This window comes from Hoplias malabaricus, chromosome 4 (genome assembly GCF_029633855.1).
Source record: "Hoplias malabaricus isolate fHopMal1 chromosome 4, fHopMal1.hap1, whole genome shotgun sequence".
Taxonomy (NCBI): Eukaryota; Metazoa; Chordata; class Actinopteri; order Characiformes; family Erythrinidae; genus Hoplias; species Hoplias malabaricus.
This window is the reverse complement of record NC_089803.1, coordinates 20363657-20507835: the sequence shown is the minus strand read 5'-3', so window position 1 is coordinate 20507835 and position 144179 is coordinate 20363657. Positions and strand designations below refer to the sequence as shown.

Here is a 144179-nt window from a genome sequence, read left to right as displayed (position 1 = left end):
ATCACAAACACCCGCTCCGTGCGTGTACTCACCGGCCACTTTATTACAAACACCCGCTCCGTGCGTGTACTCACCGGCCACTTTATTACAAACACCCGCTCCGTGCGTGTACTCACCGGCCACTTTATTACAAACACCCGCTCCGTGCGTGTACTCACCGGCCACTTTATTACAAACACCCGCTCCGTGCGTGTACTCACCGGCCACTTTATTACAAACACCCGCTCAGTGCGTGTCCTCACCGGCCACTTTATTACAAACACCCGCTCCGTGCGTGTACTCACCGACCACTTTATTACAAACACCCGCTCCGTGCGTGTACTCACCAGCCACTTTATTACAAACACCCGCTTTGTGCGTGTACTCACCGGCCACTTAATCACAAACACCCGCTCCGTGCGTGTACTCACCGGCCACTTTATTACAAACACCCGCTCCGTGCGTGTACTCACCGGCCACTTTATCACAAACACCCGCTCCGTGCGTGTACTCACCGGCCACTTTATCACAAACACCCGCTCTGTGCGTGTACTCACCGGCCACTTTATTACAAACACCCGCTCCGTGCGTGTACTCACCGGCCACTTTATTACAAACACCCGCTTTGTGCGTGTACTCACCGGCCACTTTATTACATACACCCGCTCCGTGCGTGTACTCACCGGCCACTTTATCACAAACACCCGCTCCGTGCGTGTACTCACCGGCCACTTTATTACAAACACCCGCTCAGTGCGTGTCCTCACCGGCCACTTTATTACAAACACCCGCTCCGTGCGTGTACTCACCGACCACTTTATTACAAACACCCGCTCCGTGCGTGTACTCACCAGCCACTTTATTACAAACACCCGCTTTGTGCGTGTACTCACCGGCCACTTAATCACAAACACCCGCTCCGTGCGTGTACTCACCGGCCACTTTATTACAAACACCCGCTTTGTGCGTGTACTCACCGACCACTTTATCACAAACACCCGCTCCGTGCGTGTACTCACCGTCCACTTTATTACAAACACCCGCTCCGTGCGTGTACTCACCGGCCACTTTATCACAAACACCCGCTCCGTGCGTGTACTCACCGGCCACTTTATCACAAACACCCGCTCTGTGCGTGTACTCACCGGCCACTTTATTACAAACACCCGCTCCGTGCGTTTACTCACCGGCCACTTTATTACAAACACCCGCTCCGTGCGTTTACTCACTGGCCACTTTATTACAAACACCCGCTCCGTGCGTGTACTCACCAGCCACTTTATTACAAACACCCGCTTTGTGCGTGTACTCACCGGCCACTTAATCACAAACACCCGCTCCGTGCGTGTACTCACCGGCCACTTTATTACAAACACCCGCTTTGTGCGTGTACTCACCGGCCACTTTATCACAAACACCCGCTCCGTGCGTGTACTCACCGTCCACTTTATTACAAACACCCGCTCCGTGCGTGTACTCACCGGCCACTTTATCACAAACACCCGCTCCGTGCGTGTACTCACCGGCCACTTTATCACAAACACCCGCTCTGTGCGTGTACTCACCGGCCACTTTATTACAAACACCCGCTCCGTGCGTTTACTCACCGGCCACTTTATTACAAACACCCGCTCCGTGCGTTTACTCACTGGCCACTTTATTACAAACACCTGCTCCGTGCGTGTACTCACCGGCTACTTTATTACAAACACCTGCTTCGTGCGTGTACTCACCGGCCACTTTATTACAAACACCCGCTCCGTGCATTTACTCACCGGCTACTTTATTACAAACACCCGCTCTGTGCGTGTACTCACCGGCCACTTTATTACAAACACCCGCTCTGTGCGTGTACTCACCGGCCACTTTATTACAAACACCTGTTCCGTGCGTGTACTCACCGGCCACTTTATCACAAACACCCGCTCCGTGCGTGTACTCACCGGCCACTTTATCACAAACACCCGCTCCGTGCGTGTACTCACCGGCCACTTTATCACAAACACCTGCTCCGTGCGTGTACTCCCCGGCCACTTTATCACAAACACCCGCTCCGTGCGTGTACTCACCGGCCACTTTATTACAAACACCCGCTCCGTGCGTGTACTCACCGTCCACTTTATTACAAACACCCGCTCCATGCGTGTACTCACCGGCCACTTTATCACAAACACCCGCTCCGTGCGTGTACTCACCGGCTACTTTATTACAAACACCCGCTCCGTGCGTGTACTCACCGGCCACTTTATTACAAACACCTGCTCCGTGCGTGTACTCACCGGCTACTTTATTACAAACACCTGCTTCGTGCGTTTAGTCACCAGGCACTTTATTACAAACACCCGCTCCATGCGTGTACTCACCGGCCACTTTATTACAAACACCCGCTCCGTGCATTTACTCACCGGCTACTTTATTACAAACACCCGCTCCGTGCGTGTACTCACCGGCCACTTTATTACAAACATCCGCTCCGTGTGTGTACTCACCGGCCACTTTATTATAAACACCCGCTCCGTGCGTTTACTTACCGGCCACTTTATTACAAACACCTGCTCCGTGCGTGTACTCACCGGCTACTTTATAACAAACACACGCTCCGTGGGTTTAGTCACCAGCCACTTTATTACAAACACCCGCTCCGTGCGTGTACTCACCGGCCACTTTATTACAAACACCCGCTCCATGCGTGTACTCACCGGCCACTTTATTACAAACACCCGCTCCGTGCGTGTACTCACCGGCCACTTTATTACAAACACCCGCTCCGTGCGTGTACTCACCGGCCACTTTATTAAAAACACCTACTCCGTGCGTGTACTCACCGGCCACTTTATTACAAACACCCGCTCCGTGCATGTACTCACCGGCCACTTTATTACAAACACCCCCTCTGTGCGTGTACTCACTGGCCACTTTATTACAAACAGTCGCTCCGTGCGTGTACTCACCGGCCACTTTATTACAAACAGTCGCTCCGTGCGTGTACTCACCGGCCACTTTATTACAAACACCCGCTCTGTGCGTGTACTCACCGGCCACTTTATTACAAACACCTGCTCCGTGCGTGTACTCACCGGCCACTTTATCACAAACACCCGCTCCGTGCGTGTACTCACCGGCCACTTTATCACAAACACCCGCTCCGTGCGTGTACTCACCGGCCACTTTATCACAAACACCCGCTCCGTGCGTGTACTCACCGGCCACTTTATTACAAACACCCGCTCCGTGCGTTTACTCACCGGCCACTTTATTACAAACACCCGCTCCGTGCGTGTACTCACCGGCCACTTTGTCACAAACACCCGCTCCGTGCGTGTACTCACCGGCCACTTTATCACAAACACCCGCTCCGTGCGTGTACTCACCGGCCACTTTATCACAAACACCCGCTCCGTGCGTGTACTCACCGGCCACTTTATCACAAACACCTGCTCCGTGCGTGTACTCACCGGCCACTTTATCACAAACACCCGCTCCGTGCGTGTACTCACCGGCCACTTTATTACAAACACCCGCTCCGTGCGTGTACTCACCGGCCACTTTATTACAAACACCCGCTCCGTGCGTGTACTCACCGGCCACTTTATTACAAACACCCGCTCCGTGCGTGTACTCACCGGCCACTTTATTACAAACACCCGCTCCGTGCGTGTACTCACCGGCCACTTAATCACAAACACCCGCTCCGTGCGTGTACTCACCGGCCACTTTATTACAAACACCCGCTTTGTGCGTGTACTCACCGACCACTTTATCACAAACACCCGCTCTGTGCGTGTACTCACCGGCCACTTTATTACAAACACCCGCTCCGTGCGTTTACTCACCGGCCACTTTATTACAAACACCCGCTCCGTGCGTTTACTCACTGGCCACTTTATTACAAACACCTGCTCCGTGCGTGTACTCACCGGCTACTTTATTACAAACACCTGCTTCGTGCGTGTACTCACCGGCCACTTTATTACAAACACCCGCTCCGTGCATTTACTCACCGGCTACTTTATTACAAACACCCGCTCTGTGCGTGTACTCACCGGCCACTTTATTACAAACACCCGCTCTGTGCGTGTACTCACCGGCCACTTTATTACAAACACCTGCTCCGTGCGTGTACTCACCGGCCACTTTATCACAAACACCCGCTCCGTGCGTGTACTCACCGGCCACTTTATCACAAACACCCGCTCCGTGCGTGTACTCACCGGCCACTTTATCACAAACACCTGCTCCGTGCGTGTACTCCCCGGCCACTTTATCACAAACACCCGCTCCGTGCGTGTACTCACCGGCCACTTTATTACAAACACCCGCTCCGTGCGTGTACTCACCGGCCACTTTATTACAAACACCCGCTCCGTGCGTGTACTCACCGGCCACTTTATTACAAACACCTGCTCCGTGCGTGTACTCACCGGCCACTTTATCACAAACACCCGCTCCGTGCGTGTACTCACCGGCCACTTTATCACAAACACCCGCTCCGTGCGTGTACTCACCGGCCACTTTATCACAAACACCCGCTCCGTGCGTGTACTCACCGGCCACTTTATCACAAACACCCGCTCCGTGCGTGTACTCACCGGCCACTTAATCACAAACACCCGCTCCGTGCGTGTACTCACCGGCCACTTTATTACAAACACCCGCTTTGTGCGTGTACTCACCGACCACTTTATCACAAACACCCGCTCTGTGCGTGTACTCACCGGCCACTTTATTACAAACACCCGCTCCGTGCGTTTACTCACCGGCCACTTTATTACAAACACCCGCTCCGTGCGTTTACTCACTGGCCACTTTATTACAAACACCTGCTCCGTGCGTGTACTCACCGGCTACTTTATTACAAACACCTGCTTCGTGCGTGTACTCACCGGCCACTTTATTACAAACACCCGCTCCGTGCATTTACTCACCGGCTACTTTATTACAAACACCCGCTCTGTGCGTGTACTCACCGGCCACTTTATTACAAACACCCGCTCCGTGCGTGTACTCACCGGCCACTTTATTACAAACACCTGCTCCGTGCGTGTACTCACCGGCCACTTTATCACAAACACCCGCTCCGTGCGTGTACTCACCGGCCACTTTATCACAAACACCCGCTCCGTGCGTGTACTCACCGGCCACTTAATCACAAACACCCGCTCCGTGCGTGTACTCACCGGCCACTTTATTACAAACACCCGCTCCGTGCGTGTACTCACCGGCCACTTTATTACAAACACCCGCTCCGTGCGTGTACTCACCAGCCACTTTATTACAAACACCCGCTTTGTGCGTGTACTCACCGGCCACTTTATCACAAACACCCGCTCCGTGCGTGTACTCACCGGCCACTTTATCACAAACACCCGCTCCGTGCGTGTACTCACCGGCCACTTTATCACAAACACCCGCTCCGTGCGTGTACTCACCGGCCACTTAATCACAAACACCCGCTCCGTGCGTGTACTCACCGGCCACTTTATTACAAACACCCGCTTTGTGCGTGTACTCACCGACCACTTTATCACAAACACCCGCTCTGTGCGTGTACTCACCGGCCACTTTATTACAAACACCCGCTCCGTGCGTTTACTCACCGGCCACTTTATTACAAACACCCGCTCCGTGCGTTTACTCACTGGCCACTTTATTACAAACACCTGCTCCGTGCGTGTACTCACCGGCTACTTTATTACAAACACCTGCTTCGTGCGTGTACTCACCGGCCACTTTATTACAAACACCCGCTCCGTGCATTTACTCACCGGCTACTTTATTACAAACACCCGCTCTGTGCGTGTACTCACCGGCCACTTTATTACAAACACCCGCTCTGTGCGTGTACTCACCGGCCACTTTATTACAAACACCTGCTCCGTGCGTGTACTCACCGGCCACTTTATCACAAACACCCGCTCCGTGCGTGTACTCACCGGCCACTTTATCACAAACACCCGCTCCGTGCGTGTACTCACCGGCCACTTTATCACAAACACCTGCTCCGTGCGTGTACTCCCCGGCCACTTTATCACAAACACCCGCTCCGTGCGTGTACTCACCGGCCACTTTATTACAAACACCCGCTCCGTGCGTGTACTCACCGGCCACTTTATTACAAACACCCGCTCCGTGCGTGTACTCACCGGCCACTTTATTACAAACACCTGCTCCGTGCGTGTACTCACCGGCCACTTTATCACAAACACCCGCTCCGTGCGTGTACTCACCGGCCACTTTATCACAAACACCCGCTCCGTGCGTGTACTCACCGGCCACTTTATCACAAACACCCGCTCCGTGCGTGTACTCACCGGCCACTTTATCACAAACACCCGCTCCGTGCGTGTACTCACCGGCCACTTAATCACAAACACCCGCTCCGTGCGTGTACTCACCGGCCACTTTATTACAAACACCCGCTTTGTGCGTGTACTCACCGACCACTTTATCACAAACACCCGCTCTGTGCGTGTACTCACCGGCCACTTTATTACAAACACCCGCTCCGTGCGTGTACTCACCGGCCACTTTATTACAAACACCCGCTCCGTGCGTGTACTCACCGGCCACTTTATTACAAACACCCGCTCCGTGCGTGTACTCACCGGCCACTTAATCACAAACACCCGCTCCATGCGTGTACTCACCGGCCACTTTATCACAAACACCCGGTCCGTGCGTGTACTCACCGGCTACTTTATTACAAACACCCGCTCCGTGCGTGTACTCACCGGCCACTTTATTACAAACACCTGCTCCGTGCGTGTACTCACCGGCTACTTTATTACAAACACCTGCTTCGTGCGTTTAGTCACCAGGCACTTTATTACAAACACCCGCTCCATGCGTGTACTCACCGGCCACTTTATTACAAACACCCGCTCCGTGCATTTACTCACCGGCTACTTTATTACAAACACCCGCTCCGTGCGTGTACTCACCGGCCACTTTATTACAAACATCCGCTCCGTGTGTGTACTCACCGGCCACTTTATTATAAACACCCGCTCCGTGCGTTTACTTACCGGCCACTTTATTACAAACACCTGCTCCGTGCGTGTACTCACCGGCTACTTTATAACAAACACACGCTCCGTGGGTTTAGTCACCAGCCACTTTATTACAAACACCCGCTCCGTGCGTGTTCTCACCGGCCACTTTATTACAAACACCCGCTCCATGCGTGTACTCACCGGCCACTTTATTACAAACACCCGCTCCGTGCGTGTACTCACCGGCCACTTTATTACAAACACCCGCTCCGTGCGTGTACTCACCGGCCACTTTATTAAAAACACCTACTCCGTGCGTGTACTCACCGGCCACTTTATTACAAACACCCGCTCCGTGCATGTACTCACCGGCCACTTTATTACAAACACCCCCTCTGTGCGTGTACTCACTGGCCACTTTATTACAAACAGTCGCTCCGTGCGTGTACTCACCGGCCACTTTATTACAAACAGTCGCTCCGTGCGTGTACTCACCGGCCACTTTATTACAAACACCCGCTCTGTGCGTGTACTCACCGGCCACTTTATTACAAACACCTGCTCCGTGCGTGTACTCACCGGCCACTTTATCACAAACACCCGCTCCGTGCGTGTACTCACCGGCCACTTTATCACAAACACCCGCTCCGTGCGTGTACTCACCGGCCACTTTATCACAAACACCCGCTCCGTGCGTGTACTCACCGGCCACTTTATCACAAACACCTGCTCCGTGCGTGTACTCACCGGCCACTTTATCACAAACACCCGCTCCGTGCGTGTACTCACCGGCCACTTTATTACAAACACCCGCTCCGTGCGTGTACTCACCGACCACTTTATTACAAACACCCGCTCCGTGCGTGTACTCACCGGCCACTTTATTACAAACACCCGCTTTGTGCGTGTACTCACCGGCCACTTTATCACAAACACCCGCTCCGTGCGTGTACTCACCGGCCACTTTATCACAAACACCCGCTCCGTGCGTGTACTCATCGGCCACTTTATTACAAACACCCGCTCAGTGCGTGTCCTCACCGGCCACTTTATTACAAACACCCGCTCCGTGCATGTACTCACCGACCACTTTATTACAAACACCCGCTCCGTGCGTGTACTCACCAGCCACTTTATTACAAACACCCGCTTTGTGCGTGTACTCACCGGCCACTTAATCACAAACACCCGCTCCGTGCGTGTACTCACCGGCCACTTTATTACAAACACCCGCTTTGTGCGTATACTCACCGGCCACTTTATCACAAACACCCGCTCCGTGCGTGTACTCACCGTCCACTTTATTACAAACACCCGCTCCGTGCGTGTACTCACCGGCCACTTTATCACAAACACCCGCTCCGTGCGTGTACTCACCGGCCACGTTATCACAAACACCCGCTCTGTGCGTGTACTCACCGGCCACTTTATTACAAACACCCGCTCCGTGCGTTTACTCACCGGCCACTTTATTACAAACACCCGCTCCGTGCGTTTACTCACTGGCCACTTTATTACAAACACCTGCTCCGTGCGTGTACTCACCGGCTACTTTATTACAAACACCTGCTTCGTGCGTGTACTCACCGGCCACTTTATTACAAACACCCGCTCCGTGCATTTACTCACCGGCTACTTTATTACAAACACCCGCTCTGTGCGTGTACTCACCGGCCACTTTATTACAAACACCCGCTCCGTGCGTGTACTCACCGGCCACTTTATTACAAACACCTGCTCCGTGCGTGTACTCACCGGCCACTTTATCACAAACACCCGCTCCGTGCGTGTACTCACCGGCCACTTTATTACAAACACCTGCTCCGTGCGTGTACTCACCGGCCACTTTATCACAAACACCCGCTCCGTGCGTGTACTCACCGGCCACTTTATCACAAACACCCGCTCCATGCGTGTACTCACCGGCCACTTTATCACAAACACCTGCTCCGTGCGTGTACTCACCGGCCACTTTATCACAAACACCCGCTCCGTGCGTGTACTCACCGGCCACTTTATTACAAACACCCGCTCCGTGCGTGTACTCACCGGCCACTTTATTACAAACATCCGCTCCGTGTGTGTACTCACCGGCCACTTTATTATAAACACCCGCTCCGTGCGTTTACTTACCGGCCACTTTATTACAAACACCTGCTCCGTGCGTGTACTCACCGGCTACTTTATAACAAACACACGCTCCGTGGGTTTAGTCACCAGCCACTTTATTACAAACACCCGCTCCGTGCGTGTACTCACCGGCCACTTTATTACAAACACCCGCTCCATGCGTGTACTCACCGGCCACTTTATCACAAACACCCGCTCCGTGCGTGTACTCACCGGCCACTTTATCACAAACACCCGCTCCGTGCGTGTACTCACCGGCCACTTTATTACAAACACCCGCTCCGTGCGTGTACTCACCGACCACTTTATTACAAACACCCGCTCCGTGCGTGTACTCACCAGCCACTTTATTACAAACACCCGCTTTGTGCGTGTACTCACCGGCCACTTAATCACAAACACCCGCTCCGTGCGTGTACTCACCGGCCACTTTATTACAAACACCCGCTTTGTGCGTATACTCACCGGCCACTTTATCACAAACACCCGCTCCGTGCGTGTACTCACCGTCCACTTTATTACAAACACCCGCTCCGTGCGTGTACTCACCGGCCACTTTATCACAAACACCCGCTCCGTGCGTGTACTCACCGGCCACTTTATTACAAACACCCGCTCCGTGCGTTTACTCACCGGCCACTTTATTACAAACACCCGCTCCGTGCGTTTACTCACTGGCCACTTTATTACAAACACCTGCTCCGTGCGTGTACTCACTGGCTACTTTATTACAAACACCTGCTTCGTGCGTGTACTCACCGGCCACTTTATTACAAACACCCGCTCCGTGCATTTACTCACCGGCTACTTTATTACAAACACCCGCTCTGTGCGTGTACTCACCGGCCACTTTATTACAAACACCCGCTCTGTGCGTGTACTCACCGGCCACTTTATTACAAACACCTGCTCCGTGCGTGTACTCACCGGCCACTTTATCACAAACACCCGCTCCGTGCGTGTACTCACCGGCCACTTTATCACAAACACCCGCTCCGTGCGTGTACTCACCGGCCACTTTATCACAAACACCTGCTCCGTGCGTGTACTCCCCGGCCACTTTATCACAAACACCCGCTCCGTGCGTGTACTCACCGGCCACTTTATTACAAACACCCGCTCCGTGCGTGTACTCACCGGCCACTTTATTACAAACACCCGCTCCGTGCGTGTACTCACCGGCCACTTTATTACAAACACCTGCTCCGTGCGTGTACTCACCGGCCACTTTATCACAAACACCCGCTCCGTGCGTGTACTCACCGGCCACTTTATCACAAACACCCGCTCCGTGCGTGTACTCACCGGCCACTTTATCACAAACACCTGCTCCGTGCGTGTACTCACCGGCCACTTTATCACAAACACCCGCTCCGTGCGTGTACTCACCGGCCACTTTATTACAAACACCCGCTCCGTGCGTGTACTCACCGGCCACTTTATTACAAACACCCGCTCCGTGCGTGTACTCACCGGCCACTTTATTACAAACACCCGCTCCGTGCGTGTACTCACCGGCCACTTTATCACAAACACCCGCTCCGTGCGTGTACTCACCGGCCACTTTATTACAAACACCCGCTCCGTGCGTGTACTCACCAGCCACTTTATTACAAACACCCGCTCCGTGCGTGTACTCACCGGCCACTTTATTACAAACACCCGCTCCGTGCGTGTACTCAAGGGCCACTTTATTACAAACACCCGCTCCGTGCGTGTCCTCACCGGCCACTTTATTACAAACACCCGCTCAGTGCGTGTCCTCACCGGCCACTTTATCACAAACACCCGCTCCGTGCGTGTACTCACCGTCCACTTTATTACAAACACCCGCTCCGTGCGTTTACTCACCGGCCACTTTATCACAAACACCCGCTCCGTGCGTGTACTCACCGGCCACTTTATCACAAACACCCGCTCTGTGCGTGTACTCACCGGCCACTTTATTACAAACACCCGCTCCGTGCGTGTACTCACCGGCCACTTTACTACAAACACCCGCTCCGTGCGTGTACTCACCGGCCACTTTATCACAAACACCCGCTCCGTGCGTGTACTCACCGGCCACTTTATCACAAACACCTGCTCCGTGCGTGTACTCACCGACCACTTTATTACAAACACCCGCTCCGTGCGTGTACTCACCCGCCACTTTATTACAAACACCCGCTTTGTGCGTGTACTCACCGGCCACTTAATCACAAACACCCGCTCCGTGCGTGTACTCACCGGCCACTTTATTACAAACACCCGCTTTGTGCGTGTACTCACCGGCCACTTTATCACAAACACCCGCTCCGTGCGTGTACTCACCGGCCACTTTATCACAAACACCCGCTCCGTGCGTGTACTCACCGGCCACTTTATTACAAACACCCGCTCAGTGCGTGTCCTCACCGGCCACTTTATTACAAACACCCGCTCCGTGCGTGTACTCACCGACCACTTTATTACAAACACCCGCTCCGTGCGTGTACTCACCAGCCACTTTATTACAAACACCCGCTTTGTGCGTGTACTCACCGGCCACTTAATCACAAACACCCGCTCCGTGCGTGTACTCACCGGCCACTTTATTACAAACACCCGCTTTGTGCATGTACTCACCGGCCACTTTATCACAAACACCCGCTCCGTGCGTGTACTCACCGTCCACTTTATTACAAACACCCGCTCCGTGCGTGTACTCACCGGCCACTTTATCACAAACACCCGCTCCGTGCGTGTACTCACCGGACACTTTATCACAAACACCCGCTCTGTGCGTGTACTCACCGGCCACTTTATTACAAACACCCGCTCCGTGCGTTTACTCACCGGCCACTTTATTACAAACACCCGCTCCGTGCGTTTACTCACTGGCCACTTTATTACAAACACCTGCTCCGTGCGTGTACTCACCGGCTACTTTATTACAAACACCTGCTTCGTGCGTGTACTCACCGGCCACTTTATTACATACACCCGCTCCGTGCATTTACTCACCGGCTACTTTATTACAAACACCCGCTCTGTGCGTGTCCTCACCGGCCACTTTATTACAAACACCCGCTCTGTGCGTGTACTCACCGGCCACTTTATTACAAACACCTGCTCCGTGCGTGTACTCACCGGCCACTTTATCACAAACACCCGCTCCGTGCGTGTACTCACCGGCCACTTTATCACAAACACCCGCTCCGTGCGTGTACTCACCGGCCACTTTATCACAAACACCTGCTCCGTGCGTGTACTCACCGGCCACTTTATCACAAACACCTGCTTCGTGCGTGTCCTCACCGGCCACTTTATCACAAACACCCGCTCTGTGCGTGTACTCACCGGCCACTTTATTACAAACACCCGCTCCGTGCATTTACTCACCGGCCACTTTATTACAAACACCCGCTCCGTGCGTTTACTCACCGGCTACTTTATTACAAACACCCGCTCCGTGCGTGTACTCACCGGCCACTTTATTACAAACACCTGCTCCGTGCGTGTACTCACCGGCTACTTTATTACAAACACCTGCTTCGTGCGTTTAGTCACCAGGCACATTATTACAAACACCCGCTCCATGCGTGTACTCACCGGCCACTTTATTACAAACACCCGCTCCGTGCATTTACTCACCGGCTACTTTATTACAAACACCCGCTCCGTGCGTGTACTCACCGGCCACTTTATTACAAACATCCGCTCCGTGCGTGTACTCACCGGCCACTTTATTACAAACACCCGCTCCGTGCGTTTACTCACCGGCCACTTTATTACAAACACCTGCTCCGTGCGTGTACTCACCGGCTACTTTATTACAAACACCTGCTTCGTGCGTGTACTCACCGGCCACTTTATTACAAACACCCGCTCCGTGCGTGTACTCACCGGCCACTTTATTACAAACACCCGCTCCGTGCGTTTACTCACCGGCCACTTTATTACAAACACCTGCTCCGTGCGTGTACTCACCGGCTACTTTATTACAAACACACGCTCCGTGGGTTTAGTCACCAGCCACTTTATTGCAAACACCCGCTCCGTGCGTGTACTCACCGGCCACTTTATTACAAACACCCGCTCCATGCGTGTACTCACCGGCCACTTTATTACAAACACCCGCTCCGTGCGTGTACTCACCGGCCACTTTATTACAAACACCCGCTCCGTGCGTGTACTCACCGGCCACTTTATTAAAAACACCTACTCCGTGCGTGTACTCACCGGCCACTTTATTACAAACACCCCCTCTGTGCGTGTACTCACTGGCCACTTTATTACAAACAGTCGCTCCGTGCGTGTACTCACCGGCCACTTTATTACAAACACCCGCTCCGTGCGTGTACTCACGGCCACTTTATCACAAACACCCGCTCCGTGCGTGTACTCACCGGCCACTTTATCACAAACACCCGCTCCGTGCGTGTACTCACCGGCCACTTTATCACAAACACCCGCTCCGTGCGTGTACTCACCGGCCACTTTATTACAAACACCCGCTCCGTGCGTGTACTCACCGGCCACTTTATTACAAACACCCGCTCCGTGCGTTTACTCACCGGCCACTTTATTACAAACACCCCCTCTGTGCGTGTACTCACTGGCCACTTTATTACAAACAGTCGCTCCGTGCGTGTACTCACCGGCCACTTTATTACAAACACCCGCTCCGTGCGTGTACTCACGGCCACTTTATCACAAACACCCGCTCCGTGCGTGTACTCACCGGCCACTTTATCACAAACACCCGCTCCGTGCGTGTACTCACCGGCCACTTTATCACAAACACCCGCTCCGTGCGTGTACTCACCGGCCACTTTATTACAAACACCCGCTCCGTGCGTGTACTCACCGGCCACTTTATTACAAACACCCGCTCCGTGCGTTTACTCACCGGCCACTTTATTACAAACACCTGCTCCGTGCGTGTACTCACCGGCTACTTTATTACAAACACACGCTCCGTGGGTTTAGTCACCAGCCACTTTATTACAAACACCCGCTCCGTGCGTGTACTCACCGGCCACTTTATTACAAACACCCGCTCCATGCGTGTACTCACCGGCCACTTTATTACAAACACCCGCTCCGTGCGTGTACTCACCGGCCACTTTATTACAAACACCCGCTCCGTGCGTGTACTCACCGGCCACTTTATTAAAAACACCTACTCCGTGCGTGTACTCACCGGCCACTTTATTACAAACACCCGCTCCGTGCATGTACTCACCGGCCACTTTATTACAAACACCCCCTCTGTGCGTGTACTCACTGGCCACTTTATTACAAACTGTCGCTCCGTGCGTGTACTCACCGGCCACTTTATTACAAACAGTCGCTCCGTGCGTGTACTCACCGGCCACTTTATCACAAACACCTGCTCCGTGCGTGTACTCACCGGCCACTTTATCACAAACACCCGCTCCGTGCGTGTACTCACCGGCCACTTTATCACAAACACCCGCTCCGTGCGTGTACTCACCGGCCACTTTATCACAAACACCCGCTCCGTGCGTGTACTCACCGGCCACTTTATCACAAACACCCGCTCCGTGCGTGTACTCACCGGCCACTTTATCACAAACACCCGCTCCGTGCGTTTACTCACCGGCCACTTTATTACAAACACCTGCTCCGTGCGTGTACTCACCGGCTACTTTATTACAAACACACGCTCCGTGGGTTTAGTCACCAGCCACTTTATTGCAAACACCCGCTCCGTGCGTGTACTCACCGGCCACTTTATTACAAACACCCGCTCCATGCGTGTACTCACCGGCCACTTTATTACAAACACCCGCTCCGTGCGTGTACTCACCGGCCACTTTATTACAAACACCCGCTCCGTGCGTGTACTCACCGGCCACTTTATTAAAAACACCTACTCCGTGCGTGTACTCACCGGCCACTTTATTACAAACACCCCCTCTGTGCGTGTACTCACTGGCCACTTTATTACAAACAGTCGCTCCGTGCGTGTACTCACCGGCCACTTTATTACAAACACCCGCTCCGTGCGTGTACTCACGGCCACTTTATCACAAACACCCGCTCCGTGCGTGTACTCACCGGCCACTTTATCACAAACACCCGCTCCGTGCGTGTACTCACCGGCCACTTTATCACAAACACCCGCTCCGTGCGTGTACTCACCGGCCACTTTATCACAAACACCCGCTCCGTGCGTGTACTCACCGGCCACTTTATTACAAACACCCGCTCCGTGCGTGTACTCACCGGCCACTTTATTACAAACACCCCCTCTGTGCGTGTACTCACTGGCCACTTTATTACAAACAGTCGCTCCGTGCGTGTACTCACCGGCCACTTTATTACAAACACCCGCTCCGTGCGTGTACTCACGGCCACTTTATCACAAACACCCGCTCCGTGCGTGTACTCACCGGCCACTTTATCACAAACACCCGCTCCGTGCGTGTACTCACCGGCCACTTTATCACAAACACCCGCTCCGTGCGTGTACTCACCGGCCACTTTATTACAAACACCCGCTCCGTGCGTGTACTCACCGGCCACTTTATTACAAACACCCGCTCCGTGCGTTTACTCACCGGCCACTTTATTACAAACACCTGCTCCGTGCGTGTACTCACCGGCTACTTTATTACAAACACACGCTCCGTGGGTTTAGTCACCAGCCACTTTATTACAAACACCCGCTCCGTGCGTGTACTCACCGGCCACTTTATTACAAACACCCGCTCCATGCGTGTACTCACCGGCCACTTTATTACAAACACCCGCTCCGTGCGTGTACTCACCGGCCACTTTATTACAAACACCCGCTCCGTGCGTGTACTCACCGGCCACTTTATTAAAAACACCTACTCCGTGCGTGTACTCACCGGCCACTTTATTACAAACACCCGCTCCGTGCATGTACTCACCGGCCACTTTATTACAAACACCCCCTCTGTGCGTGTACTCACTGGCCACTTTATTACAAACAGTCGCTCCGTGCGTGTACTCACCGGCCACTTTATTACAAACAGTCGCTCCGTGCGTGTACTCACCGGCCACTTTATCACAAACACCTGCTCCGTGCGTGTACTCACCGGCCACTTTATCACAAACACCCGCTCCGTGCGTGTACTCACCGGCCACTTTATCACAAACACCCGCTCCGTGCGTGTACTCACCGGCCACTTTATCACAAACACCCGCTCCGTGCGTGTACTCACCGGCCACTTTATCACAAACACCCGCTCCGTGCGTGTACTCACCGGCCACTTTATCACAAACACCCGCTCCGTGCGTGTACTCACCGGCCACTTTATTACAAACACCCGCTCCGTGCGTTTACTCACCGGCCACTTTATTACAAACACCCGCTCCGTGCGTGTACTCACCGGCCACTTTATCACAAACACCCGCTCCGTGCGTATACTCACCGGCCACTTTATCACAAACACCCGCTCCGTGCGTGTACTCACCGGCCACTTTATCACAAACACCCGCTCCATGCGTGTACTCACCGGCCACTTTATCACAAACACCTGCTCCGTGCGTGTACTCACCGGCCACTTTATCACAAACACCCGCTCCGTGCGTGTACTCACCGGACACTTTATCACAAACACCCGCTCTGTGCGTGTACTCACCGGCCACTTTATTACAAACACCCGCTCCGTGCGTTTACTCACCGGCCACTTTATTACAAACACCCGCTCCGTGCGTTTACTTACTGGCCACTTTATTACAAACACCTGCTCCGTGCGTGTACTCACCGGCTACTTTATTACAAACACCTGCTTCGTGCGTGTACTCACCGGCCACTTTATTACAAACACCCGCTCCGTGCATTTACTCACCGGCTACTTTATTACAAACACCCGCTCTGTGCGTGTACTCACCGGCCACTTTATTACAAACACCCGCTCTGTGCGTGTACTCACCGGCCACTTTATTACAAACACCTGCTCCGTGCGTGTACTCACCGGCCACTTTATCACAAACACCCGCTCCGTGCGTGTACTCACCGGCCACTTTATCACAAACACCCGCTCCGTGCGTGTACTCACCGGCCACTTTATCACAAACACCTGCTCCGTGCGTGTACTCACCGGCCACTTTATCACAAACACCTGCTCCGTGCGTGTCCTCACCGGCCACTTTATTACAAACACCCGCTCAGTGCGTGTCCTCACCGGCCACTTTATTACAAACACCTGCTCCGTGCGTGTACTCACCGACCACTTTATTACAAACACCCGCTCCGTGCGTGTACTCACCGGCCACTTTATTACAAACACCCGCTTTGTGCGTGTACTCACCGGCCACTTTATCACAAACACCCGCTCCGTGCGTGTACTCACTGGCCACTTTATTACAAACACCCGCTTTGTGCGTGTACTCACCGGCCACTTTATCACAAACACCCGCTCCGTGCGTGTACTCACCGTCCACTTTATTACAAACACCCGCTCCGTGCGTGTACTCACCGGCCACTTTATCACAAACACCCGCTCCGTGCGTGTACTCACCGGCCACTTTATCACAAACACCCGCTCTGTGCGTGTACTCACCGGCCACTTTATTACAAACACCCGCTCCGTGCATTTACTCACCGGCCACTTTATTACAAACACCCGCTCCGTGCGTTTACTCACCGGCTACTTTATTACAAACACCCGCTCCGTGCGTGTACTCACCGGCCACTATATTACAAACACCTGCTCCGTGCGTGTACTCACCGGCTACTTTATTACAAACACCTGCTTCGTGCGTTTAGTCACCAGGCACTTTATTACAAACACCCGCTCCATGCGTGTACTCACCGGCCACTTTATTACAAACACCCGCTCCGTGCGTGTACTCACCGGCCACTTTATTACAAACACCCGCTCCGTGCGTGTACTCACCGGCCACTTTATTACAAACATCCGCTCCGTGCGTGTACTCACCGGCCACTTTATTACAAACACCCGCTCCGTGCGTTTACTCACCGGCCACTTTATTACAAACACCTGCTCCGTGCGTGTACTCACCGGCTACTTTATTACAAACACCCGCTCCGTGCGTGTACTCACCGGCCACTTTATTACAAACACCCGCTCCGTGCGTGTACTCACCGGCCACTTTATTACAAACACCCGCTCCGTGCGTTTACTCACCGGCCACTTTATTACAAACACCTGCTCCGTGCGTGTACTCACCGGCTACTTTATTACAAACACACGCTCCGTGGGTTTAGTCACCAGCCACTTTATTGCAAACACCCGCTCCGTGCGTGTACTCACCGGCCACTTTATTACAAACACCCGCTCCATGCGTGTACTCACCGGCCACTTTATTACAAACACCCGCTCCGTGCGTGTACTCACCGGCCACTTTATTACAAACACCCGCTCCGTGCGTGTACTCACCGGCCACTTTATTAAAAACACCTACTCCGTGCGTGTACTCACCGGCCACTTTATTACAAACACCCCCTCTGTGCGTGTACTCACTGGCCACTTTATTACAAACAGTCGCTCCGTGCGTGTACTCACCGGCCACTTTATTACAAACACCCGCTCCGTGCGTGTACTCACGGCCACTTTATCACAAACACCCGCTCCGTGCGTGTACTCACCGGCCACTTTATCACAAACACCCGCTCCGTGCGTGTACTCACCGGCCACTTTATCACAAACACCCGCTCCGTGCGTGTACTCACCGGCCACTTTATTACAAACACCCGCTCCGTGCGTGTACTCACCGGCCACTTTATTACAAACACCCGCTCCGTGCGTTTACTCACCGGCCACTTTATTACAAACACCTGCTCCGTGCGTGTACTCACCGGCTACTTTATTACAAACACACGCTCCGTGGGTTTAGTCACCAGCCACTTTATTACAAACACCCGCTCCGTGCGTGTACTCACCGGCCACTTTATTACAAACACCCGCTCCATGCGTGTACTCACCGGCCACTTTATTACAAACACCCGCTCCGTGCGTGTACTCACCGGCCACTTTATTACAAACACCCGCTCCGTGCGTGTTTTCACCGGCCACTTTATTAAAAACACCTACTCCGTGCGTGTACTCACCGGCCACTTTATTACAAACACCCGCTCCGTGCATGTACTCACCGGCCACTTTATTACAAACACCCCCTCTGTGCGTGTACTCACTGGCCACTTTATTACAAACAGTCGCTCCATGCGTGTACTCACCGGCCACTTTATTACAAACAGTCGCTCCGTGCGTGTACTCACCGGCCACTTTATCACAAACACCTGCTCCGTGCGTGTACTCACCGGCCACTTTATCACAAACACCCGCTCCGTGCGTGTACTCACCGGCCACTTTATCACAAACACCCGCTCCGTGCGTGTACTCACCGGCCACTTTATCACAAACACCCGCTCCGTGCGTGTACTCACCGGCCACTTTATCACAAACACCCGCTCCGTGCGTGTACTCACCGGCCACTTTATTACAAACACCCGCTCCGTGCGTTTACTCACCGGCCACTTTATTACAAACACCCGCTCCGTGCGTGTACTCACCGGCCACTTTATCACAAACACCCGCTCCGTGCGTATACTCACCGGCCACTTTATCACAAACACCCGCTCCGTGCGTGTACTCACCGGCCACTTTATCACAAACACCCGCTCCATGCGTGTACTCACCGGCCACTTTATCACAAACACCTGCTCCGTGCGTGTACTCACCGGCCACTTTATCACAAACACCCGCTCCGTGCGTGTACTCACCGGCCACTTTATCACAAACACCCGCTCCGTGCGTGTACTCACCGGCCACTTTATTACAAACACCCGCTCCGTGCGTGTACTCACCGGCCACTTTATTACAAACACCCGCTCCGTGCGTGTACTCACCGGCCACTTTATCACAAACACCCGCTCTGTGCGTGTACTCACCGGCCACTTTATTACAAACACCCGCTCCGTGCATTTACTCACCGGCCACTTTATTACAAACACCCGCTCCGTGCGTTTACTCACCGGCTACTTTATTACAAACACCCGCTCCGTGCGTGTACTCACCGGCCACTTTATTACAAACACCTGCTCCGTGCGTGTACTCACCGGCCACTTTATTACAAACACCCGCTCCGTGCGTGTACTCACCGGCCACTTTATCACAAACACCCGCTCTGTGCGTGTACTCACCGGCCACTTTATTACAAACACCCGCTCCGTGCATTTACTCACCGGCCACTTTATTACAAACACCCGCTCCGTGCGTTTACTCACCGGCTACTTTATTACAAACACCCGCTCCGTGCGTGTACTCACCGGCCACTTTATTACAAACACCTGCTCCGTGCGTGTACTCACCGGCTACTTTATTACAAACACCTGCTTCGTGCGTTTAGTCACCAGGCACTTTATTACAAACACCCGCTCCATGCGTGTACTCACCGGCCACTTTATTACAAACACCCGCTCCGTGCATTTACTCACCGGCTACTTTATTACAAACACCCGCTCCGTGCGTGTACTCACCGGCCACTTTAATACAAACATCCACTCCGTGCGTGTACTCACCGGCCACTTTATTACAAACACCCGCTCCGTGCGTTTACTCACCGGCCACTTTATTACAAACACCTGCTCCGTGCGTGTACTCACCAGCTACTTTATTACAAACACCCGCTCCGTGCGTGTACTCACCGGCCACTTTATTACAAACACCCGCTCCGTGCGTGTACTCACCGGCTACTTTATTACAAACACACGCTCCGTGGGTTTAGTCACCAGCCACTTTATTACAAACACCCGCTCCGTGCGTGTACTCACTGGCCACTTTATTACAAACAGTCGCTCCGTGCGTGTACTCACCGGCCACTTTATTACAAACACCCCCTCTGTGCGTGTACTCACTGGCCACTTTATTACAAACACCCGCTCCGTGCGTGTACTCACGGCCACTTTACCACAAACAGTCGCTCCGTGCGTGTACTCACCGGCCACTTTATTACAAACACCCGCTCCGTGCGTGTACTCACCGGCCACTTTATTACAAACACCCGCTCCGTGCGTTTACTCACCGGCCACTTTATTACAAACACCTGCTCCGTGCGTGTACTCACCGGCTACTTTATTACAAACACACGCTCCGTGCGTGTACTCACCGGCCACTTTATTACAAACACCCGCTCCGTGCGTTTACTCACCGGCCACTTTATTACAAACACCCGCTCCGTGCGTGTACTCACCGGCCACTTTATCACAAACACCCGCTCCGTGCGTGTACTCACCGGCCACTTTATCACAAACACCCGCTCCGTGCGTGTACTCACCGGCCACTTTATCACAAACACCCGCTCCGTGCGTGTACTCACCGGCCACTTTATCACAAACACCTGCTCCGTGCGTGTACTCACCGGCCACTTTATCACAAACACCCGCTCCGTGCGTGTACTCACCGGCCACTTTATCACAAACACCCGCTCCGTGCGTGTACTCACCGGCCACTTTATTACAAACACCCGCTCCGTGCGTGTACTCACCGGCCACTTTATTACAAACACCCGCTCCGTGCGTGTACTCACCAGCCACTTTATTACAAACACCCGCTTTGTGCGTGTACTCACCGGCCACTTTCTCACAAACACCCGCTCCGTGCGTGTACTCACCGGCCACTTTATTACAAACACCCGCTTTGTGCGTGTACTCACCGGCCACTTTATCACAAACACCCGCTCCGTGCGTGTACTCACCGTCCACTTTATTACAAACACCCGCTCCGTGCGTGTACTCACCGGCCACTTTATCACAAACACCCGCTCCGTGCGTGTACTCACCGGCCACTTTATCACAAACACCCGCTCTGTGCGTGTACTCACCGGCCACTTTATTACAAACACCCGCTCCGTGCGTTTACTCACCGGCCACTTTATTACAAACACCCGCTCCGTGCGTTTACTCACTGGCCACTTTATTACAAACACCTGCTCCGTGCGTGTACTCACCGGCTACTTTATTACAAACACCTGCTTCGTGCGTGTACTCACCGGCCACTTTATTACAAACACCCGCTCCGTGCATTTACTCACCGGCTACTTTATTACAAACACCCGCTCTGTGCGTGTACTCACCGGCCACTTTATTACAAACACCCGCTCTGTGCGTGTACCCACCGGCCACTTTATTACAAACACCTGCTCCGTGCGTGTACTCACCGGCCACTTTATCACAAACACCCGCTCCGTGCGTGTACTCACCGGCCACTTTATCACAAACACCCGCTCCGTGCGTGTACTCACCGGCCACTTTATCACAAACACCTGCTCCGTGCGTGTACTCACCGGCCACTTTATCACAAACACCCGCTCCGTGCGTGTACTCACCGGCCACTTTATTACAAAAACCCGCTCCGTGCGTGTACTCACCGGCCACTTTATTACAAACACCCGCTCCGTGCGTGTACTCACCGGCCTCTTTATTACAAACACCCGCTCCGTGCGTGTACTCACCGGCCACTTTATTACAAACACCCGCTCCGTGCGTGTACTCACCGGCCACTTTATTACAAACACCTGCTCAGTGCGTGTCCTCACCGGCCACTTTATTACAAACACCCGCTCCGTGCGTGTACTCACCGACCACTTTATTACAAACACCCGCTCCGTGCGTGTACTCACCGGCCACTTTATTACAAACACCCGCTTTGTGCGTGTACTCACCGGCCACTTTATCACAAACACCCGCTCCGTGCGTGTACTCACCGGCCACTTTATCACAAACACCCGCTCTGTGCGTGTACTCACCGGCCACTTTATTACAAACACCCGCTCCGTGCGTTTACTCACCGGCCACTTTATTACAAACACCCGCTCCGTGCGTTTACTCACTGGCCACTTTATTACAAACACCTGCTCCGTGCGTGTACTCACCGGCTACTTTATTACAAACACCTGCTTCGTGCGTGTACTCACCGGCCACTTTATTACAAACACCCGCTCCGTGCATTTACTCACCGGCTACTTTATTACAAACACCCGCTCTGTGCGTGTACTCACCGGCCACTTTATTACAAACACCCGCTCCGTGCGTTTACTCACCGGCCACTTTATTACAAATACCTGCTCCGTGCGTGTACTCACCGGCTACTTTATTACAAACACCCGCTCCGTGCGTGTACTCACCGGCCACTTTATTACAAACACCCGCTCCGTGCGTGTACTCACCGGCCACTTTATTACAAACACCCGCTCTGTGCGTGTACTCACCGGCCACTTTATTACAAACACCCGCTCCGTGCGTTTACTCACCGACCACTTTATTACAAACACCTGCTCCGTGCGTGTACTCACCGGCTACTTTATTACAAACACCCGCTCCGTGCGTGTACTCACCGGCCACTTTATTACTAACACCCGCTCCGTGCGTGTACTCACCGGCCCCTTTATTACAAACACCCGCTCTGTGCGTTTACTCACCGGCCACTTTATTACAAACACCTGCTCCGTGCGTGTACTCACCGGCCACTTTATTACAAACACCCGCTCCGTGCGTTTACTCACCGGCCACTTTATTACAAACACCCGCTCCGTGCGTGTACTCACCGGCCACTTTATCACAAACACCCGCTCCGTGCGTGTACTCACCGGCCACTTTATCACAAACACCTGCTCCGTGCGTGTACTCACCGGCCACTTTATCACAAACACCCGCTCCGTGCGTGTACTCACCGGCCACTTAATCACAAACACCCGCTCCGTGCGTGTACTCACCGGCCACTTTATTACAAACACCCGCTCCGTGCGTGTACTCACCGGCCACTTTATTACAAACACCCGCTCCGTGCGTGTACTCACCAGCCACTTTATTACAAACACCCGCTTTGTGCGTGTACTCACCGGCCACTTTATCACAAACACCCGCTCCGTGCGTGTACTCACCGGCCACTTTATTACAAACACCCGCTTTGTGCGTGTACTCACCGGCCACTTTATCACAAACACCCGCTCCGTGCGTGTACTCACCGTCCACTTTATTACAAACACCCGCTCCGTGCGTGTACTCACCGGCCACTTTATCACAAACACCCGCTCCGTGCGTGTACTCACCGGCCACTTTATCACAAACACCCGCTCTGTGCGTGTACTCACCGGCCACTTTATTACAAACACCCGCTCCGTGCGTTTACTCACCGGCCACTTTATTACAAACACCCGCTCCGTGCGTTTACTCACTGGCCACTTTATTACAAACACCTGCTCCGTGCGTGTACTCACCGGCTACTTTATTACAAACACCTGCTTCGTGCGTGTACTCACCGGCCACTTTATTACAAACACCCGCTCCGTGCATTTACTCACCGGCTACTTTATTACAAACACCCGCTCTGTGCGTGTACTCACCGGCCACTTTATTACAAACACCCGCTCTGTGCGTGTACTCACCGGCCACTTTATTACAAACACCTGCTCCGTGCGTGTACTCACCGGCCACTTTATCACAAACACCCGCTCCGTGCGTGTACTCACCGGCCACTTTATCACAAACACCCGCTCCGTGCGTGTACTCACCGGCCACTTTATCACAAACACCTGCTCCGTGCGTGTACTCACCGGCCACTTTATCACAAACACCCGCTCCGTGCGTGTACTCACCGGCCACTTTATTACAAAAACCCGCTCCGTGCGTGTACTCACCGGCCACTTTATTACAAACACCCGCTCCGTGCGTGTACTCACCGGCCTCTTTATTACAAACACCCGCTCCGTGCGTGTACTCACCGGCCACTTTATTACAAACACCCGCTCCGTGCGTGTACTCACCGGCCACTTTATTACAAACACCCGCTCAGTGCGTGTCCTCACCGGCCACTTTATTACAAACACCCGCTCCGTGCGTGTACTCACCGACCACTTTATTACAAACACCCGCTCCGTGCGTGTACTCACCGGCCACTTTATTACAAACACCCGCTTTGTGCGTGTACTCACCGGCCACTTTATCACAAACACCCGCTCCGTGCGTGTACTCACCGGCCACTTTATCACAAACACCCGCTCTGTGCGTGTACTCACCGGCCACTTTATTACAAACACCCGCTCCGTGCGTTTACTCACCGGCCACTTTATTACAAACACCCGCTCCGTGCGTTTACTCACTGGCCACTTTATTACAAACACCTGCTCCGTGCGTGTACTCACCGGCTACTTTATTACAAACACCTGCTTCGTGCGTGTACTCACCGGCCACTTTATTACAAACACCCGCTCCGTGCATTTACTCACCGGCTACTTTATTACAAACACCCGCTCTGTGCGTGTACTCACCGGCCACTTTATTACAAACACCCGCTCCGTGCGTTTACTCACCGGCCACTTTATTACAAATACCTCCTCCGTGCGTGTACTCACCGGCTACTTTATTACAAACACCCGCTCTGTGCGTGTACTCACCGGCCACTTTATTACAAACACCCGCTCCGTGCGTTTACTCACCGACCACTTTATTACAAACACCTGCTCCGTGCGTGTACTCACCGGCTACTTTATTACAAACACCCGCTCCGTGCGTGTACTCACCGGCCACTTTATTACTAACACCCGCTCCGTGCGTGTACTCACCGGCCACTTTATTACAAACACCCGCTCTGTGCGTTTACTCACCGGCCACTTTATTACAAACACCTGCTCCGTGCGTGTACTCACCGGCTACTTTATTACAAACACACGCTCCGTGCGTTTAGTCACCAGCCACTTTATTACAAACACCTGCTCCGTGCGTGTACTCACCGGCCACGTTATTACAAACACCCGCTCCGTGCATGTACTCACCGGCCACTTTATTACAAACACCCCCTCTGTGCGTGTACTCACTGGCCACTTTATTACAAACACCCGCTCCGTGCGTGTACTCACCGGCCACTTTATTACAAACAGTCGCTCCGTGCGTGTACTCACCGGCCACTTTATTACAAACACCCGCTCTGTGCGTGTACTCACCGGCCACTTTATTACAAACACCTGCTCCGTGCGTGTACTCACCGGCTACTTTATCACAAACACCCGCTCCGTGCGTGTACTCACCGACCACTTTATTACAAACACCCCCTCTGTGCGTGTACTCACTGGCCACTTTATTACAAACACCCGCTCCGTGCGTGTACTCACCGGCCACTTTATTACAAACACCCGCTCCGTGCGTGTACTCACCGGCTACTTTATCACAAACACCTGCTCCGTGCGTGTACTCACCGGCTACTTTATCACAAACACCCGCTCCGTGCGTGTACTCACCGGCCACTTTATTACAAACACCCCCTCTGTGCGTGTACTCACTGGCCACTTTATTACAAACACCCGCTCCGTGCGTGTACTCACCGGCCACTTTATTACAAACAGTCGCTCCGTGCGTGTACTCACCGGCCACTTTATTACAAACACCCGCTCTGTGCGTGTACTCACCGGCCACTTTATTACAAACACCTGCTCCGTGCGTGTACTCACCGGCCACTTTATCACAAACACCCGCTCCGTGCGTGTACTCACCGACCACTTTATTACAAACACCCGCTCCGTGCGTGTACTCACCGGCCACTTTATTACAAACACCCGCTCCGTGCGTTTACTCACTGGCCACTTTATTACAAACACCTGCTCCGTGCGTGTACTCACCGACTACTTTATTACAAACACCTGCTTCGTGCGTGTACTCACCGGCCACTTTATTACAAACACCCGCTCCGTGCATTTACTCACCGGCTACTTTATTACAAACACCCGCTCTGTGCGTGTACTCACCGGCCACTTTATTACAAACACCCGCTCCGTGCGTTTACTCACTGGCCACTTTATTACAAACACCCGCTCCGTGCGTGTACTCACCGGCCACTTTATTACAAACACCCGCTCCGTGCGTGTACTCACCGGCCACTTTATTACAAACACCCGCTCCGTGCGTGTACTCACCGGCCACTTTATTACAAACACCCGCTCCGTGCGTGTACTCACCGGCCACTTTATCACAAACACCCGCTCCGTGCGTGTACTCACCGGCCACTTTATTACAAACACCCGCTCCGTGCATGTACTCACCGGCCACTTTATTACAAACACCCGCTCTGTGCGTGTACTCACCGGCCACTTTATTACAAACACCTGCTCCGTGCGTGTACTCACCGGCTACTTTATCACAAACACCCGCTCCGTGCGTGTACTCACCGGCCACTTTATCACAAACACCCGCTCTGTGCGTGTACTCACCGGCCACTTTATTACAAACACCCGCTCCGTGCGTTTACTCACCGGCCACTTTATTACAAACACCCGCTCCGTGCGTTTACTCACCGGCCACTTTATTACAAACACCCGCTCCGTGCGTTTACTCACCGGCTACTTTATTACAAACACCCGCTCCGTGCGTGTACTCACCGGCCACTTTATTACAAACACCTGCTCCGTGCGTGTACTCACCGGCTACTTTATTACAAACACCTGCTTCGTGCGTTTAGTCACCAGGCACTTTATTACAAACACCCGCTCCATGCGTGTACTCACCGGCCACTTTATTACAAACACCCGCTCCGTGCATTTACTCACCGGCTACTTTATTACAAACACCCGCTCCGTGCGTGTACTCACCGGCCACTTTATTACAAACATCCGCTCCGTGCGTGTACTCACCGTCCACTTTATTACAAACACCCGCTCCGTGCGTGTACTCACCGGCCACTTTATCACAAACACCCGCTCCGTGCGTGTACTCACCGGCCACTTTATCACAAACACCCGCTCTGTGCGTGTACTCACCGGCCACTTTATTACAAACACCCGCTCCGTGCGTTTACTCACCGGCCACTTTATTACAAACACCCGCTCCGTGCGTTTACTCACCGACCACTTTATTACAAACACCTGCTCCGTGCGTGTACTCACCGGCTACTTTATTACAAACACCCGCTCCGTGCGTGTACTCACCGGCCACTTTATTACTAACACCCGCTCCGTGCGTGTACTCACCGGCCACTTTATTACAAACACCCGCTCTGTGCGTTTACTCACCGGCCACTTTATTACAAACACCTGCTCCGTGCGTGTACTCACCGGCTACTTTATTACAAACACACGCTCCGTGCGTTTAGTCACCAGCCACTTTATTACAAACACCTGCTCCGTGCGTGTACTCACCGGCCACGTTATTACAAACACCCGCTCCGTGCATGTACTCACCGGCCACTTTATTACAAACACCCGCTCCGTGCGTGTACTCACCGGCCACTTTATTACAAACAGTCGCTCCGTGCGTGTACTCACCGGCCACTTTATTACAAACACCCGCTCTGTGCGTGTACTCACCGGCCACTTTATTACAAACAGTCGCTCCGTGCGTGTACTCACCGGCCACTTTATTACAAACACCCGCTCCGTGCGTCTACTCACCGACCACTTTATTACAAACACCCGCTCCGTGCGTGTACTCACCGGCCACTTTATTACAAACACCCGCTCCGTGCGTTTACTCACTGGCCACTTTATTACAAACACCTGCTCCGTGCGTGTACTCACCGACTACTTTATTACAAACACCTGCTTCGTGCGTGTACTCACCGGCCACTTTATTACAAACACCCGCTCCGTGCATTTACTCACCGGCTACTTTATTACAAACACCCGCTCTGTGCGTGTACTCACCGGCCACTTTATTACAAACACCCGCTCCGTGCGTTTACTCACTGGCCACTTTATTACAAACACCCGCTCCGTGCGTGTACTCACCGGCCACTTTATTACAAACACCCGCTCCGTGCGTGTACTCACCGGCCACTTTATTACAAACACCCGCTCCGTGCGTGTACTCACCGGCCACTTTATTACAAACACCCGCTCCGTGCGTGTACTCACCGGCCACTTTATCACAAACACCCGCTCCGTGCGTGTACTCACCGGCCACTTTATTACAAACACCCGCTCTGTGCGTGTACTCACCGGCCACTTTATTACAAACACCTGCTCCGTGCGTGTACTCACCGGCTACTTTATCACAAACACCCGCTCCGTGCGTGTACTCACCGGCCACTTTATCACAAACACCCGCTCTGTGCGTGTACTCACCGGCCACTTTATTACAAACACCCGCTCCGTGCGTTTACTCACCGGCCACTTTATTACAAACACCCGCTCCGTGCGTTTACTCACCGGCCACTTTATTACAAACACCCGCTCCGTGCGTTTACTCACCGGCTACTTTATTACAAACACCCGCTCCGTGCGTGTACTCACCGGCCACTTTATTACAAACACCTGCTCCGTGCGTGTACTCACCGGCTACTTTATTACAAACACCTGCTTCGTGCGTTTAGTCACCAGGCACTTTATTACAAACACCCGCTCCATGCGTGTACTCACCGGCCACTTTATTACAAACACCCGCTCCGTGCATTTACTCACCGGCTACTTTATTACAAACACCCGCTCCGTGCGTGTACTCACCGGCCACTTTATTACAAACATCCGCTCCGTGCGTGTACTCACCGGCCACTTTATTACAAACACCCGCTCCGTGCGTTTACTCACCGGCCACTTTATTACAAACACCTGCTCCGTGCGTGTACTCACCGGCTACTTTATTACAAACACCGGCTCCGTGCGTGTACTCACCGGCCACTTTATTACAAACACCCGCTCCGTGCGTGTACTCACCGGCCACTTTATTACAAACACCCGCTCCGTGCGTTTACTCACCGGCCACATTATTACAAACACCTGCTCCGTGCGTGTACTCACCGGCTACTTTATTACAAACACACGCTCCGTGGGTTTAGTCACCAGCCACTTTATTGCAAACACCCGCTCCGTGCGTGTACTCACCGGCCACTTTATTACAAACACCCGCTCCATGCGTGTACTCACCGGCCACTTTATTACAAACACCCGCTCCGTGCGTGTACTCACCGGCCACTTTATTACAAACACCCGCTCCGTGCGTGTACTCACCGGCCACTTTATTAAAAACACCTACTCCGTGCGTGTACTCACCGGCCACTTTATTACAAACACCCGCTCTGTGCGTGTACTCACCGGCCACTTTATTACAAACACCCGCTCCGTGCGTTTACTCACCGGCCACTTTATTACAAACACCCGCTCCGTGCGTTTACTCACCGGCCACTTTATTACAAACACCCGCTCCGTGCGTTTACTCACCGGCTACTTTATTACAAACACCCGCTCCGTGCGTGTACTCACCGGCCACTTTATTACAAACACCTGCTCCGTGCGTGTACTCACCGGCTACTTTATTACAAACACCTGCTTCGTGCGTTTAGTCACCAGGCACTTTATTACAAACACCCGCTCCATGCGTGTACTCACCGGCCACTTTATTACAAACACCCGCTCCGTGCATTTACTCACCGGCTACTTTATTACAAACACCTGCTCCGTGCGTGTACTCACCGGCTACTTTATCACAAACACCCGCTCCGTGCGTGTACTCACCGACCACTTTATTACAAACACCCGCTCCGTGCGTTTACTCACCGACCACTTTATTACAAACACCTGCTCCGTGCGTGTACTCACCGGCTACTTTATTACAAACACCCGCTCCGTGCGTGTACTCACCGCCCACTTTATTACTAACACCCGCTCCGTGCGTGTACTCACCGGCCACTTTATTACAAACACCCGCTCTGTGCGTTTACTCACCGGCCACTTTATTACAAACACCTGCTCCGTGCGTGTACTCACCGGCTACTTTATTACAAACACACGCTCCGTGCGTTTAGTCACCAGCCACTTTATTACAAACACCTGCTCCGTGCGTGTACTCACCGGCCACGTTATTACAAACACCCGCTCCGTGCATGTACTCACCGGCCACTTTATTACAAACACCCCCTCTGTGCGTGTACTCACTGGCCACTTTATTACAAACACCCGCTCCGTGCGTGTACTCACCGGCCACTTTATTACAAACAGTCGCTCCGTGCGTGTACTCACCGGCCACTTTATTACAAACACCCGCTCTGTGCGTGTACTCACCGGCCACTTTATTACAAACACCTGCTCCGTGCGTGTACTCACCGGCTACTTTATCACAAACACCCGCTCCGTGCGTGTTCTCACCGACCACTTTATTACAAACACCCGCTCCGTGCGTGTACTCACCGGCCACTTTATTACAAACACCCGCTCCGTGCGTTTACTCACTGGCCACTTTATTACAAACACCTGCTCCGTGCGTGTACTCACCGACTACTTTATTACAAACACCTGCTTCGTGCGTGTACTCACCGGCCACTTTATTACAAACACCCGCTCCGTGCATTTACTCACCGGCTACTTTATTACAAACACCCGCTCTGTGCGTGTACTCACCGGCCACTTTATTACAAACACCCGCTCCGTGCGTTTACTCACTGGCCACTTTATTACAAACACCCGCTCCGTGCGTGTACTCACCGGCCACTTTATTACAAACACCCGCTCCGTGCGTGTACTCACCGGCCACTTTATTACAAACACCCGCTCCGTGCGTGTACTCACCGGCCACTTTATTACAAACACCCGCTCCGTGCGTGTACTCACCGGCCACTTTATCACAAACACCCGCTCCGTGCGTGTACTCACCGGCCACTTTATTACAAACACCCGCTCCGTGCATGTACTCACCGGCCACTTTATTACAAACACCCGCTCTGTGCGTGTACTCACCGGCCACTTTATTACAAACACCTGCTCCGTGCGTGTACTCACCGGCTACTTTATCACAAACACCCGCTCCGTGCGTGTACTCACCGGCCACTTTATCACAAACACCCGCTCTGTGCGTGTACTCACCGGCCACTTTATTACAAACACCCGCTCCGTGCGTTTACTCACCGGCCACTTTATTACAAACACCCGCTCCGTGCGTTTACTCACCGGCCACTTTATTACAAACACCCGCTCCGTGCGTTTACTCACCGGCTACTTTATTACAAACACCCGCTCCGTGCGTGTACTCACCGGCCACTTTATTACAAACACCTGCTCCGTGCGTGTACTCACCGGCTACTTTATTACAAACACCTGCTTCGTGCGTTTAGTCACCAGGCACTTTATTACAAACACCCGCTCCATGCGTGTACTCACCGGCCACTTTATTACAAACACCCGCTCCGTGCATTTACTCACCGGCTACTTTATTACAAACACCCGCTCCGTGCGTGTACTCACCGGCCACTTTATTACAAACATCCGCTCCGTGCGTGTACTCACCGGCCACTTTATTACAAACACCCGCTCCGTGCGTTTACTCACCGGCCACTTTATTACAAACACCTGCTCCGTGCGTGTACTCACCGGCTACTTTATTACAAACACCGGCTCCGTGCGTGTACTCACCGGCCACTTTATTACAAACACCCGCTCCGTGCGTGTACTCACCGGCCACTTTATTACAAACACCCGCTCCGTGCGTTTACTCACCGGCCACTTTATTACAAACACCTGCTCCGTGCGTGTACTCACCGGCTACTTTATTACAAACACACGCTCCGTGGGTTTAGTCACCAGCCACTTTATTGCAAACACCCGCTCCGTGCGTGTACTCACCGGCCACTTTATTACAAACACCCGCTCCATGCGTGTACTCACCGGCCACTTTATTACAAACACCCGCTCCGTGCGTGTACTCACCGGCCACTTTATTACAAACACCCGCTCCGTGCGTGTACTCACCGGCCACTTTATTAAAAACACCTACTCCGTGCGTGTACTCACCGGCCACTTTATTACAAACACCCCCTCTGTGCGTGTACTCACTGGCCACTTTATTACAAACAGTCGCTCCGTGCGTGTACTCACCGGCCACTTTATTACAAACACCCGCTCCGTGCGTGTACTCACGGCCACTTTATCACAAACACCCGCTCCGTGCGTGTACTCACCGGCCACTTTATTACAAACACCCGCTCCGTGCGTGTACTCACCGGCCACTTTATTACAAACACCCGCTCCGTGCGTTTACTCACCGGCCACTTTATTACAAACACCTGCTCCGTGCGTGTACTCACCGGCTACTTTATTACAAACACACGCTCCGTGGGTTTAGTCACCAGCCACTTTATTACAAACACCCGCTCCGTGCGTGTACTCACCGGCCACTTTATTACAAACACCCGCTCCATGCGTGTACTCACCGGCCACTTTATCACAAACACCCGCTCCGTGCGTGTACTCACCGGCCACTTTATCACAAACACCCGCTCCGTGCGTGTACTCACCGGCCACTTTATCACAAACACCCGCTCCGTGCGTGTACTCACCGGCCACTTTATTACAAACACCCGCTCCGTGCGTGTACTCACCGGCCACTTTATTACAAACACCCGCTCCGTGCGTGTACTCACCGGCCACTTTATTACAATCACCCCCTCTGTGCGTGTACTCACTGGCCACTTTATTACAAACAGTCGCTCCGTGCGTGTACTCACCGGCCACTTTATTACAAACAGTCGCTCCGTGCGTGTACTCACCGGCCACTTTATTACAAACACCCGCTCTGTGCGTGTACTCACCGGCCACTTTATCACAAACACCTGCTCCGTGCGTGTACTCACCGGCCACTTTATCACAAACACCCGCTCCGTGCGTGTACTCACCGGCCACTTTATCACAAACACCCGCTCCGTGCGTGTACTCACCGGCCACTTTATCACAAACACCCGCTCCGTGCGTGTACTCACCGGCCACTTTATCACAAACACCCGCTCCGTGCGTGTACTCACCGGCCACTTTATCACAAACACCCGCTCCGTGCGTGTACTCACCGGCCACTTTATTACAAACACCCGCTCCGTGCGTTTACTCACCGGCCACTTTATTACAAAGACCCGCTCCGTGCGTGTACTCACCGGCCACTTTATCACAAACACCCGCTCCGTGCGTGTACTCACCGGCCACTTTATCACAAACACCCGCTCCGTGCGTGTACTCACCGGCCACTTTATCACAAATACCCGCTCCATGCGTGTACTCACCGGCCACTTTATCACAAACACCTGCTCCGTGCGTGTACTCACCGGCCACTTTATCACAAACACCCGCTCCGTGCGTGTACTCACCGGCCACTTTATTACAAACACCCGCTCCGTGCGTGTACTCACCGGCCACTTTATTACAAACACCCGCTCCGTGCGTGTACTCACCGGCCACTTTATCACAAACACCCGCTCTGTGCGTGTACTCACCGGCCACTTTATTACAAACACCCGCTCCGTGCATTTACTCACCGGCCACTTTATTACAAACACCCGCTCCGTGCGTTTACTCACCGGCTACTTTATTACAAACACCCGCTCCGTGCGTGTACTCACCGGCCACTTTATTACAAACACCTGCTCCGTGCGTGTACTCACCGGCTACTTTATTACAAACACCTGCTTCGTGCGTTTAGTCACCAGGCACTTTATTACAAACACCCGCTCCATGCGTGTACTCACCGGCCACTTTATTACAAACACCCGCTCCGTGCATTTACTCACCGGCTACTTTATTACAAACACCCGCTCCGTGCGTGTACTCACCGGCCACTTTATTACAAACATCCGCTCCGTGCGTGTACTCACCGGCCACTTTATTACAAACACCCGCTCCGTGCGTTTACTCACCCGCCACTTTATTACAAACACCTGCTCCGTGCGTGTACTCACCAGCTACTTTATTACAAACACCCGCTCCGTGCGTGTACTCACCGGCCACTTTATTACAAACACCCGCTCCGTGCGTGTACTCACCGGCCACTTTATTACAAACACCCGCTCCGTGCGTTTACTCACCGGCCACTTTATTACAAACACCTGCTCCGTGCGTGTACTCACCGGCTACTTTATTACAAACACACGCTCCGTGGGTTTAGTCACCAGCCACTTTATTACAAACACCCGCTCCGTGCGTGTACTCACCGGCCACTTTATTACAAACACCCGCTCCGTGCGTGTACTCACCGGCCACTTTATTACAAACACCCCTCCGTGCGTTTACTCACCGGCCACTTTATTACAAACACCTGCTCCGTGCGTGTACTCACCGGCTACTTTATTACAAACACACGCTCCGTGGGTTTAGTCACCAGCCACTTTATTACAAACACCCGCTCCGTGCGTGTACTCACCGGCCACTTTATTACAAACACCCGCTCCATGCGTGTACTCACCGGCCACTTTATTACAAACACCCGCTCCGTGCGTGTACTCACCGGCCACTTTATTACAAACACCCGCTCCGTGCATGTACTCACCGGCCACTTTATTACAAACACCCCCTCTGTGCGTGTACTCACTGGCCACTTTATTACAAACAGTCGCTCCGTGCGTGTACTCACCGGCCACTTTATTACAAACAGTCGCTCCGTGCGTGTACTCACCGGCCACTTTATTACAAACACCCGCTCTGTGCGTGTACTCACCGGCCACTTTATTACAAACACCTGCTCCGTGCGTGTACTCACCGGCCACTTTATCACAAACACCCGCTCCGTGCGTGTACTCACCGGCCACTTTATCACAAACACCCGCTCCGTGCGTGTACTCACCGGCCACTTTATCACAAACACCCGCTCCGTGCGTGTACTCACCGGCCACTTTATCACAAACACCCGCTCCGTGCGTGTACTCACCGGCCACTTTATCACAAACACCCGCTCCGTGCGTGTACTCACCGGCCACTTTATCACAAACACCTGCTCCGTGCGTGTACTCACCGGCCACTTTATTACAAACACCCGCTCCATGCGTGTACTCACCGGCCACTTTATTACAAACACCCGCTCCGTGCGTGTACTCACCGGCCACTTTATTACAAACACCCGCTCCGTGCGTGTACTCACCGGCCACTTTATTACAAACACCCGCTCCGTGCGTGTACTCACCGGCCACTTTATTACAAACACCCGCTCCGTGCGTGTACTCACCGGCCACTTTATTACAAACACCCGCTCCGTGCGTGTACTCACCGGCCACTTTATTAAAAACACCTACTCCGTGCGTGTACTCACCGGCCACTTTATTACAAACACCCGCTCCGTGCGTGTACTCACCGGCCACTTTATTACAAACACCCCCTCTGTGCGTGTACTCACTGGCCACTTTATTACAAACAGTCGCTCCGTGCGTGTACTCACCGGCCACTTTATTACAAACAGTCGCTCCGTGCGTGTACTCACCGGCCACTTTATTACAAACACCCGCTCTGTGCGTGTACTCACCGGCCACTTTATTACAAACACCTGCTCCGTGCGTGTACTCACCGGCCACTTTATCACAAACACCCGCTCCGTGCGTGTACTCACCGGCCACTTTATCACAAACACCCGCTCCGTGCGTGTACTCACCGGCCACTTTATCACAAACACCCGCTCCGTGCGTGTACTCACCGGCCACTTTATCACAAACACCCGCTCCGTGCGTGTACTCACCGGCCACTTTATCACAAACACCCGCTCCGTGCGTGTACTCACCGGCCACTTTATCACAAACACCTGCTCCGTGCGTGTACTCACCGGCCACTTTATTACAAACACCCGCTCCGTGCGTGTACTCACCGGCCACTTTATTACAAACACCCGCTCCGTGCGTGTACTCACCGGCCACTTTATTACAAACACCCGCTCCGTGCGTGTACTCACCGGCCACTTTATTAAAAACACCTACTCCGTGCGTGTACTCACCGGCCACTTTATTACAAACACCCGCTCCGTGCGTGTACTCACCGGCCACTTTATTACAAACACCCCCTCTGTGCGTGTACTCACTGGCCACTTTATTACAAACAGTCGCTCCGTGCGTGTACTCACCGGCCACTTTATTACAAACAGTCGCTCCGTGCGTGTACTCACCGGCCACTTTATTACAAACACCCGCTCTGTGCGTGTACTCACCGGCCACTTTATCACAAACACCTGCTCCGTGCGTGTACTCACCGGCCACTTTATCACAAACACCCGCTCCGTGCGTGTACTCACCGGCCACTTTATCACAAACACCCGCTCCGTGCGTGTACTCACCGGCCACTTTATCACAAACACCCGCTCCGTGCGTGTACTCACCGGCCACTTTATCACAAACACCCGCTCCGTGCGTGTACTCACCGGCCACTTTATCACAAACACCCGCTCCGTGCGTGTACTCACCGGCCACTTTATTACAAACACCCGCTCCGTGCGTTTACTCACCGGCCACTTTATTACAAAGACCCGCTCCGTGCATGTACTCACCGGCCACTTTATCACAAACACCCGCTCCGTGCGTGTACTCACCGGCCACTTTATCACAAACACCCGCTCCGTGCATGTACTCACCGGCCACTTTATCACAAACACCCGCTCCGTGCGTGTACTCACCGGCCACTTTATCACAAACACCCGCTCCGTGCGTGTACTCACCGGCCACTTTATCACAAACACCCGCTCCATGCGTGTACTCACCGGCCACTTTATCACAAACACCTGCTCCGTGCGTGTACTCACCGGCCACTTTATCACAAACACCCGCTCCGTGCGTGTACTCACCGGCCACTTTATTACAAACACCCGCTCCGTGCGTGTACTCACCGGCCACTTTATTACAAAAACCCGCTCCGTGCGTGTACTCACCGGCCACTTTATCACAAACACCCGCTCTGTGCGTGTACTCACCGGCCACTTTATTACAAACACCCGCTCCGTGCATTTACTCACCGGCCACTTTATTACAAACACCCGCTCCGTGCGTTTACTCACCGGCTACTTTATTACAAACACCCGCTCCGTGCGTGTACTCACCGGCCACTTTATTACAAACACCTGCTCCGTGCGTGTACTCACCGGCTACTTTATTACAAACACCTGCTTCGTGCGTTTAGTCACCAGGCACTTTATTACAAACACCCGCTCCATGCGTGTACTCACCGGCCACTTTATTACAAACACCCGCTCCGTGCATTTACTCACCGGCTACTTTATTACAAACACCTGCTCCGTGCGTGTACTCACCGGCCACTTTATTACAAACATCCGCTCCGTGCGTGTACTCACCGGCCACTTTATTACAAACACCCGCTCCGTGCGTTTACTCACCGGCCACTTTATTACAAACACCTGCTCCGTGCGTGTACTCACCAGCTACTTTATTACAAACACCCGCTCCGTGTGTGTACTCACCGGCCACTTTATTACAAACACACGCTCCGTGCGTGTACTCACCGGCCACTTTATTACAAACACCCGCTCCGTGCGTTTACTCACCGGCCACTTTATTACAAACACCTGCTCCGTGCGTGTACTCACCGGCTACTTTATTACAAACACACGCTCCGTGGGTTTAGTCACCAGCCACTTTATTACAAACACCCGCTCCCTGCGTGTACTCACTGGCCACTTTATTACAAACAGTCGCTCCGTGCGTGTACTCACCGGCCACTTTATTACAAACACCCCCTCTGTGCGTGTACTCACTGGCCACTTTATTACAAACAGTCGCTCCGTGCGTGTACTCACCGGCCACTTTATTACAAACACCCGCTCCGTGCGTGTACTCACGGCCACTTTATCACAAACACCCGCTCCGTGCGTGTACTCACCGGCCACTTTATTACAAACACCCGCTCCGTGCGTGTACTCACCGGCCACTTTATTACAAACACCCGCTCCGTGCGTTTACTCACCGGCCACTTTATTACAAACACCTGCTCCGTGCGTGTACTCACCGGCTACTTTATTACAAACACACGCTCCGTGGGTTTAGTCACCAGCCACTTTATTACAAACACCCGCTCCGTGCGTGTACTCACCGGCCACTTTATTACAAACACCCGCTCCATGCGTGTACTCACCGGCCACTTTATTACAAACACCCGCTCCGTGCGTGTACTCACCGGCCACTTTATTACAAACACCCGCTCCGTGCGTGTACTCACCGGCCACTTTATTAAAAACACCTACTCCGTGCGTGTACTCACCGGCCACTTTATTACAAACACCCGCTCCGTGCGTGTACTCACCGGCCACTTTATTACAAACACCCCCTCTGTGCGTGTACTCACTGGCCACTTTATTACAAACAGTCGCTCCGTGCGTGTACTCACCGGCCACTTTATTACAAACAGTCGCTCCGTGCGTGTACTCACCGGCCACTTTATTACAAACACCCGCTCTGTGCGTGTACTCACCGGCCACTTTATTACAAACACCTGCTCCGTGCGTGTACTCACCGGCCACTTTATCACAAACACCCGCTCCGTGCGTGTACTCACCGGCCACTTTATCACAAACACCCGCTCCGTGCGTGTACTCACCGGCCACTTTATCACAAACACCCGCTCCGTGCGTGTACTCACCGGCCACTTTATTACAAACACCCGCTCCGTGCGTTTACTCACCGGCCACTTTATTACAAACACCCGCTCCGTGCGTGTACTCACCGGCCACTTTATCACAAACACCCGCTCCGTGCGTGTACTCACCGGCCACTTTATCACAAACACCCGCTCCGTGCGTGTACTCACCGGCCACTTTATCACAAACACCCGCTCCGTGCGTGTACTCACCGGCCACTTTATCACAAACACCCGCTCCGTGCGTGTACTCACCGGCCACTTTATCACAAACACCCGCTCCGTGCGTGTACTCACCGGCCACTTCATCACAAACACCTGCTCCGTGCGTGTACTCACCGGCCACTTTATCACAAACACCCGCTCCGTGCGTGTACTCACCGGCCACTTTATTACAAACACCCGCTCCGTGCGTGTACTCACCGGCCACTTTATTACAAACACCCGCTCCGTGCGTGTACTCACCGGCCACTTTATTACAAACACCCGCTCCGTGCGTGTCCTCACCGGCCACTTTATTACAAACACCCGCTCCGTGCGTGTACTCACCGACCACTTTATTACAAACACCCGCTCCGTGCGTGTACTCACCGGCCACTTTATTACAAACACCCGCTTTGTGCGTGTACTCACCGGCCACTTTATCACAAACACCCGCTCCGTGCGTGTACTCACCGGCCACTTTATTACAAACACCCGCTTTGTGCGTGTACTCACCGGCCACTTTATCACAAACACCCGCTCCGTGCGTGTACTCAACGTCCACTTTATTACAAACACCCGCTCCGTGCGTGTACTCACCGGCCACTTTATCACAAACACCCGCTCCGTGCGTGTACTCACCGGCCCCTTTATCACAAACACCCGCTCTGTGCGTGTACTCACCGGCCACTTTATTACAAACACCCGCTCCGTGCGTTTACTCACCGGCCACTTTATTACAAACACCCGCTCCGTGCGTTTACTCACTGGCCACTTTATTACAAACACCTGCTCCGTGCGTGTACTCACCGGCTACTTTATTACAAACACCTGCTTCGTGCGTGTACTCACCGGCCACTTTATTACAAACACCCGCTCCGTGCATTTACTCACCGGCTACTTTATTACAAACACCCGCTCTGTGCGTGTACTCACCGGCCACTTTATTACAAACACCCGCTCCGTGCGTTTACTCACCGGCCACTTTATTACAAATACCTGCTCCGTGCGTGTACTCACCGGCTACTTTATTACAAACACCCGCTCCGTGCGTGTACTCACCGGCCACTTTATTACAAACACCCGCTCCGTGCGTGTACTCACCGGCCACTTTATTACAAACACCCGCTCTGTGCGTTTACTCACCGGCCACTTTATTACAAACACCTGCTCCGTGCGTGTACTCACCGGCTACTTTATTACAAACACACGCTCCGTGCGTTTAGTCACCAGCCACTTTATTACAAACACCTGCTCCGTGCGTGTACTCACCGGCCACTTTATTACAAACACCCGCTCCGTGCATGTACTCACCGGCCACTTTATTACAAACACCCCCTCTGTGCGTGTACTCACTGGCCACTTTATTACAAACACCCGCTCCGTGCGTGTACTCACCGGCCACTTTATTACAAACAGTCGCTCCGTGCGTGTACTCACCGGCCACTTTATTACAAACACCCGCTCTGTGCGTGTACTCACCGGCCACTTTATTACAAACACCTGCTCCGTGCGTGTACTCACCGGCTACTTTATCACAAACACCCGCTCCGTGCGTGTACTCACCGACCACTTTATTACAAACACCCGCTCCGTGCGTGTACTCACCGGCCACTTTATCACAAACACCCGCTCCGTGCGTGTACTCACCGGCCACTTTATCACAAACACCCGCTCCGTGCGTGTACTCACCGGCCACTTTATCACAAACACCCGCTCCGTGCGTGTACTCACCGGCCACTTTATCACAAACACCCGCTCCGTGCGTGTACTCACCGGCCACTTTATTACAAACACCCGCTCCGTGCGTGTACTCACCGGCCACTTTATTACAAACACCCGCTCCGTGCGTGTACTCACCGGCCACTTTATTACAAACACCCGCTCAGTGCGTGTCCTCACCGGCCACTTTATTACAAACACCCGCTCCGTGCGTGTACTCACCGACCACTTTATTACAAACACCCGCTCCGTGCGTGTACTCACCGGCCACTTTATTACAAACACCCGCTTTGTGCGTGTACTCACCGGCCACTTTATCACAAACACCCGCTCCGTGCGTGTACTCACCGGCCACTTTATTACAAACACCCGCTTTGTGCGTGTACTCACCGGCCACTTTATCACAAACACCCGCTCCGTGCGTGTACTCAACGTCCACTTTATTACAAACACCCGCTCCGTGCGTGTACTCACCGGCCACTTTATCACAAACACCCGCTCCGTGCGTGTACTCACCGGCCACTTTATCACAAACACCCGCTCTGTGCGTGTACTCACCGGCCACTTTATTACAAACACCCTCTCCGTGCGTTTACTCACCGGCCACTTTATTACAAACACCCGCTCCGTGCGTTTACTCACTGGCCACTTTATTACAAACACCTGCTCCGTGCGTGTACTCACCGGCTACTTTATTACAAACACCTGCTTCGTGCGTGTACTCACCGGCCACTTTATTACAAACACCCGCTCCGTGCATTTACTCACCGGCTACTTTATTACAAACACCCGCTCTGTGCGTGTACTCACCGGCCACTTTATTACAAACACCCGCTCCGTGCGTTTACTCACCGGCCACTTTATTACAAATACCTGCTCCGTGCGTGTACTCACCGGCTACTTTATTACAAACACCCGCTCCGTGCGTGTACTCACCGGCCACTTTATTACAAACACCCGCTCTGTGCGTTTACTCACCGGCCACTTTATTACAAACACCCGCTCCGTGCGTTTACTCACTGGCCACTTTATTACAAACACCTGCTCCGTGCGTGTACTCACCGGCTACTTTATTACAAACACCTGCTTCGTGCGTGTACTCACCGGCCACTTTATTACAAACACCCGCTCCGTGCATTTACTCACCGGCTACTTTATTACAAACACCCGCTCTGTGCGTGTACTCACCGGCCACTTTATTACAAACACCCGCTCCGTGCGTTTACTCACCGGCCACTTTATTACAAATACCTGCTCCGTGCGTGTACTCACCGGCTACTTTATTACAAACACCCGCTCCGTGCGTGTACTCACCGGCCACTTTATTACAAACACCCGCTCCGTGCGTGTACTCACCGGCCACTTTATTACAAACACCCGCTCTGTGCGTTTACTCACCGGCCACTTTATTACAAACACCTGCTCCGTGCGTGTACTCACCGGCTACTTTATTACAAACACACGCTCCGTGCGTTTAGTCACCAGCCACTTTATTACAAACACCTGCTCCGTGCGTGTACTCACCGGCCACTTTATTACAAACACCCGCTCCGTGCATGTACTCACCGGCCACTTTATTACAAACACCCCCTCTGTGCGTGTACTCACTGGCCACTTTATTACAAACACCCGCTCCGTGCGTGTACTCACCGGCCACTTTATTACAAACAGTCGCTCCGTGCGTGTACTCACCGGCCACTTTATTACAAACACCCGCTCTGTGCGTGTACTCACCGGCCACTTTATTACAAACACCTGCTCCGTGCGTGTACTCACCGGCTACTTTATCACAAACACCCGCTCCGTGCGTGTACTCACCGACCACTTTATTACAAACACCCGCTCCGTGCGTGTACTCACCGGCCACTTTATCACAAACACCCGCTCCGTGCGTGTACTCACCGGCCACTTTATCACAAACACCCGCTCCGTGCGTGTACTCACCGGCCACTTTATCACAAACACCCGCTCCGTGCGTGTACTCACCGGCCACTTTATCACAAACACCCGCTCCGTGCGTGTACTCACCGGCCACTTTATCACAAACACCCGCTCCGTGCGTGTACTCACCGGCCACTTTATCACAAACACCTGCTCCGTGCGTGTACTCACCGGCCACTTTATCACAAACACCCGCTCCGTGCGTGTACTCACCGGCCACTTTATTACAAACACCCGCTCCGTGCGTGTACTCACCGGCCACTTTATTACAAACACCCGCTCCGTGCGTGTACTCACCGGCCACTTTATTACAAACACCCGCTCCGTGCGTGTACTCACCGGCCACTTTATTACAAACACCCGCTCCGTGCGTGTACTCACCGGCCACTTTATTACAAACACCCGCTCCGTGCGTGTACTCACCGGCCACTTTATTACAAACACCCGCTCAGTGCGTGTCCTCACCGGCCACTTTATTACAAACACCCGCTCCGTGCGTGTACTCACCGACCACTTTATTACAAACACCCGCTCCGTGCGTGTACTCACCGGCCACTTTATTACAAACACCCGCTTTGTGCGTGTACTCACCGGCCACTTTATCACAAACACCCGCTCCGTGCGTGTACTCACCGGCCACTTTATTACAAACACCCGCTTTGTGCGTGTACTCACCGGCCACTTTATCACAAACACCCGCTCCGTGCGTGTACTCAACGTCCACTTTATTACAAACACCCGCTCCGTGCGTGTACTCACCGGCCACTTTATCACAAACACCCGCTCCGTGCGTGTACTCACCGGCCACTTTATCACAAACACCCGCTCTGTGCGTGTACTCACCGGCCACTTTATTACAAACACCCTCTCCGTGCGTTTACTCACCGGCCACTTTATTACAAACACCCGCTCCGTGCGTTTACTCACTGGCCACTTTATTACAAACACCTGCTCCGTGCGTGTACTCACCGGCTACTTTATTACAAACACCTGCTTCGTGCGTGTACTCACCGGCCACTTTATTACAAACACCCGCTCCGTGCATTTACTCACCGGCTACTTTATTACAAACACCCGCTCTGTGCGTGTACTCACCGGCCACTTTATTACAAACACCCGCTCCGTGCGTTTACTCACCGGCCACTTTATTACAAATACCTGCTCCGTGCGTGTACTCACTGGCTACTTTATTACAAACACCCGCTCCGTGCGTGTACTCACCGGCCACTTTATTACAAACACCCGCTCCGTGCGTGTACTCACCGGCCACTTTATTACAAACACCCGCTCTGTGCGTTTACTCACCGGCCACTTTATTACAAACACCTGCTCCGTGCGTGTACTCACCGGCTACTTTATTACAAACACACGCTCCGTGCGTTTAGTCACCAGCCACTTTATTACAAACACCTGCTCCGTGCGTGTACTCACCGGCCACTTTATTACAAACACCCGCTCCGTGCATGTACTCACCGGCCACTTTATTACAAACACCCCCTCTGTGCGTGTACTCACTGGCCACTTTATTACAAACACCCGCTCCGTGCGTGTACTCACCGGCCACTTTATTACAAACAGTCGCTCCGTGCGTGTACTCACCGGCCACTTTATTACAAACACCCGCTCTGTGCGTGTACTCACCGGCCACTTTATTACAAACACCTGCTCCGTGCGTGTACTCACCGGCTACTTTATCACAAACACCCGCTCCGTGCGTGTACTCACCGACCACTTTATTACAAACACCCGCTCCGTGCGTGTACTCACCGGCCACTTTATCACAAACACCCGCTCCGTGCGTGTACTCACCGGCCACTTTATCACAAACACCCGCTCCGTGCGTGTACTCACCGGCCACTTTATCACAAACACCCGCTCCGTGCGTGTACTCACCGGCCACTTTATCACAAACACCCGCTCCGTGCGTGTACTCACCGGCTACTTTATTACAAACACCTGCTTCGTGCGTGTACTCACCGGCCACTTTATTACAAACACCCGCTCCGTGCATTTACTCACCGGCTACTTTATTACAAACACCCGCTCTGTGCGTGTACTCACCGGCCACTTTATTACAAACACCCGCTCCGTGCGTTTACTCACCGGCCACTTTATTACAAATACCTGCTCCGTGCGTGTACTCACCGGCTACTTTATTACAAACACCCGCTCCGTGCGTGTACTCACCGGCCACTTTATTACAAACACCCGCTCCGTGCGTGTACTCACCGGCCACTTTATTACAAACACCCGCTCTGTGCGTTTACTCACCGGCCACTTTATTACAAACACCTGCTCCGTGCGTGTACTCACCGGCTACTTTATTACAAACACACGCTCCGTGCGTTTAGTCACCAGCCACTTTATTACAAACACCTGCTCCGTGCGTGTACTCACCGGCCACTTTATTACAAACACCCGCTCCGTGCATGTACTCACCGGCCACTTTATTACAAACACCCCCTCTGTGCGTGTACTCACTGGCCACTTTATTACAAACACCCGCTCCGTGCGTGTACTCACCGGCCACTTTATTACAAACAGTCGCTCCGTGCGTGTACTCACCGGCCACTTTATTACAAACACCCGCTCTGTGCGTGTACTCACCGGCCACTTTATTACAAACACCTGCTCCGTGCGTGTACTCACCGGCTACTTTATCACAAACACCCGCTCCGTGCGTGTACTCACCGACCACTTTATTACAAACACCCGCTCCGTGCGTGTACTCACCGGCCACTTTATCACAAACACCCGCTCCGTGCGTGTACTCACCGGCCACTTTATCACAAACACCCGCTCCGTGCGTGTACTCACCGGCCACTTTATCACAAACACCCGCTCCGTGCGTGTACTCACCGGCCACTTTATCACAAACACCCGCTCCGTGCGTGTACTCACCGGCCACTTTATCACAAACACCCGCTCCGTGCGTGTACTCACCGGCCACTTTATCACAAACACCTGCTCCGTGCGTGTACTCACCGGCCACTTTATCACAAACACCCGCTCCGTGCGTGTACTCACCGGCCACTTTATTACAAACACCCGCTCCGTGCGTGTACTCACCGGCCACTTTATTACAAACACCCGCTCCGTGCGTGTACTCACCGGCCACTTTATTACAAACACCCGCTCCGTGCGTGTACTCACCGGCCACTTTATTACAAACACCCGCTCCGTGCGTGTACTCACCGGCCACTTTATTACAAACACCCGCTCCGTGCGTGTACTCACCGGCCACTTTATTACAAACACCCGCTCAGTGCGTGTCCTCACCGGCCACTTTATTACAAACACCCGCTCCGTGCGTGTACTCACCGACCACTTTATTACAAACACCCGCTCCGTGCGTGTACTCACCGGCCACTTTATTACAAACACCCGCTTTGTGCGTGTACTCACCGGCCACTTTATCACAAACACCCGCTCCGTGCGTGTACTCACCGGCCACTTTATTACAAACACCCGCTTTGTGCGTGTACTCACCGGCCACTTTATCACAAACACCCGCTCCGTGCGTGTACTCAACGTCCACTTTATTACAAACACCCGCTCCGTGCGTGTACTCACCGGCCACTTTATCACAAACACCCGCTCCGTGCGTGTACTCACCGGCCACTTTATCACAAACACCCGCTCTGTGCGTGTACTCACCGGCCACTTTATTACAAACACCCTCTCCGTGCGTTTACTCACCGGCCACTTTATTACAAACACCCGCTCCGTGCGTTTACTCACTGGCCACTTTATTACAAACACCTGCTCCGTGCGTGTACTCACCGGCTACTTTATTACAAACACCTGCTTCGTGCGTGTACTCACCGGCCACTTTATTACAAACACCCGCTCCGTGCATTTACTCACCGGCTACTTTATTACAAACACCCGCTCTGTGCGTGTACTCACCGGCCACTTTATTACAAACACCCGCTCCGTGCGTTTACTCACCGGCCACTTTATTACAAATACCTGCTCCGTGCGTGTACTCACTGGCTACTTTATTACAAACACCCGCTCCGTGCGTGTACTCACCGGCCACTTTATTACAAACACCCGCTCCGTGCGTGTACTCACCGGCCACTTTATTACAAACACCCGCTCTGTGCGTTTACTCACCGGCCACTTTATTACAAACACCTGCTCCGTGCGTGTACTCACCGGCTACTTTATTACAAACACACGCTCCGTGCGTTTAGTCACCAGCCACTTTATTACAAACACCTGCTCCGTGCGTGTACTCACCGGCCACTTTATTACAAACACCCGCTCCGTGCATGTACTCACCGGCCACTTTATTACAAACACCCCCTCTGTGCGTGTACTCACTGGCCACTTTATTACAAACACCCGCTCCGTGCGTGTACTCACCGGCCACTTTATTACAAACAGTCGCTCCGTGCGTGTACTCACCGGCCACTTTATTACAAACACCCGCTCTGTGCGTGTACTCACCGGCCACTTTATTACAAACACCTGCTCCGTGCGTGTACTCACCGGCTACTTTATCACAAACACCCGCTCCGTGCGTGTACTCACCGACCACTTTATTACAAACACCCGCTCCGTGCGTGTACTCACCGGCCACTTTATCACAAACACCCGCTCCGTGCGTGTACTCACCGGCCACTTTATCACAAACACCCGCTCCGTGCGTGTACTCACCGGCCACTTTATCACAAACACCCGCTCCGTGCGTGTACTCACCGGCCACTTTATCACAAACACCCGCTCCGTGCGTGTACTCACCGGCCACTTTATCACAAACACCCGCTCCGTGCGTGTACTCACCGGCCACTTTATCACAAACACCTGCTCCGTGCGTGTACTCACCGGCCACTTTATCACAAACACCCGCTCCGTGCGTGTACTCACCGGCCACTTTATTACAAACACCCGCTCCGTGCGTGTACTCACCGGCCACTTTATTACAAACACCCGCTCCGTGCGTGTACTCACCGGCCACTTTATTACAAACACCCGCTCCGTGCGTGTACTCACCGGCCACTTTATTACAAACACCCGCTCAGTGCGTGTCCTCACCGGCCACTTTATTACAAACACCCGCTCCGTGCGTGTACTCACCGACCACTTTATTACAAACACCCGCTCCGTGCGTGTACTCACCGGCCACTTTATTACAAACACCCGCTTTGTGCGTGTACTCACCGGCCACTTTATCACAAACACCCGCTCCGTGCGTGTACTCACCGGCCACTTTATTACAAACACCCGCTTTGTGCGTGTACTCACCGGCCACTTTATCACAAACACCCGCTCCGTGCGTGTACTCAACGTCCACTTTATTACAAACACCCGCTCCGTGCGTGTACTCACCGGCCACTTTATCACAAACACCCGCTCCGTGCGTGTACTCACCGGCCACTTTATCACAAACACCCGCTCTGTGCGTGTACTCACCGGCCACTTTATTACAAACACCCTCTCCGTGCGTTTACTCACCGGCCACTTTATTACAAACACCCGCTCCGTGCGTTTACTCACTGGCCACTTTATTACAAACACCTGCTCCGTGCGTGTACTCACCGGCTACTTTATTACAAACACCTGCTTCGTGCGTGTACTCACCGGCCACTTTATTACAAACACCCGCTCCGTGCATTTACTCACCGGCTACTTTATTACAAACACCCGCTCTGTGCGTGTACTCACCGGCCACTTTATTACAAACACCCGCTCCGTGCGTTTACTCACCGGCCACTTTATTACAAATACCTGCTCCGTGCGTGTACTCACCGGCTACTTTATTACAAACACCCGCTCCGTGCGTGTACTCACCGGCCACTTTATTACAAACACCCGCTCCGTGCGTGTACTCACCGGCCACTTTATTACAAACACCCGCTCTGTGCGTTTACTCACCGGCCACTTTATTACAAACACCTGCTCCGTGCGTGTACTCACCGGCTACTTTATTACAAACACACGCTCCGTGCGTTTAGTCACCAGCCACTTTATTACAAACACCTGCTCCGTGCGTGTACTCACCGGCCACTTTATTACAAACACCCGCTCCGTGCATGTACTCACCGGCCACTTTATTACAAACACCCCCTCTGTGCGTGTACTCACTGGCCACTTTATTACAAACACCCGCTCCGTGCGTGTACTCACCGGCCACTTTATTACAAACAGTCGCTCCGTGCGTGTACTCACCGGCCACTTTATTACAAACACCCGCTCTGTGCGTGTACTCACCGGCCACTTTATTACAAACACCTGCTCCGTGCGTGTACTCACCGGCTACTTTATCACAAACACCCGCTCTGTGCGTGTACTCACCGGCCACTTTATTACAAACACCCACTCTGTGCGTGTACTCACCGGCCACTTTATTACAAACACCCGCTCCGTGCGTGTACTCACCGGCCACTTTATTACAAACACCCGCTCCGTGCGTGTACTCACCGGCCACTTTATTACAAACACCCGCTCAGTGCGTGTACTCACCGGCCACTTTATTACAAACACCCGCTCCGTGCGTGTACTCACCGGCCACTTTATTACAAACACCCGCTTCGTGCGTGTACTCACCGTCCACTTTATTACAAACACCCGCTCTGTGCGTGTACTCACCGTCCACTTTATTATGCCTGACCCGTAGAAGCTTTTTTCGCAGGACAATTTTGCCTGTTCTTTACTATGATACTAACCTCATTATTTTTTCTTTTTCCCTTTGTCTGGTTTTCTTTCCCCTGTCTCTCTCATGCTTTGAGATGTCCTGCTGCTCTCCACTGTTGTTGCCCTGATCCAGCCCCTGTGTGTCCTGTACAAGAACCTGGCCTTGTCTCACCTACAGTATCATGCATGTCCATGGTGTTTTATCTCAGATTAACTCTGCACCTACTTTTAACTCACACAGAATCACTGATCACCTCCTCCTTCCTCAGACTCATACATCACTCATATCTTTCATTCACATTACTATAACCCATTCATCTGTCATCACTTCACTTTTACTTCTGTTCTGTTCTTTGTTGTGACACCTTTGATTAGAGAAGAATTCTTGGATGTGAAGTTATACATCTGTTTGGCCATGTAGTATATACTCAGCTACAAACTTGTGGTCCAACTGCACTGCACTGAGGGGGTTGGTCTGCACCTAATATCATATCGCTAGTCTCTTAGTAGCAGATTCAGGTGTGTTAGAGTGAAGAATGTGAGGTTCAGCTAGACCTTCTACGGGGAAATTGGGGAACATTTGGCCTGTGCTTTTTCGGCTCTAACACACTTCAGTCAAATCATGGGCTAATTAGCACAGCCTTCATGAGATTTGAGTGAGTTAGGAAACATTGATCTCGTGTTTTGCCTGTGCAGACACACATCGGAATCAGCTCCAGAAGGACTTCATCTTTGGCTAATGATGTGACTCAGCCTTGGGGAACACCTCACTGCAATGCTGGAGGAGTGCAGAGATTAATATACACACTGCAATAGATTGAGATACACACTCACCTCCCAACATGAGTTATTCCATCAGGCAGAACTGTATGGTACACATCCTCATTTAGAACCATCTGTGACCTGTGACAGTGGTTCTGAATCACAATAAATAATGCATTAATTGATTAAATAATTAATACACCTGGTGCTGCCCTAGTACTGGGGGTTTGCAATAGCCATGGTGACTTTGGGGCGGGTGGGGTGGGTGAGGTTGGGTACGGGTGGTGTAAGAGTTTGTTGGGGCGGGGTGGGAAGGGGGTCTCGTTTAAGGAGGTCCACTGCAGTTCTAGACGTTTCTAAGCACTTAAGCAGTTCTCTCGGCTGCTACTATATACAGTTCTTTCAATGCAGAGTGTAAATCAAGTGAAAAATGCTACTCCTCATGTAGTAACTATGTAATTAGACATGTTATTACTATGTAATAATAATAATAATAATAATAATAATAATAATAAAAATGACGCATGAAAATGACAACCATAACCATTTTTTCCCCTGAGAGTGGACTCAGTGTGTTGCACTTCTGTAATACATCCGACATCCATTTTATTTTCAGAAATTCTATAAATGGTGAAACCGAAGCATACATTTGTGAGAGTGGACTGTTTGACCATTAGCACGAACAAATCAGAACTCCTTCTAGAGTGTGGACTAAAAACACAGTCCTGACCTCACACCAACTCCTTCCTGTTTGATTTTAATGCAGAATGTGAAGGCGTTCGGATCAGCTCTGGCTCAGTGTTGGGCTTCTGGGTGAGTGAGTGAGCCTACACAAGGTCAGCATACTTCCATGCTTCAAAAAGCCAAAGGCATGTCAGCTTAAGGTCTGTGACTTTTATTTACGTAATATTTTCTCATTCGTTTTTTATATCAAATTGTGTCAAATCACAAAGATGGTCAAGTGCTACTTCACTCTTCAGACAAAACCCCGGGTTAACGTAAATGAATAGGGGACATGATACCTCCAGGGTCTCGAGGTACTCTGTCCAATATTCTCTCCGTTCACTGTTTGTGTAGTGTAGTGTGTTCTCACTGTGTCTATGTGGGTTTCCTCTAAGAGCTCCCATTTCCTATCACAGTCCAAAAACATGTTGATAGATGGATTGACTGCCTGAAACTGTCTCTAATTGGCTGGATAAGTGTCTGAAAGTGTCTATATTAATGACTGAAAACTGTTTTCATTTTTGTTTTTCATTAACTGACATAATTTGAAAACTCCAGTTGCCTCTTAGTGCGTTAATATTTTGTGATGAATGAAATAATACCTGAACTAACATTGTTTTAACCTGAAAGTTAAGTATGGTATTTACTCACCATTAGAGAAACTTTAGAAAAACTACATCATTGTTTGACAGCTTAACATTGAGAAATACTCAACAAAACTAAGCCCTTTTAAATTTTTAATGTGTATTAAGTATAAGCAGAAGAAGAGACGTCTTATTAAGACTGGGAGTTGATGAAAGGTTATTGTTGTGTGTGCACTCTCATTTTAATTTTATAAATTATATTTTAATTTTATTATGATTTTGGAATCAAAACAAACATAAAACTGTCAAACCAGAATATAATCTGATGTCAATGCTATGTTAATTACAATGTAATAGCCATGTAATAGTGTAACTCCACATAAATAATCCCACTCCACGACTGAAACATCTCTTGACTAACAGTGTTTTCTTTCATAAGAGCTTTTGAAGGCAGTCGATCATTAGGCCAGATGCTCTGAGACCCGTTGGAAGGAGAAAAGCGTCAGAGGCGGGACGCAGGAAGCCGCATGGAGAATGGTTATGCAAATTTAGGAGCTCGACTGAAACGGCCAACGTTTTCAGCAGAATGAAGCCTGACATTAAGATAGGTCAGCTGTGCACTAGTGTAGTTATCTCTGTCAGACCGGAGGAAGGCAATTAGAAAAAATACTGAACATTCGCTTCTGCTTTATTCACTGTTATGTTACAGCAGCTTTTACAGAGACTTTTATGTAGACTTGCATGATTTATTATATATTCTCTCAATATTTCAGTGAAACTGAGAAGCACTTTCGTTTTCATAGGCTAAGCAAGCATAAAAACGTCTGGTTTTAGAAACCCTTACAGCCATTATCAGCCCCCCAGTACTCAGCATGGTGCTAACCAACATAGCAGACGTAACAGAACTGGCTGTTATTTGTTCTCCTCCTCCAAGCGTGTTGAGCTGTAAAGATGTAGCGGATGATCCAGAGGAAAGCATCTGTTCTTTACACAGTACAAACTTCTGCTCATTTTAATGCAAATCTATGCTTCATTTTTGGAATTGAACATAAAATATAAATTGTGGTTTGTGAAAATAGCATATTTACCAACTATAGAGCAGTAACACACAAAGCCAGGGAATGAAATACTAAATACTAAAATAAACAGTATACACAAATGTAGCCTTATATGCCAATGCAGAGTGTTAATCATGTGAAAACACTTTTTTATGTAGTAACAATGTAATTAATAATATTATTGCAATGTAGTTACATAGTTATAGTGCAGGAAAATGACAACGTAACTCTTGGACTTGTGTGTTGCACTTCTGCAATAAGAATGAGATAAATTATATTTTCTGAATATACTCAATGTTAACGTTGAGGTTGTTTACTTAAAGTAATATTAAGGTTTAAGTCTATTTCCAGTGGACACCCAAGGGACTCAGAACTGAGAAAAATACAATACTCACACCTCATAGACGGCACAATCAAGTCAGATTTCTGTTTCCACTTGTGGTACATACTAGTGCCTTCTACAACATTTTAGGTGGAACGGGACAATGCCAAATCTGAATAAGAAGCTGCTTTCGGTCTCTTCCTGACCACAGAATGTGGCTCTTGAGATACTTTTCAGTCACATTCTTTCATTTTTTTGCCCTCTAGAACAAATTTTGGTACTTGATACAAAACCTTCATTGTTTATGAGTTGAAATGATTTTGAACTACTGTAAACAACACAGGCCACAGGCCACAGGCTTTGTGAGAGCATCTCATAGAGCTCCCTGTGTAAAAGAAAATCACTTCCTGACCTCCATCTGTGATTCACATAGTGATGTGATGTCATCTGCAAACAATCTACTGCAGACTGAACTCCATTCCTTGCTGTACAGTTATCAGCCCTTCTAAACCCCATTCACATGTTCCTGATCATATGGCCACTTCTGACCACATGTTATTTCAGAGGTGGGTCATTGACATGGTCATAGTAGTGTGTGAATGTGTGTCTCAGAAACAAATATTTGAACTAACCATTGTATGTTTTCCTACTGTTTTGACCAACTGCCCATTCCCTCTGACTCAATGCTGGAGAAAGATGGTCCAGATTGTGATGTCCTTATGTGGAATCAGACTAGCTTTGACCATGATGCATTACATACACGCCGTACTCACTCACCAGAACAAGCCTCAGGATTTGGGGGTTCCTGCTCACCTCACATTCGGCCTTGTGCATTCACACTCAGAATTTTTGTTCAGAAATTGACCATTGATGAAGGGATAAAGGATGATTAACTCACACTGTATAAGGTTATTGTCTATCTAATGTCTTCATTTCACATAATACATCCAAACATACATCTGGATACATCTCTCTCTCTCTCTCTCTCTCTCTCTCTCTCTCTCTCTCTCTCTCTCTCTCTCTCTCTCTAAAAGTAGGGATATGGGGGTCTAGTTGAAGCTGTCACGGTGCTGTGTATACGCCTGTATGACGCACACAGAAAACCATGCTGTTGTTGCTGGAAGGTGAAAACCATTCTCGACTGTACCTTTGACAAGTGCTTTATATGTCTCTGAGAGTACACAGCACTTTAGAACACAAGTCAGTGCCGAGGTTTACTTTCCAAGTGTGAAATGTCTCTCAGTGCACTTTCCAACAAAATGTCTTTAATCTTTTTACTGATATATCTGTATAACTTTACCAAGCAGCATTCGTGTTCCACCCAATTCAATCTCAAATTCATTTGTAATGAGAAAATTCAGCTACACTCTAAAAACTGTGGAATCAACAGTGGTTCCTCTGTGGCATCGCTCGAAGAACATTTGGTAGCACGTTTTTTTTAAAGGTCTACGGTGGACAATCTCCACTGAAACGAAGGGGAAATGTCACCAATGTCAAGTATGAGATAGAGCTGTATAAAAGCCCCAACAACTCGACAACAAAGAAACAGAACTATCAAGCCGTTTCTTTCTTAAGAGTAATGCCACATTGTTTCTTCACTCACTGTCCATTCTCTCAGGTCTACTGTCCGTACAGGAGCACTTTGTAGTTCTGCATACTGTAGTCCATGTGTTACTCTGCATACTTTGTTAGACCCCTTTCAGGACCACCACAGAGCAGGTGTGATGTGGTGGTGGATCATCCTCAGTGCTGCAGTGACACTCACATGGCAGTGGTGGTGTGCTACTGTTGTGCTGGTGTAGAGTGGATCAGACACAACAGTTGCTACTGGAGTTTTAAACCCTGTGTCCACTCATTGTCCACTCTGTGAGACACTGCTACCTTGTTGTTCCACCTTGTAGCTGTAAAGGTATAGACAGTAGCTCATCTGTCGCTACATCAGTGGACACAGGATTCTGTCGGCTGGATGTTTTTGGTCGGTGGACTGTTCTCAGTCCAGACACTGAGGGGTTTAAAAACTTTAGCAGCACTGCTGTGTCTGAGCCAGTCGTACCAGCGCAACGTAAATTACAGAGTGCTGCTGTATGGTGAGTGGAGCTGGTAAAGTGGACAGTGAGTGAAGAGTGACGTGATGTTCCTGCAGCAGGTTCATCCCAGTCAAAGTTTCTGATTAGTTCACCGAGGCCGGTCTATCCAAGGGCGAGCGTGTGACGCACATCCACGTGGTGCGTCAAAGTTGGCGAGAAAATGTCAAAAAATAGTACTGAAATGAAGCTAGAGTCCTTTTCTCTTCCTTGAAGCCTGATGGGCACTGTGTGAGTGTGCAGTTAGTGGAGAGTCCGGCTGCAGGCCCCCTGCATGTTGACAGAGCTGACGGAAACACACTCGGCAGCTCAATTTGTACCTGACAACGGGAGAGATGTGACTCACGGATATTTCCTTCGAGAAAAGCCCTAATGCGCAGGCCTCCACTGTTTCTGGCTATGTTTAAACACACTGACTATGTATGATTTTGTTCTTTCTGTCAGGGCCCGATGTTCCAAAACTTTGAGATCCGATATCAAGGGCTAGACTAAATGGAGCGTGAGAGGGGTACTGTAACTAGGTCGTGTCACTCGTGCTGTCTGGGCTGTAATCAATTAAACATTAATAGAGCCCTGTGAATGACCTGCTGATATGTAATTATGCATTTTAGCACAGTAGTGAGATCAAAATCATTGCCCAGTTACATGTTCATAATATTCTGTGGTCAACTATTTTTCCTGCTGAAGTACACTCTATGTCCTAAGGTTTCTACCAGTTTATAATTAGTGAATTCAACCACTTTAAGCACTTATATCCACTTATAATCCCCAGAGAAAAGCCTGAAATGAAGCGAGTGTGAGTTTAAGGTCACTATGCCCAGTGCCCAGTGTGGTATAAAGCCACTCATCGCTGAGTGCGTTTACATGCACGTAATAATCCGCTAATTACACAACATCGGATTCTGAGAGTAAACGCATCAATGTGTTTACAAGCACTTGAGAAATCAGATAATCAGATAATGGGAAAACTCTGAGTTAGTCCGGCAATTACCTGTTTTCTGCTGTGCAACAGCCAATAATATCACAGAAAGGCGTGGCTTAAACTTCCTGCAAACTTCCTATTTACCTGCAACTATGGATCTTATTGCCTTAATGCCTTTGACCGACCTTCAGTTAACTGCAGCAAAAAGTCAATACCCTTTGTTTCAGAGTGGGTGTGTCCACAGGTGTGGTCAGTGTGTGTCAGTGTGGGTCAGAGTCCAGCTGAAGTTAAGATACTGCCAGAAAGCTAAGCCCTTGTGGCCAAGGGTGAGCGGACCAACAGAGTGAAATCTGCAATGTTCCCACAACTTGTGAGGTGGAGGTTTGTGAAGTGTGGAGCCTCAGAGCCTGCACAGAGAGAGAGAGAGAGAGAGAGAGAGAGAGAGAGAGAGAGAGAGAGAGAGAGAGAATCTATTATTAATATTTGTGTGTGTATGTGTCTTCGGGTATTTTTACGCAGTCCTCACTATGCTGCAATTACAGACGTGTGTGTGTGTCTGTTTTCTCCAGGTGGGTGGAACATCCGCCTACGAATGGATCCACGTTATTAAAAGACTGCAGCAATGTGGGATGCAGAAAAGCGTGACCAGTTCAGCTCGTGTCTGGAGCTGCACTACGTCAGATTCCTGACCAACAGACTGGCTAAAAAGTCTGGCTTTAAAATGAAACGGGATGGAGACGAAGGTCAACGTGCTCAATGCCAAGCTTGGGCCGGAAGTGCATAAAGCCCCTGCCTAGGATTAGACTGTGGAGCAGTGGAAACATAGCCCTATAATGATAGCGCTCCATGCAGTACAGCTGGGACGAGTGCTTAATCCCCTTCAGTTTAGAGGATACTGGGATAGGGAACAATCTTCTGGTCCTAGTGGCTTCTGCTGAGAATCCCAGAGGAGCTGACTCATTAAATAAATAGGACATGTCTGCAAGCCCAGCATCATTTTCTAGAAGAGCACCCACCGAATCTATTAGTGCAGCTGGCAGGCGCTGACAGAGCCAGGAACAAAAACACATCTCCTGTGTATTCATATTTAACCAGGTTATTTAATATTTACCAAGAGAATTGAACAGAAGTGGGGAAGAATTTGATCTAAGAAACAATAACACGTCTCCTCTGGCATTGTTTCAGTGGAATAATTCTTCCTTTCTTTCCCCATTATTCGCTCTATCACACACACACACACACACACACAGGAGATGCGTGATAAGTCAGTAATGGTCATGTAACACTGGGAAGCGGGCAGCTGAAATAGCCCTTTGTGAGAGAGACAGGATAAATGGCGTTCACACAGAGAGATGAAGATGAAGGAAATTGGACATCAGTCTTGCTAATGCAGGAAGCCATTAGGATCAGCAAGTGCATGTGTCTGTGTGTGTGTGTGTGTGTGTCTGCTCTGAAGAGATGAAAAGATTTGGACATATATTGCATTCCCCACAGGAAACTTTCACATTCAACAACACTGCCAACATCCTACCACCTCATAAACCTCACACTCTCCGGAGTAAAAACCGTACGGTAGAGGTACATTATTGGTCATTAAAGGTACCTTTAAAAGGTTCAGCAGTGGTGTTAGAGTCTAGTTGTGCTCTTTAAAGGTACATTATATTCTCTTCTCCAGAAGCAGCGCGGGATATCTGTAATCTTTTTAGAATCTGTAATCGTTTTAGAAGTGAGAAAAAGAACATAATATAAGTCCTGGAGACGAAATGGAATCAACACAATTTTAAAAATGTACAATTATAATAGAGTAAGGTACAGTTATGTTCCCTAACTAAAGGTAATGAAGATGTACTGTTCATGGTACCACCTCAGAGGTCATGTGGGAGTAAAGGCCCTCAGGCCCTGTCCACACGGATCTGTTTATTTTCTTCCCTCCGTTTTTTGAAAACATCCCCGTCCAGACAAAAATGAAAACAGCTGCATTATCTATGCCAGTCCAGTAGGGGGCCATAGTACCTCTTAAAGAGAGTCTTCAAAACACCATGAAGTATGAGACAAACACAGAAGCATTAATCCCAAATCACTCCATACGTAGCCTTTATACGTCCCTCTTCCTTTGTGTTTATATGAGGTGGTTTCCTACCCTCCTCCGGAAGTTACACAGTGCAGTTTCTTCAGAGCTGAGCCTGGGTTAGTAATGACACAGGAACTATCCTTCCTATTACATGTCAAAGAAGTGCCACAATGATTTTGAGGTGGCAATTTTAAAGTAAAATACTACCTAATGTTGCTTTAAAGCTCAAAGTACAGTCATTTACAGTCATGGACTTTGGCTGGTGCTTTTATCATAAGCAATATATATTTTAATGTAGAGTTAGGAGTACTGACAATGACTTTAATACTGCCCAAGCTGGGAATCAAACCTTAGTGTGTTTTGAGGAGAGCAGCGCTGTTACCCACAACACTACTCCAAACATTTTCACTGCTAGGACCCCAGCCCACTGATCATCAACGCTCTCTCTGAAACTGTCCCTGTGCTCCATCACTCCTCAGCTCTGAATGCATTACAAATTACAATTGGCCTAGTTTTTGAGCTTTGAAACTAATCACCATGTTACATACATTTATTCAGTCGGGTCCTTCACAGGTGACACTGTAAATGTGTCTGGAGCCAAGTAGACCACCCCTTAATTCACTAGGCTGGTCTTTAATCCAGCAGTGGGAGACTGAGGCGTCTCTGAAAGACTTGGCTGTGAACGCTGGCCTCCACTGAGACGCTCTCTCTCTCTTGCTCTGACAGCCGTGTGCTGCCGCTGCTAATGAAAAGAGGAAATGCAAAGCCGAGAGCCATTAGGAAGGCTTCTGATGAGAGGGCTTATGCAATGCTGAAGATATCCCAGCAAGATTCTATGCACAGATTTCTCATTTATAAACAAAACACACCTTCATCTCGGGCAATAGGGCAAAGCCCCCTATTGACTTCCTCTGAAATCTGCCTTTGTATTAAGCTGTTTAGAAGATATTCCTCCTTTACCAGCGTGGCATGCTCTTTAGCTGCTGTAATTTGTAATTCCCAGCCCTTGTGCTCATGAATACAATCTAATTGGGCAATTATGACAGTTCCAGGAGCTTGAATACAGAATAAAAATGAAATTACTCTGTTACTGGTTCCAGAAAGTCCTCTAGCACTAATTGAAATTAGTTTTAAAAAATTCATGCATGAGCCTGAATGTTTAAAACTTAAATGACTGGGTGAGTGTGTTAAACTGTCCACAATGTGTGAGTGACTGGGTGAGTGTGTGAAACTGTCCACAGGTGTGAGTGTGTGAGTGACTGGGTGAGTGTGTGAAACTGCCCACAGGTGTGAGTGTGTGAGTGACTGGGTGAGTGTGTTAAACTGTCCACAATGTGTGAGTGACTGGATGAGTGTGTGAAACTGTCCACAGGTGTGAGTGTGTGAGTGACTGGGTGAGTGTGTGAAACTGTCCACAGGTGTGAGTGTGTGAGTGACTGGGTGAGTTTGTGAAATTGTCCACAGGTGTGAGTGTGTGAAACTGTCCACAGGTGTGAGTGTGTGAGTGAGTGTGTGAGTGTGTGAAATTGTCCACAGGTGTGAGTGTGTGAGTGACTGGGTGAGTGTGTGAAACTGTCCACAGGTGTGAGTGTGTGAGTGAGTGTGTGAGTGTGTGAAACTGTCCACAGGTGTGAGTGTGTGAGTGACTGGGTGAGTGTGTTAAACTGTCCACAATGTGTGAGTGACTGGATGAGTGTGTGAAACTGTCCACAGGTGTGAGTGTGTGAGTGACTGGGTGAGTGTGTGAAACTGTCCACAGGTGTGAGTGTGTGAGTGACTGGGTGAGTGTGTGAAACTGTCCACAGGTGTGAGTGTGTGAGTGACTGGGTGAGTTTGTGAAATTGTCCACAGGTGTGAGTGTGTGAAACTGTCCACAGGTGTGAGTGTGTGAGTGACTGGGTGAGTGTGTGAAATTGTCCACAGGTGTGAGTGTGTGAGTGACTGGGTGAGTGTGTGAAACTGTCCACAGGTGTGAGTGTGAGGGTGACTGGGTGAGTGTGTGAAACTGCCCACAGGTGTGAGTGTGTGAGTGACTGGGTGAGTGTGTGAAACTGCCCACAGGTGTGAGTGTGTGAGTGACTGGGTGAGTGTGTGAAACTGCCCACAGGTGTGAGTGTGTGAGTGACTGGGTGAGTGTGTTAAAGTGTCCACAGGTGTGAGTGTGTGAGTGACTGGGTGAGTGTATGAAACTGTCCACAGGTGTGAGTGTATGAGTGACTGGGTGAGTGTGTGAAATTGTCCACAGGTGTGAGTGTGTGAGTGACTGGGTGAGTGTGTGAAACTGTCCACAATGTGTGAGTGACTGGGTGAGTGTGTGAAACTGTCCACAGGTGTGAGTGACTGGGTGAGTGTGTGAAACTGTCCACAGGTGTGAGTGTGTGAGTGACTGGGTGAGTGTGTGAAACTGTCCACAGGTGTGAGTGTGTGAGTGACTGGGTGAGTGTGTGAAACTGTCCACAAGTGTGAGTGTGTGAGTGACTGGGTGAGTGTGTGAAACTGTCCACAGGTGTGAGTGTGTGAGTGACTGGGTGAGTGTGTGAAACTGTCCACAGGTGTGAGTGTGTGAGTGACTGGGTGAGTGTGTGAAACTGTCCACAGGTGTGAGTGTGTGAGTGACTGGGTGAGTGTGTGAAACTGTCCACAGGTGTGAGTGTGTGTGTGACTGGGTGAGTGTGTGAAACTGTCCACAGGTGTGAGTGTGTGAGTGACTGGGTGAGTGTGTGAAACTGTCCACAGGTGTGAGTGACTGGGTGAGTGTGTGAAACTGTCCACAGGTGTGAGTGTGTGAGTGACTGGGTGAGTGTGTGAAACTGCCCACAGGTGTGAGTGTGTGAGTGACTGTGTGAGTGTGTGAAACTGTTCACAGGTGTGAGTGTGTGAGTGACTAGGTGAGTATGTGAAACTGTCCACAGGTGTGAGTGTGTGAGTGACTGGGTGAGTGTATGAAACTGTCCACAGGTGTGAGTGTATGACTGACTGGGTGAGTGTGTGAAATCGTCCACAGGTGTGAGTGTGTGAGTGACTGGGTGAGTGTGTGAAACTGTCCACAATGTGTGAGTGACTGGGTGAGTGTGTGAAACTGTCCACAATGTGTGAGTGACTGGGTGAGTGTGTGAAACTGTCCCCAGGTGTGAGTGTGTGAGTGACTGGGTGAGTGTGTGAAACTGCCTACAGGTGTGAGTGTGTGAGTGACTGGGTGAGTGTGTGAAACTGTCCACAGGTGTGAGTGTGTGAGTGACTGGGTGAGTGTGTGAGTGACTGGATGAGTGTGTGAAACTGTCCACAGGTGTGAGTGTGTGAGTGACAGGGTGTGTGTGTGTGAAACCGTCCACAGGTGTGAGTGTGTGAGTGACTGGGTGAGTGTGTGAGTGACTGGATGAGTGTGTGAAACTGTCCACAGGTGTGAGTGTGTGAGTGACTGGGTGAGTGTGTGAGTGACTGGGTGAGTGTGTGAGTGACTGGATGAGTGTGTGAAACTGTCCACAGGTGTGAGTGTGTGAGTGACTGGGTGAGTGTGTGAAACTGTCCACAGGTGTGAGTGTGTGAGTGACTGGGTGAGTGTGTGAAACTGTCCACAGGTGTGAGTGTTTGAGTGACTGGGTGAGTGTGTGAAACTGTCCAAAGGTGTGAGTGTGTGAGTGACTGGGTGAGTGTGTGAAACTGCCCACAGGTGTGAGTGTGTGAGTGACTGGATGAGTGTGTGAAACTGCCCACAGGTGTGAGTGTGTGAGTGACTGGGTGAGTGTGTGAAACTGTCCACAGGTTTGAGTGTGTGAGTGACTGGGTGAGTGTGTGAAACTGTCCACAGGTGTGAGTGTGTGAAACTGTCCACCACTGTGAGTGTATGAGTGAATGGGTGATTGTGTGATGCTCTGGATGCTCTGTGATGGACTGGAGCCCTGTCCAGGGTATATTTGTGCCTTGTTATCCATTGATTCCAAGTGGGTTCTGCATCCACAGTGACCCTGATCAGAATGAAATGGTTACAAAAGTGAATAAATGACCACAATCTGACATATTGTTTATATAATCATATTTCATGGAGAGTGTGACCACACCTATTATTAGAATATTAAATATTTCAATGCAAAGTGGACATTTTCATTATGAATTGGTCTCTATTTTAAGTCATCCTCGTAGAAGGATTGAAGTCGTGTCGTGAATTTCAACTTGTTTTTTCAACTTTGTTGAAATTCAACTTTTGTTCTGTGTATGAAACTAAACTCCATAGACTGCTTTTCTGATATGGTACAAATCCATTTCATCACTAAGATGTTGTGTGCAGCTACAGATATATTTACAGGACATAGCATCACAATCTGTTGCCCATATTTCTGAAGATGTGTCATCAGAGTCCACTGTTGTGTTTATTTATGGTCACTGTAGCCTTTAATGGAGTCAGTATTGGGCAGACTTAGCCGTTTCCTGCCCTATCATACCAAAAAGGACACACTGCCTCTGATACAAAGTAACAGAATTATAACTGAGATTGCCCCCTTGTGGAGAAACTTTGTCCTGCTAAATGTGAGTGGGCAAGTGTATTACCCGCCAGTTTAAAGAGTCAGTTCCAAACGAGAGCACAGTGGTGCTTGGCAGGTAGCGCTTTGCTAACACAGTAGTTGCTGCTGATATGGGCCAAAGGATTGCATCCTTATTGCCACTGCTTGACAGTTATTATTATTATTATTATTATTATTATTATTATTACAAATGTCAATGTTATGTGCACTGGAATGCTTCTGCTGATTGGTTGGCGTGCTGCTCAGCTCATTGGCTGAGTAAAGTAGGTTCAAACTCACTGATGTCATGAACATACGCAGGTTGAGTGAATTTCATAAGACTTCTGCCAATATCTTTCCCACAGATTTCTTATTTAGCTTTCCCCACGCAACGTCAGGTTCAGCTGGTCCTGGACAGCCATGAATTATCCATTTTACCCAGAAACTCGGCTCTAGCCTGCTGAACTGACTGGTTCCAGAAGATTCGTTGAGTACGCTGAGTCATGTTGTGGTAAGTTTTCAGTTGCCCTCTTTCTGTGAACCCTGCTGGACTGGACTACACAACTTTAATCTGTGGATATGACACAACACGGTAAGAATAGGCTCTTGTTTACTGAAGAAGGTGGTCCTGCTGAGGCCTGACCCACTGCCACTGACCTACATTCACACTTTATAAAAAGTTTGTAAATGCAGAGTCACAATTCCTTGTCCTGTGTGTTTTCGTCATACATCTATAGACTCAAATTCCCAGAATGCACCTGTCTGACAATTTGTCCCACCGATCCCACTCATCTGCTAAGACCTACATCACCAGACTATTGGACACGTGTATTTAAACCTGTTGGTTCTGAAATATGTGAAGTGCTACCTCTGTAGCTTCATTGGCTTGTTGTTTTATCGTTTCTTCTGTTGTTTTACTTTGTTGATTCTTGAGTTTCATGATGGGGCGGAAAACTGTGGGCAGATGGAGAAGGAACATCACGTTCTCTCCCAGTAACATCCATGTCTGAATGGTTTGAAGCCTATAAGCTCCAACTGCTTCCTAGGCACTAGGATGGCTGCATGCTACTCTGGACGTGTGTCTGCTCACTGACTCTAGTGCACTGTGTGTGTGTGTGTTAACTGCAGAGGCTCAGTGTTATTAATAATAATAATACGACATTAAAGAATATAAAACACTGAGTAAACACAGTCTAATGCTGTCATTCTATGATATTTGTCAGGGGTTGTACCCAAAGTTGTGCCTTTTTCAATCTATTCAAACGTTTGGCCTTTTATTTACACAACAGAACCAATCCACCCCATGTTTTACCATTTTTAATGAAAAAACATGAATCTAACTAAAGACTTTAGACAAGAAAACCCGTCTTCTGTGAGCTCTCCTACCTGCTGCAATTAGTTTTGAATGAAATGCACTGCTTGAAGTAACCTCTATGGATAACAAGGAGAATTTAGATGAGCTCCATAACGAAGGTCCCCAGAAGCCTAATTTTTGCCCTGAGATCCACTTATGTTTGTGTTATTTTATTATACAGTACTGTAAGCAGATGCTCTTATGTAGAATGTCTACTAAATTAAAATGCTAAAATCCTGTTGAGCTCTGACAACGCCCAAATAGGAGACACATTTGTCTTACCTACGGCACTTTTGATTCAGTTATGATACTGGCCATTGTTGTGTGGGCCAGATTTGTTGCTATGTGAAGGGACCTGAAGGCCCTGCGAAGAAGAACAATGAGGAGTGACTGCTGGGTAGTGACTGAACAAGCTGCTGGGGAGCCTCCCTGGGGAGAAGGGTTGAAGCCTTTAGTTAACATCGCTTTATCGTTTGGAATTAAACATGATGTTTTAATACTGGGACTCATATATAGTCATTCATTCATTCATTATCTGTAACCCTTATCCAGTTCAGGGTTCGTGGTGAGTCCAGTGACACACCCTGGAGGGGGAAAGAAAAACACGTATCTCCAAAATAGCAACTTTATATAAGAAGGGAGAGTTCTTAACTTTCAGTTTAAGACAATGAAATTTTGGAGCATTTCTATAGGTCAGTTTTTCATGACATCTTCACACTTTAAAATTATGAGGTAAATAGACAAAAATAAAGATACATGTTTTTATTTGGATAGTGACAATATGACAATTCCTTCAGCGTAGAGCAGTTAAGCCCCACCCATTCTCATTAAAGGGGTGGGGTGTTGTACCCGCTGCCTACAGTGACAGGTGTGATGTGGGGAGAATGGTTAAACGTTGTGCTGTTCTAAGCTGTCTGGAGGCAAATGTATTGAAAGCAGTGACTGAAATGTATCCTATGTTTCCCACATGCCTGAGGATTTTGGTCTGAGCTGAACTGCTTGTCCAACACTTAAAGATGCATCCTTGATCTAAACATAAAATAGAGCAATCAGAGCATAGATCACTTACATATATATATGACTAAATATGAGGGCGGCACAGTGGTGCAGCAGGTAGTTGTCGCAGTCACACAGCTCCAGGGACCTGGAGGTTGTGGGTTCGAGTCCTGCTCCGGGTGACTGTCTGTGAGGAGTGTGGTGTGTTCTCCCTGTGTCTGCATGGGTTTCCTCCGGGTGACTGTCTGTGAGGAGTTGGTGTGTTCTCCCTGTGTCTGTGTGGGTTTCCTCCGGGTGCTCCGGTTTCCTCCCACAGTCCAAAAACACACATTGGTAGGTGGGTTGGTGTGTGAGTGTGTGAGTGAATGTGTGAGTGTGTCTGTGTTGCCCTGTGAAGGACTGGCGCCCCCTCCAGGGTGTATTCCTGCCTTGCGCCCAATGATTCCAGGTAGGCTGTGGACCCACAGCGACCCTGAAATGGATAAGCGGTTACAGACAATGAATGATGGTATGTGAATGTGGTCAACTTCTCAGTGCAAAATGTAAGGTTTTTCCAGCTTAGTTTCCATGTGGAAGGTATAGATCGGAATATGAACCCTGCTTTTGCAATTACAAAGACAACAACTTTAAATAAAAAAAATAAAATAAACAAAGAAAAGTGTTAAACTGTCATGAACCTTAGATTTGACCAAAGAGATTCTTAGAGACTGGTAAAGGGACCAACATGAACCCAAATTTAAAACATATTAACTAATATTTTCATTTATCTCGGTAAGCACTGGCAACACCTTTACAGCTGTCTTTAATTAAACCTGAGTGAATGAAAATATTTTAAAAAATGTATTTATTAATTAATTCATTCATTCATTCATTCATTCATTCATTTTTACTATTTATTTATTTTATTTTTTTATTTTATTTACTTTACTTTTGGCACACAGTAAAATGCCCACATAAAAATAACACACCATTCAGAGTTTATTCTCTGAATCTAACCATTACACTAGGGGGAAATCACAAACAGGCGAGTAATACAACAGCAATCATTTTTGATAATAGTCTTTATTTTTGTCTATATTTGAAAACATATTTTCACAATGTAATAACCATGATGCTTCATGGCATCGAACCACAAATTCCACAAAACAAAACATGCCTTAAAGAAACACTAGTTAAGATAGGGTTTGTTTGTTTTTGTTTTTTTGCTCCTGGGGCTCCCTCTAGTGTAACACATTTTTACAGCACTGTACTGAAATCAGTGGGGAGGGGGGGGAAGGGGGTTTTCTACCATCTTCCAAAAGTTACACAGTAAAATCTCTGCAGTGTTCAACCCAGAGTAGCATTGACAGAAACTATTTTGTCCCTACCACAGGTCAGTGGAGCGTTACAATGATTCTGAGGCTGTAATCTTAAGGTTAAAATATTATGTTTAGTTATTTTAAGGTGAGCCTTTTGTGGACTCCCTTATAATGAGTGAATACAGCTACTTTGAGTAGGGTGACCAGACGTCCTCTTTTACCCGGACATGTCCTCTTTTTTAGACTTAAAAAAAATGTCCGGGCGGAATTTCACGAACGTCCGGGATTTTGTTTTTCTAGAGTTTACACAGAACTTCGAGAAGCGTTTCGTTCACAAACTAGTCCCGCCCTCCCCTACTCCGATTGGTTCGCTTGAGTGAGAAGGAGGCGTGGTGAAGTAGCCTAAAATCTTCTGATTGGACGGTCTGACTGTAGAGCTACCGTAATTGGTCGATAACCTTCTCTGTACACATTTGATTGGTCAGTCTGCACGTCTTGACCTCTTTTTCACCATCTCAGATCTGGTCACCTTAACTTATTGATTACAAACACAAAGCCTTGTACATATGTTGTATATAATCTCCAGGAGAAAGCATGAAACAAAGAATATATACCTCTGCTTCAATTTCAGTTTCACAAGGAATGACCCCTTTAATGTACAAAGTCAATGTACAGTGACCTCAACCATAAAGTTGACCAGGAGGGAGGGAGAGAGGGTCAGCGGGTTTTTTTGGTACATCATTTAGAGCTCATTGGGCTTCTATCATCATGAAGATCATACCCACTTTTACCGACTACTCTGTGTCCACAGTGGGTACACTTTAAAGTAGCAGAAGTAGTTTAGTTATGCTTATATATACATATTTAGTGTGGTCTCAGCAGGTTTGATGTCCTCTCTCCAGAGCTGTAGATGGCGCCGAGGATCTCTGGTTCAATCTGAGCTCGAAGAAGCGACACTTGACGGTGGTTCAGCTGAAGTTAAAGACCAAAACAAAACGGAGGATTTTCGCCGAATATAACAGCTAAAATGGAGGCATGATGTGAGGATATAACACCGGCGGCGTACGGCAGAGATATTAAGGTGTTGTTATATTGTTTTACGTTGTCTGTTAACGTTTTTAAATCGAGTGTAACAGGTTGAGATAAGAGTAAAGTTAGCTAGCACCCTTATTCGCCAGGTTCGTGTTGGAATTTTCCGTTCCACCTTAAATGGTGTGGAGTTAAATAGTAAGTGCTGCGCCGTTTAAGGTGGGGCGTAGCATTCCAGTACGAACCCGGCGAAAGGGGAGATAAACAGAAGAGTCGTTAACGACATTTAACTCTAAATAACAGTTAACGGTCATCTAGCTGTTTAAATACGTTTGTATTTGTATCAGTGTGTAGTTGAGAATTGTTTTTACTGTTAGTAAACACTTCTGTTCTGTTTAAATGTGCCCAAATTCGGTTGTCTGTAAACAAACTGTTGAGCTGTAGCTGGTGTTATTGATAGAACTCACTGTGTTAATTCACAGTTTCATGTTACCTCAGAGAACACCGTTCCCCCGGTGCTAAGGGTAGATGACGTTGAATGTTGTCGCCCTGGACTCATGTACAGTTCCTACCTTAGTTTCTATATATCACACTATTTTAATGGAGACCTCAGTTTACTCAAATAAATAAAATAAATAAATATTTATATTTTTAATAGCACCGTCAAGTCTTTAACTTTGTTACCGTGTCTGTGAGGTGTGGTTGGTTTTCTAATCCCATCCTTTTAGATGCTGAGGGGGAAAAAACGTTCCTCTCAATTTTCTGATTTTATTCTCTAAAGTTTCTGACTTTAGTATTTGGTTTCTTATGTCATAAATAAATAAGGCGAATGAATGAGGCGTGGGTGTAGATAGAGGCAGGGAATATTTGCATATTCATAGGTCTGTATGTACTGAAAGAAGATAACATCTAATCCACTTTTAAGGGGATTTTTTTTTTCTTGGATAGAACTTAACTATGTTGTTCTGATGAACAGATATGGAGTTATAAGGGTGTCATTGTTTGTAATCTGTGGACTTGTACACATTGTAAGCAAACAGAGAGAGTGAATGGACCTGCAGGCCCTCATGATGCATTATAGGAGTCAAATGTTATTGCATTAAATCATCCTGAATACACTGCCGGATGCCTGGGGCTCTCTCAATTTAGTCAAGGATGCTAGTATTTTACATTGTCTTTCCTTTAGTGAATGTAACTTGTGTTTTCTCCAGTTTGTCGTGAAGAGGAGAGGTCCACACTACTGTCACACACACAGTGTGTGTGTGTGTGAGAGTGAGATGGAGCAAGGCGTGGTGGACAGCCCTGTGATCCTGGTCATCAAAGCTCCTGATCAGAAGTACGATGACCAGACCATCAACTGCTTCCTCAACTGGACGGTGGAGAAACTGAAGAGGCATCTGTCCAACGTCTATCCCAGTAAACCTGTGAGTGTTCACCTGCTGAGTCTCAGCTGAGGTGGTAGAGCCAAGAAACAATGCTGTGGGTATGAGCTCCAGGGTCATGGGGTTAGGATTTCAGTCACCGTCTGTGAGGAGTGTGGGGGGAAAAAAGGTTATTTACCCTCTGAGACCTGTGATTTTAAATAACCAGTGAGTTTTTGTCCTAGAAGCATAATAAACATATTTAAACAAATTTATTTGTAGAGCTTTGTTATAGAAAGATAAGCAACAAGAGGCGTGTCTGAGTCTCAGAGTTGGGGAGCATGCCTGTATTGTTCAGCTATTAACATAATAACAGCGTAGTAACCCTGCTGCTCTTATTAGGGGATTACTACGCTACACAAAGGGCTGAAAACACCCATTTTAGTCTTACAACCATTTACACGTGGCTGGAATTTAACACTGAGAAGCTATGAGAAAGTAACATCTTTCTGACTCATATTCAGGCTGTGGTTTTTGTGCAGATTACTTTATTTGCTCTGCAATTTAATTGCATATTTCAGTGATGCAATTTGAGAAGCTGGCGGTAAATGTTTTGTAATGCTCTCTAGAATATTTCACAACAGCCTACACACATTAATTTTCTGTGCTTTTAAATGCTCAGGGCTCAACTGATGGAGGAAAATAGCTTATAAAATTTGGTTTGTATGTTGCTTTGTGGTGCTTCTCAAATTGCATCACTGAAATATGCAATTAAATTTGTGGTCTTCAACAGCTCCTGTTTATAATTGTGAAGCTCCAAAGCATTCTGTGTCATTGCTAAACAACTAAAATACAACCAGTTATTAAACCAAAAGCATCCATAAGCTCTCGTCTCGTAAATATGACATTTCTGTCACACCTTTAATGCCACGTAACGGAGGTACTAATAATTGGTGATGACAAATCTGTCAATCACAAAATCATTCTTATTGAAGTACAAAGCTCTAGGATGAATGTTCCAGTGTGACGCATTCCTGATCCAATACGGAGTTTTTAACTGTATTCAGAGCTATATCTGGAGATTACTGGAGTGCTGTTGGCTTTCAGCTCACTATCCCAGAGTCCCTGAAAATGTATTTTGACCAAATTTGCATGTGGTGGACACGTACCGTTAAACACAATCTAAAAAGTTGATTTGTTGGTGGCATGAGATGTTTTGCTATTCAAGGAATGCATAAGTACCAAGAAGAAATGCAGAATTTTACAAGGGCTTAAGCCCTGCTCTAGGTATTGAAGCATATACATGATTAAACCTCTCAGTAGCAGCAGACCCCGGCAGTGTCTGAGTGTATATTAAAACCACTTTTGTGGCTTTGCTTCGTAGCTAGACAGAAGTGACATTAAATGGAAAAGCAGACCGGAACAGATCGAGCCTGAGGAAAGAAGTCGGCCAAAGTGAAAACCTGCGTTACCATAGAAACCCCTTATACTGACAACCAGGATAAAGGAGCGAAGGGGCCGGTGGGGGATGCTGGGGCTGCGCTGAAAGCTATTACCGCTGTGGTGTTGATGTGGAAATGATGTGTGTCGTGTCTTTTCTTTGACTTTCGCCCCAGATAATGCAGAAAGAGAGCGAACAAGAAACAGAGTGGTACAGGGCTGTGGGTTTAAAAGTAGGTGAGAAAGTGTGAAGTTTAAAGGTTTACGAAAGCGTCTGAAAAGTTATGAAAGTGGAAATTGAGGGCTTGTTCTGGGGCCTGACCTGGGGTCAGTTGCTTGAGCATTAGAAAGAGAGGGGAGAGAGGTTTTGATACTTTAGTGTTTCTTCAGGTCAACAACCTGGTCTTTCTCACCTTGTTCCCAAATATCGGTTTATTTTTTAATGAATACATCCAAAAGTCTCAACTTTGACGCAGTTGTTATGTTCAAGAGCTATGTCTACCAAAGAATAATCCAGAATCCAATTTTGAGGAGCACAGACATCTAGAGAATTATGATTATGAGGGAGTTGCAGTGCTAAGATTAAGTAACAGACTTACTTTAAGATGATATTAACACTGGACTGCTTTTGGAACCCACTGGCCTATTTGTGAAAGACACTTCAGGGTCTGAAGTCTGTCTAAAGTAGAGCCTAATCTCATAATGTCGGTTAAGTCCAGTTAAATATCAGTGCTAAGGGCTCTGTAAATCGGGGCATGTCACAGTTCTGTTCTTAAAGCACTACTTCACCCACAAATGTGAATGAAGTCTTATGTTAACATGTTGTGGACAATGTCATATTCTTCTGCTTTTTGTTCTAATCTGCTTCACAGACAGTGTTAGTGTTTGTGTTTGTTAAGTTTGTTAATCTCTTTGTTTTTTGCAGCGCTCAAAGGATCAGAGGCTGGTTTATTCTGGGAAGCTCCTGCAGGATCACTGTAAACTCAGAGATGTGCTCAGAAAGGTACTGCAGCCACGTTACCGTTACTGTCTCCCGATCTTAATTAGGGACGAGCAGAAGATTTGTTAAGTTACTTAAACTCAGTTAGTTGTTTGACACAACATATAAAACCCAGCCCTGTATGTTTCACCTCTGGATCAGAAACAGAGCAAAATTTGCAATAAACACACACAAATAAACAAATATATTTAAAAAAAAAAAACACTTATGATTAGGGGCAGAGAACACAAACATCCTTGTACCCTGGGACCCTGGGAGTTGGTTGCATTTCACCCATGGAAGTTGAGGGAGGAGACAGTGCTGTTCTTGTGTTCAGTGCCCTGCTTTTCCCACCAGTCCTGGAGGTTCAACTTCAAACTGACAGAATGGGACTATTTCACAAACCTGGACTGCACTGAATCATTTGGATATTAGAGTATTCATTGTTTTGCTGGTATTCATTCCCTTATTTTTATTCTAGTAATTTGTTCTTGTCGGTATAAAATCAAGAGAATCTACCATTTATCTACTGAATGACCGTTCTGCCTGGATTCTTGACGATTTTTTGATAAAACAACAAGAATAAATAGACAAAATGCCTAGCTAATCTAGTTAAAATTGTAATAGCTTCACTGAATTAAACCAGTCAGATTGCTGGTGTATCCTGAATAGTTAGTGCAGAAGCCTGTTACAGTGTTACTCAGTAGCAATTACCATATTAAATTTTTTTAAGCAATAAAACAGTCTACTGTACTATTTGCCACTGTACAGGTTAGTTACTGCACTTTACGTAAATAATACTGTATATTGCACTTCTGATTAGATGCTAACTGCACTTCATTGGCTCTGTACCTGTACTCTGCACAGTGACAATAAAGTTGAATCTAATGTAATCTAGTTTACCAGAGAGAAAAAAAATGTAAATAGGAAATTATATGTAGTTCTATTTGCACTTTTTCTCATAGGCACAATTTATTTATTCAATTTATTTATTGGCGGCACGGTGGTGCAGCAGGTAGTGTCGCAGTCACACAGCTCCAGGGACCTGGAGGTTGTGGGTTCGATTCCCGCTCCGGGTGGCTGTCTGTGAGGAGTGTGGTGTGTTCTCCCTGTGTCCGCGTGGGTTTCCTCCGGGTGCTCCGGTTTCCTCCCACAATCTAAAAACACACGTTGGTAGGTGGATTGGTGACTCAAAAGTGTCCATAGGTGTGAATGTGTGTCTGTGTTGCCCTGTGAAGGACTGGCGCCCCCTCCAGGGTGTGTTCCTGCCTTGCGCCAAATGATTCCAGGTAGGCTCTGGACCCACTGCGACCCTGAACTGGATAAGCGCTTACAGATAATGAATGAATGGATGAATATTGTTGAACTGTAGTCAATTGGACACTATTTAGACACTAGTTTGGACCTTTTGCTGGGAAGAAATTGTAGCAGATTGACCTTCTTTAATGTTAATTGAATGCCCTTAATCTAAACTGAGTAGGACTCCAGTGTCCCCACTTCTCTTTGAATAAATGAAGCTAGACAAGTCAGAAGATTAATATGTTGTTCACACTGCTGAATGTTTTTCTGTATAAAAAAGGAAAGCAAAATCCCCTTTCCCTTGTTAGAGCTGTGGCTTCAGTAAATCACTTTATACACTTCACTACATGCGTCTCACTCTTCTTTTATAAGTCTTTACTCATTAACCTGTTAAGTACCTGTTGGGTACAATACCAAAAAATTCCTCATCACTAATCATAAGAGTACAGCATATTTTCCCATGAATGCAGTGACCCTGCAGAATCAGTGATGCACAGTTCGCTTATTCATACCACACCTTAGACTGTGTACAGCTAGTCGAATAACCGACCATTTAAAGCTGTATGAAAGTGTGGTGACAGACCTGAAGGATCTTTTGTCCTTTAAATGAATTCAGAAGGAAAAGCAGTGCATTCCTTCACTGGAGTTTAGTTTACAGATGACTGTAGTTTTCCGAGGGGCTGTAACCTTCAGCAAAGTTCCGACCCAGTTCCTTTCAGGCCGCCTGTTGTTAAGCATCTAATTAAAGCTGTCTCTCCTCCAACTTATCACTGTGAACTCTGATCATGTTCTGAAAACCGTGCTCATTGTTTGTTCTTTTCTGTAGCACGATGAGTTCCACATGCTGCATTTGGTTTGTGCTTCACGCAGCCCACCTCCTTCTCCCTCAGCACACAAGAGAAACAGCAGCAAGAGCCAGACTGCGGTGAGACACATACGCACTCTCAAACGACACACGAGGACTAGTCCCACTCTCTCACACACGAGTTATCTAATCGTTATTTGATTATGGCTGTTATCTGATTATTCTGATGGGCATTTAAACAGTGTGCACAGTTTTTTAGATCAGATTTAAAGCTTTATTAGGGTTAAACGGACAGAGAGACCTGTATTTTAGCTCACTTTTTCCCTTTCCTTTTTTTAATGTGTGGAAACAAAGCTGGGTAAAGGCTATAACTGTCCCTGTTCTTCTGCGTCTTATTTATGAAACTGTTGTACAGCATCAAAAAAGAGCAGTAATTAAAGAGCAGCCGGTCTCTGTTGCATAGAAACAAACACCAGTCCTCAGTGTCTTCTTTATGCTTTGTTTTTTTTTACACACTTAGTGCTCAGTAGGACTTATAAGCTAAAAAAGGACTGTAATTTACATTTACAGACTACTTGCAACACAGCAATACCCCAACAATTCTGATTGGTGGTAAACAGATGTCAGGTAGTAACAGAGAAGGAAAATGCTACATTAAAATGAAAAGGGGTGGGGGGGGTGTCAGTATTATTAATTGAGCTGTTTACATTGACTGTTATTAATTACAGATTAATTTGGCTTTGGTTCTTGTTTCATAGTCCACTGATGAGGCTTGTACTATAAATATGCTCAAGTATTTAACCTCAGAGACTTTCGTTCTAACGTTGCTATCCTTTTTTGAACTGTGCACTGTTCATATTTGGTGATGTGATTGTGCTTTGAGTGTTGAAACAGACTAGTGGTATTAATTTTGGTCACTGAAACAGTTTTTATTTTCTGTGTGTTTACCTTTGACTTCTTTATGTTCACTGTAATCTTCCCTAAAGTGAAAACGTGTCCAAACTACAGTTGCTCGGTTGGCCTCTGTGTTTAGGTTCTCCTCCATGTAGATTCCATGTGGCATATTGGATGGGGCAGGACCTTGTGACCTTATGCGCAGTAGTGTGGTTTTAAGGGGACAGTACATGAACACACACTGGGTACATATTTACAGAATTAATAAATAATTCTGAATGTCAATTTTGACTAATTATGAAGAGATTACCCAGCCCTAACTTGAAGCTTTACCAAACAGTGCATGTTCTCATGTATTCATGCACAAAAAAAAAACCCTGTCACAGTCATTGTAAGTTCCACACAGTGCTGGGACAGTGAAGGCAGGCACATGTTCTTCTGTGTTACAAGAAACAGCTCCTCGTCTTTTAAGACTTTCGCTAACATAACATCAATAGAGCTCAACATGCTTGAAGAAGAACACTAATTGCCCAATTCTGTTTTCTCTGCTAATAGACTGTGCCTATACTAGGGATGGGCAGTATCCACATTTTTCATAGCACCATACCGTCTCAAAATATTATAATGCTATACGGTACTACTGTGGGTTGGGGGTTGCAATGTTGGGCTGCTTGAGTCTAGGTGAAGGGTTTTCGGTGCTGTGCAGTTCCTTCCTCTCTCTTTTAACCCAAACTCAGTGCTAAACTCACAACTGCGGTGAGATACTGGGGTTTTTTCCTCCCACCTGTTTTGTGATATCACCAGTCAGTGAGTGCCCACAGCACCCCGTCCCTGTGCCTCTCTTAATTGCACATAAATGAACTCTTTTACTTAAAGACACAGAACAGAAAATTGACACACCACACACACATCATTAATACTGCTCTCATTTTGAGATGCTGTCCATATTTTTAAATACAGCGGTATGCAGTATTATGGTTAAACTGCCCAACTCTAGCTCATACCAATAATTTGTGTATGATACTCATTCAAAATTTGGGTTCTTGCCGTTCCTTTATAACACAAACACATAGAGCTGCTTACATAAATTCTGGCTTCCTAAACTAATTTCCGCTTGATCCTTCTCTGACTGGCAGAATGCTGATCGCTCTGGAGGCTCCACCTCTTCTGTTAACCTCCGATCAGCTTCTCCAGTAGAAAGCGCTGACCGGCTGAGCCAGGATTCAGGAGCTGTTCAAAATCACCCCTCCACATATGGGTAAGTCCAAGCTTTGTTTGTTCTTCAAGAAGAAAATGTCTGGATGGGAATAACCCTGAACTCTACTCTTTACTGTATTACTACACTGTTTGGGATTGAGGGTAAGTGTGTTGGGGGTTTTGTTTTGTGTTGCTTGGTGTGCAGGTATGTGTGGGGTCCGTGGATGGCTCAGAATGAACCTAACGCGCAAATGCCAAACTTCCCCTTGTATAACCCCATGACTCTGCTCTGGTGGCAACAGCTCTACGCCTGGCATTACCACATGAGATAGTAAGATACTGGATTGTTAGTTACACATTTGCATTTGCACACAGCCTTACCTTTAAGACACTATTCAAAATGTTAATTCAGATCTGAGTTAAACTTTAAATGTTGCAACAAAGCTGTAATTAGCAGTCAACAAATTAATATATTAAACAATGTATCTTTTTAAAATAATAATAATAATAAAGTAATATTGTATACGTTGTGCTCATATACTACTTATTACTCAGCGATACTGAATGTTCTCACGTGCTTTATTCTCTTTCTCTCAGTCAAACATGGGTTAACTCCCTCAGACCACCACAGCCCTCATCCCCACCTCCGAATGCATCTCCCAGAGAGCAACAGGGGCCTGTTCAAGAAGACCCTCCGAATGAGCCTGGCGGGGAGGGGCAGAACGAGGAGGATCTGAACCGTGATTGGCTGGACTGGGTGTATACAGCATCCAGAGCTATCATTCTTCTCAGCATAGTGTATTTCTATTCGTCCTTCAGTCGCTTCGTCATGGTGACGGGAGGCATGCTGCTGCTCTACCTGTGAGACACCCCAGTATTAAATCAAATTCTAAAGTAGGGTTGAAAGATGAATAGTTTTCATTACGCAGTCTACAAGACACTGGACAGATGAGAACGGCATGTACACGTTAACATCTTCAGACCGTTTCTGGCTAGGACGAGTGAAAATGGCTGAGTTTGTGCAATATCTATTGCTTAACAATTAGTCTATTCATATTAAAATATTAACACAATTTAACAAACATAAATATACTGAAATGCTATTTATTCGTCACTGAAATGAACAGGACCTTGGCACAGAGTCAAAATTCTTAAAATAGTTTAAAATAAATATAATGTATCAACCAAAAATGATAATAAGTAGCTTCACTTTGTCAAACACACAAACAGTAATCAATTTTAGTGTAAACAGATAATAAAATCTAGCAGTGGAACCTAAAATAAACGAAGACATTGGTCAAATACAATCAGTAATCAAATGTTGTAAGCATGCAAACAATTAATAATAATAATAATGCATTTAATTTATATAGCGCTTTTCAAAAATCCAAAGTGCTTACAATAATAATACACAGTACAAAGAAAATAAAAGACATAGCAATGCATAGAATACAAAACAACACAAATAAATAAGTAAAATGAAAGTGAATAGCATCCAGTTTGCAGCACTGAGCCACAGGGTTTAAATGTGTCCCATTATTGACTGTCATTGTAAATAGTAGCAGTTTGACCACATCGGTAGATATAAACGGACCATTGGGTCGACACAGCTGCAGAGTCTCTAGGTCCAAAGCCGCAGTCAGTGGATATACAGGATGTGTTCTCCTGGCCGTCACCAGGAGCATCTTGGCCGAATCAGCAGCAGCTAGCTCCAGTGTTAGCAAACCGCTATTCACAAAGTAGCGGCAAAACGTGACAAAAAGCCAACAACAGTGAGAGCACAACATGAACCCTAGACAATGACAGCAGGTTTCTCCAATCTACAGTCCCAGCCGAGAGAAACGGCAAACACAGAAAGGATGTTGCCAAAACACAGTGATGGACATGGGCTCCTCTGGTCAGCAGGTCAGCCTTAATTAAAACAACTGAACAACAAACAAAACACAAGTGAGACACAGGCAGAAGCGACAGTGACTTTTGGTGCAATTCAAAATATTGGTTTTATGGATCTGCCTATTTATCCGTTACCCGATCCAGCTCATTTTGTTTGTAATATCGGGACCGATATCCGATCCTAATATCGAATCGGTGCATCCCTAGTTAAAACAGTTAACAGGCAACGTAAGAATGGTCTTTTGGGCTTCTTCAGTGTTCAACAGTGAGTCTTTTTCTGTGTATCTGTCCTGGCAGAGCTAATGCAGCATCCTAAATTTCCCAACGCAGTGCCAGGCTTTAGTGTTTAGGCACTCTTACCCTAATCAGAATGAACCTAAAGCTTATGTGTTAGGGCTCAATCCCACAATCCCAGGACAGAGACACTACTGTGTCGCCCATAGGATCCATACTAGTAATTCAAATTCAATAAATTATACAGGACTAGTGTATTTCATTAGTCTGAGTGTTCTCCTGAAAGAACAATATCTGAAAAGATAATACATAGTTTTCACACAAAGCCAAAGCAGACAAATATATACTTTACACTGTAATTTTTGGTGCACGATACAGTACCTTTATCCCAAAACTACATTTCTGCATTTTCCTTGCTATAACCATTATATAAAACCATTGTGAAGGGCTGGGAACATGCTAAAGTCTACAGTGTATGTGTGTATGACTACAGACGCAAACACTGGCTTAAGGGAAATGCTGTGGCCGTCTTCATGTCCAGAGACTGAAACCCAGATTTATAATTATGATAATCTCATCGATTTCAGGTGGTTTATGGGTATTTAATTAATTCTACTCTTTGTTTTGTTTTGAGTAGGCAGCGCTAATGAAACTGTGTTTGTGTGGGTGCTCAATATCCTCTTTCTGTCTCATTTACAGGCATCAGGCCGGCTGGTTGCCCTTTAACCTGGACAATGAGCTCCAGGAACTCGCTGACCCTGCCAATCAGGATGAGCTGAACGCTGACAATCAGAATGACCTTCAGGACATGGTGACTAATTTTAACTCTCTCCCTCATTAAAGATCTCACCAACTGTCAACAAGCTCAGCAGCATGACTGACTCAGGGCTTATGCATCTGCAGCGAGCATAGCATGGACCCATCAAAACGTTGAACTGACAGTTACCACTGCTCTCCACATGAAAGACTAGGGTCAGTGCCGGTTGCATAAAACACATTAGGTTTTTCCCTTAAGTGAAGATTTTCCCTTAGCCAAGGGAATTACTTAAGTGTGTTGCATAAAACCCTTTAGCTCGGTTCTGACGATTTCCCTTAAGAAAGCTCTTGTTCCAGGGGGTGTAAATATTAGTGCTCTGCAGTAAAAACCAAATTATTGAGCGGCAGAAGTGCCTGCTTCTAGCTGATCTTGTGGATTTTACTGCTTCCCTGACTGTGTTTGTCGGTTGGTGGTCTGTGTGTTTAGGGGCCATGGGTTTAGCTCAGCTCTGAACTCAATAAACAGTGGTGGTCCATCGCTTCAGAACTGTGAAAAGTCAGGGGTCAACGACACACTCGCTACCGTTGTTCCGGTGCCTATGGTCATGTAACCCCCACAACCAACTCCTTGTTTTCTTTCTGTGTCATTCTCTCAGGAGAGGCTGGCTGAGGAAGGAGAGGAAGACGAGGAACAGAGAGAAGGAACAGATGATGATGATGCTGAGAGAGACCTGAACATGGGCTTTTTCTCGTCGGCTTGGTCCTTCATCACCACGTTCTTCGCCTCCCTCATTCCTGAGGGCCTTCCCAATGCAGTGAATTGACCCCGTACACACACTGACACTGACCCTGATCTTGGTCCTAGGTCTAAGTCTGAAGCACCCACTCGTTCTCTCATACTTCTACTACCCTGCGGTACTGAGAGATCCTTCAGCATGAGAAGAGCAGATATGGACAGACACAGGATGGGCCCTGAACAAATCCCATACATATGCAATCGGTCAGTATTTCTGAACAGTGTGACACTTGACAGCTGCAGTTAAACCTTTAGACTCATCTCTAGACTGATCCCAAAGCAAACAGACCACTGTGAGTCTGAGCTACACCTCGATGGACAGGTAAAAATGAGGGTAGGTTACGATGTATGCCTTTTTTAAAGAGGAACTTCAAATATTCAAGTGTTTGCAGAGACACATTTCAAGGTGATTTGATGTGAAACGATTCATTGAAAAGTACAGAGTCTGACTTCTTTACAGTGGAGGTGATGGGAACCAGGGGTTGTCATGTCTACAGCACCAGGGGCTGGCTTCACAAAAGCTTTCCTAAGACAAAACCTACAAACTGAGGAAGTGCATGTGAATGCTTTTAAATGCAATATTAAGATGTTGTCAAATACTGTCTTAAGAACATCCTAATTATTTTCTCTAAAAAAATTTCCTCAAGGCATTGTTTATTGTTTTTTCTTCTGTAGGCAATTTGTAGTAAAGCTTTTCATGCTGCATATTACAGAGACATTTATAAAGGAATTGACCGTTATTATCAGTATTCAGTGGAATCTGTGCAGCTGGTTGCAAACGGTGAAACGGTGGTGCAGCAGGTAGTGTCACAGTCACACAGCTCCAGGGACCTGGAGGTTGTGGGTTTGAGTCCCGCTCCGGGTGACTGTCTGTGAGGAGTGTGGTGTGTTCTCTCTGTGTCCGCGTGGGTTTCCTCCGGGTGCTCCGGTTTCCTCCCACAGTCCAAAAACACACGTTGGTAGGTGGATTGGCGACTCAAAAGTGTCCGTAGGTGTGAGTGTGTATTGCCCTGTGAAGGTCTGGCGCCCCCTCCAGGGTGTATTCCTGCCTTGCGCCCAATGATTCCAGGTAGGCTCTGGACTCACCGCGACCCTGAACTGGATAAGCGCTTACAGATAATGAATGAATGAATGAATTAATGAATGAACAACTAGCGATGGTGGAGGAAATGGCCAAGACGAAATTCAAGTTTGCAGTTATTTTCTTTATGTAGAAACTAACAGTAATTTAAGAACAATCTCCACAATTTCGCTATATAAACGTATCATTTTAGAGACTTACCTGAACTCGGAAGCATCGCACTGGTCTTAGTACTGATAAAGTTAAGAAAATAGTTAAGAACTTATTTATTTTAAAGAATACCTGTTGGTGGTGGTGGTAAGAGAAATGTTAATGGAGTAATAGAGATATTCTTATGAAGATTTTTGAACATTTACATTTATGCATTTGGCAGACGCTTTTATCCAAAGCGACTTACAAAAGAGGATCTAACATTCACACTACAGCACAAATTATACAAATTACCTTACATTGAGTGTAATATGTCAGGAAGTAATAAGTGCATTAAAGAAAGACATTCAGTGCAAGAGATACTCTCGGAAGAGCTGGGTTTTCAATGATTTCTTGAATGCGGAGAGGGTTTCTGTTGCTCTGATAGTGCTTGGAAGCTCGTTCCACCAGCGTGGTACCAGAGAATAGAATAGCCTCGACTGACCTGTACGGGGGGTTGGTCGTGTTAGTTGGCGCTCCTTTGAGGAACGGAGAGGGCGGGCGCTAACGTATGGTTTTAAGAGTCTATTGAGGTAGATGGGAGCAGAGCCAGTGAATACTCTGAAGGCCATCATTAGTGATTTAAATTTGATGCGAGCAGCTAAGGTTAGCCAATGCAGCTCAACTAATAGGGGCGTGACATGTGCTCTTTTAGGCTGGTTGAAAACCAGGTGCGCTGCAGCATTCTGGATCATCTGTAGTGGTCTCACAGCACAGGCCGGAAGACCTGTCAGGAGGGCGTTGCAATTGTCTAGACGGGAGATTACGTCTGTGTTGCATGTTGAGTTAGGTATGGCCTAATCTTCCTTATGTTGAATAGGGAGAAGCGGCACGATCGAGCTACAGCGGTAACGTGATATGTGAAGGTCAGCTGGTCATCAACCATGACACCTAGGTTTCTTACAACCTTGGTGGGAGCCACCAATAGGGACTCTAGCTTGATGCTGGTGTTGTGGGGAATAGCTTGCTTGGCTGGGAGGACCAGTAGTTCAGTTTTGGATAAATTCAGTTGGAGGTGATGTTCCTTCATCCATGTAGATATGTCAGAGATTCGAGTTGCCACTGAAGTGTCACCTGGAGGAAAGGATAAACAGAGCTGTGTGTCATCTGCATAGCAGTGATAGGAGAAGCCATGTGTATGTATGATTGGGCCTAGAGAGGTGGTGTACAAGGCAAAGAGGAGGGGACCCAGCACTGAGCCTTGGGGCACACCTGTGGTGAGGTGGTGTCGCGCTGATGTTTGTCCAAGCCATGACACACTGAAGGATCGTCCTGTGAGATAAGACTCAAACCAGGAGAGTGCATTGTTCTTGAAGCCCATGTCAGTAAGTTTGTTTAGTAAGATGTGGTGGTTGACCGTATCAAATGCTGCTGATAGGTCGAGCAGAATGAGAACTGAGGACTCACCTGTTGCTTTGGCATCTTTAAGAGCTTCCATTACTGACAGAAGAGCAGTTTCCGTCGAGTGGCCGCTCTTAAAGCCGGATTGGTTAGAGTCAAGAAGGTTATGTTGGGAGAGGAATTTTGTTGCCTGCTTAAAGACAGCTCTTTCAATGATTTTAGACAGGAAGGGGAGGAGAGAGACTGGTCGGTAGTTCTCTACTATAGAAGTAGCAAGAGAAGGTTTTTTGAGTAGAGGTCTTACCTGAGCTTGCTTGAAGGTGTTTGGAAATGTTCCCGAAGTTAGTGATTACATGAGTGACTGCGGACACAATGGACAATGAACAATATGTGACTTGAGAACACGTTTAAGAAAAAAAAGAAACATATTTAAGAATAATTTCTTTCTTAAGACCCTTTTGTGAATCTGGCCCCAGAACTGTAGGTTCATTCGCTCTTTACTAACTCCCATTACGATAAAATCGTGACAAATCTGTTTTTATAAATGCTGCATCTGCCTTTAAGGCATTTAAAAAAATACATGTATAGAAATAAATAAAAAATATTTATAAAATAAATTCTAGGCAAAAACCAGTGTATTTGTATCAACCCCATGTAAGAACTTTGTACTGGAGCTTTTTAAGGAATTAAGCTCTTCAGACGTCTGGTTCCTATCACCACCATTGCAAGCAGATCTCCCCTTTAAAGGAATAGCCCCGTCAGTAAAACTGATGTTGCTGAACACACATGAAATCCAACAGATTCCAGTTAGCGTTATGCAAAGTTTAGTTCAGTATTCCTCTCCCTTTAACGCATCACTCAGTGGCGAATCGTAGAGAAATATGATTCTATGAAGAGAGACTGTGTGTGAAGTATCTTAATAAAAGCAGTGGTTATTTCTTTTTAACACCATTTTTTTTCATGAAACGAAGCCGTTTTGGATTTTAAAGAAAGTCTTTACTCACTCAGGTACCAGTGGCTCTGTTCTTTTGATGACGGAGAGCTTTGAAAGTCAGCTACACATACAGAGCACCTCGCACTTTTAGACTGTAAAGACTGTGAACCTAGGGTCATTATGATAACGGAGCTACACTGATCATTTCACTCCTGATTAGACTAAAGAGAGCTTTGATTTTGAGCATGGAATTTTGATACTTAATATGGCTGGAGATTCCACTGGGAATTACCTGATACGCTCAGACGTATTTGGGCGTCCTAACCTTGAAAAGATGTCCGTAAACATTCAGACATTCAGTATTCCACAAAAGTCAAAGACCACTCAGCCTTCATTTCAGTTCTGGTCAAAATTATCATTAAGTACTAGACCTTCTCTAAAATGAAACATGGTGGAAAAACTTAGCATGGTGGGTCTGAAAGGATGTGTAGCAATAAAGATGTCTGAACTGATAAAAGGAAATAGATTTAAAAATGAAATAAAAAGTTGCTGTTGTTTCACTGAATCCAAGACCCTGAACAGTTCAGGACTGATTAACTGATCACTGGTCAGTTCTGTGTAATTTGTTATTGTTGTTTCCCATTGGCTGTGTAGACTGGAGGAAACTGAAGCGAAGTACAATGTGTAAATATTTCAATGTATGCTTTATTCGTTCATTCATTCATTGTCTGTAAGTGCTTCAGGGTCGCGGTGGGTCCAGAGCCTACCCGGAATCACTGGGCACAAGGCGGGAACACACCTTGAAGGGGGCGCCAGTCCTTCACAGGAGGTGTGCTTTATCTGTGCTGAAATACTGGGTGTGAACAGTTCAGCGGTCAGAGGAGGTGAAGCAGGCAGGTGATGCTAAATGTAATATGACATAATGTGTTACTTGAGTGCTAAACCTAATAATCATACGTCCATTCATCTATATTCATTCATTCAGTCTTTCACTTTAATGAATGGAGCTCCAGACCTGATCTCCACTTTTCCTTTCAAAACAACCCCTGCTGACGAATGAGACGTAGTGGTTTAGTTGGGGGTCACTGTGCGCAGCTCTGTGAGGATAAGCAGCATTTTTCTCACCCGTAAAGAGAGGCTTTTCACACACAGCTGAGAAGTGTGTTATTGTGAAGCTGAATTTAAACACATCTGTCCATTTCCCCCAAATTTTAATCACAGGTTTGTGTTAAGGAGGTCTGTAATTTGCAATATGTCTACAGAAATATGTTGCAGACGCTTTTTGTTAAAACAAAGTTATTCCATAAACATGGTTATACAACTCAGTGACGTACGCGCTAAAGTTTACAGAGTTAAATCTGGAGCGTGCATCACCCCTTCCCTGCTTTCAGAATAAAAGACTGCCCACTTAATGAAGAGCAAAAGTAATGCAGGATCAAGGTGTCCAACACTCTACTAAAAGACCTATAACCTTTGAAGGAGACACACTCTACCACATTTTCTACATATAAACACAGATCTGGGGTCTTAATGAAATGTCTGTGACCTGCTTTGGTCAAAATACCACAAGGATCAACAAAGAGCCAACAAGGGGTGGCACTCTACATAAGAATAGAAACAAAATCAGAACATCTGGTTTTAACGCATGGTTTCTGAGTTATGCAGAACCACAAATAACTTACTAGGTGGTCTTGTTGCACAGCAAGTGGGTTGATAGGTTCCAGAAACCCAAATTAAAGTGCACATGCAATGGAAATTTGAATATTTTTCAGAGTATCTCCCCTTTTAAAAGAAGTAGTAATGGAACCAGATGGCCAGAGATTTGATCTACTGGACAAACAGGGAAAAAAAAGAGGGAGGGGGAGTGAAAGAACAGTGCTTTGTCCTCCCTCAACATTCATTATTAATTGATATACCACTGCACAACACTCTGGGGTCTTTGTTGGGGTATATAGTGCTTTATAATGTGCCTTTTTTTTTCAGGTTTAAGACAGACCCTGACTACATCCAGGTTAGTCTAGCTCCTGAACATTCTCACTACATAGCCTTGCTGTTGTAAATTACGCAGAATGTGATTTGAGATTGTCTTGCTGATAAAGCCAGGGAACTTCCTGAAAAAGACGTCATTTAGATGGCAGCAGATATCAGTCCAAGATGCCCGTTATTAGTGCCTTCACACATAACATGGCGTTAACACGTGTCATTTTCAGGATAGATGTTCTTTTTTTGCTTTACATTTGTAACAATCGAGATGGTCCTTCTCTTCTATGGTCCAGAGAACACAATGGCTTTTCTTTCCAATAACAATGTACATGTAAACACCTAACGATGCTATCCATCGTTTTTCAACGTTGGATAATTTCAAGAAACACACTGCAAAACCAATAAACATAGAATATTTATTTTATTGCTTTTCTTTAATATTTTACAAAATAGATCATTACTGTTTTATTGCACAAATATATCGCAGTACATTTGTCCTCTGCCCCCTGTGCTGTGTTGTCTGCAGCTGCAAAAATATTTCCGCAGGCTGCATTCACCATCTTATTTCAACTCAACACTGAAAGCTTCTTTACCAGAGAATCTAGAACATCAGTCTGGATTCTAGACCATTGTGATTTTAGATGCTAGAACGTCAGGGTTATTCTACGGTTGTTATTGGACTGAACTTTGAAACCGATCAGTCAGGATTCAGCAACAGGACTGTAAACCATCAGTGAGGACTCTAGAACCGCCACCTGGACTTAAAAACATATATCTGTCATTATCATAAAACTGCAGTCACGATTCTACAGACTGCTTAGATCTGTCACAGTTTGAGAACATCAGTCATGATTCGAGAACAGTGTGATTCTGGATGTTAGAACGTCAGGATGTTGCCTGGATTATTGGATTGGAATCTAAAGCTGTCATGAATCTAGAACATCAGACTGGGCTGTAAACCACCATCAAGAACTCTAGAATGTCTGTCATGACCCTAATGCTTCAGTCAGGATTCTACAGAGAGACTGTTTAGATCAGACATGGTTTATCAGTCTTGATTCTTGAACATATGGATTCCTGATGCTAGAACACCAGAGCCTGAGGCAACTGGAGCAACAGCTGAGTGTTTAGAACCACAGCAATTCTAGAATTCTAAAACATAGTCGAGAGTCTAGAATGTCAACCAACATTTTATGCCTGGACTCTGGAACAGCACTCAGGTCTGTAAACCAGCAGTAAGGACTCTACAACCTAAACCAGGATTTCAGAACTTCCTAAAGCTTCAGACTAGATTAGTTTCAGAACATAAGTCTGGATTCTAGAACACTGATTCAGAATTCTAGAATTTCAGGATTCTGCCACAGTAATTATCAGACTGAATTCTAAAGCAATCTGGAATCTAGATCATCAGTCAGGTCTGTAAACCACCACTAAGGACTCTAGAACCTCCACCAGGATTTTAGAACTTCCTAAAGCTTCGGTCAAGATTAGTTTCAGAACATAAGTCTGGATTCTAGAACACTGATTCAGAATTCTAGAATTTCAGGATTCTGCCACAGTAATTATCAGACTGAATTCTAAAGCAATCTGGAATCGAGAACATCAGTCAGGACTGTAAACCACCACTGAGGACTCTAAAACCTCCATCAGGATTTTAGAACTTAGATCTGTCATGACCCTAAAGCTTCAGTCAAGATTCTACAGTCTAGATCAGTAGTGGTCAGTCATGATTCTAGAGCTTCAGTCTGGATGCTAGAACGCCAGGACTCTGAAACATCTGAGGCAACTGGAGCAAGAGCTGAGAGTTTAGAACTACAGTCATTCTGATTCTAGAGTTCTAAAACATAATCACATGAGTCTAGAACATCAACATTTTATGACATTCAGGAGTCTGGAAGGTCCCTCCGGTTCCTGCAAGGTTCCCTGGCCCAACTGCCGGGTCTCACCTCTGCTCTACAACACAGTGTATAAACTATGGAGCACATTACAGTGAAACACGTAAAACAGAGCATGTGCAGTTCCAGCAGACGACTGGTGGGCGCCGGCTCTTTCAACAAAACATCACAACTATACACACGGCAAACAACACAGCCACAGGCGTCAAGTGACGATTCATCAGTAAAGAACACCTCAAAATGACTTGGCAACATGTGGAATACTTAAATACAGTGAACAAGCACGAGTGAATGAACACAACAACCGCCCCCCCCCAAAAAAAAGTGCGCTTGAACCACACAGATCAGGCTTAGAATCAGGGACGTGGGGGACAGGGTATTGCACACACATGACAGTCTTTGGAATAACAACAAACATTGGCTGGGGAAGATATATATATATTTAATAATTTCTTAAATAATCTGTCTCCCGGTCCTGTCCACATATCCACGTCTCTGCATCTGTGCGTGACAGACGTTTTTACAAGGCACACATAATTAAAACCTGAATTAGAACCTGTACTTTTTTAAAGGGCGTCCAATGTGAGAGCTGAACATCGAACAGCATGGATGAAGGTGACACATGACATCGCTTAGAACACACAAATATGAATTTCTGTTAAAGCACAATCATGTTTTAAGAAAACATTATGGCTGTTTCAGGATTGCACCCGGGATATATATATTTACAATCTTCACTGTTTTATAGGTTAAAAATAATCCCAAAAATATTCTAAATTTAACAGTAAAAAAGAAGAAGGAACGGAGTAACACCAAGCAAAATGTCTGAACTGAAATCACTGTAAACAATGAGGTAAATGCGCAGGACAGTTGGTCTTTCCTGTGGCCTTGTGTTTTGTCGTTGGTGACTGCGTTCCGTTCTACAGGCTGCTCTTGAACACTCTCTCCTCCAGGCCAGTGTGGGGCGCTGCTGAGTCCAGCCCAGGCACCAGGCTCCAGCACAGGCTGCTCTGCTCCAGCAGGAGTCTCTGGGTAACGAGGGCTGTGCTGTGGCTCCGGAAAAGGAACATTAAACTTGTTTACAGAGCAGTCTCTACGTTTGTGTCTCCGCATCCTTTCAGAGCGCCTTCCATATTCACCCTAACACAGGCCACCTTCTCCTGACTGACCACACACACACAGACAGAGAGAGACAGAGAGGATGTGAAAATCTGAACGGACAAATCACAGACATGTTATACATTAGTAACTGTGGTATTTCTGCTACTTTAAAGGAACACTAGGTAAGATTTAGTGTTTTTGCTCCTGGGCTCCCCCTACAGTTGCAGTGTGTTATTAAATTTTACAGCACTGCTGTTTTACACCCTTCTCCGGATGTTACCTGGTGCAGTTTCTGCAGTGCTAAACCCAGAGTAGCAACAAAAGAGTCTGTTTTTCGTTTTTTGACGTTAACTGAAAATCCTACATTGTGAAAAATTCATAGTGAATGTAACAATATATATGATCCAATATTGTTAAAAAAAATTAATATATGAATTTTTATAAAAAATTTTAGCATGTTTCTCGTCTTCTAATAGAAAGTGACTGTTGGGAGACACACTATATTGCTGAAAGTATTTGCCCCGCCCTGTCATTTTATGTGGACTACCACTTTGAAACAAGCTGGGATCAGCAGCAACTCAGCCACAATAATGGCTCCTGAGCAACCCATTCTTTCACAAATGTTTATACAAGCAGTCTGCATACTGCTGTTGCCATGGACGTGATTAAACACCTGAATTCAATGATTTTAGATGGGTGAGTTAATACTTTTGGCAACATAGTGTACAAGGAGCAACATAGACACACACTGTGTTCGAAAAGGCTCCCTTCACTATTCTTTATATTACACTCTACAGAAAGCGCTATAATAAGGAACTGGATCCAAGAGGGTAGTGTTACCTCATGCAGGTTTTTACCAAACAATGCAGTGGATTATCTGCTGTTTGCTAGGGGACCTGGGTTGTCCATGACATTACCACAAAGTAGTGGAACCCATAAATAGCACACTTTATAGTGAACAGGGCACAGTTTCGGGCACAGTGACAGTCAGTGAAGAGGTTAGAATCATGTAACTTTTACAGGAGCATGTTAAACTGTTAAAAATAGTAAAGCTACCTCTCGCTCTTCTTCATGGCGTTTGATGCAACAGCTTTCCATGCAGAACTCCTGTTCACCTCATCAGTGATATTAACAAGTGACTTATCAGCACTGCATGCAACACACACACACACACACACACACACACAAAGATGCAGATACAAGATGGAGACTAAGGAATGAATGGTTCAGGTGGAAACACACAAATATGGAATAAAATCAAAAGGTAACACACACGGTATGAACCCAAAAGAACCAATTTAATGCCAAACGTTCGCCATGATGTTGTTACAGTTAAACTATTGCTAGCTTTGTGTTTTCAGAAGCAGTGTGAGTTTAAACCAGGCTCACGACCATCCGTCATTGTCTGTCTTACACCAAATTGGTCTTCACCGACTATGAAGGACAGGACTGGTCGGTATGTCCTGCACAAATGTAGCATGTTGCACACCTGATTATCAGATGCATGTACTGCAACTGCAGAAGATCCGCTACGTCATCACTGGGCACAAGGCAGGAACACACCCTGAAGGGGGCGCCAGTCCTTTACAGGGCAACACACCTTCACTCACACCTACGGACACTTTTGAGTCACCAATCCACCTACCAACGTGTGTTTTTGGACTGTAGGAGGAAACCCACACGGACACAGGGAGAACTCCTCACAGACAGTCACCCGGAGCGGGACTCGAACCCACAACCTCCAGGTCCCTGGAGCTGTGTGACTGCAACACTACAAAATTTGTTTGGGCTTGTAGCAGGGCTGCACATATAATGTTATCACATCTTCACAACTGGTCTTCCACTGAATTTTAGAGTTTACAAACCTTCTCTTTTTAACCAAATACAGCCCTGACAATGATTTACTGTAAAAAAAAAACTGAAAAAATAGATTTGTCTGTACTTATTTATTCATCCACTACTCTATTTTACCTCATCACACAGCCCAGCATTCTTGCCTTATCAGCACAGACAGCAAAAGGGTTCTGGCTCAGGGCTGGCCCACAGCTCCCATTTTCATGGCCCACTTGCCACACGGAGGCCACAAAAACACCAAAAGTTTGTCACCAGAACTCATTACAGGGCCATTTATTTATTTATTTTTGCTCATACAGTCACCATGGCCATATCTAAACCACAATTGGGTTTTCCAGCACCAACAGTGGGCCAGCAGTGTCGTATCTTTGCCAGAAGTGACCCACATCTGAGAAATGGCTTAGCTAATTTCAGTTTGTTGATATTGTGAGGCTAATATTGTCACATTCTGGAAATAATCTCCATGATAGGGTCCTTTTTAATCACAATTTCTTTACAAATAAGAACTATGAAAAGAGAAGGTCCGCATTGTTTGGTTTGTTTTGTTTTTAAATTCTGACTGTAGTAACTCTTACTCGCCTCTTGAGGGAGCACCTCTGAATCTTATCCATCAGCATCCGTGTTCATTCCAAACAGATTCACTAACCTTCCAGTGTGAGACTGCAGTGGGATCTTCAGCACATTCCCCCCTCCTCCTCCTATTCCTCCTCCTCCAGCATAGGACAGTCTGGTCTCCTCCTCTTCCTCCAGACACTCCTCAGCCTCCTGCGTAGAAAGAAGCCAGTCATGAGGATGCTGTGGTATGTTAGTGCCTCCTGACTCCTTCTAGTCTTTATTTTTTGTCATGTCTAAATATAATTTACAATAAAGTTGTATAAAATAAAGGACCTGAGTGTGTTAAGGGCCTTCACTGATGAGTAGAGGCAGACTTTTTAGCTGATACCTATTTTACTAAAGCAGCTGGACACCCTAGACCTAGACAATAAGTCTCCTTTTTTTCTGGGTTTGTTTGTGTAACGTATATGTAATATTTTATTAAAAAAGAATGGGAGTGGGAGAATATTTGAATTTTGAATTATAACTATCTTATACAAAAAACAGCTTTAAAATGATTTGTACACATAATATTACATATAACCTGCTGTACCTCTTTAGCTTTCTGTTTCTTATTGTCGTCTTCTTTCTTCTTCTTGCTTTCAGGCATCAGGTCATCCAGCCAGCTTAACTCTCTCTTAGTGAAGAACAAATCCAAAAGTTTCCGCACAAATACCAGCGCCAGCACCTGAGACGTGAAGGAAAGCTGTGAGATAGTAGTCCACTAGCTCAAATAGGTTCAAATAAATGACAGATGCATTAAAAGTGTAGAGGGTAGTGATACCAGGATATTAGCAAAACACCTTTCATTTGTACACATTGTATTATAAATCATTTTACACATGTAATAAACATTGTTCTGCTAACAAATCAAGGGCTAGGCTAACGCATTAGACACCTGCACTTGTTTACACTTGACCTTAACATCTGATTAGTGTGATCTGCTCATGGCGGTCCAATCAAGACACTGCGAATGTATGTGTTTATCTTTGACATTTAAAAAGCAGCCTCTGCATCCACACCCTAATCATACCTTGTTTATCTGTGCATTATTCAAATTCAACTCTAAGGCTGATTATATTCCAACTTCTCAGCAACAACAAAGAAAGGAACAATAAAAATATGGGGATGTAGAAGATGACCTGAAGTCAGGGGCCATGGATAAGCCACAGTGTATTGATACACACACACAGATACAGCTAGATGCCAAAAGCTACTTTGTTCCCAAACACGGTCACACTAGTCTTTTAAACGTTTACATATAATAGACATCCAGAAACGGTCACAAAGGGGACCACTCATCTGCTTTTCCTACCACAGATCCAGCCCCTGGGACCAGAGGAACTCTAAATCTTGATACTACTCTGGAATAGGAAGCTCCAACCTGGATCAGGGAGGCCTTGCCCTTAAGCATGTGAGTGCCTTGCACCCTGTTGAATGTTGGAATTTCCCTCACCAAGTGATTATTGAGTAGCACAAGCAGACCCTTTTAATGACAGGTGAAATCACAACCATTAAGAACATGTTTTGGGCAAAAGAGTGGGCAAAAGGCTGGTCAGTACCATCATAGGGAAAACAACCCTGGCCGAGGAGGCTTTGATGACCCACAGCAGTATAAGACACGTGAGCTGCACCAGTGTGAAGACATGAACCTTCCACAGCGGCACGTAACGCAGGTAGATCAGATCCGGCTGGTGTTTCGCTGGCATCCCAAACAGTTTTATCCTGTCAAAGAACTGAGAGGAGAGGAAGGAGAGTAAAGTCAGAGAGAGTGAGAGAGTATTTGTTGTGGAATTTGGGCAAGAACTGCAAATTCATACAGTCACACTTATGAGAATTCTCACACAGCCAGTCCAGGAGGAACCATGAGCACATGGAGGAAACCCACAGAGACACAGGGAGAACACGACACCAAATTCCTCACAGTCACTTATGGTGGCACTTACCTGTATTCCTTTCAGAGAGGAAACGCCCATATAGAGAAAAACTCCGTACAGCACCGGCATGGGAATAAACTAGAAACAAAAAACAGGTGGAGCACGGAATATAAGTCAGAATTCATATTTAAACTCAAACTTCACCTTTGTTTTTACAAACCTATAATGCCTTATAAAATACATCATATTAATCCCTTCTTTCGACACACACACACCAACGATACATGTCGAGTGTATAGGTGTGTGTACTAATGTCTGACCTTCAGCACTGAGGTCATGAAGACGGAGCAGCCCATCAGAGTGAAGATGAGGACTCCAGTGAGGCGCTGTTCTCTTATGCCCAGGAACTTGGGCTGTTCCCCTGGGGCTGAGCAGCTGGACTCCAGCTTCAGGCTGTTCACATGGGAGATGGACAACACAGTCGCTGCCACAAACCATGGCAACCCCATCACTGAACACACACCCAGCATCACCGACACAACCAGCAGGTCCAGGTGGTACCCACAGCCTTTCTACAGGGAGGGAATGATGAGGGAAACACAAAAACCTCTGTAAAGTCATTTTAAACGGAATGGCTAAATAGTAGTTGTAGTCTTCCTGAAGCTATACATTTTGCTCATATGCTTTTATTTTATAGAATTTCATAGAAATTAATGGAATGGATTCATTTGAATGGAAAATTAGAGAGGACAAGGTACCAAATTTTCCTTTTTAAAACCAATAACAATATTAAGATCGTAGGTACTGAGTGACACCAAACTTTTCTTTAAAAAAAAAAACAATATTAATGAAATTTACATTAAGCTGTTTTTTATGTACTTCCCATAAGGTAAAATAGGTTCAAATCTACTGAGAAAACCCAAAGCAAGATACAATGGCAAGACAGTATGTTAACCTCATGGAATTTCATGGTTTTCTGCATAAAATTGTCATAAAATGGGATCTGATCTTCATCAAAATCAAGGGTATTGACAAATATAATGTGCATATAATAATAACCCCAAAACGATTCTGATAATTCAGGTCTTCACTGAGAACAACCATAAAACCTCATAGTGCTAGTGGATAAAGCATGTGAACCCTTGGGTTAATTACTTCAAAAAAGCTAATTGGAGTCAGGCATTAGCAAAATGACCCCAAGAGCACAATGGAGACTCATTAATGAGGTAAAGAAACAACCCAGAGTGACATCTAAGGATTTGAAAGCATCACAAACATCAGTGTTCATGAGTCTACAGTTCGTAAATCCTTGAACAAGTAGGGTGTCTATGGCAGGACACCATGAAGGAAGCCACTGCTTACTAAAAAGAACATTGCTGTATGCCAGAAGTTTGCGAAAGACCACACGGACACTCCACAATGATACTGGCAAAATATTTTCTGGACAGATGAAGCTAAGATTTAACTATTTGGAAAGAACATACAACGCTACATCTGATGTAAAAAAGTCAGCAGGGAACATCATTATTTGGGTCTGCTTAGGTGCATCATGTCCTGGCCAGCTTAAAATCACTGAGGGGAAGAGGAATTCCCAAGTGTATCAAAAAATTCTACAGGATAATGTGAGAGTGTCTGTACGTCACCTGAAACTCTGTAGAATTCGGTTGATGCAACAAGATAATGACCCAAAACACTGGAGCAAATCCACAGCAGAACGGCTAATAAAAAACAAAACCCGCCTTTTGGAGTGGACAGAGCCCAGACCTCAACCATATAGAGATGCTATGAATTCACTTGAAGAGATCTGTACATATGAGGTGTCCAAGGAATATGACAGAGCTGAAGCAGTTCTGCCAGGAAGAACGGGCTAAAGTTCCTCCTGAACGATGTGCAGGTCTGATCCAAAGCTACAGGAAGTGTCTGGTTGAGGTTATTGCTGCCAAAGGAGGATCAACCAGCTATTAATTCCAAATGTTCACTTGTTGAATGTGTGTGTTTAACAAACACCTGCAAGATCATGTTTTTCTTTGGGTTATTATTTTAGGCACATTATATTTGTCAATACTCTTGACATGGATGAAGATCAGATCACATTTTATGACAAATTTATGCAGAAAACCATGAAATTCCAAAAGGTTCACATACATTTTCTTGCAACTGTATATAGTGTCATGATCTGTGCCCATTCTGCTCCTGTTGGTGTTTTGGTCATGTGTCTGGTTTTATTAGCCATGTGCTTTTTCTGCCAATCACCCGGTGTTACAGAAAAGCTCATCTATGACACAATGCCCTAATGAGTTTAACAATTTACCTTCAGCTAAAAACAGACAGTGATTTAAAAGAAGGCTGATCACTTCCCAGCTTAAGCTCCGCAACAAACCTGTAGAGTGTTTCTGCTACATTTGCCTCTGCTGCTTCAGACGGTCATATATAATATAAATATCTAGTAATCACAATTACAACCCTCTGCAGAGGACTTTTAATTTGAAATGACATATAGAATGAGTGAGTGAATGAGTGAGCGAAGAGAGAGAAATGTGGATTAAGTAGCTAATGCTAATGTGTGATTTAAGGTGGTTTTAGATTTGAATTTACAATGTAGGACTTCAGACTTGTGACTGGAAATTTACACAGAGGAAGACAAACGTTTACAACTGTGTAAACTGTTAAAACTGTGAGTCTAGCCCAAACATGTCTTGGCTACTTTGGAGCAAGGTCAGATTGGTGAAATATCTATAAACACCTTACACATGAACTGTTGTAATCTACCTTGAGCTTGTGCTCTTTGCGGTTGATGATGACTGCAGTGATCTGCTGGTCCATGAAGATGAGGATGGTGCAGAGAAGAGCAGGAATGACAGCCCCAATCAGTGTCCACCATGGATTACCGCCCAGCGGAGAAATCAACCAGCCACGGTGCTTAGATGTAGGCTACACACAGAGAACACACTCATGGGAGATCACAGCTGTGCAACGTTAGAGGAAAGTATTTATAAATGTATGTTTGGTTTTTTTTGTTTATTATAAGCCCATGCCCATGTCTATGTGTGTTTTACCTCAAAGCGGTCAGGTACGTTGAGCTTGGGGGAAGGAATCCCCATCAGAAAATCCACCAGCACCATCACCATTATAGTCAAAAACACAGCGAAATCACTGATGGTGGAGCGCACCTACACACACACAGATTTAAACACATCAATGTGTGTTCACACCTATGTACTCACAGAGCCACAAGACTGCGTTACTGGTTTACACTCCTAACAAAATGCACTCCATGAGTGTCTCAGTCTAATGAAATAAAACTCTGCATGGTTTTCTCAGAGCGGACGCGCTGTGCTCACCTTGGTGGGGAAATATCTCTCGGTTTTAAACTGCTTGAGGAAGGAGGAGAGAAAAAATGTGGTGAAGAATAGGATGATGGACCAGAAAAGTACGTCTGGGATGTAGGGTCCGTGATTTCCGCACGCAGAGCCTACGAACTCTCCGTGTAGAAGCTTACACATCTGCACACAAATATACACACAGACCCACTTTCATCCTGAAACAGTGAATAAAGCTAATACTAAATGTGGTTGCAGTAGATAATCAGTAGACATATTGTATGTGTTCTGTGTGTGGGTGTGTGTGTGTACTGACCGACACGTTGAGCTGATTCCACTGTATTGTATCCGACGTGTGTCCCGTGTTGTTCCAGAACTGCAGCGTCTCATTGGACACTTGATCCGGAGCAGAACACTGACAACTACAGAGACCAGAGAGGGACGTATGGCCACTAAGTGAGAACTTTAAGGTACATTTTCAATATAGGAATTAATTTCAAATAAATCAAAGTCAAACCAAAGTTTATTTGTCATATACAGTACATAGTCATACATGTGGTACAACTGATGTGGAGTTGCTGAAATGCACAATGAGTGTAGATACAAGAGAGTAGTTGATTGAAAACCCTTATCCAGTTCAGGGTTGTGGTGGGTCCGGAGCCTACACAACCGGAATCATTGGGCGTAAGGCAGGAATACACCCTGTAGGGGGTGCCAGTCCTTTACAGGGTGAAACACACTCACACATTTACTCACACCTACGGACACTTACGAGTCACCAGTCCACCTACCAGTGTGCGTTTTTGGACCGTGGGAGGAAACCGGAGCACCGGGAGGAAACCCACGCAGACACAGGGATAACACACCACACTCCTCACAGACAGTCACCCGGAGGAAACCCACGCAGACACAGGGAGAACACACCACACTCCACACAGACAGTCACCCGGAGGAAACCCACGCAGACACAGGGAGAACACACCACACTCCTCACAGACAGTCACCCGGAGGAAACCCACGCAGACACAGGGAGAACACGCCACACTCCTCACAGACAGTCACCCGGAGGAAACCCACGCAGACACAGGGAGAACACACCACACCCCTCATAGACAGTCACCCGGAGGAAACCCACGCAGACACAGGGAGAACACACCACACTCCTCACAGACAGTCACCCGGAGGAAACCCACGCAGACACAGGGAGAACACACCACACTCCTCACAGACAGTCACCCAGAGGAAACCCACACGGACACAGGGAGAACACACCACACTCCTCACAGACAGTCACCCGGAGGAAACCCACGCAGACACAGGGAGAACACACCACACTCCTCACAGACAGTCACCCGGAGTCCCTGGAGCTGTGTGACTACGACACTACCTACTGCACCACTGTGCCACCCCTCATCAGTACACATCTCCGTAGAAAAGCATTTATCAAAAGAATGAGGCACATGAGCCTATGTCACCACCCCCAATGCTAATGATTAGCTATCTTTGTATGACGTCTAACACAGTGGGATCTCTTTTCTCTGGGGAGATGGGGCACCATCAAATACATTTTCTTGATGGACTTTGTGATTCAGAACTAATCATCCAACATCAGTAAATGACAAAACAAAAGCATGGAGCATTTTTACCTGTAGAGTGTGAGGTTATCCAGACTGTTGTGCGTGTTAACGGGGTAATGCTTTCCTAGGTGCAGCAGTTTCTCCAGCGCCTCGTAGATGAAGATTAAGCAGATAAGGGCAGCGAAGGCCTCCTCGGTGAAGCGAGTGATGTAACACACCAGTGAGCTGGCGTCTGTGGCCACTAGCACCACACAGAGGAAGGCTGTCCACAGACCAATACTACAGCGCAGGGACAGGTACACCATCCCATAATCCCTACCACAGCACACACAGCAGAGGTGTAGTCAGTCTCTAGATTGAGAATAAAAGGACACTACTACAGCTCATTAAATAATAACAAAAACAATTCAGTGATGGATAAAAGTGTAACAAACAGGAGATTTTAATAACACAGGAGATCTCAATACATTTATAGTTAAACATCTAGTCTATCCCCCATATTACAACCACCAGCCTAATATTGTGTGGGTCCCCCATGTGCCACCAAAGATGTCACGTGAGTCTCTGCAGCTACGTTTGGTCGTTAGCAGCGACAAAACTGGAAGGAAAACTTTCCAGTCATAAGCGAGTGTTACTGTGTAAGACTCAGGTGTAAAAGCGAATGAGGATGACAGCAAAAAAGAAGAAGGTAGCCATAAGGAGCTATATTTCAAAGAAATATTTAAGTCACTTAATGTCAAGTTCGCTAATGAAATGAGTCCATCATTAAGGTGACCAGACGTCCTCTTTTACCCGGACATGTCCTCTTTTTTAGACTTAAAAAAATGTCCGGGCGGAATTTCACAAACGTCCGGGATTTTGTTTTTCTAGAGCTTACATAGAACTTCGAGAAGCGTTTCGTTCACAAACTAGTCCCGCCCTCCCCTACTCCGATTGGTTCGCTTGAGTGAGAAGGGGGCGTGGTGAAGTAGCCTAAAATCTTCTGATTGGACGGTAACCTTCTCAGTAAACATTTAATTGGTCAGTCTGCACGTCAGTAGTCGCCCCCCCCACACACACACACGCAACAAACGGACAACTTTCAGTTCTCTTTAACATTGATTTAAAATGATATAATTCATGAATAAAATCATGAATTGAATACAGAATAGTTTTAAAAGGCTGTAGAATATCATATGTAATATAACAGGCCTTTATCGTTTTATCACGGAGCAAAGAGGAAAGAAAAAAAAAACAGGCAGTGGGGTGGGGGACTAGATTAATAGGACCCCACCAATATCAAGAGCATATCTTCACCCTTGGATCGATGTACATTTAAATCTACTGTATTCATTAAATTCAAAACTACTAACATTATTAACATAACTAACATGGACACTCATATAGTGCTGTTTAAATTTAAATGACACTATTTAAATATATATATATATATATTGTTTTTTGTTTTTATTTCAAAAGAGCACCACCAGAGGACGCCAGTCTAAAAGAAAGAACAGTCTGTGAGAGGTTCAAACTCACTCGCAGAATTTGAAAAGGATTTTTTCAAAGACGAGCACAGGTCCAGTGCTGCCCAAGATGGTCAGAGGCTGCCCAGCAAAGAGAGAAAAAGCCACACCGGTCAGGGACGCTCCGAATAAAGACTCTATAGCACTCTGAGAGAGAGAGAGAGAGAGAGAGAGAGAGATACAGAGAGATTTAATGGCTAGTACATGCATAAATTACACACTTCTAATTTCCATGAGTATTCAATTATGTTTTATTTAATGATACAGTTTCTTTATAAGAGAATAGTCCCACAGTGAAGAAATATGTGACATCTGAACCTTGTCCTCCAGCAGAGTGCAGTGTAGAGCCTTATCTTTTATTTTAGTCAGAATGTTCCACACTTGGTATCTATCAAACAGAGTAGGGGTTTACAAAATCCCCCAAAGTGGGATTACAGTAAGAGGCTGAGTGTTGTGGCTCTCTCTGGTTGTGTCAGGAGTGCTGCCTCAGACGTAAGTGGCTACATGGTTTTGTTATTGTAACCTTACAGTTTAAACTGTTATCCAGTTTGGATGAAATACCCGTCCTTACTCACAATGTTGCTCCTGGTGGCTTCTCCCAGCAGTCCCCCGAAGGTGATGACTGGGGACATGCAGGCACAGTAGAGGAAGAGCACAGAGGCCACGCACTGCAGACTGAACCCATCCAAAACATCACTCCAGTAGAATGGAGCTTTACGCTTAATATCACGAACCAAACCTCCAAAAACCCTACAGCCCAGAGAGAGAGAGAGAGAGAGAGAGAAAGAAGAAAAATGCACTGTTCACACCCTCACAATTTTTTTTGTGGCTGAATGCCATCACATCCTCACAGATGTATTCCAAGGTCTGCTGTCTAGCCTTCCCAGAATATTAACAGCAGTTACTGTGGAAAAGAGGGGACAGCTTTCTCTTGTGATCCCACAGATTTATGTAGTGTTTGTACAGAGAGAACCAGGGAATGGAGCAGCCTGTTTAATTCTAACTGATGGAGGTAGGAGGCATATATATATATATATATATAGGGCGGCACAGTCAAACAGCTCCAGGGACCTGGAGGTTGTGGGTTCGATTCCCACTCCAGGTGACTGTCTGTGAGGAGTGTGGTGTGTTCTCCCTGTGTCTGCCTCCGGGTGCTCTGGTTTCCTCCCACAGTCCAAAAACACACGTTGGTAGGTGGATTGGCGACTTTATTATTTATTTTATTTATTTATTTATTTTTTATAAAATAAATAAATTTACCACAAAACTAAGGTGCAGAATATAAACAGCAAACACTAACAATTACAGAAAATACTGTTTGATGTGGTTCGAGCTCATTGGCTGTTGAACTTTCCTCGCAGCGTTTTTCACTTTCCTTGTATTCAACTGGCATTCCTGTATGAGGGGGTGAAACAGATTAGTTGTGTTTCCCCAATGTGTTGTTAAAAGCTTCTTGGGATCTTACATATTACTGTGGTTTGTTGTACATTTGATATTTTATAACCAAACCACCTCCACACGACGGAAGCCGCACCCCTTTTTGGAACGAAATACCCCCTACCTATTGCTGTGCTTAAATAACATGGCGTAACAAACGTACGCCATTTTATGTGTGACATCACTACGTAAACAAGTCCAAATACCACCATTATCTTGACTTTTCTAATCATTAAAATAAAGTATATTTTTAACAAAATTATCACAAATGATACAATAATGGCACAGCCCAATATACAAATGTAAGTGCACTGCTGGAAAAAAAAAACATATTTTTAAAATAGAATATGTGCCCTTTAATCGAACACAGAGTCCAGTTGCATTCACCACATTTCATCTAAGAGCCTGTGACTATGATTTATTGCTGTATCTGCTGCAGCTTCCTGCTAACACTTTTTTAGCTTTGGCTTTTGTCAGTTTCAAACAGTTCAACAAATGTTGATATTGTAATAAAGCCAGTGTCACACTTGAGAGGACAGTAAAGGACGACCAGGACAGGTCAGTGCTCCGAAGGCTCCACAGCTTTTTATCAGTGGTGGAAGACTGGAGAGTCAGTAGAGTTAGTGCATGTTTATTCCTCTGCCTTTGATTCATATTTCAGTCTGGGAACCTCTGCTTCACACAGACACGCACAGGGCTTATAGATGGGAGCAGTTACTGAAGGAAAAGAGAGTCTTCCTCTTCCTCTGCCTCAGAGTACAGAGGGGTTCATAGCTAAGAAGCGTTTTCAAGAGTATGAACCCACTGCAGTAAATAATGGAGGACCACATCTGTAGGTAGGTGTATGTGTGTGTGTCATCGCTATCTCACTTCAGCAGGCCCGTATGGAGCGAGGGTAAACCCTGTGTGTTCCTCTGAAGCAGAGCAAGACGAATTGGAATGAAAGGGCTTATCAGAAGCGGCTGACTCCAGGGAGCGTGCATATTTAACTGTATGGGCAGATGAAAGGACAGCTCTGCCTATTCATTTACTTCATTTACCACACTCCTCCGGTTATGTAATGTCTTATATAAAGCTTTTTACGCAGAAATGATCAATTGGAGCACATGCAGGACCCACTGCTGCTGTCAGAGCTGTTCTCACCTCCCAGTGCCATGTGATCTAAAAACCACATGAAGAGTTCCTGTCAAAAGTGTGAACACACCTCACTGCGTCTTTCATACCCCACAAACCCAGGAGCCAAATGCTCTTGTTGGGTGTCTCCCCATCACATGGTGCTACTTACACAGACTGGCCAGCTATAACGTTATGACTAGCCCCTTGTTTTTTTATATTCACTGTATTATTATATTCTCTCAGCTCCACTGACCATACAGGAGCACTCTGCAGTTCTACTGTTGCTCTGCATACTTTGTCTGCTCCCTTACACCCTGTTCTTCAATGGTCAAGACCTCCACAGAGCAGGTATGATTTGGTGGTGGATCATTCTCAGCGCTGCAGTGATACTGACGTGGTTGTGGCGATGTGTTAGTGTGTGTTGTGCTAGTATCAGTGGATCAGACACAGCAGTGCTACTCATGTTTTTAAAGCCCTCTATGTCACACATGGATAATGAGAAAAAAAGAAAAAAATGGCTGCTGCAGTACCAGTGTGAGAGTGTCCTCACCTGCCGGTTCTCTGAAGCTCTGGCCCAGCGTGCTCTACCTCTTCCTGTGGTGGTTCTGAAGGAGTAGCCATGCCATTGATTTGTGACGGCCTCTTCCTCTTCATCTATACACAAAGACCGGGGAGCACATGAGAAATGCACCCACATAATCCTCCATAGAAGAAAGTACAATAGTGAAAATATAAGAAATTTATTTTCAGGGCGGCACGGTGGTGCAGCAGGTAGTGTCGCAGTCACACAGCTCCAGACCTGGAGGTTGTGGGTTCTAGTCCCGCTCCGGGTGACTGTCTGTGAGAAGTGTGGTGTGTTCTCCCTGTGTCTGCGTGAGTCTCCTCCGGGTGACTGTCTGTGAGGAGTGTGGTGTGTTCTCCCTGTGTCTGCGTGGGTTTCCTCCGGGTGACTGTCTGTGAGAAGTGTGGTGTGTTCTCCCTGTGTCTGCGTGGGTTTCCTCCGGGTGCTCCGGTTTCCTCCCACAGTCAAAAAACACACGTTGGTAGGTGGACTGGCGACTCAAAAGGTGAATGTGTGAGTGTGTGTTGCCCTGTGAAGGACTGGCACACCCTCCAGGGAGTGTTCCTGCCTTGTGCCCAGTAAGTCCAGGTAGGCTCCGGACCAGTCATGACCCTGAACTGGATAAGTGCTTACCGACAATGAAAAAATGAATATATTTTCCTTATTTTACATCAGATGCCATTATCCAGTGTCTTTATAGATACTGGTGGTTAGGGAACTGGGATTGTAACCGGAAGGTTGCCAGTTCGATCCCCAGAGCCAGCAGGACATGACTGAAGTGCCCTTGAACAAGGCACCTAACCCCCAACTGCCCACCGCTCCAGGCATGTGTGCTCACTAGTGGTCACTAATGTGTGTGCAAATGTGTAGTTCACTGCACGGATTGTGTTAAATGCAGAGAACAACTTCCTCTGTGTGCAAGCACAGTGCCCAATAAAGTGATACTAATTCTAAGAAGATTAAGCCTTTAAATACATTAATACATAAAGACGTTAAGGTATTTAATAAGTCACTATTCACTAGTAAATCAAAGTATGCACCTAAGCTTTAAACACAGGTTCAATGAGAGCAATGTCCTGCTACACACAAAGTGCACACAGGAACACCTAGCAGTATTTAGTAGTGGTGTGTAATATATATGGAATACCATTAAAACCACCAGGATCTTAGGGGAAAAAAGGTCATATGGCTGCACTGAACATACTGTTAGATCTGTTCCAATGAGCCAGTTATAAATGATGCAGGAGAACAGAGGAAACTGTTTTGTCAACTCTTGCCAGTGAGTGTGACAGAGACTGTTTTCAGATCCGTGATAACGTGTGGGCGGCACGGTGGTGCAGCAGGTAGTGTCGCAGTCACACAGCTCCAGGGACCTGGAAGTTGTGGGTTCGAGTCCCGCTCCGGGTGACTGTCTGTGAGGAGTTGGTGTGTTCTCCCTGTGTCTGTGTGGGTTTCCTCCGGATGACTGTCTGTGAGTAGTTGGTGTGTTCTCCCTGTGTCTGTGTGGGTTTCCTCCGGGTGCTCCGGTTTCCTCGTTGCTAGGTGGATTGGTGACTCAAAAGTGTCCGTAGGTGTGAGTGTGTGTGTTGCCCTGTGAAGGACTGGTGCCCCCTCCAGGGTGTATTCCTGCCTTGCGCCCAATGATTCCAGGTAGGCTCTGGACCGACCGCGACCCTGAACTGGATAAGCGCTTACAGATAATGAATGAATGAATGAATGATAATGTGTGACGTACGTGTAAGTTACTGTGCATGCTACTGGTGATTTGCCATGATTTAGCTGAATAAGTAACCATTTGTTTCCCATTGGACTGAGAAAAATCAGTGTATTAAAGTGTGTTAAAAGCTCAGTAACTGGTAAAAGTATTAATCATTTCAACGGGTAAAACCTTAGTGAATATTTTCAGTTTTATTAAAGTTACTACAGCCCTGGAGCAGATAAAAATAAATAAAGTATGGACAAGTGGAACAAAGAAGAAGAGGGACTAGCACTGGAGCTGAGAAACGGCCTCTGACCTGAGATGGGACGTTTTTGGGGGGCTCAATACGGATGGTGGGGTCCCACTCTCCAGGAGGAAGAACAGTGACCTGGTCCAAAAACTCATCGATGCCAGAAAGGAGATCTGCTCGGTCCCGGGCTTTATATGCCACATCATGGAAGATCTGAGAAGACCGAGACAAGTCACTGTACAACACTGACAGAGCAGAGACAAACCACATTAGCTATCAAGCTAAAGCTGACCCTAATCCAGAATGTTATTAGGAATGAAATATCTTTACTGGAAACAGTTTATTTAAGAAATAACCCACAGAAGTGGGTCAATGAAGAAGTGTAAGGCAACTGAGAATGCAGTGAATGTCTGTCTTACAATAATAGAACCGTCCTCCTAATCCTGATACCTATTCTGAGCTACAGTACAAACACTGACACTAAACACTTAATCTGAGTTGTAGCCTTAATCCTAAACCTCACTCCCCCATGGTTTCGGCCTGTTGCTCCAGGTTCAAACGAGGTAGTGTTTCTGCAGGTTTCTGTGTTTTGCTGGAGATTTTATTTTTAGCGGCTGCTGGTTTATTACAGTTATTAAAAAGAACACTGATTCAATTTCAGTGACAGTGAAGTGGATGACAAGACCCCACACTGCTTAATGAAGTCTGTGTAATAAACTGTGTGTAACTGAGTTAAGGCTCATTAGAAAATCTCTCCCACCTCATCTGTCATCAGTGTGGCCATGGAGCGGCCAATCTCATGGTACTGAGGACCTTTTCCGTATGGCCCCAGCAGCAGAAACAAGAACCTGAAACACACACAAATAGAGAGAGGAAATTCTGAGTGGTGAAAGACAAAAGGACCTACCAGTGACATGTAAGAAATAAAATAATTTGTACATATTCAGCATTCATAAACAAAGCCATAGAAACAAAATGGCACGTGTTTTTCCAAACCACTGTTTTTCTTACATTGGCCACTGTTTTCTAAATGCCACTTGGTGTGATGTTATTTCTGATCACAATCCACCTGCAGTAGTTTGGGCGGGTGTATATTACTTTAAAAAGGTTGCCTAGCACTTTAACTTGTCTTAAGATGTGTAACTGAATATAACGTGTGATTTAAAGAGTAAAAGCTTATTACGAGCCATAAGCATACCAAGAATTGTTTACAATGATCATTACTTCTAAGAATTGAGTGTGTGTGTGTGTGTGTGTTTGTATGTGTTACCTGGTGGGGACAGGCACCTCTGTTAGCCCTGTGAGGAGAACAGCAGGTGAAAGGCGGACGAATGCTATGATTGGTCGATCCAGAAAGTCCACCTCGCCCACCAGCACATTAGAGGCCTCTGCTCCAGGAGGAATCTTCTTCATGAAGTTCATATCCACCTTAGAGAGGGACGGGTGGAAGAGTTAGAAAGAGGAATGTTGTGAGTGTGTTTGTGTGTGTATATGTGAGAGATCGAGAGAGAGAGCATAAGGACTTGGGCTATAAAAAGCCAATGCTGCATTTTTATATTTATATTTACAAATATGTTATATTTGTATTAATTTGATTATAGTAAGGGTGGGGGGTCTGTGAGGAGTGTGGTGTGTTCTCCCGGTGTCTGCGTGGGTTTCCTCCGGGTGACTGTCTGTGAGGAGTGTGGTGTGTTCTCCCTGTGTCTGCGTGGGTTTCCTCCGGGTGACTGTCTGTGAGGAGTGTGGTGTGTTCTCCCTGTGTCTGCGTGGGTTTCCTCCGGGTGACTGTCTGTGAGGAGTGTCGTGTGTTCTCTCTGTGTCTGCGTGGGTTTCCTCCGGGTGCTCCGGTTTCCTCCCACAGTCCAAAAACACACGTTGGTAGGTGGATTGGCGACTCAAAGGTGTCTGTAGGTGTGAGTGTGTGAGTCAATGTGTGAGGACTCCAGGGTGTGTTCCCGCCTTGCGCCCAATGATTCCAGGTAGGCTCTGGACCCACCGCGACCCTGAACCGGATAAGTGCTTGCAGACAATGAATGATTATATTAATATTCAATCAGAGATGAGCCCATTCATTATACTAAATTTTTAGTATATTGTCGACTCTTAAAAATAAAAATATAAAAAATATATATGTAAAAATACTTTTCACTCAGGACATATTGGATTACTGTATAAATGCAGGTAAATCCTAATATAATATGAAGAGTGTTGAAATGTTAGTTTTCCTGAAGGACTATAACAGATACTATACATTTTAAAAGAAATTAAGCCAGATTTGTCTGAAGAAGAATGCAAGGGAGACTTTATAAACTACATATTTCAAACCCGAACGACTTTTATTAACCCCTTTGATTGGAAATTAAAAGGCGAGGGAGGGATGTGGAACTTTGGCATGTGGGTGTATGTGCATTACCTTGCTGAGGTCTAGAGTGCTGCTGTCTTTGCTGTTAGATTTAGATGATCTGTTTTCATTTGGCCGGCCTGCCTCCAGAGACCCGGAGAGAGAAGAAGCAGACACTAACGGACCTGAGAGAGAATGAGGCAGAGACATAGAGAGAGAGACATAGAGAGAGAGAGAGAGAGAGAGAGACATCTACTTGTTACTGAGAGAAGTACGCTTTGTGGTATTTATTCTAAATAACACCAAGTGTGGCATCAGAACAGATGAGTACGAGCAGAAGCTTATGGTCATATCTCGCTGATCTGAGATCAGCTTCATCTTTTCTAGGATGAAAGCTAAATGAAGACGTGGTTTGTCATAAAAAAGAGCAAATTCTGCCCTTCGCGAGGAAATGACTAACTGATGATGAACGCTTTACACATGGCCTGTGATACCCTTCAGAAACACTCTCACGACTCTCTTTTTAAGAATATAATGAATCATTGTGTAGCGTATCAGATTATCACTGTATTGTGGCTGGCGTGTCAGCTTTGTAAACAGTGCCTTAGCTTTGAGTTAACATATTAGCAAGCAGAGATGTTGTGATATAGGGCCATTATCCTGTATTTCTCACACAGGTACACAGTCACTGTATATCCACATTTTTCTGTAGGCACTCCTTATAATATAATGGAATGGAATATAAACACCCCAGTAACTTTTTCCTCTATAATTCTGCAGCATCATTCAATTCCTCTGGGGTTAAGTTGGAGTGTTGTGTCTGATCCAGAACTAATCTTTAATCATTACCTCATTACATTAAGTCCTCACAGAAGTGTTCCAGCGTACACTGTACAGGCTTCCTGCAAGAGGAAAGGCCGTTACTACAGCCACTGGAGACAGAACCAGTTACTAGCCTTGCAGTACACACAGCCATGCTCCGTCCTGGCTGATGTCACATGACTATGCGAGATGTAGATGTATTAAATGTGTGGCGATATCCGTAGGCACCTTCCCAGGTTGGCATTCCTCAGATAGTCTTTAGCAGTGTGGGATCAGAGCAGAATTAAACAGGGCAGAATGCATGCCACAGATAACAACACGCCTTTATTCAGAGATTAGGACAGGAATGCGCATTAACAAAACACGCACATGCGTACACAGAGCAGACCGCCACACACACAAACAGACACGTACATTTCCCCATCCGGAACACTCACCGAACTCCATGAGATTAATTACAAATTTAGAGATTTAAGAGCTGCCTGAGCCAAAAGAGCGTGTCCCGGACCTACTCTACTCCAGCTGACACTAATTAACGCGTACAGAGTTAGAAAGCACCAGGCCAGAGACAAAGAGGCTGTCTGAGTTCCTCGGCTAAAAATACAAGACATTCAGAGTGCAACAAAACACACCCACGACGGACACGCGCACTCCTTCCACTGCCACAAGAAAACCTGACTTGTCTGGAAGTGAAACTGAACATCGTAATTTAAACAAGATTAGCCGTGTGTTGGTGGACAGCCACCATTTTGGCAAGCATGTGTTTATGGAGAATTCAAATCCTTGCATTATGTGCAGGATGGTAATTTAACGTTTCATAGCACCTGCCGGCAGTGTCTGAGGCATGTTCCTTCTGATTTTACTAATAATAACAACAATAAACGGAATAATAATAATAATAATAATAATAATAATAATAATAATAATAAATGTTAACTTGATTGTATCAAAGTAGTCATTTTACATTTAAAGCAACTCTTGGTGGTATTTTTACCTTAAAATGACAGCTTCAAAATCATGGTGATGGCCCACTGAGCTGTAATAGGAAGAACAGAGCTAATCCAGGCTCAGCACTGCAGAAATTGCACTATGTCACTTCTGGAGGAGGGTAATTTTACCTAGTGTTGCTTTAAACAGTGCAATAACAGGGGGTATTTACTGCAAAACCAGTGGCGTTCCCTCCTGTGAATATTGGAAAGCCACTGCTATTGCAATAAACCCCCTCTATTTGTATCCACTGAAAGAATGACTTCTGCATGCATACACACACACACACACACACACACACACATACTGCATTAATGTTATAATATCCAAGCACTGCTAAGAGTCACATTGTAATGCCTGAAATCATCATGAGTTCAAAGGTCAGAGGTGTAGTGTGGGCTTTTGTAGGAGCTTTCAGGAAAATGGCATATGCCTTTACATATTACCACACACATACCATAAGAAAAATGTTGCTGTATTGATGGACTGGGTCTATCAGGATGTGATAGTAAAATCAGTGTTATACTGATGAAGATATGATGACAGTAGCAGATAAATCACTCAAAGCGTTCTTCCATCTGTCGCATGCATCTGTTGAGTCCATTCTGTATGTTTACTCATCCCATACGTGTGCTTTGTGAATTCCTCTTCATCTGAAACACTAATGAACTTTATAAACCACTTTATTAGTGGTGCTTTTAATGCTGGGACTAATATTAGTTAAGGACAGTTAAGTCAGCAAAGCCTTTTCCACGTATTAATTCCAGAAAATGTCTGTAGAATCAGGTCCAGACAATTTCTGGAGTTGCCCTTTCACTGATGTAGCATGTAGAGCCAGCGACTTTCCGTGTCGGACGTGTTCTCGCTACAGGAAATGTTCCACATGGTTTAGGTCTGAGGTGGCGCCTGTGAAGCACATGGCAGGAATGGACTGGAACATTACCTGCTCTGTTTACAAGTGGACTCAGTCTTTGTACTAGGGGGCTGGCAGTGTAATGATTTGGACATTGGTGTTCATGTCCAGGAATGTTCTGTGTCAATCACTCGGTAAAAGACACTCACTCAAGGTCTCGCAAAGGGTACGTGAAGTTTCTTTAATTGCAATGTTTGCTTTTCACAGTTGCTACTGGTCTGTTCATCTGTGAGATGTTCACTCAGGGCAGCGGACAGAGGAGGATCATCCAACGTCCTCACAAACACAAACAGAATGACAGCACGAGCGAGCATTACTTGGTTTACGTGGGTGTTCTGTTTCGGGACGGGCCACCGAGTCACTATGGGTCACATCCCATTGGGGAATAGGGAGCAGAGACAATGAGAGGGCTAAGTTAATTCAAACCGGTCTGTCTTCTGACATGCTGTAAGGTCACAGTGACAAATGCCACTGCCCTTCTGTTTATACTGCCGACAATAAACAGCCCAACAGATGTTGAAACATTTATAGTTCCTGTGTGGAGCGCAGAGGATCTGCTGACTGATAACTCAATATCGCCCTTCTCTATTCTGGCTGCCAAAAGAAAATGACTGTGGGCAGTATCTCATTGCTGCCGTATAAACGTCGTGAAAGTGCATGGACCAAAAGTAACATTTCAGAATTACAGTGAAGGAACTGTTAAATTACTTAACATTACTGTTAAACACGTGTCCTGTCCTGTTATGATTCTATATTAGAGATATGACACACTTTCACACCTAGAAATAAAGAAGGCTATAAAGCAAAGCACTGTGAAGCTCACACATTGAGGCGAGTAGCACTCTCTGTTAAATAAATATATGCAAATGTAGCTCTGCCATAAACGCTCTCCTGGGATCCCAGGCACTCACTGGAAATAGAAAAAGGCCACATAGGACAAAAAAATATAATGGTGGGAAATTTACTGGGGTTTTACAATTGCATAATGACATGAGAAAATGTACTGCATCTACAAGTAAAAATGGCAAGGCTTGAGAATTACAGGCCTGAGGATTGCCTCACACACACACACACACACACACACACACACACACACATAATAATGACAAGGTAATGGCATAGTCAAGGAGGGATTTGCAAATCATGGATAAATGGAGAAAAGTATGGGATGGAAATACAAAAGCATAGTGGAAGAGATGGATGGATGGATGGATGGATGGATGGATGGATGGATGGATGGATGGATGGATGGATGGATGGATGGATGGCTAAATAAGAAACAGAATGCTTGCGGACAGGTTTTGTGCAGGTCATATATATATATAAATATATATAGGACATGGATGGATATTTAACATGCAGGTCATACACACTGCGAACGCAACCCACCCAAAGAGAACATCCAATAAGACTGAGAAATAAATAGGTGGAGGCATGAATGGGTGAATAAAACGAAGCATGAACTTAAATGCAGGTCTTACCGTTGAAAGAAGGGATCAATAAGCAGATGGATAAATTAGAAATGGAGATGGAGAGCATGCAGAGCACACACACTGAGCATGTAACAAGGCACAAGGCCAAGAAGATGAACCAAGGAGCCTGAAAAACCAACAGGTGGATGAATGTGTGGCTGGATGTCAGAAGTGAGCGGATAGAGCAACGAATGTATGGATAAAACCAAGGTGCAAAGTGATCCAATGAAAATAGTTCTCAGTCAAATGGCTGAAAGGCAGAGGTGACCATATGGACTGAGATGAAAGGGTGAGGGGAGCATGCTGGCGGGTGCCGCCGTGCCCCTGTTCTGGCCATCACTCACACTGGCGAGGCTACACAGATATTTGCCTTCACAAGCTATGAAGTCCAGCGCGTCTTCCTCTGCTGAGATGGCCTCCGTCTCCTCGTCCTCCACCGGGGGCGACACCACGACCGCGGGGATGTCCAGGTGCGTCTGGGGTCTGTGGGCAGAGCCGGAGCGTCGAGAGGATGGAGGGGTGCTCTGGGGGGAGGGGCTGGGGGAGGGGCCATGGTTGGTGCCAGGAAGGAGGTGGTTCAGGAGCATGGAGACGCGGGACTCACGCCTCTGGGACAGGTTTGTAATGGAGCCGCCCAGTTTGAATAGGGAATTACGAGAGGCGGACAGGCCTTCACCTAATGAGGAAAGGAGAGAGAGAGAGGGAGGGAGGGAGGAAGAGAATGAGGGGAAGGGGGAAAAAGGAACAGATCAGGGAATGGAGAATCGACCACACTATCCATGCTCTGTCCTTAAAAGACATCTTTCTTAGCTACTGGTGCTCAGTTGGACAAACACCAACAAAAATACCATTCCGTGTAATGAGAAACTGTGGCATACAATAACGAACAGTTTAAACCATTTAGGGAAATTAATTGAAGTAATTACATTAATTAAATTGACAAAACAATCCCAGTGGATTTTTTAGGAGTGTAAATATTCAACAATATTGTGTCTGCCAAAGTTCTGTAAAATCTGTTAAACCTCGCAACAGCAGCCATAACAAAACATGTCTGTGGTCAGAGCATGAATATGTCAACACTGGGAAGCCCTAAAAGATGAACAGTCATGCAGCGGACTGGTAGAGGTCTAGAGATGTTTACTGTTTGTGGGAAACTGAGGAGGGTAAGGAAGGCCAGAGAGAAGAAGGAAAAAAGACCAGACCTGGCTCTCCTGGGTATTGAAATTATGCCATGCAAGAAAGAGCCAAAAAAACAGTTGAGTTTCCAGATAAACAATGTTCCTCAGGAGCAGTTGCAGACATGCTGACGACACAGTGCATCTTCAGAGAAGTGAGAAAGGAATCGCAGGTGAAAAGATTGTTATAATAACCGTCATAATGCTCCTAACTGCCCCATCACTTATGGTCATTTTAAGACAAATAATATACACCATGCAAAGACAGACAGGAACAATCATAATCATATGAAGCACACACTAGCTGAGAGTTCTGCTAATCTGAACTGCACTCGAACCATGCAACGTAGACAGAGAATGAACAAACTGAGGATCAAGTCAGTCCCCGAGAAAATCACTCCACCAATCCACTCCAAGGTCTTTTAGTGCAGGCAAAGAGCAGAGAAAGCATCAGTACAGAGCAGCTCTATCCGCACCCACAGGGGACACCAGCATCGACTAGTGGAAGCTTGGACACTGGCTCACACTCTACTCACTTTTGAAGGCCAGAGTGGTACAGTGAATAACCACAGTTCAGCTCATGAGACTCCAATGAGAATCCCAGTCGCTGTCCTTAAACTCTCTTTAAAAACTGGAAAATTATATCAAATTAATTAATGGACTGGGAGAACAGAATGCAATGAGTGATTTGAAAATAGAAACTGAACCTTTTAGAAACAGGGGGGGGGGGGGGACAGTCACCACCATTTTGGAGTTATCTACACATTATCTACACAGCCAAATATTTACATTTGGTTAAAGGGACCATATTTGACACATTTTTAATGCATTAACGTTCATAAAATGTTCATAACCACGTTCAACTTCTCTTTTTGCCCTAGATACACTCTCCCTTTTGATTGGTTAGCCCTCCATAGGTCGTAGGCTGAATGGGCAGTGCGATGTGAATGTGTGCATGGCTCTGACATCACACTTGTGAACCTGTGAGGAGGCACAACCATTTTTGATTCGTAAATGGCCCTTTAACCAAACTCTGCCACCTAAGCACATTACTCCTGTAGCGTCTGAACAGCTTGGGCTGATTTGTCTGTAGTTCTGGGGGTGGGGGCAGGGACAGGGGTGCGGAGAGGGTTCTCACCACTGCGCTCCAGTAAGAGAGGGTCCGAGTGTTTCTTGCCTATATCAGCCAGCGAGCGCACGGCCAGAGGGAACCGGTTACTCAGCTTTCTCTCGTTCTGATGGTGATGACGCTTCAGCACCGCTTCTCTCACCTTCTGCCTCAAAGAGTCATCCAGCTGACCAGACGCTACCATGCTGTCTATCACCATATCTAAACAGAGAGAGAGAGAGAGAGAGAGAGAGGATCAGAGAGAGAAAAACAAGCTGATTATCTTCTAATAGGAGTAATTTGCTAAGAGTGTACTCTGCAACTACACACACACACACACACACACACACACACACCTGCAATGTCTTCTATGGAGCTGGCTCTCATGTCCAGCAGCACGGTGCCATTCAGAATGCAGCTGCGCAGTTCAAACAAACTGTGCAGAGATAGCGTGGCAACATAGGGTTTACTCCACCTCTCTCCACCATCCTCCACATCCTCCTCAAACTTCAGCCATCTACCAGAGAGAGAGAGAGAGAGAGAGAGAGAGAGAGAGAGAGAGAGAGAGAGAGAGAGAGAGAGACAGAGATAGAGAGAGAGAGAGAAAAAAACAGAGAGAGAGAGAGAGAGAGAGAGAGAGAGAAAGACGGAGAGAGAGAGAGAGAGAGAGAGAGAGAAAGATGGAGTGAGAGAGAGAGAGAGAGAGAGACAGAAAGATGGAGAGAGAGAGAGAGAGAGAGAGAGAGAGAGAGAGAGAGAGAGAAAGAAAGAAAATAATAATAGGTGTAATTTTCCAAGAGTGTACTCTGCAACTTTATACTCAGAATTTTAAAGTATGTCTCTGTGTGTGTGTGTGTGTGTGTGAGAGAGAGAGAGAGAGAGAGAGAGAGAGAGAGAGAGCTGGATGACGGCATTGATGACAGCAGAGAAAATAGAAAGTTCTGTTCTGTTCCTCAGGTATAAAAGCTTCTTTCAGTCTCTCATTCAGCCACAGATAATCACACACACACACACACACACACACATCTCCCAGCTGCAGGTTTCCTAGGTCACTGTAAAAATGCCCAAGGATGTAGAAAAAGCTGTCCAAACAATATCTCTCTGTCCTGTCCCCAAACAGAAAGAAAACAACTGATGTATGAACCATCATTAATCCAGTCATTAATTATTTAATTACTAATTAATTGTCAACTGTCAGATATCAGATTACCCATAATCCACTGAGTTATACCAATACCATGAGGTAGAGTCCGAAATCATTCACTACCCTCCTCCGGAATTCAGTTCCCTACAATAGTGAAAACTAAACTACAGAATGAATAACACAGGGATTAGTGAATAGGGAGCCATTTCGTACACAGGGTATGATTTCTGATCAGTCCCAAGGTCCCTAAAGACTGGCTTTTAGTTCTAGAAAATACACCTGGGATCACTACAATGGACCAGTTCATTCAGCCATAACAAGAACTTATTCAGAGTTCATTCCACCATACAACTGGGGAACACGTGAAACATGCAGGAGATAACTCTTCCTCAAACATTACTTCAAGGAACGCTCTACTGATAGGCTTTCTACAGGGAACCAAGGCTTGTTCCTCTATGGCTGTATCACACATTTGATTTGGCCCTAGGAAAGGCTCCATAAACTATTCAAAATATGAGTACAGTGTTTTGATATCACCTTTATTATAAAAACTGTACACAATAAGTAGGGACACTGTGTGTAGAATAAGCTCAGTAAAAATGGGCACATTAGAGTCTCAGCACTAACACTTTCCCTGAAGTCCCTCATGGTGTTAAAGCCTCCTCTTAGAGAACTAATTGGCCGGACTGATGAGGTGACTGGCTGTGAATTGAGCTTGGCCTTTTGCGTACTGTCAATTAGCCTGAGTTATCAGCATAACACACACCTGGCGGTCTCTCTCCACTCAGTGTTGCCGTGGCGTACAGAAAGTTCGTCCAGTTCTGTGAAGAGCTCATGGGGAACATGCTCCACGTCACCATCCTCAGTCCCTAGAATGCACTGCACCCGCTGGGAAGGTGTGTCTGTAGGGGGAAACACAGAGAGAGACTGTGTGTGTTATACATATTCATATACGGTACCAGTCAAATGTTTGGACACACCCACTCAGGGAGGGTTTCCTTCGTTTTTGGGCCAATTTCCACAGCTGTGGCCTCATCAAGAGTTGATCTGTAGAACTGCTCGCCTTCTTAATGTGTTTGAGACCATAACTGGGGTTGTGCAGAGGTAGGGGCTGGTACACAGTTCTATACAGTGATAGCTCTATTCCACCAAGATGTGTCCAAACTACTGACTGGTGCTGTGTGTTATATATAAAGTGTGAATGTGCTGTGTGAGTCATTTTGCCAAGCCCAGACTACCTCTAGACTCCAGGTGTTCCATTAACAATCTCTTTCACAGGCTCCACACACATGCACACTCCTCACAGGGTCAGACAAACATAATTCTAGCTAACAACAGTCAAAGCTAGCAATAGTCCAAAAGTAGCAGAGCAGCTGTACATATTGTATTATGAATATATATATATATATATATATTACTGCATTAGGACGTTTTTTTGGTGATGTGGAGCTCATACCAACCCACAAACTGTGAAATATAAAAACAAAGTCAGTTATTTGAGGGGTGCCTAAGTCAAAAACGGGACATAGTTGTCCCGCCTCCTTTTTCACAATCACAGCGCTGGACCAGAGTTTATGTGAGAGCACAAAGACGAGGTGAGACAGAGCTGTGTGGTTGTGGCTCATTCTCTTTGAAAGGAACAGGTGCTAAAACCGGCCGCTCTGAACAGGGCTGTTTAAAAACGGGGAGAACGCTGCTTTGGGGTTGGATCCTTGTGTTTCTGTGAATAAAGCTAGAGTGACCAGACGTCCTCTTTTACCCGGACATGTCCTCTTTTTTAGACTGTGTCCGGGCGGAATTTCACAAACGTCCGACATTTTGTTTTTCTAGAGTTTACATAGAATTTCGAGAGACGTTTCGTTCACAAACTAGTCCCGCCCTCCCCTACTCCGATTGGTTACCTTGAGTGAGAAGGTGGCGTGGTGAAGTAGCCTAAAATCTTCTGATTGGACGGTCTGACTGTAGAGCTATCGTTATTGGTCGATAACCTTCTCTGTAAACATTTAATTGGTCAGTCTGCACGTCAGTAGTCCTTGTTTACGTCAGGCAAAGCTCATGTACCCACCCTCATCTCGAGCAGCTATTCCGAAATGTAAATGTAAGTTCTCGGATGAATTAAAAAAAGAAATTCCCATGTTTTGTGTAGGAAATAAAGGTGTAAAGGACCTAAAAGCACACATAGGTTCAGCTAAGCGTACAACGGCAGCGAGGGGCGAGAGCTCATCACCCCATAAAGACCCCAGATTCGTGGGGTGAATGTGTCCCTAGGGATTAATCCTAGTCCTGAACTGCAGGGCATTTTGAATTGTGATCTTTTTTCACTGAAATGTGGTTATGGTCCAAGAGTAAATTTAATCCCTGTCTGGGAAACCAGACCCTAATGTGTCACATTTCTAAGTTTAAAGTCAGATTAAACTGCAGCAGGCTGCTCTGTAAATAGTTCTTCAGATTTCCAAAAAAAACAGCCCCTGTGTTTACTGCAGACCAGCAGAGAGCAATTCTGGAGCCAATATAAACTTTAGTAAGGGTTCCTTCCCCTGTCATGGCACTAAAGTGGACCTGATTATTATTGCACATCAACATTCAAATCAGAAAAGTCATAGGGAATCATTTTTCAGCACGGAGATTTCAGAGTCACCATCGCAATGTGCAGTATCAAGGAACGCAAAATAAATCTAATATAATGTGCTACTTTTTGCTGCTTGATTCCAATAGAAAACTTGCAGTGCTCCTAATCCCCAGACTGATCTACAACAAGAGAAGTCTATCTGAACCTCATTCACTCCAACTGAAGGGTTCTTGGATACACGGTAGGTTGTTGTTGTTATTAGTGAGTGACACGTAGACTCAACGATCCACCAATCAAAATCATTTTTGATCTGATGACTCCAGCCTGGATTGATAGAGGTGTATTATATGAATACAGTGATGTTATTGTGAAGCGACCAGTGTATTAAACCAACCACAATACACCCCCCAGCAAATCAACCCAGTCTTTCCGTAGGGATTCATTCTATTCAAGTCGTCTAGTGATAAACTCTGTAGTTTTTCATAGTGAAGGATATGTTTCCGAATAAAAAGGCAGTTTTTTCCAATTTCGTACAGCCCTAGTTTTTACTGAGTCCACATTTTGTCTTTATTACAGTTTCCATTCTTTCTTTGCAGGAGACTAGCTCAGATATTGTTCCACACCTCCGAATTTCAGGCTTCAGTTCTCAGTCATGCTGCAGGTACGGTCCCTGGGGGCGGCCAGTCCATTGTTCAGAGAGTCCATTTGTTTAAAGATTTATTTCCAAATATTCTTTTTGTGTACATCATTTATTCAGTAACAGATCCTTGACACCTTTACGTCCTTTCAGACCCACAGTTTTGAGCTTTCTTCTCCAGTTTTAACAGTTCTTTCTTCTTTCCCACTCCCTGTGCATATGGATTTGGAAGGAAGTATTTGTAAAGCCCTTATATTAATAGAACATAAAACCCTCAAGGACTTACACTTATAACTATCTGACATGCATTTTAGTTTCATAGGAGTTTAGCAGGTGTTCTATAACAGGCCTTAAGATTAAAACTCAAATAACCAGCCTGTCGTTTAAGCCCCAGAGTGAGTATGTGGTCATCGATGCACGGAGAAGGCTTACCGTATGTGGGAGACTCTCTGTCTCCTGGCTCCTGATCAGAGTCTCTCTCTCTGTTTCTCTTGCGGTGGTGTCTGTGTCCTCGATGTCTGTGCCTGCGTCTGCTCTCCTTTCCCAGTGGGACATGGACCCCCACATACACCGCCCTGTGGCCTGAGACAGAGAGCACAGGCACTTTAGAACTATAACCACTTTATAGCTAACATCAGCAGTTCCTTACACTTCTTTAAAGCTACAGTAAGCAGTTTCTAGTGAGGGCTTCCTAACGCTGTTTTAAAACTACAGTCAGGATTCATCTGCCTACTTTAAAGTTGAATTTAGGAGTTCCTCACATTGCATTAAAGCTTCAGTAAATAAGGACTCACACTTGTTTAAAGTTACACAGAGTAGTTCCACGCACTACATTACAGCAACAATTGGAATTCCTTACAGTGAAATAAAGCTACATTTAAGACTGCATTAAAACTATTATCAGCTGCTCTTTTCACATTAAAGCCACAGTCAGATGTTCTTTGAAGCTCCATTTAGGAGCTCCTTTAGTAATAGATACTAAAGATAAGCAGGAGTTTATGTTGCTGCATTAAAGCTGCACTCAGGAGTCCTTTCTTCACTAAACACAGGCCTCTAAATGAGCCTTTCATTCTTTCCAAACCCTGCCTCATATTTTTCTCCCTAGCTCAATAGCTCTTCCCATGATGCTCCTTTAATACTTTGACTTGATGCCAGATTGAAATGTGAGTAATCTGTGTGTGTGTTTGCTCCTGTACTTGTTTGGAGAAGAATGGTTGTTTGACTTCCTTCTGAATTATTCATTCATTCGTTCATTCGCTCATTGTCTGTAACCGCTTATCCAGTTCAGGGTCAGGGTGGGTCCGGAGCCTACAGTGTGGATGGATTTATTTTCCATGCAGGTGGAGAGAGGTGGGGTCAGCAATTTGTGTGCTTGACTTGAGGTAATATAATTAAATAGCATTTACTTAGACTTTGGGTGGCACATAGGGTCTGTGTCACACAGCCCCTAGGACCTGGAGGTTGTGGGTTCTAGTCCCGCTCTGGGGAGCTCCCTGTGTCTGCGTGGGTTTCCTCCGGGTGACTGTCTGTGAGGAGTGTGGTGTGTTCTCCCTGTGTCTGCGTGGGTTTCCTCTGGGTGACTGTCTGTGAGGAGTGTGGTGTGTCCTCCATGTGTCCGCGTGGGTTTCCTCCGGGTGACTGTGAGGAGTGTGGTGTTTTCTCCCTGTGTCTGCGTGGGTTTCCTCTGGGTGACTGTCTGTGAGGAGTGTGGTGTGTTCTCCCTGTGTCTGCGTGGGTTTCCTCTGGGTGACTGTCTGTGAGGAGTGTGGTGTGTTCTCCCTGTGTCTGCGTGGGTTTCCTCTGGGTGACTGTCTGTGAGGAGTGTGGTGTGTTCTCCCTGTGTCTGCGTGGGTTTCCTTCGAGTGACTGTCTGTGAGGAGTGTGGTGTGTTCTCCCTGTGTCTGCGTGGGTTTCCTCCGGGTGACTGTGAGGAGTGTGGTGTTTTCTCCCTGTGTCTGCGTGGGTTTCCTCTGGGTGACTGTCTGTGAGGAGTGTGGTGTGTTCTCCCTGTGTCTGCGTGGGTTTCCTCTGGGTGACTGTCTGTGAGGAGTGTGGTGTGTTCTCCCTGTGTCTGCGTGGGTTTCCTCCGAGTGACTGTCTGTGAGGAGTGTGGTGTGTTCTCCCTGTGTCTGCGTGGGTTTCCTCCGGGTGACTGTGAGGAGTGTGGTGTTTTCTCCCTGTGTCTGCGTGGGTTTCCTCTGGGTGACTGTCTGTGAGGAGTGTGGTGTGTTCTCCCTGTGTCTGCGTGGGTTTCCTCTGGGTGACTGTCTGTGAGGAGTGTGGTGTGTTCTCCCTGTGTCTGCGTGGGTTTCCTCTGGGTGACTGTCTGTGAGGAGTGTGGTGTGTTCTCCCTGTGTCTGCGTGGGTTTCCTCTGGGTGACGGTCTGTGAGGAGTGTGGTGTGTTCTCCATGTGTCCGCGTGGATTTCCTCTGGGTGACTGTCTGTGAGGAGTGTGGTGTGTTCTCCCTGTGTCTGCGTGGGTTTCCTCTGGGTGACTGTCTGTGAGGAGTGTGGTGTGTTCTCCCTGTGTCTGCGTGGGTTTCCTCTGGGTGACTGTCTGTGAGGAGTGTGGTGTGTTCTCCATGTGTCCGCGTGGGTTTCCTCCGAGTGACTGTCTGTGAGGAGTGTGGTGTGTTCTCCCTGTGTCTGCGTGGGTTTCCTCCGGGTGACTGTCTGTGAGGAGTGTGGTGTGTTCTCCCTGTGTCTGCGTGGGTTTCCTCCGGGTGACTGTGAGGAGTGTGGTGTGTTCTCCCTGTGTCTGCGTGGTGTGTTCTCCCTGTGTCTGCGTGGGTTTCCTCCGGGTGACTATCTGTGAGGAGTGTGGTGTCTTCTCCTTGTGTCTGCGTGTGTTTCCTCCGGGTGCTCCGGTTTCCTCTCACGGTCCAAAAACACATCTGTAGGTTGTCCATAGGTGTGAGTGTGTGTCACCCTGCAAAGGACTGGCACCCCCTCCAGGGTGTGTTCCCATGCTGTGCCCAGTGATTCAGAGTAGGCTTGCCTCAAGAAGCACAGCAGTGCATGTTTAAATCTGAGTTAGATTACTCAGTACCTCCCTGAGTGCCTGTCTGTAAATCACTGATGTCTCTGGCTCACTGGGGTTCTCATATTTGGCCGTTCTGTCAGATCTGTCAAAAGTGTACTTTTGGGTGTGGGTAATTCCTCTGTAAACACTGGAGATTAAAGTCTGGACCAAACAAACAAACAAACAAACAAACAAACATTCACAGAGAGTAAATAAGACAGACGGAGGAAAGATGGATGGGTGAATGGATAGGTGGATGGGATACAGCACAGACTGACTAAGGGGAAGCATGATGGATGAATGAATGAATGGATGGATGGATGGATGGATGAATTCATGTACAAATTAATGGACTGACTGATTTATATATGTATGTATTGAGTTATGTATGTATGGATTGGATGGATAGATGAATTCATGATGTTATTGATGAATGGTGGATGAACAAATAAATGAGGAATGGATGGATGCATGGATCAATGGACTTACTTTCTAGTTCTTCTTTCTCAAAGTTGGTGTGAATGGTTGAGCTGGTCTTGCCATGGTCAATAACAGCTTCATCACTGTGACTCTATCACACACATAAACACAAAGTTAGCATCAGACTGTTAAAAATGCTGCAGATTCTAGATGCTGTGGGGTAAAAAACAGCTGTTTCAGGTCATCAGACTCCAGCTGAAAACTCTACCAACCAGCAGCAGCTATGCTGAAACTTCAACCCTCTGAGAAACAGACACACACACACACACCACACACAGTAATGGAGGGCAGAATGAATAATTGATGCTGAATACACTGTGGAGTGGGCGAAGGTGATGGGGTTTTCCCTCTGATGGAGGTACTGTAACTTAGCCATGAGCTTTCAAACAAACACACAAACTCTCTCGCGGAGGACTGGGGTAATGACATCTTCATCAGTGTGTCCCTATCGTTTTAGTCCTGTCCAAATCCATCATAACCCTAAACCTCGTGTTAAGAGCTGCTGCATTAGTAAAGATTCCTGCCGTTCTTAGCTACTAAAAATAAACAGAGGCTATATTAATCTTTGCAAGCAGAGCCACCAAAGTCACGGTTTAAGGAAAAGCAGTAAGAACAGAGGCATTCAAAGAAGCAAATACTTGTGTTTGTTGTGGCTCAAGCTTTAAAACCCAAACATTAACAAACTTAAAAGGATATTCTGTGGCAATGACGACAGTTGGCTGTAAATCCTCAAGCTAATGACATTCGTGCATTCATCTAAGTTAACTGGATCCTTGGAATTACTCAATACATGCAGATAGATCTATGAATATGCAATTAGCCCCTGTCTCTTGCTCCACCCACCCCTCTGTGACTCTCCTGCAGCTAAAAAGCCCAGCACACAGGTTTACAGGATTGGTTACTGAGGTGTGTAGTGTATGAAACCTTGGCTGTCTTTGGAGTCTGTGTTTTTGAGAATGTTACTGATATACTGCAGTTTCAAAAAGAAATGCTCAGCCACGGCACTGACGTCGCTGATCTCACCCATGACACATTTTCTGGTATTTAAAAACCACATGGGCATGTCAACAAGGTTAAACACTTGATTTGCCCTGGAGGGGGTCTTTAAAGCAACGTTAGGTATTATTTTAAGGTTAATCCAAGATGGCGGCGCACACAGACGCAGCGGCTCACAGCTCTCCACTCTCGGTGCTTTACTTATATATTTATTTACTTTAGGTGTGCATGTTTGTAAGTGTCACAGTCAATAATGTTATTTTAATTCTTTCTTGTTTTAAGTCCTTTTTTCTCTTAATTGAACCAAGGGGAGGGGGGGCTGTAACCCAATTTCGTTGTATAAGTAAAATGTACAATGACAATAAAGGTTTCATCATTAAAATTAAAGCTTCAAAATCATTGTGATGCTTCAATGATTCATGAAATTGGTAACAGAGCCTCTGCGAGCGATCACTCCCATCTCCGTAACTTTCTCTGAGATCTCTTAAACATTAAAAACACCTACAATGACATCATCAAAGGGTCATTTATTTCCTGTTTTTAATAACTCAGAAATTCAGCCTGTTCTCGCGTTCCCTGGAACAGTGCTACATCGTACATTAATGCGTGCTCTAACACAGTTAAAGGAACATTAGGTCAGATTTAGTATTTTTGCTCCTGTGCTCCCCCTACAGCTGCAGAGTGTAATGCACTTTTACAGCACTGTCCTGAAATCATGGAGGAGGAAAGGGATTCCCCATTACAGCTCAGTGGAGCAATACAATGGTTGCTGTCATTTACTACCCAGGGTTCCTTTAAAATATTGTGACAGAATTTTTTTTTTTTTTTTTTTGGAGAAATCAGGTCAAACTACAATGTGCAGCACATGACCAGTATCACTAGCGCTGTAACATGCCTTAGAATGCTTTAATAAGAATGCACAAATGAATATTTCAAGTTGCTGCTGAACAAACTTAAAATAACATCAACATCAAGTGAATCAGGGTTGACAGCAAGCATCACACAGTTCTGCTCCATTGTCTAGTTCCAGTTAGCTGCTGTGGAATGATTCTGATGCAGCGTTTGTGTGTGAGAGTTATCTGAGGAGTTTGCTGGACAGAAAATAGCCCACCAATTAAAAATATCCAGCTGACAGCGTCCTGTGTCACTGATGAAGGACTAGAGGACGACCAACACAAACTGTGCAGCGACAGATGAGCTACTGTCCCTGACTCTTTACATTTACAAGGTTGGCTGACAAGATAGGAGAGTCTAACAGAGCGGACAGTGTGTGGACATGGTGTTTAAAAACTCCAGCAGCACTGCTGTGTCTGATCCAGTCGTACCAGCACATCACACACTAACACACCACCACCACCAGGTACTGTCACTGTAGCGCTGTGCTTAAAACCCAACAGTTGTACCTTTAAAGGGACATTTACTAAGAACATGTACTTTAATAAACAATAATGTACCTGTTTAGGAATTTTTGTGTGGGGGGCTGCACCTATAGGGGTTTTTAATGCTAAAGCTGATATCCACCTGGATTAGAATTGCATTGAAATATAACAATTAATAGCTGGATAATGATGCAATCAGCTCTTTAAATGTATTGTATTTATTACCAATCATTATTTCTTAATCAATACAATAAACCGAAAGAGCATGTGGACTTACTCTTCATGATTTACCACAAGTAGGTTTTGTCCGTATATATTTGGGTCATTTGTTCATGTGCAGTAATCCACATCCTGTTGGGCTATTGTCTTAGAGACTACCACTGTGATTAAAATACGCAACACTGAAAGCAGTGAGCCCACTCACTCTCAGACACACACACCATCACCCTTTGGCATTTTGGGTATCAGAAAACAACAGGAAGCTCATAATAATTATGCCAGAATCCAAAAATATCAAAGACACAACGCCCACTTACACCAACACACCCTTTCCCCTTTCTCACAGTGGCAGCATACAACACAAGGGGTCTTATTATTTATGTAAAGCAACATTATAGTGAGGCCAAATCCAAAATACTCTCTCTCTCTCTCACACTTTCTTTCCTCTTAACATCCTGCCATTCATTGACTCATTTCTTACCACCCATTTTTCCTACATAAGTACATCGTAGCCGGTTTAACCCTAACGCTGCTGTGTATTTGAGGAGATTAGGATATTCTAGTCTAAGCTCACAGTAAGTATTACACATAGCCCCTAATAAGCCTCTTAGATTACTAATACTTAACTGCACACACACACACACACCAGTCCACTACATGGAAAACACCAGCCATGAATTCCACCTACATTATATACTGTATATGTATTCTACTGGTGTCCCAAGTACAGTTCATGTTTTCTGTAATTAATTTATCCCGTGTCTGTATTAACATGTCAAATTTCAACCTTTCAAGAAGACAGGGATTTCTATGATACACATACATTTGTGTCTGTGTGTCTGTGTTGCCCTGTGAAGGACTGGCGTCCCCTCCAGGGTGTATTCCCGCCTTGCGCCCAATGATTCCAGGTAGGCTCTGGACCCCCCGCAACCCTAAATTGGATAAGCGGTTACAGATAATGGATGGATGGTTGGTGTCAGTATACACATCCCTTGTTGATGTAGCAGCTATAGTAATGCAGGCCCTATGTCGTAGTTATGTGGGCTCTCTGTTGTGGTCATGGGGACTCTCTGTTGTGGTCATGTGGGCTCTCTGTTGTAGTCGTGTGGGCTCTGTTGTGGTCAGGTGGGCTCTCTGTTGTAGTCATGTGGGCTCTCTGTTGTGGTCAAGTGGACTCTCTGTTGTAGTCGTGTGGGCTCTCTGTTGTAGTCATGTGGGCTCTCTGTTGTGGTCAAGTGGACTCTCTGTTGTAGTTGTGTGGGCTCTCTGTTGTAGTCATGTGGGCTCTCTGTTGTGGTCAAGTGGACTCTCTGTTGTAGTCGTGTGGGCTCTCTGTTGTAGTCATGTGGGCTCTCTGTTGTGGTTGTGTGGGCTCTCTGTTGTGGTCATGTGGGCTCTCTGTTGTGTTCATGTGGGCTCTCTGTTGTGGTCGTGTGGGCTCTCTGTTGTAGTCGTGTGGGCTCTCTGTTGTAGTCATGTGGGCTCTCTGTTGTGGTTGTGTGGGCTCTCTGTTGTGGTCATGTGGGCTCTCTGTTGTGGTCATGTGGGCTCTCTGTTGTGTTCATGTGGGCTCTCTGTTGTAGTCATGTGGGCTCTCTGTTGTGGTTGTGTGGGCTCTCTGTTGTAGTCATGTGGGCTCTCTGTTGTGGTTGTGTGGGCTCTCTGTTGTAGTCTTGTGGGTTCTCTGTTGTGGTCGTGTGGGCTCTCTGTTGTGGTCATGTGGGCTCTCTGTTGTGTTCATGTGGGCTCTCTGTTGTAGTCGTGTGGACTCTCTGTGGTAGTCGTGTGGGCTCTCTGTTGTAGTTGTGTGGGCTCTCTGTTGTGGTCATGTGGGCTCTCTGTTGTGTTCATGTGGGCTCTCTGTTGTGGTCGTGTGGGCTCTTTGTTGTAGTCATGTGGGCTCTTTGTTGTAGTCATGTGGGCTCTCTGTTGTGGTCGTGTGGGCTCTCTGTTGTGGTCGTGTGGGCTCTTTGTTGTAGTCATGTGGGCTCTCTGTTGTGGTCGTGTGGGCTCTTTGTTGTAGTCATGTGGGCTCTTTGTTGTAGTCATGTGGGCTCTCTGTTGTGGTCGTGTGGGCTCTCTGTTGTGGTCGTGTGGGCTCTCTGTTGTGTTCATGTGGGCTCTCTGTTGTGGTCGTGTGGGCTCTTTGTTGTAGTCATGTGGGCTCTTTGTTGTAGTCATGTGGGCTCTCTGTTGTGGTCGTGTGGGCTCTCTGTTGTGGTCGTGTGGGCTCTCTGTTGTGTTCATGTGGGCTCTCTGTTGTAGTCATGTGGGCTCTCTGTTGTGGTCGTGTGGGCTCTCTGTTGTGTTCATGTGGGCTCTTTGTTGTGGTCATGTGGGCTCTCTGTTGTAGTCATGTGGGCTCTCTGTTGTGGTCGTGTGGGCTCTTTGTTGTAGTCATGTGGGCTCTCTGTTGTGGTCGTGTGGGCTCTCTGTTGTGGTCATGTGGGCTTTCTGTTGTAGTCATGTGGGCTCTTTGTTGTGGTCGTGTGGGCTCTTTGTTGTGGTCGTGTGGGCTCTTTGTTGTGGTCGTGTGGGCTCTTTGTTGTGGTCGTGTGGGCTCTTTGTTGTAGTCATGTGGGCTCTTTGTTGTGGTCATGTGGGCTCTCTGTTGTGGTCATGTGGGCTCTCTGTTGTGGTCATGTGGGCTTTCTGTTGTAGTCATGTGGGCTCTTTGTTGTAGTCGTGTGGGCTCTTTGTTGTAGTCGTGTGGGCTCTTTGTTGTAGTCGTGTGGGCTCATTGTTGTAGTGATGTGGGCTCTTTGTTGTGGTCATGTGGGCTCTCTGTTGTGGTCATGTGGGCTCTATTTCTATTTTGAAATATCTAAATATATTGATTTAGTGCCTCAAAATTATGAGGTAGTATTTCAAAATATTGAGATACCAACTTTTATATTAATGCAAAAAAAATTTCAATATTTTATGTGGTGGGAACCGGTTTCCATAGCACAGAATATTAATGTGAATCTGTTTTTTTAAATATTTTTATTGTTCTCCTTCTATTAATTCAGTACAAAGGAGGGCTAGGGGTTCTTTTTTAGTTTCTTGTTTGGATGCCGCCACCCCTCAGTGCACACGTTCACATTAGAGTAAAGTGTGTTGACTGACACCTGTACCAATGTCAGTGTGTGATGCTTGCGTCGTGAAGCAGAGATGTTTACATGGATCTTCACAGAAGAATAAACCAACATTAATACAGTAATCTAATTTAGCACGCTTAAGAGGCAGCATAATTCTGCTTGTTAATAGTTTTACCACTGAGCTGTGAGTGTGGCCTTTCACACAGATCAATTCAAACCTTCTTCATCTTCAGAAAAATTAGGTAAAAATAGGATCATCCCCTACTTTCCAGAAAAATTTTTAGTCTAATAATTCTTTGGAATTTACTGTCACAGATATTCCCACGGCAGGATTTCTTTTGAAATGTTATTCTGTGGCCAGCTGAGGTTTGTAGACAGAGACGACAGCGGTTGGCTGAGAGATGTGTCAATGAGTATTTCACAAATGGTCAATTCATCAGCCTCCCTCAGCCCTATCCATCACTGGCCAGTTTCTGACCAAATCATATTAGACATTATTGAGTGGAGGACCGTTGGCAGCACAGCATTGACACTGTGTGTTTCAGTCACAGCAGCATTACACTGGGGTTTTCACACACATCGCTGTCACTGCGTCAGCCGAGTGGCTATGGCCATTGATGAAAGACTAACTTGTGGGGATGGTTGTCATAAATAGCACTTCAGCTGATGAGCTACAATCTCAAAGCCTACCCCAGGTAAAGATTTTTAATAAAAAGTGAAACTTGAGAACATAATGCTCGTTGAACTGGTGCTCTGTCCTTGGTTGAGCCTGTTACATCACTAGCACACGAACGCAAGGTCGTTACAGCCTGTGCAATCAACAACTCTCCCTTCACAGGGCTTAGGTGTCTACTGCCAGTTACTGAGGCATCTGGTACACTTCAGATGTGGAAGGTGTTTTCAGGTCATATTTTCACTGCCCTGAAATGAACAATGACAATAAGGATTTGGGCTGGGTTATTCAAGCATTCAGAGCTTTACTGAGGCAGAAGATGCTTACACAGGGAAAGGGAACAAGAAATCCAGTACAGTCTCAGGGGGCTTTTAAAACATCGAGCTGGTATTGCGTGACCTTAGATAAACACATAAGCACATTGTGAGTTGTTTTTTAGCACTGTGCCACTATGAGGATAGTGTAACAACTTGAGCACTACAGCACTAAATTGACCTACTTCTCTAGTAAAGAAAATGGATGGTACCATTATCAGTGGTCTTTGTGACAGAGCAGTAAACATCAACGCGGACAGCGCTATTGACTGCAGTCGTTAAGGTTAAGACTGACTGAACACAACCTTGAAATACTGGAACTCTTCAGAGTTTAAGAGTACATACAGTTACAGCAGTCTATTAATAGCAGGGGGGGTCTGTTTTATAGCTAGTGCTAATCATTCTTGATGGATATCATGTCAACAGGACAATGGAATGACACACACCCGGTCCCCAAAGGGCAAAGCTTCAGTGCAACTACAACTGAGCCAACAGCACACACGTCTGAGCACCTCAATTCTAATGCAGAGCACACACACATAGCTCATGTCCTTCAGTGCCTCCAAGGCATTTGTTTCCTTGGAGCCTAAGAAAATGGTCCTGGAAAATGGTGTGTGTTGGTGTGTTCAGATGTCTCCAGAGTACTGGTCTGAAGCCAGCACATTATTTGAATGCATCTGAATAGAAAGCACAGTCTATTTTAAGGCCCAACCATGCTGTAGTTGGCACTCCCACAGTAAGGACAACAAAATAAGCTTAAAGGCCAAGAATGTAAGCTAATATGTTGCTGATAGAGCTTTGACTGAGCAGTTTGGTGAGATTTAGTACAGGCGTCTTAGTCGTTATACATAACATATAACACTGCTGTGTCTGAGATCGAGCTCAATGGGGTGGATACATGAGGATTTGAGAGTCTCAGATATAAAAACCAACATCCTACTGGTGTAGATATGGGAGACACATCCTTCAATGGGTTTTGACTTTAGAAAACACTCCCAACGTGCTCACAATCATCACAAAGTCACCTCCTCAGGCAAGAAGCACAGCACAACTCATTCATTCACTGATTCATTCATTGTCTTTAATGTCCAGTTCCGTCCACCCGGAAAATCTGGGGGCAAGGCAGGAACACACCCTGGAGGGGGCGCCAGTCTTTCACAGGGCAACACATACACTCACACCTACGGACACCTACCAACATGTGTTTTTGGACCATGGGAGGAAACTGGAACACCCGGAGGAAACCTACGCGGACACAGGGAGAACACACCACACTCCTCACAGACAGTCACCCGGAGGAAACCCACGCAGACACAGGGAGAACACACCACACTCCTCACAGACAGTCACCCGGAGCGGGACCTAAATCCACAACCTCCAGGACCCTGGAGCTGTGTGACTGCGACACTACCTGCTGCACCACCGCGCCGCCCCAGAGCACAACTGACAATGTAAAATATTCGTCCCCAAGCTGCATGCAATTACACATTTCCACCAAAGAGGTCTCCAAAAGCAACAATTTTGTAAGTGCAATACCTTCTGTTCTCTGCAAAGCCTATTGGAGCCATGAAACTTTTCATACATCTGCTTCCTATAACCACCGCTGTCAACAGCTTGGACTCAATGAAGTGCTCATAGGACAGTGCATCTCATAATGAACCACTCTGAATAAGTCCTTATACATGACACTCATTCAAACATACACAAGTCTGTAAATTCTCTTTAAACAGACAGAAGCTTTTGTTAAGCATCAGTTCTGCTGACAGCAAATATTGTGGTGTGATAGTAATATCAGTAAACGTGTGAAGATAATGCAAACTTCTATTTCATATTTACTGTTTCCCAACAACTCAAAATTATCAGCTCAGCTGTGTATCAGCTCACTGTCTGCACTGGGACTGCTTTAACAACACAGTGACGCAACACATGCACCAAGGTGCTCCAGACCAAAATACACCACCGGTGTCCTCAAATAGACTGAGCACATGTGGGGAAACAGACCGGGAGACACCGAATATACAGAGAGAGAGAGAGAGAGAGAGAGAGAGAGTGTGTGTGTTGCAAACAGTAAGGTCACCCCTGATTGTAAATAAACTCACTCACCATCTCACACACACACCCTTTCAAGGAAGTACGCAGACTGGCATTTGAAATACACACTGGAATTTCACAGCAGGAATGATGCTTATGTGTGACCTCTTCTGAGTATATGCGTGTGTGTGTGTGTTCCATAAATGTTCTATAAGAGTCCTCTATGTCACCTGTCTGGGAGGTGTCACCGTAGCAGAATGTGATGCTCGCGTGGTTCAGGATGAGCCATCCCCGACCCCCACACTCATTCTCAACAGCATGCCTGCAGCCGTGCCAGCACTACACTGGCACTGCCAACCGATAGCCATCAGGCAGCGCACACACACACACACACACACACATTAAAATATTTTCGGAACAATATGAAGAGACAGTATGCATATATCAGCATTATATACTGATACACTATGTGGTGATGTATCGCACTGTCCCTCTTAAGAATGAATATTAAAACATAAAATAAATCAATGTCAGATTTGTACAGTGAGATTGTGTTTATTTAGTGGTGTCTGTTGATTAAATGAAAGGTAGTCATAAAAAGAAAGCTAAAATGCGAGCACGTTGTATTTTTGGGAGGGATATCAATGTGTGATGTGATGAAAACCTGGCGAGAAGAAACTTCTTTAACTTTAATATAATATCTCAGTGTAGTTTTGGTGATCTTTGAATTAGAATTTCTTAATTTGCTAATTACAAGTTTTAGAGAGGGCTTTAGAATCGAGGGGAAGGGTAAGAGTGAAAATTATTTATTCATTCATTCATTATCTGTAATCGCTTATCCAGTTGAGGGTCGCGGTGGGTTCAGAGCCTACCTGGAATCATTGGGAGCAAGGCGGGAATACACCCTGGAGGGGGCGCCAGTCCTTCACAGGGTGACACACACTCACACCTACGGACACTTTTGAGTCGCCAATCCACCTACCAACGTGTGTTTTTGGACTGTGGGAGGAAACCGGAGCACCCGGAGGAAACCCACACAGACACAGGGAGAACACACCAACTCCTCACAGACAGTCACCCAGAGGAAACCCACGCTGACACAGGGAGAACACACCAACTCTTCACAGTCACCCAGAGGAAACCCACACAGACACAGGGAGAACACACCAACTCCTCACAGACAGTCACCCAGAGGAAACCCACACAGACACAGGGAGAACACACCAACTCTTCACAGTCACCCGGAGCAGGAATCGAACCCACAACCTCCAGGTCCCTGGAGCTGTGTGACTGCGACACTACCTGCTGCACCACTGTACCGCCCCGAGTGAAAATTAAATCGAAATAAAATATAAATATTACCTAATTAAAATTGCTAATACCGGGCTCTGAAAAAGAGTGAATTAAGGGAGGAATGTGTGGCCAAATTTGGTAAATAATTATTCATTAATTCATAGTCTGTAACCACTTATCCAGTTCATGGTCGCGGTGGGTCCGGAGTGTACCCGGAATCACTGGGCGCAAGGCACAAGGAACACACACTGAAGTGGGCGCCAGTCCCTCCTCACACATTCACTCACACTGGTAAATAATGAATTAGCGTTTAAAGAAATGAACGTGTTAAATTCCTGTGTTTGTTGAAGGGTAAGTCATAATAAGTAGCAAAGGAAAAGTAAGATATCTTTGATCTGCATCTGCACTTACAGAAGTGAACCAAATCAGCTGTAAAACATATGAAACAGATTCAAAGAACATCCACACACCTCCCCCCACACAAACACACATTCAGGCACAACCAAATGGAACAGCCCTGACCTGCTCTAAAAACAGCACCGTGTTACATTTAGCTGTGGCCTTTCCAAACACTCAGAGAAGCTGGTTCTGGAATAAAAGAACATACCAAATCACATCTCACCACATTACTTACAGGGTCAAGAGCTTTCAGACGACCAATCAGAGGCTAGCAGGTCAGATCTATGCTTCTAAACACATGAATGCACATCTCATTTGCAGAGTTGCCTCTAAATGCAATCAATCACCCAGTCAGTCAGTGAGGTTTGGTGGGTGATATGTTTGTTTAGTTTAGGTAACAAGTAACGCTCCATTATCACGCATTCATGTGGTTTCTGATACTGTGGGACAGTTTGTATGGCGCTAATCTTTGAGGTGTAGGCTTACACGGTGCTAACAGCTCCATTGGAATATTAATAATGTAAACTAGAGACACTAAGCATGTCTTGGCTGAACCACCACAGTTAGGTTAAGGTGGAGACTTTGGGAAATTAATTTTCCACTGAACTCATTTCAGTTTCATTAAACTCTGACCAGGTCTGTCGTGAGAATGACATCATATATAATTCTGAAGTCAGCGGGCTAGAAAGTCAGGCTCGTATACAGACTTCTCATTTGTTTTCTTCAAAGTCAACAGTTAGTTCCCTGGCTCGGCTTTTTCCTTGGAAGGAGCACTTCTCCAAACTCCAGTGGCAGAGTTTCCATGCAGCTGTTAGTGTATATTGTGCAGAAGGTTCTCACAAAGTCGGCCACTAAAGTTAGACACACCCTATATATGTCCATGAAGGCACAGTATGCACCGACATAAATCACTCCCGATCGTTCAAGAGGCTGAGAGAGCCGCTGTTTCTGTTTTATTAAACTGAATTAGAAGATTTTCAGGACCTTGTCTCTGTGCTGAGGGACTGGTCTGTTGCCAGATTCTCATTACTGCTGCCTGTCCGTGACTCACCACTCTGTTTGACAGTTAAGTCTTGAGTTAACGACAGGAAGGGAGCAGAATTTCTGCAGGCAGGTGTCCCACGAACACACAACACAAACATGCACAGCTATTTTCACACACCAAATTCCCATGTATAAACCTGAACAGGCCTATTTACAGTACTCTCTCTCTCTCTCTCTCTCTCTCTCTCTCTCTCTCTCTGTCCCACTTTCCTAAGAAGCCATATCTCCCTCCTCTCTCCAATGCTCATCGTTATCAAAATAAGTTTTTTCGTATTCCCTCTCGTGTAATCTACCAAAAATAGACGCTATGTATGATCCTCTCTCACACACAAATACACGCAGCTTTACAAACATTTCAATGATCCAATGCTGGTCCCTTGACTCCAACCTTCCCTTGAAAGAGTGAAACTATGAGAAATAACAATAACAACCCTGACAGAAGTGTCTAAAGTGACGGAGAGCAGATGTGAGGCTGCTAGTGCAGAAATCACACAGCAGCACCAGAGACGAATCCGGCAGGAAAGATGATGTTACTTGCTGGAGAACAGTGCTCATTTTAAGTTGACACCTCGGAAGCAGTGACAGACACAGCGGCGGCTGGTATAAGTGGGCTTCTGGGGCTAAGCCCTCCCTCTCCTTTGAGTAAGAAAAGAGACTGAAAACAATGTTGCATTTTGGGAGTCTACATTGGTTTACATTGTTAGCTGTTAACTAACTGGAGGTTGAATAGTTTAGACTTCAGCAGACCCAGGAATAACGGTGTCACAGAAAGTTTTAAAGAAACAGGTAACTTGGTCGAGAGGGGGCTTTAACCTACAGACCGCACTCCATGACATGCAACACAGAGTGAAATACTCCCTAGATTCTGTCTGTGAGGATTGTATAGTGTGCTGTGTGCTCCAGTGGTGAGTAGATTTATCCACAAGTGTGTGAGTGACAGGGTGAGTGTGTGAGTGACTGAGTGCGTGTATGATACCCATGGACTTTCTCCAGGGTCCTGGAGGTTGTGGGTTCGATTCCCGCTCCGGGTGACTGTCTGTGAGGAGTGTGGTGTGTTCTCCCTGTGTCTGTGTGGGTTTCATCCGGGTGACTGTCTGTGAGGAGTTGGTGTGTTCTCCCTGTGTCTGCGTGGGTTTCCTCCGGGTGACTGTCTGTGAGGAGTTGGTGTGTTCTCCCTGTGTCTGCGTGGGTTTCCTCCGGGTGACTGTCTGTGAGGAGTGTGGTGTGTTCTCCCTGTGTCTGTGTGGGTTTCCTCCGGGTGACTGTCTGTGAGGAGTTGGTGTGTTCTCCCTGTGTCTGCGTGGGTTTCCTCCGGGTGACTGTCTGTGAGGAGTTGGTGTGTTCTCCCTGTGTCTGCGTGGGTTTCCTCCGGGTGACTGTGAGGAGTGTGGTGTGTTCTCCCTGTGTCTGCGTTGGTTTCCTCCGGGTGACTGTCTGTGAGGAGTGTAGTGTGTTCTCCCTGTGCCTGCGTGGGTTTCCTCCGGGTGACTGTCTGTGAGGAGTTGGTGTGTTCTCCCTGTGTCTGTGTGGGTTTCCTCCGGGTGACTGTCTGTGAGGAGTGTGGTGTGTTCTCCCTGTGTCTGTGTGGGTGTCCTCTGGGTGACTGTCTGTGAGGAGTGTGGTGTGTTCTCCCTGTGTCTGCGTGGGTTTCCTCCGGGTGACTGTCTGTGAGGAGTGTGGTGTGTTCTCCCTGTGTCTGCGTGGGTTTCCTCCGGGTGCTCCGGTTTGCTCCCACAGTCCCAAAACACACGTTAGTAGGTGGATTTGTGACTCAAAAGTGTCCGTAGGTGTGAGTGTGTGAGGGAATGTGTGAGTGTGTGTCGCGCTGGCGCCCCTTCCAGGGTGTATTCCTGCCTCACGCCCAGTGATTCCAGGTAGGCTCTGGACCCACCGCGTCCCTGAACTGGATAAGGGTTACAGATAATGAATGAATGAATGAATGAATGAAATAATCGTGATTCTTCACTGAGCTGTAATAAGGAGAATAGAGCATCTGTTGTTGCTACCCCAGGCTCATCACTGCAGACACTGCACTATGTAACTTTTGGAGGAGGGTAGGAAACAATCCCGACTGTAGGGGGAGCCCAGGAGCAAAAATACCAAATTCTACCTAGTGTTGCTTTAATAATAAAAGAGTAATGGTGTAACTGTGCTGTACAGTGATAGTTCTGTTAGCACCTTATAGAAGTTACCTTATGTGGTGCTTTTCCACCGCATGGGTTCGGCTCTACGCGACTTGACACGGCTCAGCTCGCTTAAATCTGAAATCGCCGGCTTTGAAAAATACAACAACGGCAGTGGTAAAGTTAGGCGCTGTTTATTCACAGTGTATTTGCGTGTTGTTTTAGTTTTTTGGACTAAACATGGCTCCGCCCCCCAGTTCTCACAGATCAGTTTTACTTGTTTCACATTTGGCTTTCACTGAAAATTTTCATTGGCCATTGGCTCAAAGAGCATATAAACCTCTTCAAAACACCTCAAGGTAAAGTTACGAGCTGCCATTGTGAGTCCAATAAAAATAAATGCTGTAATTTAAGAGATTTTAAAAGTGGCGAATTTGTGCTGGATTTGAGCGCTGCATTTCTTATTGATTGACATGGCTCTGGCCAATCAGCACTCTGCAGTGTTTACACATCACCAATTAGTACCTACTCCGCACGGTTGGAACCCTGAGCGAGCTGGGACTGAAAACCTACCCAGTTCCAGGGACCAGGTACCAGATTTGGCCAGTGGAAAACAACAGTCGAGTCGTGTAGGTTCTATGCAGTGGGAAAGTGCCATTAAAGTACCTCAAGCTGTAAACATTTATATGCTAGTGAAAGTTAGTAAAACAGACATAGTTGGGAAAGTGTTCTCAGATTCAACCCTGTAATTTATTCACAGATCATGATTTATTGAACGGTTAATAGGAATGTTTTAGTCCTCCAATCCAAAACTGTCACTAGCCTTCACTGGACAGACAGTTACTTCAGCAGTAGTTCACCAGCACTGGACACAAATCCTCTTCGCTGGTAGACATTTAAGAGCACGTTTTCTGAAGCTGGCAGCTTTAGCTAGAAACTATGTGCATATCTCTCACATCACCAGACTGCACAGTCGACTGACCAACGCAGATCTGTTGGTATGTCTCAAAAAAATAGCATAATTAGCATAACAGGGCTAAGATAAGCCAGCTCTAACCCCACATTACTTCTGCTCAACACTGCTAGCTATAAGCTTCAAACATGTTTGTTGGTTAATAACTGGTTGTACCATAAAAACGACCACTAGCGGCCAACTTCATTTTGGTTGTAGGAAATATAACAACAATCTGTACAGCAAGCTAGTCACAGTCGGGTCATTCATGTTTACATTAGCTTAATAATGAGTGATAAATGTAACTAGACTAAAGTACTGTCAAATCGTTCAATAATAACAATAACGTTATCTTTTATTTTCCATTCAAAATATATACGGCCGCTTACACATACATACACATACATTTATGCATTATATAAATATTAATATATGTAAACAAACCCATGATTTTAAACTGGAGACTAAACCAATCTATTATATGTCTAAAAATATTGAGGAAAAAAAAGCAAAAATCATCTTTATCATCATCAACTGCATACACACACATACACACTACACTCAGTGGTCACTTTATTAGGTACACCTACCTTGTATCTACGCTCACTGTCCATTTAATCAGATCCAATTACCCTATATGTGTGTTTTGTTGCTCTGCGGTAGCAGATTGTAGTCCATCTGTTGCTCTGTATGATCTGTTATCCTCTCTTCACCTTGTTCATCAATGAGCAGCACCCACACTGAGCAGATATTATTCTTAGCACCGCAGTGACACTGACATGTGAGCAGAGCGAGTGAGCATCACACACACACACACACATACACACACACACACACACACACACTGCAGTGTTGTTGGAATCTTTACACAACTACATGTCCCTCCTGGAATGAGGATAGTCCAATCACCAAAAATATCCAGTCAGCAGCATCCTGTGTTCAGAAATTGACCTCTGCTGAAGGACACGAGGACAAACACGAGACGTGCGGCAACAGTTGAGGCATCATCTCTCACTTTATATCTACAAGGTGTAGCGTCTAACAGAGTGGACAGTGAGTGGACACAGTGTTGGAAACACCCCGGCGACACTGCTGTGTCTGATCAACTCACACTGAACATGTCACCACCGTTTCAGAGCCACCTCTAAACCTGATCCAGTGTGCGTTCATCCACAGCCAGGGATTCATAAACAGAGCATAAATCCAAATTAACAGAAGGCTCCTTCACATGTGCAGTGTCTATCCGACCTTATCATACACTGTTACACACACACACACACACACACACTTTCCTACCCGCAGCACGTGCTCTCCTTCTTCATGCCCCTCGTCCATGTCAGTTAAAACAGCACTAGCAGAGACAGCAGCTGCCTCCATGCCCTGCTAGTCTGTGTGTGAGACTGAGAGAGAGAGGGAGAGAGAGAGAGAGAGAGAGAGAGAGAGAGAGAGAGAGAGAGAGAGAGAGAGAGAAACAAATGGAAAGTGGGAGGGTGAATTACGGTGTGTGGGGGTGTGTGTGTGTGCCAGAGAGAGAGAGAGAGAGAGAGAGAGAGAGAGAGGAGGGGGAGAGAGAGTGAAAGAGAGTGAGAGAGAAAGAGAGAGAGAGTGAGAGAGAAAGAGAGAGAGAGAGAGAGAGAGAGAGAGAGAGAGAGAGAGAGAGAGAGAGAGAGAGAAACAGAGATGCTTTGGGAGCAATGGAGAAGGAAAGTGGGTGAGTGTGCGGAGAGCGGTGGGTCTCAGTGGGACGCTGGAACATCGTGTATGTGTACATCTTTCTATTCTCTCTCTCTCCCTCCTCTCTCTCTCTCTCTCTTTCACTCTCTCTCTTTCACTCTCTCCCCCTTCTCTCTCTCTCTCTCTCTCTTTTTCTCTTTCACTCTCTCTCTCCCCCTCCTCTATCTCTCTCTCTCTCTCTCTCTCCCTCTCCAGCCAATGACTGTGCTTATCTATATTTTATTTTTCTGGCCAGTGACACACACCAAAACAAACACATAATACACACATATACATTCTTATGCTCACAAACCCACAGTGAAAAACAATACACTGCAAATGATTTCTGTGCTTTTCACTGATTATTCTCAGCACATACATTACCCTCCATTACCATTCGTTTCATCGTATAGAGCCAGGAACCAGAGACTGCTGAATAAATTACTTTACTCTACACTAGGATACTGAAAATGAAATAATGAGTATTTGCTGATATTGATAAATATGTATCACTCAGCACACAATTCAGAAACCCAGGGACCGTCAGCTGCAGCACCAAGAAAGCTATTACTTAAATATTTGTGTCCCCAAAATGATACAGTCACTACAACTGCACTGGAATAAACAAACAAAGAGTGCTGGGAAATAGGAAGACTGATTAAACCTGGAGAAAACGAGAAGAGAGGGAATTCCAGAGCTTCTGCTCCTCGCTCCTCACTCCTGGGGTCTCGTGCTGAAATGAGCTGTGGCTCATTCTCATTTAAAGGAACAGGCACTGAAACAGGTCTCAGACACTTCATCGAGGCGCCAGGGGGCATAGTTCTATTAAGACGGCTAGATTCACCCGTACTCTCAGAGTATCAGAGCGCTCATGTCACCAAGCACCAGGTGTCACATTAAGGGGTTAAATGCCCCCAGCACTGGGCTGTGGAGCAGATGTATTCTCTCGAGTAAAGGTCCTCCATCTGGATGTGACCTCATCATTATTCTTAAGGTGGAACATCATCAAATGCAGCAAACAACTAAGTGCAGAGCCTTCCCTGAGGAGTAACGGCTGTTACTGCGGTGAAGGAGGAGTAAACCCCCTGTCCTTGCTTTCAGAGGAAATAAAGGTAGGACGAGCAGGTGTCTGCAAACTTATGGACCCTCTAACACGCAACCTCATTTAAATACAGGCTTCTCACATCAGGTCTATGCTCAAGCAAACATTGCTGTCTGTTCTCGTGTTCATAATTTTGGCCAAGGTCACCGTTCTGCCTCCCTACAAGACTCTGATGCTACCCTCCACCTCCACCTCCACACACACAAAGCACACAGTCTCAGCTGTGCTCAGAATACACAAACCACGTCTCAGTAAGCCCTCGTCACAGACAAACACACGTACACACATAAGAAAAAGGGCTAGACACTAATCCCTTCTAACATCAGCTTTCAGGGATATATATAAAAAACACCTGCTCTGACATTCCCCCAACTGCATAATTGATTTAATTGATTTAATTACGAGATCAATCAATCGAGCGGGCCTTTGGAATGACTCTTCGGATTATTCTACGTCACTGAGCACAGTAACAACCTTGAACAGATTCCAGCCTTATTATCAATTATTAATTATAGCTCTGCCTAATGTTCCCTCATATTCACTATGGGCCTGTTGTCACCTTGAACTGAGGTAATGTCCTTTGTTTTAATGGGGACACGTTATGACAATAAAACCCTTTCTTAGTGCATGTGCACATTCATTTAGGGACCTGAACCGAGCTCATTCTCATTTACAGGAACAGGTGCTGAAACCGGCGGCTCTGAACAGAGCTGTTAAAACAGGGGGAGGACACTGCTGTGGTGTTCGATCCTTGTGGTATTTTGACCAAACCCAGATAGCAAACATATTTGGGCCTTCTGGCACTTTAGGCTCAGTTATGGCACTGGCAAGTGTTGTGTGGGCAGGACATAGGCTCAAAACTTGAGTAGACCCAGATTTGTTCCACAAAAACACACCTGACAGCTGGTCCATATGAGTTGGACCTTTGGCTGGGTTGAGGCAGTCAGACTCACCCTGAGTAAACGATCAAATCCAGTCTCGCTTCTGGAAAATGGGGAGGCTATGGCTGCATTCTGTTCCACAGGATGCCTAAGCAGTGCCTTTGTATTCCCTACACACTGATCATGTGATATCAGCTAAGGACATTTCAATTGGTTAAATCCCTTCAATCAGAATGCATTAACACTTGAATGATGGCACGGTGGTGCAGCAGGTTAGTCACACAGCTCCAGGGACCTGGAGGTTGTGGGTTTGAGTCCCGCTCCGGGTGACTGTCTGTGAGGAGTGTGTTGTGTTCTCCCTGTGTCTGTGTGGGTTTCCTCTGGGTGACTGTCTGTGAGGAGTGTGTTGTGTTCTCTCTGTGTCTGCGTGGGTTTCCTCCGGGTGACTGTCTGTGAGGAGTGTGGTGTGTTCTCCCTGTGTCTGCGTGGGTTTCCTCCGGGTGACTGTCTGTGAGGAGTGTGGTGTGTTCTCCCTGTGTCTGTGTGGGTTTCCTCCGGGTGACTGTCTGTGAGGAGTGTGGTGTGTTCTCCCTGTGTCTGCGTGGGTTTCCTCCGGGTGACTGTCTGTGAGGAGTGTGGTGTGTTCTCCCTGTGTCTGTGTGGGTTTCCTCCGGGTGACTGTCTGTGAGGAGTGTGGTGTGTTCTCCCTGTGTCTGTGTGGGTTTCCTCCAGGTGAAACACACGTTGGTAGGTCGATTGGTGACTCAAAAGTGTCTATAGGGGTGTGTGTGTGAGTGTGTCTGTGTTGCCCTGTGAAGGACTGGCGCCCCCTCCAGGGTGTATTCCTGCCTTGCGCCCAATGATTCCAGGTAGGCTCTGGACCCACCACGGCCCTGAAGTGGATAAGCGCTTACAGAGAATGGATGAATGACGATGCATTGCATTAACAGCAATCTTTTACTTCCCCTTTATTTTCTACAGTAACTAGTAAACTAATGAACTACAGCCATATTCCATATGTGTTATGGAAATAAATGTGGTTTAATGGACATTGCACACAGGTGTGTGTCATGTTTACAATGTAACGTGGTGACTGAAAACTTCACTGCCCACTTAACTATAGTGATAAACCCTTATTCACTACTCTCTACTCAGTCTGACGTCACCTCCCAAATTAACACTTTCACTCCTGACTCTTTGGAATCTCACTGAAGATGGCCAAATTCCCAGTGTAGTCCACTTCAAAGGGAACTACTGAGATGACAGGAATGCACCTTCTGTCCCCTTCAAAGATAAGCACAAATGCAAATATGTAAAGATTTTTACAACCCAAAATAAATTCCATTGTCCATGATATGTTTAGTGTCCTGTATTTTCTTAGCTACAAGGCTAACAAGTAAAGCTCAAGACTTACGAATTTACACTGTATTAATCATCACACTCGCCTCAGATCTCATTGATCTGTCAAGTAATCCTTGTTAGGGATTCTGACACTGTATAACATAATGAAGTCTATAAAAATGGATAAGTATATGGATAAAACTGAGATAGCTGCCACTACTGTTTCCAGCTGTGCAAAATACATTTATCATTTTTTTACCCATAAGTCCCAGAGTTGTAGAAACCACAAATGTACGTTTACGTTAGATTTTTACTTAACTGTTTGAAATATACACACAGTCATGTTGAGCTCATGTCATGTGTCAATTCATTCATATGTCTGAATAGTAAATAAGTATGAGAGAGTGCTGTCTTGTTAGGAATCTCTTTCTTGTGTCTACCTGAAAAATAAAACATCTACAGTTTGGTTCTGCAACAGAGCACCTGCAGATGAGCCTATGGTCAACATACACAGAGCAGACAAGCATCTGAAAAAAATGAGATTAGAGCTACTTGCCACATTTAAGCAGAGTGTCTCCAAGGTAATGCGTCTCTAATCAATTCATTCATTGTCTGTAAGCAGTTGTCCAGTTTAGGGTTCGGAGCCTACCTGGAATCACTGGGTGCAAGGTGCCCTTTACAGGGCGACACACACTCACACATGCACTCACACACTCACACCTACAGACACTTTTGAGTCGCCAATCCACCTACCAACGTGTGTTTTTGGACTGTGGGAGGAAACCGGAGCACACGGAGGAAACCCACACAGACACAGGGAGAACACACCACACTCCTCACAGACAGTCACCCGGAGGAAACCCACGCAGACACAGGGAGAACACACCACGCTCCTCACAGACAGTCACCTGGAGGAGACCCACACAGACACAGGGAGAACACACCACACTCCTCACAGAGAGTGGGGCTCTTTCTCTAAACACTCAGGGGGAAAACTACAGTAAACACATGAAGACGTCTCCGATGCTTCTTTAATCGTTCATGATATGTGTCTAATTAAGGCACATTTTTATGAACTCTAAGGACTGGGATGGTCTACTTGTCAGGAGGGTGCATATTACTGCTCAAAATCCTGTCTATGTAGAGAACTCACTAAGACCTGGGACACACCCTTAATCATGCCTTGTGCGGACTCTAATTGCTAGGATAAAAGTTTGCATTAAATGTTGACTCAGATCCAGTGAAAAGTGACAGACAAAACTGGGGCAGCTGCTGACTGATTGATGACATTTGTGCCGAGGTTAAAAAAATGTACATTCAACTTCACACAAGTATGTCTTAAAGAAGACAAGCTCATCCTGGCCTTTATCAGCAAACAGTGATGATGTGGAATATTCTAGAAAGAATTCAGAAGCTCCACTGGCGGCTGAATGACACCAGGAAAGACACCAGATGTTATCTCAGATGGGGGGGGGGGATAATAATAAAATACAAAGACGGGGGGACTGAGATAGATAACGAGAGAGAGAGAGAGAGAGAGAGAGAGAGAGAGAGAGAGAGAGAGAGAGAGAGAGAGAGAATGAATGTAGTTGAATGGCCTCACTTCGATGACTCAATACGATGACTCACTGCCGAATCTCTGGAGGATTAAGGAGACAGTGCCATGAAGCTGAACAAGGCGAAAATGCATCGCTCATTATCAGACACTCGCAGATTCTCACAGGAGGATCTCTGTGGTTGAGGTCGCCATCCATGAGCCATTATTCATTGATTCACCCAACCATTAGCTCATTCACGTCTTCTTGCGTACATTAATTTTTCATGGTTATGCCCGTACAAGGTCATTACACAGATGTAGTGATGCATCAGGGTCTTCCCCAAGTGGACAAGCGCAGAACTACACCACTGTGGGGTTTCTGTTGCTCTGAAAAAATAATATTTAGCAAAAAGCAAACAAGTTTCTAGAGATTAATTGAAATAATGAATGAAACGATGTTCCTATGTGGACTGCAAGGTGCACAGTTCAAGTCTAAACTGTTTTGATATTGTTCATCAGTTTTATTACCATCTTTAGGCAAGATCTGGTATTTTTGCTCCTGGGCTCCTCCTACAGTTGCAGAATGTAAATTACTTTTACAACACTGTCCTGAAATCGAGGGGTAGAGAGGATTGCTTGAGGGATGTTTTCCGTTCTCTCCTCCATGTTACATAGTGCAGTTTCTGCAGTGCTAAACCTAGAGCAGCAAACAACAGAGGCTCTATCATAAGTCAGTGGAACATCACAATGATTTTGAAGCTGTAATTTTGTGGTGAAAAAAAATACTAGCTCACATTCCTTTAACTGATTCTGATATTTTAAAACCCATAACCTTAAATGATGTTTTTAATGGCAGAGAGAAAGAAGGAATTAATGTAAGATATTAGCTGAACCTACGTGTGCTTTTAGGTCCTTTACACCTTTATTTTCCACACAAAACATGGGAATTTCTTGCAGACTGACCAATTAAATGTTTACAGAGAAGCTTATCGACCAATAACGGTAGCTCTACAGTCAGACTGTCCAATCAGAAGACTACTTCACCACGCCCCCTTCTCACTCAAGCGGACCAATCGGAGTAGGGGAGGGCGGGACTAGTTTGTGAACGAAACGCTTCTCGAAGTTCTATGTAAGCTCTAGAAAAACAAAATCCCGGACGTTTGTGAGATTCCGCCCGGACACAGTCTAAAAAAGAGGACATGTCCGGGTAAAAGAGGAGGTCTGGTCACCCTAATCAGATAAGGCCTGAATAAGACATTGCTAATGATTAGCCAATGCGCTAACCCTGACATATGGGGAAAGGCTGACACAAATTTATTTGATCCTCATTAAAGGACGTGCTAATGTTAGTCTATAAAACAGTCTGGATCTGTCTGCACGTGTAAAACCATCTTCTAAGTTTGTGTTATGTCATTATGTAAGATATTAACCCATAATACCATGCTCCACCTCTCACTATCCCCACCACAAGGCTCTAGACTAGAGGTACACCACTATGAGAATCAGAGGCCGATTACAATGCACATTTTTATTCAGGAGCCCAGCGTGAATAGCATGGACAGACATCAAATAGACCACCTGAATAAAATATCAGCAGGGGGCTGGGGGTGAGCTGCCAATGAATTAGCACAATTAATGAATCATTGCAGCTGGTCTTCACTGTGAGCATCAGGTCAATACTTTCTCAGATCCCAGACTAGGAGACCTGCAATGACCCTTCAAAATTCACAGAGTTCACGGAGATGTTTGTATGTGAGGAGGCAAAAATATCCTAAGGCCAGTCATTCACACATTTTATCCAGTGGAATCACATGGATTTCACACTTCACTGATTTCCCCTGATCTGGCATACCTGATTTTAGGCTTTAGCTGAGTGGAATGAAGTGTGTAAGAACAAAAATGCATGGTAACAAAACCAGGCATGGCCTCAGGCTTCTGATTGTTAGTTGTGAGCTGTTACAATATGATGACATGCATTGTTACCATGCTCAATTAGCCTGTCATTTTATGATAAAAATACACCTTGTTGAGCTAATTGTGCATATCTTACTACAATGACACTTACCTGTATTTTACATTATAAAGGAGCCATTATCAGTTGTCTGTGGTTTGTAATTAACACAATGCAGCATGTAAATATATATATATATATATATATATATATATTGTATTCATCATTATTTTTAATAGCACTTCTTCTGGACTGTTTAGCTTGATTGACTGAATGTGAATGTATGTGTCACAATAATTTAACACTCATTCATTCACTGCCTGTAACCACTTATCCAGGTCAGGGTCGCGGTAAGTCTGGAGTCTACCCGGAATCACTGGGCGTAGTGCAGGAACACACCCTGGAGGGGGCGCCAGTCCTTCACAGGGTGACACACACTCACACATTCACTAACACCTATGAACATTTTGAGTCACCAATCCACCTATCAGCATGTTTTTTTTTGGATCGTGGGAGGAAACAGGAGCACCCGGAGGAAACACACTCAGACACAGAGAGAACACACAGACCTGGAAAACGGCTCAAACTCGCAACCCCAGGACAATGGAGCTGTGTGACAGCAACATTGTTATACCACTGTGCTGCCAAATCATTTAACATCTTAAATGTTATGTTGTTATTACCGCTGCTAGTTGCTTCTAGTTTCAACTGAGAGAGTCATTTCATTGCTTCTGCTTGGCAGCTAGTGGCCTGCTAGTCTCACATTGCCTGCTATGTTTTTTAGGGGAAGTCTGGTACCTATTGCCACATAACATGGCCAAAAACCACCTACTAATGCAGGAAAAGAAATTTGACTGATACACCAAAGAACCTATCACAAGTCTGCTATTTTGGCAGGAAGTGTGGAGGTAGTCAGACCAGTACCAAAG

General features: G+C 46.6%; 2 protein-coding genes across 2 annotated transcripts; one reads left to right on the top strand and one right to left on the bottom strand.

Annotated features, from left to right (window-relative positions):
* The first annotated feature begins 67393 nt into the window (after positions 1–67393).
* On the top strand, positions 67394–85152 carry LOC136695092 (homocysteine-responsive endoplasmic reticulum-resident ubiquitin-like domain member 2 protein). Its single transcript, XM_066668914.1, has 9 exons — positions 67394–67634; positions 68794–69006; positions 71309–71386; positions 73488–73586; positions 75497–75618; positions 75763–75888; positions 76155–76418; positions 78384–78495; positions 79097–85152. Exons 2-9 carry the CDS (start codon positions 68860–68862, stop codon positions 79262–79264), a joined length of 1116 nt encoding a protein of 371 aa, XP_066525011.1. The 5' UTR covers positions 67394–67634; positions 68794–68859; the 3' UTR covers positions 79265–85152.
* Positions 85153–85195: 43 nt separating this feature from the next.
* LOC136694706 (sodium bicarbonate cotransporter 3-like) lies at positions 85196–136115 on the bottom strand. The gene is made up of 26 exons (XM_066668476.1): positions 136022–136115; positions 120232–120313; positions 117152–117301; positions 114280–114415; positions 112726–112886; positions 112400–112591; positions 110457–110762; positions 105965–106077; positions 104822–104979; positions 104312–104399; positions 103618–103764; positions 101591–101694; positions 99063–99237; positions 98501–98634; positions 97052–97297; positions 95722–95827; positions 95427–95588; positions 95142–95255; positions 94855–95016; positions 92406–92657; positions 92155–92223; positions 91771–91944; positions 90762–90896; positions 90261–90379; positions 88817–88909; positions 85196–87823 (listed from the first exon to the last, which is right to left on the bottom strand). The coding sequence occupies exons 1-26, from the start codon at positions 136100–136102 to the stop codon at positions 87739–87741; spliced, it is 3744 nt and encodes a 1247-aa protein (XP_066524573.1). The 5' UTR covers positions 136103–136115; the 3' UTR covers positions 85196–87738.
* Between the last annotated feature and the right edge of the window lie 8064 nt (positions 136116–144179).

What these genes read in the sequence shown, in the direction of transcription:
- LOC136694706 (XM_066668476.1), bottom strand. Translation starts at nt 136,102, where the DNA reads ATGGAGGCAGCTGCTGTCTCTGCTAGTGCTGTTTTAACTGACATGGAC. An exon ending in AGAGATATTTCCCCACCAAG is followed by an intron (nt 95,256 to 95,426) that starts GTGAGCACAGCG and finishes GTGTGTGTGTAG; the next exon opens with GTGCGCTCCACCATCAGTGA. An exon ending in GCAAAGAGCACAAGCTCAAG is followed by an intron (nt 92,658 to 94,854) that starts GTAGATTACAAC and finishes CCCTCCCTGTAG; the next exon opens with AAAGGCTGTGGGTACCACCT.
- LOC136695092 (XM_066668914.1), top strand. Translation starts at nt 68,860, where the DNA reads ATGGAGCAAGGCGTGGTGGACAGCCCTGTGATCCTGGTCATCAAAGCT. An exon ending in ACGTCTATCCCAGTAAACCT is followed by an intron (nt 69,007 to 71,308) that starts GTGAGTGTTCAC and finishes TGTTTTTTGCAG; the next exon opens with CGCTCAAAGGATCAGAGGCT. An exon ending in AATCACCCCTCCACATATGG is followed by an intron (nt 75,619 to 75,762) that starts GTAAGTCCAAGC and finishes CTTGGTGTGCAG; the next exon opens with GTATGTGTGGGGTCCGTGGA.